Here is a 144179-nt window from a genome sequence, read left to right as displayed (position 1 = left end):
AAAGTTACATAACCATGACCCAAGGATTCTAGGATCATAGATTTAGAGCTAGCAGACACCTAAGAGCTAACCCTCTGGTTCTGCAGCTAAGGAAACTGAGGCTTAGAAAAGTTAATGAATTGACCCATTGGTCACACAGCTAGTGTCAGATAGTCTTTGTAAAAAGGAAATCCAACCTAGGTACTCTCCTGCCAAGTCCGGGGATTGTAAATGCCAGCAGTGTTGAGAATTCCCAAACTCTCAAGGAAAGTTGCCTCATTCCAGAGCCCCAGGCACCAAAACCTATGTGTTGAGTTTTGCTGTGAGCTTAGTTTGCCCCCAACTTTTCTCCTGTTATCCTCAAATAGGACAATGACTCCAGTTAGCTGGTGGGAGGCCTCTAGTGAATTTCAGGCAAGATACACCCAGATGAAAACTGGAGATGATGGAGCTAACTTTCGGGTCATTGGCTTCTCGGCATGGCCTTCTTTCTCCCTGCCTTCAAGAGTTCAAGTGCCAGCTTGATTTGGATCTGGAAGCCTCCCAGCCCAATCACAGAACAAAAGTTTTCTCTGAGGGCCCCATTCCATGCTCCAAAGTATGTTTTTATGTTTGTTGGCCAATAGGCTGTTCACCAGCAACAATAACCACAGTGTTTTCCCTTTACCGTTGAGACTGTGTTTCTTCACATTTGTTCCAGGATTGGAGCTGTTCAGACGAAAAATACAGGCGGGGTGTCTGGCCTGAACCATGACCCCAGACCTCCGAAAAAAACCCCAGAAACGAAAATGGGCACTCACTGGCCACTACTTGGTCTTTTGTGTTTTTTAAAAGGTCCTCATTTCCCACTTAGTCATCACGGAAAGTGAAAGATTTTTTCCTTTTTCTTTCCCTTCCCAAAATGAGGGACCACAGCCCTCTAGTGGTCTAAAGACCAAAGTCCAACTCCCGATGCCTGGGGTTCCTCTGCCATCTGGTGGCAAGATTTAGGAAGCGGCATTGCCTTAACAGACCCCGTGGGAACTTCAGAGGCATCTTAGGCACATCCCAGGACGTCTTGGCTTTGGCTATTCCAAACAGGTCTTTGAAAGCAGCTTCCTTAAAAATCCTTTGGAAAAAGAAGCTATAGAACCCTGCTAACAACCAAGTCATGTTAATAATTCAAAACTTGGGAGTTTGGCTATGTTGGTATCATGCCCATTTTCCAGGAAAGCTTAAGCTCATGGAGGTAAAGGATACATATCCCGGGGTCATGGAGCTCCTTATCACAAAGATTCAGCCTAATACAGATTATATAGGGCAAGTTGCTGAATCAGTAAGACTTGGGTTCAAGTTCTACTCGTGACAATAAATCAATCATTGACAAACTTTATTAAGCACCTATTGTTAGGCACTACATTAGATGAACAAAAAAGTGAAAAGGTATCTATTCTCCAGCAACCTCCCACACTCTATCCTCAGAGACAGCATGTATATATACAATATGATTGGGGAGGGAGGGCATTGGCCCTACCCAGTTGGGAATCTTTGTGTAAAAGGTAGACTTTGTCATGTGTTTAATGAGTGAGGGGTTCTATGAGGCAAAGAGCAAGGGGGGGGGGTGCTTTCCAGAAATAGGGGGATAACCACCTCAAAGTGGGTCAGCAGGTATGAGGAACCAAGAAGACAGCTTGGCTGGATTGGGAAGTGACCAGAAGGAAGGACCCTAGAAAGCCGGGTTGAGGCAAAATGTGAATAACTTTAAAAGCCAAACAAAGAAAGTTTAGGAGTAGAACGCCACTGGAATTTCTACTAGCTAAGTGATCTGAGCAGCTTACCCAATCTACCAGTATCCCGAGGCCATTCTATTATAAGCCTATAACTTGCATAGGAGTTCTCAATCAGTATCAATGGAAGGAATTTGCACAATAATAATAAGAACATTCATTTAAATTCTTAATGAGTCTTTCATACTCTTAAAAAAAAAAACAAACACTTACCATTCACCTTAGAATCAATATTGTGCATTGATTCCAAGGCAGAAGAACGGGAAGGACTAGGCAATGAAAATTAGGTGACTTGTCCAAGATCACATAGGTAGGAAGTATCTGAGGTCACATTGAACCCAGCACCTCCCATCCCTAAGCCTGATTCTCAATCCAGTGAACCACCTAGCTGCCCCCTCATATTGTATCTTAAACCAATCCTCTATGATGTTATCCTGGAGAGAAACAGAAGGGTCATTGCTAATTGTTGCATACTTTCATAAATCTACAGACCAGGCTTTCTCTTCTCTTAACCAAGTAAATCCAGTTTTTTGAGCCTTTTCTGAGGCTCAGGAATGACTGATAGGAAATGTGAACAAGCCCTTTGGAAGTCAAATGATCCCACTGAAAATTAAATGCTATCGGCACATTAGTGTTGGGTATGAGACACTTGGCTGCAGCCTCTGCTGTCCAGCGACCCCTCCCAAAGGCAGCAGCTACAGAAACACTTAAAGGCCAGCTATGCAGGACTCTGCCGACGTGCAGTGACTCAGCAAAGACCAAAGAGGCTTTGGTCACTGACTTCATGCAGCTGTTAGGAGGAAGCTAAGAACTTCTGGTGCCAGGCTGCAGAGGGCAGATCAAACAGGAATTTCCCATCATTCTTTGTTCACATTCACCTTTGCCTCTATCTTAGTTTGATGAGCAATGAACTTTTAGGGTGCTGCTCTTGAAGCCACAATAAGCCTGGGATAAAATCCAAGACATCCAAATCCACAAATTCATGGAAGGCTCAATGCTCTAAGGATAGTTTGTTCCTAGCTCTGTTGCTATTCAGTTTAAGATGCATTACATTAGTGAGCAGCAAGGACATTTGGGAAGCAGAATCAACAGTCACACAGAAAGGAAGAAGTTCATTTCTTTAATAAACTGTATTTTAACAGGAGGGAAATCATTGCTTTGGGTGAATGATGGGACAGTTAAATTAGGCCTTCCAAGTAATGTTCCTCTTTTTCTTTACAGCTGGATGTTCTGTTTGAACTCATAACCCAGAACCTAATTCTTTGAGAAACATCCCCCAGATTCCTGTCTTTCACTAGGATTCAGTTTATTTTAGCAGGTAAGGAATAGAGGAAAGAACTAGGAGCTCATTTCTCAACTTTGTCTCTTGGTTCCCCTGGCTTCCTTCGACTTGTCTCAAATCTCTCCTTCTACAGTACCTCTCTTTCAGTCTACCCACTAAAAAGCTTCCTCTCTCAGACTGTCCTCCTCCTCCTCGTCCTCCTCCTCGTCCTCCTCCTCGTCCTCCTCCTCGTCCTCCTCCTCGTCCTCCTCCTCGTCCTCCTCCTCGTCCTCCTCCTCCTCCTCCTCCTCCTCCTCCTCCTCCTCCTCCTCCTCCTCCTCCTCCTCCTCCTCCTCCTCCTCCTCCTCCTCCTCCTCCTCCTCCTCCTCCTCCTTCTTCTTCTTCTTCTTCTTCTTCTTCTTCTTCTTCTTCTTCTTCTTCTTCTTCTTCTTCTTCTTCTTCTTCTTCTTCTTCTTCTTCTTCTTCTTCTTCTTCTTCTTCTTCTTCTTCTTCTTCTTCTTCTTCTTCTCTCTTCCTCCTTCCCACTCTCTCCCCTTCTCTCTGTGTCTCTTTCTTTCTGTCTCTTTCCCTCCCTCTCCCTTTCTCTGACTCTCTCTATAAATATCTCTCTCCATATCTATATATCTCATATGTACATAGTTTTTACTTTTTTGTCTCCCCTATTAGAGTTAAAGCCCTTGAGAGAAAACCGTTTTTGCCTTCCTTTATGTCCCCAGCACATGATAAAATTCTAGAATAGAAGGCTTAACTGTTCTAGAACAGGGCCTGACACATAGTAAGTATTTAATAAACCAATGAGGCAGTTGGAGCCCTGATACTGGAGTTAGAAGTGAATTCAAAAATAGCCTCAGGCACTTACTAGTTGTATGACCCTAAGCAAGTCACTTCACCTCTCTTTGCCTCCATTTCTTCCATTGTAAAATGAGAATAATAATAATAGCATCTACCTCTTTGGGTTGTTGTGAGAACCAAATGTGATATTTGTAACAAAAGCACTTAGCACAGTACCTGACACATAATTGTCACTCTATAAATGCTTATTCCCTTCCCCTGATAAATATACATTGAATGAATGAGCAACCAGCAGGGGAGATGGTTACTCTGTACTTCATAGCCAATAAAAGGCTCCTGTCCCAGGACTAGGGAACTTGACTCACTCTCCGGCCTCTCCCCTTCCTCTCACCCCTCTCAGTCATTTATAAAGAACTAAGATCTTGCATCATTCCTTCCCAAGATAATTTGCTTTTAAAACAAATGTTCACTAATCCAAAGTGAATCTTAAATTGTTGGAATATCAGCAGAAAAGCTAAATGAAGTTGTTGGGGATTTTTCATCTGGAACTTTTCCTTTTAAATGACAACTGAAAAACCAGATGTCTGAGATTTCGTTTGTGGATCTACAAAATTGTTACAGGGCCTTAGTGTCTCTCCTACACTGGGATCAATACCCCCAATGCTTCCTTTAGGTGACGCCAAGTTTATTCTCTCCTAATTTTCACTTCTTTGGCAGTTCTGCTTCCTTCCCAAGCCCAGTCCCCATCCTGTTTCTTTATTGTGGGAATTGGGTCCATGGCTCCCTGGGTGAGCTTTCCCTTGTGTCTCTGTTTCCTCACACTGTTGCCCAGAGTGGCATGTGGACTTTCTCAACCTGAGGAAACCATCTCTGTCCCCATCATGCAGAGTAAGTTCTTCTTGCCTCCTAGGAGTTAAGATGGAACCAAAGCTCTGGCTTCTGAGTTTGAAGTTTATCATTCTAATAATAGCTCGTCTTCATACAGTATTTGACGGGTTTACAAAGGAGTTTATATCCATTATCTCATTCAGCCTTCACAACAACCCTGAGGCAGGTGTTCTTTTTTTCCCATGTTTATAGATAAGTAAATTGAGGGACCTTGGAAAAAAAAAACCTGACTGAAAGTTTAATGAAAACTCTAAGACAAAAAAGCATGGGCTAGGCAATGAGGGTTAAGTGACTTGCCCAGGGACACACAGCTAGAAATATCTGAGGCCACATTTGAATGCAGGTCCTCCCAACTTCATGCCTGCTGCTCAATCCACTGTGCCACTTAGCTGCCCAGTCAGTGAAGATCTTAAGTTCATCTGGCCATTGACCTTCATTTTGCAGATGAGGAAACTGACACCAGAGTTGAAATTCAAACTCAAGTCCTCCAACTCCAAATCAAGCTCTCTCCACTTTGTCATGTGGCTTCTTATCAGCTGTAGAATTTTAAAGCTGGAAGAAACCATAGAGATTATTTAGACTCAGCCAGATTATCAAGGCAAAATCCACCAAGTTATTTATCTCCCTTGCTTTGGGAGACTGGTCACTTTTGTCAGAATTTAGATGTAATGTGTGTATGTGACATATTTCTTTTCCACTTCAAACACACAGAAAATAATGCAGTTGCCCTCTTTAACATAAATGGAGGGATTGGAGACAGTGGGATGAACTATGTTTCTTTGTATGGCTTGTTTTCGTATGGCAGAGATACAGTAAAAAACAGGACAAAATAGATGCTGTCTCTAATTTATGCCTTTGGTCAAGTTTTATTGGTACCATTTTGGACAAAAATAGCATTTGTTTATAAAGGAATCTTGTGATTTCCAATCTTGCTAGAAACAAAGGGATCTAAATAAGTTCTCTTTCAGAAATCAACCTTAATGTCTCTTCTAGAGTAATAAGAGCTGTGATTTATATAGCAGGCACAAAGAATGTCATGTTGTTGCTATTGTTCAGTCATGTCTGACTCTCCATGACCCCATTTGGGGTTTTCTTGGCAAAGATATTGGAGTGTTGTGCCATTTCCTTTGCCAGTTTACAGATGAGGAAACTGAAGCAAATAGGGTTAAGTGATTTGCCCAAGAACACAGAGCTAGTTCATTTCTGAAGCTAAATTTGAACTCAGGTCTTCTTGATTCCAGGCCTGTCCTTCTGTCCACTACACCATCTAGCCTCCCTAATATACAAGATGTCATTTAATTCTTCCAGAAATCAATCCTATGAGCTAAATAAAGAGAATATTTTTGTACTCACTTTATAAGTGAAGAAACTTGAAACAGAGAGGATAAGTGATTCTGTGCCCTTATTAAAGTATGAAATTGCACCCCTTGTGTGTTACTATAAACCCCAACAGCAATTATATTTCAAGAGAGTGGTAGGGATAGAAGCCAGATTGTAGGGGGTGGTGAGGAAGTGGAGGAGTGAGTGTACTCTACTCTTGCTGGAAATCTGGCAGTGAAGGGGAGGAGAGGGGGGCGGGAGAGAGAGAGAGAGAGAGAGAGAGAGAGAGAGAGAGAGAGAGAGAGAGAGAGAGAGAGAGAGAGAGAGAGAGAGAGAGAGAGAGAGCAAAAGAAACAAAGCTTGAGGAAGTAACAGTTAAGGAGTTTTGTTTTTAAGAATAAGAGAGCCGCTATATTTATAGGCACAGAAGGAAATAGCAATAAGGAGAAGTTGAGCCTGATTTGGATAGCAGAGAAGGAGGTGTGTAAGAGTAAGGAGACAGGGTAGGATAAGATCAAGGACTGATGGAGGGGTAAGCCATGTTGAAGAAGTAGATCATCTCATCCCCTAAGATGGGAGGAAAGTAAGAATACAGGGGAGACAGTTTTTGAAGTGTGAAGGAGGGGAGGTCTGAAAATGCCAGAGTAACCTCAACCCTCTCAGTGAAAGAAAGTAGTAGTATGATTTGTCAATTAATTATTTGCCTAATTGATTTTTTTAAAATTTGTCAGACTTTACTTCTATTCCTATTAAGTGTTATCTTATCAGATTTGGCCCAATTGTCTAGCCTGGCCAGAGTCTCCTGGGTCCTGTCTCTATAATCTAAAATACTGACTAGTCTTTATAGCTTTGTACCACCTATAAATATAACAAGCAGACAAACTATACTTTTATTAAAATCAGTAGTAAAAATGTTAAGAACCTGGGAGCCAAGTGGATTCCTGGGTCATTTTACCAGCTTCTTTCCAAGTTAACATGAAATCATTAATGACTACTCTTGGAGTCTGGCCCCCCAGCTGGTGCTGAATCCAGATAACTGTACTATTAGCTACCCAGTGTCTCTCCATTTTGTCCACAAGAATAGTCCAAGTGAGTGTGAGGTGCTTTTTAAGTCAAGGTAAACTATACCTCTAGCATTTCTTTCTATGTTGAAACCTATCAGAGAGAAAAATGAAATAAGTAGAATAAAATCTATTGTTGTTGAAGTAATGCTGGGCCTTTGAGATCACCATTTCCTTTACTAGATTTTCACAAGCCAATCAATCCATGAGTATTTATTAAAAATGATTACTAAGTGTCAGGTACTGTGCTAGGTGTGGAGCATACAAGTATTCTAAATAATACAGTCTTTCAATCCCAAGTGACTTATGAGAAAGAATGTGGGAGTAGAAACACATAAGAAAATCATGATTTATCACTTGTTTATATGGCTATAGGATTTGGGGTTTTGGTTTTAAAAGAGTATTACAAAAATGAATAATATGAAAATCAGTATTGAGTAGTAATACATATATAACCCAGTGGAGTTGCTTATTAGCTCTGGAAGGGGGGAAGGAAGAGGGGAAGGAGAGAACATGAATCATGTAACCTTGGGAAAATATTTTATAATAAATAAATTTAATTTTTAAAAATAATAAACAATAGAGTCCTTAACCAGACTTTTAATTATATGTTCTAGAACAGTGGGGTCAAACTCAAATAGAAACATGGCCATTCAACTATAAATAAGAATCCCTTTGGTTTGCAAATTGACTTAGAAAATCACATATTAATACCAGTTTTGTTCTATAGCAGTTTTATTTATTTTGTTAAATACTTCCCAATTACATTTTAATCTAGCTCATGAAGAGTTGCAGGCTATAATGCAGTCCATTGGCCAACTGGTTTGAGCCTTCTTTTCTAGAATTGTGCCAAGAATTGAATCTTCACTCTTCTTCATCTTCTGTATCTAATCAGTGGCAAAGTGTTGCTAACTCTATATCCACAACCCCTCTCTTTTCTATCCATTTCTCTCTACTTGTATGTACACTACCCTAATTTAGGCCCTCCTTACCTCTTACCTATATTATTGAAAGTTTCCTAATTGGTCTTCCTGTTTTCCATCTCTTCCCTCTCTAATTTATCCCCTCATAACTGATAAACTCACACTCCTAAAGCACAGATGTGATCATGGTGTTCAGTGGTTTGAGTTGTATCCAATTCTTTCTGACCCCCTTTAGGATTTTCTTGGCAAAGATACTGGAGTGGTTTGCTATTGCCTTCTCCAGTGCATTTGACAGGTGAAGAAACTGAGGCCAACAGGATTAAGGTCACACAATTAGTAAGTTTCTGAGGCCAGATTTGAACTCAGGAAGATGAATCTACCTGACTTCAGATTCAGCACTCTTTCTACCCTACTACCTAGCTGTCCTGTGATCATGTTGCTAGCCTGATTAAGAAGCTACAGCATCTCCTCATTGCTCCAAATAAAATATCAATTCCTGTCTCACATTTAGAGCCAGCTTCAAACTATCTCTCATGAATACCAATTCCCATCAAACTGGTCTATTTGAGGTTCCCCATGCACAATATTTGATCTCACATGTTATCCTTATCATGCTTGGGAGGTACTCTTTTCTCATATTTGCTTTTTGTAATCCCTCATTTCCTTCAAGTCTCAGTTCAAAAACCATCTCCTACATAAAACATTGCTGATTCCCTCAATGACTGGTGACCTCATCCATCCTGAAACTACTTTGAATTTGCTTTGTATATATTTTGTACTCACTTAAATGTGTTTGTGCTTTTCTTCCAGAAGAATGTAAGCTACTTGAAGGCAGGGACAACTTCATTTTGTCTTTTTTAAATCAACACCTAACCCAGTGCCATGGACATAATGGGCACTTTTAAGAAATGTTTGTTAAATAAATGAATGACAATAACCAAACTTACCATTGACAGCAAAAGACAGGGGAATTATAATGTTTGAAGGATTGCCCCAGCAAAGCACTCCTTTAGAACTGAGAGATTCACAGCAGTACATGGAGCACCCAAACAGCAAGTGCAAGTACAAATTGAAAGTAGTCTAGAAAAGATATTCAACTGTTGGGGTTCATCTAAGAGATCATTGGGTTCCCTATGTATTTTCAGGGAACCGATGATAAAATTTGCCATCCAGGACTAGCCTTTTTTGAATGGCTTAGATTTGCAAGGATCCACTGGTGAAACTTAGCCCCTTTTCTTATGTTTTTTTTTTTATTAGAATTGGGCAGTTAGTGACAAATGGGCAAGGTATATAAATAGGCAGTTTTCAGATGAAGAAATCAAAATTATCAATAATCATATGAAAAAATGTTCTAAATCCCTCCTGATTAGAGAAATGCAAATCAAAACAACTCTTAGGCACCACCTTTCACCTAGAAGAGTGGCCAATATGACAGTAAAGAAAAATAATAAATGTTGGAGGGGAATGTGGCAACATTGGGACACTAATGCATTGCTGGTGGAGTTGTGAATTGATCCAACAATTCTGGAAGGCAATTTGGAATTATGCCCAAAGGGTTTTTTTAAAAAATGTATGTCCTTTGATCCAGCAATACCACTACTAGGTTTGTATCCCAAAGAGATACATTTTTTTGTATTTTTGTTTGTACAAAAATAATTATAGCATGAGCTTTTTGTGGTGGCAAAAAATTAGAAAATGAGGGGATGTCCCTCAATTGGGGAATGGCTGAACAAATTGTGGCATATGATGGTGATGGAATACTATTATGCTATAAGAAATGATGAAATGGTTGATTTCTATAAGAACTGGAAGGACCTACATGAACTGATGTGGAATGAAATGAGTGGAACCAGGAGAATATTGCACACAGTAACTGAAACATTGTGGGATGATCAAATGTAACAGATTTCTCTACTAGCAGCAATGCAATGATCCAGGACAATCCCTGAGAGACTCATGAGAAAGAATGCTATCCACATCGGGAGAAAAGATTATGGGAGTATAAATTCAGAAGAAAACATATAATTTATCATTTGTTTATATGGGTGTAGGATTTGGGATTTTGGTTTTAAAAGATTACTCTATTACAAAAGTGAATAATATGGAAATAGGTATTGAGTGATAATATATGTATAACCCAGTGAAATTGCTTGTCAACTCTAGGCGGGGGTGGGGGTTGGGGGGGAAACCACAAGAATTATATAACCGTGGGAAAAATTTTTTTTAAAAATAAGAATTGAGCAGTCAGTTTCCTAGAATGTTTCCTTTGCAAGTTAGACCAGTTACTCTGGGAGAACTTTTATATGACTGAATCTTTACATATTCATTTCTATAGTATTATCGCATATACTACAATAATGAATGCAACTTCTCCAGAATTCTGGTGCCTAGAGATTCACCTGGAGCATACTGTGCTCATCCGTGTTATTTTTTCTCATTTTACTTTTGAGCAGACCGACCTTGACTGTTTGCCTTACTGTGAAGCTTGTCTGAGATTTTTACGGACTACAGAGCCATGAGATAAATTTTACCTAATGACCTAGAAATCTCCAGAACCAACATCAAATTATTCATCCCTTTTGGGGAATCCCATACCAATTTGGGTATTTTTTTTTAGCCAATTTGTTTTCCTCTTGAGGTAACTTACTCTATTTAAATGAACTTTTTGTTGCAAGGGTTGGTTGGGAAAATTTTTAGTTGTCTGTGTGTTGCAGGGACCCAGAGGAAATTTTGCCTAAACCTCCTGTTAGATTGTCATGTGGGAAGAGATGGAATAAGTACTTATAAAGAAACTACTATATGCCAGACATTGTGCTAAGTACTTGTTACAAATATTACCTCATTTGATCCTCACAATCAGACAAGGAAGGTACAATTATTATTATTATTATTTTACAGTTAAAGAAACAGAGGCAGACAGAGGTTAAATGATTTGTCCAGGGACATACAGCTAGTAAATGTCTGAGGTCATTTTGAACTCAGGTCTTCGTGACTCTGGGTTCAATGCTTTATCCACTATACCACCAGCTGCCTCTGTTATGTGTCAAGAGAGATCCCTGAACAAATTTGGGGAGAAGTTATATATTTCAGGAGTGTAAAAGAATATCAGCAAGCCACCCCCAAATATATATGGCTCTAAAGCAGAGACCCCTTAGTGAAAGAAAGAAAAGAAGAGTATCCTATCTACTTTCTTCCCCCCGCCCCCCTCCTTCCCTCTCCATCCAGGCTCAGCATCAGTTTGCTTTAAGCATCTGGCTTACAGACAGGTTTTTTAAAAAGCCCTTTAGTGAGAGAGGGAGAGCATTGGGCAGCATATTCAGAGTCATTGTGGAAAATTCTGACATCTGGGGCAAACTCATTTGAATGGGGCAATTGGAAGAGATGGCAATCTTGAGAGGTGAGTGTGTGCTGCCACCATTTATGAGTCTAGATATCTCGTGTAGCTTGGGTCCCCAGGACAGGACATGATGAAATACTCGATTACCATTGGGTGTAATTGTTCTAATAGTGCAACATGGGAATGCCATCTGAGGAGAGGAGGATGAAAGTGATAAAGTCATCAAGGAGTGGCTGCCAAATTAGATGACAGAGTTCCTTCTCCTATTTGGTAGGAAGTGCACTTTCTCTAGCCACAAATCTTCAATTCCAAACCCCAAAGAGCAATTGCCCTTTGGAAGAAGGAAGCACATACCTTTCTTCCCTTATCCAAAATTGTTGCCTTGGGACTAAGTCCCTGTGACCTCCACTAATTATGGTTCTTAAGGTGACATATTCAGATTGTGTGAATAAGAAAGGGATCGGGAAAGAACATGCACAAATCACCTTTCCTTGGTCTTATGAGTTAGAAGGCTTAAGAGAAAAAGAAGCCATAATTGGAGAAGATGTCAAGGGATATGATACAGTCTAACAGGAAGAGGGCAGAAATGAAGGGAATTTGTTGATAATTAAATGGTGGAAGGTTCAGAGAGTAAGATGGAAAGAGTAAACAAAAAAAGACAGGAATTGAGGAAAGGGCTGAGATAGATGACAAATTAGGATAGGAGGAGGTGATAGGAAAAAGGAACTAGGATTCAGAAAAGGGGAAGAAGGAGGCTAGGAAGTAAAATGGAGGAATTTCCCTGCAGAGCAGGGAAAATGTTGGGTAGACAAAAGCCTATAGAAAAACCCAACCACAAGGTTTTCATTGGAATTTTGGGTCTTCTGGGTTGCCTTCCATCTAAGCCATTTAGACTTCTCTCTAAGGAATCTGACTTGTCTTATCAAAGAATAAATATCTACCTACAATGGAGAGTATAATTTTCTAGCATGAAAAATATGTGCATTTATTAAAAGTAATATTTTAAAGGGTCCTTTATTATACCATCCTGCTTACTGAGGCCTTGAAGATGTTTAAGATGTAGTTCAGCTCTAAATTTCTGAGACTGATTCTAAAACTAGCTCCTGAAGCTTCAAAGGGAAATGTCCTGCTAGCTCTAATATCTGTACTCACCATCTTCATGCATTCATTTCATGCCTTTTAAATTTTTTATTTCATTCTGGTTTTACTAAATGTTGTTTTCTGTCTGTCAATAAATGAAGTTTAATGACTTCAGAGACTCTGAAAACCAAGGCAGGTGACTGCCATCAGTTTCTGAAGAATGTTTTGTGAAAGAAACTATCTTATTTGAGTTGTCTATGGGTATTAAATTCTGTCTTCTCTTCCAGCTGCCGCCATATTGTGGTCCTCCCTGGCAGCTCTCTGCAATGACTCAAAAGTGTTTCCCACAACTAGTTGCCTACCACCAAGCCTCCAAAATATCCCCTGAAGTGTTGGCTGGCCCTGGCACCTTTACCATCAGGAATGGTGACAGCATAGCTCTTCCTGGTACTCTGAGAAATTATACCCCAGGGACCTCAAGGTGCCTCTTGAGTCTTAATTCCCATGACATCAATAACCTCATCCCCATTCCACAGATGAGGGAAACTGTGATCACAGAGCAGCCAAACATCTTCTGGAGAGAAACAAAGATGAAATAGCAGCCAAATCAGGAGCAGAAGCATGACTTCTGATTCGCAGAGTTTCTTGAGCCTTTTTGATTGGTCATGCTTCTTTTTACCTTTAGAAACTTTGTGGGGTTTATATATAGTTTCAATCTTGTCCCTCTGAACTCGGCAGGGCCTGTAATCAGTCACTGGGCTGAACACCTGGAACTCTGCGGGATTATCATTAGAGGGATGCGAAGCCAGGTGTGGTTTTGGACCAGCGACCTATAGGAATGTGGATTATTTCTCACTTTCCAAGTTTACTCTGTTCAAGTTAAAACAATTAACCTCGTTTCCCCTTCAAACAACTGTTACTCTGCAGCTTTCTCCAGGAGAAATCCAACTCAAAGACACAGCATCATGCTTTGACTCCTCCCCTGCCTTTCAAAGCCAAAAGCAAAGAAAGCAAAAAGAAGACAGACTGGCTTCTCCTTGGAAATTCTTCCTCTCTTCTCCTCCTCCTCCTCCTTCTCCTCCTCCTCCTCTTTCTCCTCCCCCTCCTCCTCTCCTTGTCCCTTGGAGTGCCCTCCATCCTTCTCCCGTTTCCTCTCTCTCCACTAATTCTTTTTATGGAGTCAATTCATCAAAGCAAGATTTTTGCCTCTAATCAGGGTCATCATGCACAGTGTTCAGCAAATGAAGGCTTTGCCACAGGTTACATCCTCTAGGCCTGAATCTTCCGTTGTGGCTAAGCCAGGAAACAGTGCGAAGCCTAAGTAGAGTCCTACCACAAATTCAAGTATACCTAACCCAAGTGTCAGAAACCTCTTTGGCCTAGAAGGCTAAATATTTAGTGGGCTCAGTAATACCTGCTGGGAAATACTGACCGAGCCATAATTACATATTCTAATGACTGATGCAAGGGGGCAGAGGAGAATTTAGGGGGACTTCAAGGAGATTAGCCATAAGAAGGGAATGAAGTGGGGCAGACTAAGGAAAAAGTCACAATACTTTGGTGGCTTAGGTATTTTTACATGGGACATTGTTCTTCAGTCATTTCAGCCTGATGCTTTGTAACCCCATTTGGGTTTTTTTGTTGTTGTTGTTGGAAAAGATCCAAGAATGCTTGCCATTTCCTTCTCCAGCTCATTTTACAGATGAAGAAACTGAGGCAAACAAGGTTAAGTGACTTGCCCAGGGTCACACAACTAGGAGGTGTCTGAGACCAGATTTGAAAAAAGGAAATTGAATTTTCCTTATCCAGGAGCTGCACTCTATCTACTGCACCACCTAGCTGGCTTTAAATCAGATGCTGGTAGCTAAATTGTCTGTGAACCAAGTTGGGGAAGAAAGTAATGTTCCTCTAAATTTTATCACCTGTGGCAAAGTCCTGCTGTCCCAATCCTAGCTCTTCTGACAAGCCTGTGATCTGACAGGTGAGGAAGAGAGGATTGCCAGTCCTGCAGAATTCCACTTCAGTCCTTCTCAGGCCCTTGTATTTATTTGGAAGGGTGGTAATGGCACAGGAGTATGCCTTGGGAATGTCTAGAAGGAAAACCCCATCAAGAGAAAGGTGAGCAATTATCAAAGTTGTTAATAACCTTAAATTGATCCTACTCAAGTATTTATTGGTACTATAAGGAATGATGAACAGGATGATTTCAGAAAGAGCTGGAAAGTCTTCATGGATGGATTCAGAGAGAAATAAGCAGAACCAGGACAACATCATGCACAGTAAATGATCAAATTAACATAGACTAGCTACTAACAGCAATACAAAGATCCAAGACAATTCTGAGGGACTTAAGGATGCCATCCACCTCCAGAGAAAGAACTGTTGGAGTCAGAATGCAGATGAAAACATTTGATTTTCAATTGTTTATTTGACTTTGTATGGGGGGGAGGTTATAAGATTATTCACTTACAAAAATGAATAACATGGAAAAAATGAAATAATTTTAATTAAATTTTTAAATTGGCTGTCCTTTACTGTTGGTGTTTAGTAATTTTTCAGTTATGTCCAACTCTTTGTGACCCCATACAAAAGTTTGTCATTTCCTTCTCCAGCCCATTTCACAGATAAGGAAACTGAGGCAAATGAGAATTAAGTGATTTGCCCATGGTCACACAGCTAATGAGTGTCTGAGGCCACCTTTGAGCTCAGGTCCTCCCAACTCTAGACCCAGTGCTCTATCCACTGCCCCACCTAGTTGTTCTTGGCCTTTAGGGGAAAACATTTCCTTGGGTGAAGTTCACCCATTTCTAATGTCCTTGGGGAAAGGAAGTCAGGAATTTTAATTACTGTGCCTAACCTGTAGTACCTTATGGGGAGTCATGAAACTGAAGGATAACTGGGCACAACTGCAGTAGTTTGCCATTTCCTTCTCCAGCTCATTTTACAGATGAGGAAACTGAGGCAAATTGGGGTTAAATGGCTTGTCCAGGGTCATCCAGCTAGAAAGTGTCTAAATTCAGATTAGAATTCAAGGAGATTAATCTTCCTGACTCCTAGCCCTGTGCTAGCTGCCCTTTAAGTATATAATCCCAGGATTGGGAAGCAGTGGATAATGAAGAGGAAAACTTCAGTAAGAGGAAACCCCAGCCTAGTAATACATTGCTAGAGCTGTGATATACTGTAGAGAGAACTGTCACTCCCGCCAGACTGGCAGAATTCTTGAGGTTTTTGTCCCTTGCCTTGTTGGCTGCAATGACAGAAAGCACTGAAATTGTTTTTTCCAACTTGCCAAGAGACAGCTGTGCTGAGGAGTGAGAGGGCAATGCCAAGTGGTCACCAGCTGGGAGCAGCAGAGAGCAACACCTGGAGACACCTGCTGTCAGCAGCGGGGAACTGCAGAAGGAGCCACCCCCACAAAGCAGCCAGAGACGACTCAACTCGTGGTGGACCTTAGCCAGAGGAAGCCTCCTGGCTGAAACCGTAGGTGACTGTGGAGATGTATATTATGAGATCTTTTGGACAAGTGAGTGTTCATTCAAAAGTTTCTGTTGTGAGTTCCTTGTTGTTTCCAAAGCATTTTCTTTTCTAATGTTATAAACTGCATGTTTGTCGGTGGGGAGTTGATCCCAAAGAACTTGAAAGAGCAATGGATGGATCCTCCCAATTGTTTCTGAGCTATAGCACTTGACCAAAGAGAAGTGGGGAAAAAAATGCCCTTATGTTACTTGGACCTTCATACTAGACTCTAAGAAAAAAGAGGTGAGAAGGGGGAATACTTGGGAAAATGAGGGAGGGAATATTACATATATTGTCAAACTCAATTGATAGGTCAATTTGTTTAATTGAACTTTGTTTACCTTTTTATTTATTTATTTTTATCAACTCCTCTGGATTTAGACACTAACTCCCATTTTCAGAGATGGATCGAGTCCCTCAGAGGAGGGTCTATTCTATTCATGAGTTCCAAATGTGTTCTTGGGACCATATGCTGAAAACTATGTAACTTGTGGATTCCCACTGATGAGTTCCTCCTTAGCAGTCATCCAGGAGAGAAAATTAGCCTAATGTAAATACATGTAGTAAGACAGCAGAGTAAGAATAGCTTCAAAATATTCCCTTCATCATAAAACCAAAGGTATATTGATTGTCTCACCAATACACAGAATATGTCTATGAAGAATAAACACAGACTTAGATTACAGTGGTAGTGAGAACCACTAGTAGTGAGAGTAGTGAGAACATTCAGGGAACATACATCACCAAGGTGACTCAGTCTTCTGGTACTAGAAGAGCTGTCCTGGTAGGATAGCATTTCTGTTAGGTAGGTTCTCAGTGCTGGACTCACAGGGACTGATCCTCAACTCCAAAGGTCTTACTTTTTAAATGTTGCTGAGAGAAAGTTAGGGAAGTGGAGGAAAAGAGATCCTTCTCTACTCCACTCCCTACTAGTATAGATTCAAGAATCTTGTCCACAAAGCTAGTCCTATCCTAGACTGAATCCAGAACTTGTCATTTCAGCCTTTAAAGGGCCCTCAGAGGTGTGGCCAATTATCACTTTTTTAATGGAATCAGAGAAAAGTTTTCACCTTTCACAAAGGGACAATATGGTGCTAACACTTTGTTTACACATTAACACCTACTTAGCCATGATTATCTCTCTGTGGGAGAAACTGGTTATTTTGTTATATATTATTATAGAAATCACTCACCAGAGGGGCAGGATATATCCAGAATTGAAGGTGATGCAAAAATAAAAATATGTCAGTAAAAATTATTTTTAAATCTCCAAAAACAGAGAGACAAACAGGCAAAGACAGACAGAGAGAGAGAGAGAGACAGAGACAGAGACAGAGACAGAGACAGAGAGACAGATAGACAGAGAGAGAGAGACAGAGACAGAGAGACAGAGAGACAGAGAGAGACAGAGAGAGAGAGTGAGAGAGAGAGAGAGAGAGAGAGAGAGAGAGAGAGAGAGAGAGAGAGAGAGAGAAATGATAGAGTCTGTTCAGTATCCCTATCCTATAATGGCACCTTATTGCTATTCATACTATACTAGACATTGATGCCATACCTACTTCCTAAACTACGGACAATTCTGTCTATTAATAATACCTCTGTTTCTATACTTTTAACATCTCAAAGCATCTTCACATCTTATATATCATTGGAACCATTCAACTTAGGTTCCCATTTTACAAATGAGAAAAATAAAGCAGAGAGGTAAAATTACTTGGCTGAGTTCATATAACATATTTGACTTCCCCCTCCACACAGAGAGACAGACAAACAGAGACAGAGACAGAAAGAGTACCTAATATAATTTAGTACAAAGATAGTACCCAAAACTTGACATCTTCCTTAACCCCATTCCCCTACTATAAAATCACCAAAAACTTGTATTATTTTCTAATCACAGTAACCTCACTTTTTGTCTGTTTCTCCCTCCTTCTCAAAAGTTCCCTGTGGCATTTCAAGTTGTCTCTGTAGAAAAGATGTAGCTGTAAGACAGTTATTCGACCAGTAATGTAGCAGCCTGCTCTGGAAATTGAGGCCTCTTTGTTGTCTGACCCAATTTCAATAAAATCTGAGAAGGAGGTACCACCACATTTCCAGAAATCCTGAGACAGGAATTCCAGAAGCCCTAAGAGACATCAGTTATGCCTCCCCACCTCTCAACTTCTGGCTCTTCAGAAGCCATAAGGGAAGGAGGGATTGGGTTAATAGCCTAAGTACTGTGGCAACGCCTGTGAGAGAAATTGTCACTTCTGATTTCCTTCCTGAACCTTGGCCAAATGAAATCTTTATTCTTGCCCTCTAGTCATAAGTGGCATGTCTATGTCAGGGCAATGATCTCACAGATGGGTATCACAGGTCTCAGGAGGTTAGGATGGGCAGTGCTGGAGCAGCCTTCCTTAGACCTGGTAAGTAAGACTTAAATATTTATCAAATAAATGAGTCAGCCCAATTCTATTGCCACCAGTGGAAAAAAAACAACTGAAAACAAAATTCATGGGCATGCCTGAGCATCTTTCCATATTTCAGAAAACTCTCGTGATTCACAGATTCCTAATTCATACATCCTGATACTCAGCATCCACAGTGCTGATGTGTCTCTCCAGCAGTCCCATGGGCAATCTTGGGTCTATCTTCAGTATCTCCCAGGCTCAGTTTGCTTTCTGCACATACACATACTTGTTGGGAGGTGGGGGTGGGAAATAAAGCAGACCATCTTTTTAGGAAACAGAGATTCCAGTAATAGGACTTGCAGAGATGTACATTTTCCAATCTCACTTTGGGAAGAGGAAAGTCTCTCATTACCTCCAGGGAACGCTTTAAGACTATGAGTTTCAGAAACTTGCTTATCTACATCCAGAGAGAAATTCCTTAGTGGGAGCCAGCTACATGGATGAAATCATAGGTGTCCCATCCCCCTGACCCCACCTTATTCCTTCCAAAAGTATTCCTGAAATGGAACAATTTGGAATGCTGTGAGTAGGATATGCTAATCCCCTAAAGGAGAAGTTTCCAAACTTTTGGAACCATGCACCTTTACCAATAAAAAAAAAAGTTTTTAGTTAAGTGCCCTAAATATATGTATATACGATTATTCATATTATGTATATATTTTATTGTACTAATAGTTATATACATAATAAGATTTAGGCCACTGAGCAGCTCTCCTTCTGCGTAAAGTTGCTGCTACTTCTCACCAAGAGATGGTGGCAGCTGTAGAGATGTTGGATCTGGAAGAGACCTATAGGCTTATGATCAGAGGTCATATGGTTTTAGGCTAATTTATTCTTTCTATTCTTTTAGTCTATAAACAAAGGACTTCTTTAGATGCTTTGGGAATTATCTTCTACTCATCCTGCTCTATCTTATCCTCATTTGCCACTCCTCCTGGTCGAATTAGATTAAATCTGTTTTGTACATTCCTTCTCTCTTCTGCTCCTTGGCAAAGTGCCTCCCAGTTACTCATCATCTCCTTCTCGGTGTTGGACTCAAGAAAAACTCTTCCAATCATTCCTATTTGTCTTCTTGTTCCCCTGTATTCCTCTTGAGAAGCTGGTTAGGTCAAGCAATTTAGCCTAGACATACTTCAAGAAAGCAAAGGATACCTATCAAACTACCAAAAACCTTTTTTATTGAATTAGGAAAAAATATAACAAAGTTCATTTGGAAGAACAAAAGATCAAGAACATCAAGGGAAATAATGGGGAAAAAAAGTAAAGGGTAGGGGGGCCAGAAGTACCAGATCTTAAACTGTACTATAAAGCAGTGGTCATCAAAACAATATGGTACTGGCTAAGAGACAGAAGGGAAGACAATGGAATAGACTTGGGGTAAATGTCCTCAGCAAGAGAGTATACAAAAAACCCAAAGATCCCAGCTTTTGGGACAAGAACCCACTGTTTGACAAAAACTGCTGGGAAATTTAGAAAACAGTATGGGAGAGATTATATCTAGATCAACATCTCATACCCTATACCACAACAAATTCAGAATGGGTAAGTAACTTCATTATAAAGAAGGAAACTATAAATAAATTAGGTGAACACAGAATCGTATACCTCTCAGATCTATGGGAAAGGAAAGAATTTAAGACCAACCAAGAAACAGAGAATATTACAAAATGAAAAATGAATAATTTTGATTACATTAAATTTAAATGATTTTGTACAAACAAAACCAATGCAACCAAAATTAGAAGGGGAACAACAAATTGGGGGAAAATATAACAAAAACCTCTGACAAAGGTCAATTTCTCACATATATAAGGAACTAAATCAATTGTACAAAAAATCAAACCATTCCCCCAATTGATAAATGAGCAAGGAACATGAATAGACAGTTTTCATATAAAGAAATCAGAACTATCAATAAGCACATGAAAAAAGTGTTCTAAATCTCTCATAATTAGAGAAATGCAAATCAAAACAACTCTGAGGTACCACCTCACACCTAGCAGCAACAGAAAGTAATAAATGTTGGAGAGGATGTAACAAAATTGGAACACTAATGTATTGGGCAATTTGGAATTATGCCCATAGGGCTTTACATACCCTTTGATCCAGCCATAGCACTGCTGGATTTGTACCCCAAAGAGATAATAAGGAAAAACATAAGTCCAAAAATATTTATAGGCATGCTTTTTGTGGTGGCAAAAAAAAAAATTGGAAAATGAAGGGATGCCCTTCAATTGGGAAATGGCTGAAAAAAAATGTGGTATATATTGGTGATGGAATACTATTGTGCTAAAAGGTATAATGAATGGGAGGAATTCCATGTGAACTAGAACAACCTCCAGGAATTGATGCAGAGCAAAAGGAGCAGAACCAGGAGAACATTGTACACAGAGACAGATACACTGTGCCACAATTGAATGGAATGGACTTCTCTACTATCAACAATGCAATGATTCAGGACAATTCTGAGGGACTTCTGAGAAAGAACTCTATCTCCACATCCAGAGAAAGAACTGTGGAAGTAGAAACACAGAAGAAAAACATATGCTTGATTACATAGTTCATTGGGGATATGATTGGGAATGTAGACTCTAAATGATCGCTCTAGTGTAAATATTAATAATATGGAAATAGGTTCTGATCAATGATAATGTAAAATGCAGTTGAATTGTTCATTGGCTATGGGAGGTTTGGATTAAAAGACATCTGAAGTCTCTTTCAGCTTGCTGGTATTATCATTGTATCATTCAGATGGTGGTATGGAAAAATAACTTCAAAAGCAACCATATCAACTAGACCATTGGATCCCAGGACCATATTTCACTGGCCACAACCTGCTTGTCAGGAGTTCTGTCTTCTCTATATCTTGACCAATCATCCAACTTACTACCTCCATAATATGGCTCCCCCAGTCTCATATGCTGACTTCTGGGCTGGTCCGAACAGAAAATATGTAGTATAACTTCTTACCTATGAATTCAAGCTTTCTAACATATCCATGTTGCTGATGCCTTGGATCTATCATCCTGACTACTTGCCTGGTCTCTGACTGCTCTTTGTCCTAATCTCTCTGCTCTTTGATGCCTGGCTACTCCCTGGATTTTGACCTTCAGATCAGATTATTGCTTCACTTACAACCTCTTAGACCAATTTTATTCTTAGCTTTGCCTTCTTTCTCCTGGCCCAGCTCCTGTCCTATCTGTTTGTTCCACTACTATCATGGCCTCAGTATGATTCCCCTACAGGCTTCAGGCTTCCCAACATCCCAGAGAGAGTAATGCACTTATCCTGGTGGCTACGCTTGTAAGCTCTATGCCCACCTCTATCTCTTTGTGACTGGAGGCCAATCTCTCAGATTCTCCACAGGTAAAACAGAGACAGTAGTATTAACCCACTTCCCATTAAGGAATAATTGTCTGAACAGGTGCTCTAAAACCCCTGGGTGCTATAAAGATTCTGAATGGCATGGAAACAGGTGCAGCCATCTTTGCTTACTTACCAGGTGAACGTCAGCTTCATTGGGCTGAGACCAACTTGCCTAATTGGTATGAGCTCAGTTGGGGTCTTCTGCTGTATGGATAATGGGCCAAAAGGACCAAACAAAGGCAGTACAAAATGAAATCTGGATGGTAACAATGTTGCTTGGGCTGGAGTGTATCAGAGGCTCTCACAATTTAGTCTGTACAGAGAAGTCACAACAGTTTATTTCTAGTGAATTCCTAGAATTTAGGGTCATTCCTAGTCTCTGGGGATGACAATACAATAGCCTCAAGTCAAATCAAATAAATCAACAGGCATCTATTGTGGTACCAAGCACTGTGCAAGATGTAGAAGATGCAAAGAAAGACAAAACGAGCCCCTGTTCTCAAGGAGCTAGCATTCCAATGACTTCTGGGATGGTTCCAGATTGGACTGGTCCTTGTTTAAGCAGAAAATTTATTTTATAATTTCCTGCGTAGGGTATAAATTCATACACTATACAAAAACTTTGTGCACACAAGATATGTGTGTGTATGGTAAATTGGAGATAATTTCAGAAGGAAAACACTAGCTTTCCTGAGGAGATCAGGAAAGGCTTCCTCACAAGGTTTAATATGAGCCAAATCTTGAAAGAAGTCAGCAGGAAAGCCAAGAGACAGAGATGAGGATAGAGAATACTCCAGCCATCTTCCCTTCCCTCTACTCCCAATGCCATTTTTCCTAAGGAAAAGAAAGAGGAAAGAGAAAGAAAAAAGGGGAAGAGAAAAGAAGACAAGGGAAGGGAGTGGGAGTGAAAGAAAGGGAAGGGAAGGAAAGGGAAGGAAAGGGAAGGGAAGGGAAGGGAAGGGAAGGGAAGGGAAGGGAAGGGAAGGGAAGGGAAGGGAAGGGAAGGGAAGGGAAGGGAAGGGAAGGGAAGGGAAGGAAAGGGAAGGAAAGGGAAGGGAAGGAAAGGGAAGGAAAGGGAAGGGAAGGGAAGGAATACTGACTTTGCTACTAATTTTATTTTCTAGGATCATACAAAGGAAACGTTATCTTTAGTTTGTGGATTCAGGAATCTTAGCCTTGTCCCTTCATTCCCTTTTATTAAAAAAAAAAACTATCAAGTTCAATATTTAAAAGTTTTAAAATTCCAAATGTTCACCCTCTCTCCAGCCCCCCCAACCCAAGCAATATGATATCAATAATACATGTGAAATCATATAAGACATAGTTCTATATGCATTCCCTTTTCTAAGAGAGGTATCAACACTAAATTCATCCAGTCATTTAGAGGAAAGGGTTAAACTACCAGAGAATAAGGATTTCAGTGTACGGCCTGTTTACAGATGAGTAAGTTATGCATACATAAAGAAGTTGCAGAGTCCATTTATAACCAGCTTAAGTCATATTTAATGTCTCTTTATAGCTCTATTTGCTCCTAACTCAAAGTGAGAGAGAGAGAGAGAAAGAGAAGAGAGAGAGAGAGAGAGAGAGAGAGAGAGAGAGAGAGAGAGAGAAGAGAGAGAGAGAGAGAGAGAGAGAGAGAGAGAGAGAGAGAGAGAGAGAGAGAGAGAGAGAGAGAACTCTCATCAGAGAAGGAGAGAATTTTTATGTATTTAACCACAGGAGTCACTGCTGCCTCTAATCTGATCTTATCCCACAATAAGACCCAGGCACTGAGCACTCTCACACACACCTAGGTATTTTTGTACTCTACCCAATAACCAATGGGTACTTAGGAGAAACGCCACATTTTCTCTAGTTCTCAAAGAGTTCAAAGACCTGTCCCCCAGCTCCAATTTTTTGGGAGGTTGTAATTCTTGTCTCATTAGCCAGGGGGCATTAGGAAAGTAGAATTATTAAGTTAAGCACTTTGCTGGAACTTCCAACCATAGGAAAAACTCATCCTTCTTTCACTCATGGTATATCTCATAGGAGCCCCAATCTCATGAACATAGTATAATGGAGGCAACCACAGAGGCATGCTGTTGTCTTGTGTGGTCTTGTTACCATAGAATCAAAAGGAATAAAACAAAAACATACCAAAACAGCAACCATTCTGGATATATAGCCACAGTTTCTTTAGAATCAGAAAGCCCTTCAGAAGTCTAGAGGCATGCCTCCAAACCAAAAGTTCTTGGTAACTTCTGAGATAACTAGTTCCAGTCCTCCCATTGGCCAAGTACAAGCAACCATTCCCCAATGCTATTCCATTCACAGATTCTAAAAGGGCCAATGTCAATGTTAAGGGAACTTGGGATCTGCAGCCCTTTGGCTGGTCTCTGAATGCTCCTTAAGGGAAGTCACTAACAATGTGCATTTTAGACATCAATTTCTCCTTTCATTATTTTCCTTTTCTGTCAGTTACTCCACCCTAGCCTTGGCTCCAACCTCTCTTGCCTCACTATATTTACATAAAGAGCCTGCCCCTACACAAAAGTACAGCCTTACTATAATAATCTCATCAGAAAAAAAAGAATTTTGTAGAGAGACAGCATAGGTTCTCTCTATCCTGACACCATAGTCTCTTCTCTTTTCTCTCCCTCTCTTAAAAATTTATCCACTATTCATATCTACAGTATTTCAGTCTCATGAGCCTATCTTGACTCCTCTAATCTTCTACTCTTTCCATCTGGTCTTATCTATATGGACAGGGTCAGTCCAAACTACAGGGCTTACAACTTGCAAGATGAGTCCTTGGCTTATGAGAAAGATCTCTATCCATAACCAGAGAAAGAACTGTGGGAGTAGAAACACAGAAGAAAAACAACTGCTTGATCACATGGGTAGATGGGGATGTAAACTCTAAATGATCACCCTAGTGCAATCATCAATAATATGGAAATAGGTCAATGATACATATAAAACCCAGTGGAATTGCACGGTGGCTACCGGGGGAGGGGGGAGGAAGAGACAGAAAGAACATGAATCATGGAATCATGGAAAAATATTTTAAATTAATTAATTAAATACATTTTTTTCATTTTAAAAAGTCTGTGAAAATACTGAATTAGGAAATAATCTTCTCTTTGGTCCCCCCCAAAAAACAGTTTGCTTTTAAAGTATAGTTTCTCACCCCAAGTCTATGAAACTGGATCGGTTTCTCCCTTTTTCTCAGGAACAACAGGATTAAAGGAAGGGCCAGCCAGCCAATCAAGGTCTAGTCACCATATACTAGATAGCTACCATTTTGGACTTTGGTGACCAGACCATGTGGCAGAATGGGTTAGTGTTTTCCAGATCTGTTGGTGTCCTTAAGACATCTGCTCTTTCCTGTGATGAAGCAATGAGGGAGGAGTTAAGGCCTCTGAGTATCACTTCCTGGGTGACTGTTTTCTAATCAGAGATGTCCTGGGGAGGGACTGGATGATGATGTTGTCACAAGAAGTATATATGTGTACACACACACACACACATATATATATATATACATATATATATAATTTATATGATATTTATCATATATTATATGTAATTATATATATAAAAGATATGTGCAATAGGAAGTTGCTCTCTTTGGTCCCTCTCTTCTGACCATGATCTCACTCTCTCATTCACTTCTCCTACACAGTTGCTCACACTTGAGTCCATTTTTCACCTATGTTCTTATTCTTTGGCATCTGTTCAGACTATAAAGGGAGTCCACTGGCTAGTTAGATTTCCTTGAGTGGTTTTTTTTTTTAAACCCTTACCTTCTGTCTGAAGTCCAGAATTTAAAGGACTTACCCAAAGTCATTGAGTTAGCACTAAAACCTAGCCTCTATCAATTACTTAACTAAATTAACTATTAACTAACTAAGAAAATACCATTCCAAACATACCTTGTTGCATCTAGTTCTCTTGTCCTTGAAGAAATAAGCTCTGGTTAGTTTCCTAGCTATAAAACCATACCCTATTCACTCCCATGCCCAATATACATAAGCACACATACAGGGTTCGAGTCAAAATTCCAGGCCCATGATTCTATTTACTGTCAGATCATCTAATTCTTTTTTGCTCCAGTTTCCTCATCTGTAGAACGAGCTGAAGTAGGAAATGGCAAACCCTTTCAGTATCATTGCCAAGAAAACACTAAATAGGGTCATGAAGAATTGGACATGACTAAAAACAACTGAATAGCAAACAACAAAAAATGTTACTATGAGATAGGGCAGGGCACATGTTATTCCTATTTTACAGAAGAAAAAACTGAGATTTAGACAAGCTAAGTGAATTTTCCAAGGTTCTCAGATCTGAAACTCACCCAATCCATATATTCTAGATAGATGTCATAGTAAATAAAGAGCTAAATTTAGAGTCAGGAGGATGGTTCAAATACTGTATCAGACCCTTTGGAGCTGTGTTACCCTGGAGAAATCATTTAACTTCTTTCAGTCTGTTTTCTCATCTGTAAAAAGAAGATAATAATAGCATCTACCTCACAGAGCTGTTGTGAGTTCTAAATAAGATAATATGTGTAAAGTACTTTGCAAACCTTAAAAATATGTGATTATTAGATATTCTGTGTGACCCTGGGCAAGTCACCTAACTCTTATTGCCTAGCCCTTACTGCTCTTCTTCCTTGGAAGCAATAGACAGTATTGATTAAAAGACAAAAGATAAAGTTTTGGGTTTTTTTTTTTTTAAATAGTATTGGATATTATGCTTTTGTGATTCTGAACTCTCTATGGGCTGCCAAACAAGACTGCACAGTGAGATTCATAAACTTTTGCCTTTAGGGGTACATTTTTGCAACTTCAAATGACCTGTTAAGCAAATTCCCATTTGATCATTATTTGAAGAGACTGGTGGCGTTGCCTTACAATGATCTGGGTATCTCTCTTAAGAAAGAAGAGAATGTTGGAGGTTATTTACTTCTCCTTAGAGAGCAATTGCTTTTGCACGTTTCTATTGCTGCTTCCAAGGAGTATTTTCTCCCCAGCATTGTTTGATGTACAATGGTTACTGGGTGAGGCATTGGGTTTTTTCCTACATGGTTTATGCCAATGGAAAGCTTAAGCTGCACATTCTTTGTTTGCTGTTGGTCAGCCTGGCACTCTTGTTTGTTCTCTCCTAATCAAGCAAAGTCAGGCATGTGCCTAACAATGAAACTGGCTCAAGTTCCATAACCAGAGGCATATGAGATTAGCAGCGGGGTCATTTGGGTGACCAAAACTGAAAGAATTTATTTGCATGCATCTATGGTAAGTTCATAACCATTTGAGTACTCCAGGAAGTATGAAGACACTCTCATGTTCTCAACTGACAATTGTATTTCAGCATATCTTTTCCATTTGGAAAGATATACACAGTCAATCTCTTTCCGTTCCAATGTAGAAATACAAGACCGTTTCATAGATATAATAGATTTAGAACCAGAAGGGACTTGAGAAGTCATTTGCTCCAAACCTATCATTTTACAGCTAAGGAAACTGAAGCCCAAAATCGTTACGTGAGTCATCCAAAATTATACCTCTACTAAGTGGCAAAGTTGGAATTCGAACTCAGATAATATGACTCCAAATCCAATCCTCATTCGATGGTACTAAAAGGATATCAAAATATTCACCATTCTCAATTCTTTTGGTAGTATTATCATATGTACATAAAAACATACACACACACAGAGTGGTTAGTTTCAAACCCCAAGTCAATTGCCATCACCATGCAGGAATCCACAATTCAAAACACCTGTTTCTCAGAACATGTATATGCATATTTATACATATGTGTATGTATTATGTACATATATGTGTATAAATAATCAGTTCATCATTTACTGAAGGGGACAAGACTTTTAGACCAATTGTAAATCTTTAAAATCCCCTGACATGGGGGCAGCTGGGTAGCTCAGTGGATTGAGTATCAGGCCCAGAGACAGGAGGTCCTGCATTCAAATCTGGCCTCAGACACTTCATAGTTGTGTGACCTTGGGCAAGTCACTTGACCCCCATTGCCTAGCCCTTACCACTCTTCTGCTTGGAGCCAATACACAGTATTGACTCCAAGACAGTAGGTAAGGGTTTAAAAAAAATAAAATAAAATAAAATAAAACCCCCTGACATATTATGAGTATATGTTTTATAGTTTGATGAATATGCCTAGCTTTTTCAGATTTATCTGGACTTCCTCTGACAAGTTATGGTATAATGTTAAATGAAATAGTAAATTTTGAAGGAAGGGGGTCTTGCAGTCCCAGATCTCAGACTATATTACAAAGCAGCGGTCATCAAAACAATCTGGTACTGGCTAAGAGACAGAAAGGAGGATCAGTGGAATAGACTGGGGGCAAGCAACCTCAGCAAGACAGTATATGACAAACCCAAAGATCCCAGCTTTTGGGACAAAAATCCACTATTTCATAAAAACTGCTGGGAAAATTGGAGGACAGTGTGGGAAAGATTAGGCTTAGATCAACACCTCACACCCTACACCAAGATAAATTCAAAATGGGTGAATGACTTGAACATAAAGAAGGAAACTATAAGAAAATTAGGCGAACACAGAATAGTATTATGTCAGACCTTTGGGAAGGGAAATACTTCAAAACCAAGCAAGAATTAGAAAGAGTTACAAAATGCAAAATAAATAATCTGGATTACATCAAATTAAAAAGTTTTTGTACAAACAAAACCAATGTAACCAAAATCAGAAGGGTAGCAACAAATTGGGAAACAATCTTCATAAAAACCTCTGACAAAGGTTTAATTACTCAAATTTATAAAGAACTAAATCAATTGTACAAAAAATCAAGCCATTCTCCAATCGACAAATGGGCAAGGGACATGAACAGGCAGTTCACAGCCAAAGAAATCAAAACTATTAATAAACACATGAAAAAGTGCTCTACATCTCTTATAATCAGAGAGATGCAAATCAAAACAACTCTGAGGTATCACCTCACACCTAGCAGATTGGCTAACATGACAGCTATGGAAAGTAATGAATGCTGGAGGGGATGTGGCAAAGTGGGGACATTAATTCATTGCTGGTGGAGTTGTGAATTGATCCAACCATTCTGGAGGGCAATTTGGAACTATGCCCAAAGGGCAATAAAAGACTGTCTGCCCTTTGATCCAGCCATAGCACTGCTGGGTCTGTACCCCAAAGAGATAATGGACAAAAAGACTTATACAAAAATATTCATAGCTGAGCTCTTTGTGGTGGCGAAAAATTGGAAAATGAGGGGATGCCCTTCAATTGGAGAATGGCTGAACAAATTGTGGTATATGTTGGTGATGGAATACTATTGTGCTAAAAGGAATAATAAAGTGGAGGAATTCCATGGAGACTGGAACAACCTCCAGGAAGTGATGCAGAGCGAAAGGAGCAGAACCAGGAAAACATTGTACACAGAGACTGATACATTGTGGTACAATCGAAGGTGATGGACTTCTCCATTAGTATCAATGCAATGTCCCTGAACAATCTGCAGGGATCTAAAAAATACTACCCACAAGCAGAGGATAAACTGTGGGAGTAAAAACACCGATGAAAAGCAACTGCTTGACTACAGGGTTGGAGGAGATAAGACTGAGGAGAGACTCTAAATGAACATTATAATGCAAATTCCAACAACAGGGAAATGGGTTCGAGTCAAGAACACATGTGATAACCAGTGGAATCATGTGTCGGCTATGGAAGAGGGAAAGGCGGGGGGCGGGGGGAGGGGAGGAAAAGAAAATGATCTTTGTTTCCAGTGAATAATGTATGAAAACGACCAAATAAATTAATGTTTAAAAATTTTTTTAAAAAAGCAAAAAAAAAAAGAAATAGTAAATTTTGTAAGTTAAAATTGCCTTTTCCCAATCTACAGTATTCCAGTTTTTGTATTGTCTTCCCTATAACAAGTGATTTTTTTCTTCACAGCAATGATTAGCAAATGATTTGTTTCTTACTGGTCTTCTAATTATTCTTCCAATTTCAAGAAGCCTATCCTATACTTTAGAGAGATTAAAAACAATACCTTCAGCTGTTAAATCCCCCTGAAAGTTTTCAATTGTTTTTTGAGGATGAATTAGCCTATTTTATAGCAATCATTTGTCATTTCTTAGTGTTGGGTTTTTTTTTTCTTTGTGCTTTCTTATGAATGATCCTGATCCTATTAAACCTCAACAATCCCTGAAATGACTGACTTACCAACACCAACCTCCATCACAATACCTCTAATAGTCATCAAAATATGCCTCTTAGGAGCTATAACTTTTGTACCTTCCTTTAAAATAACATTCATTCTTTTAAAATCACAGAATTAAAAAAAAAATGAAAACAAGAGAGATCCACAAAACGTGTTTATTGACCAAATCTAGCACTTATAAGATGGAAAACTAGCTACAGGTTGGGAAGTCAGCTCCATCCAATTTCATTAAGTCAAGGTAAGACATTCTGAGGCAGCCTAATATCAACAGAAATTCACATGTAGGACTATTACTGTCACAAAATAAAACCATATCAAAATTTTTACTTGTCACAAATAATTGGCACAACACTAATGTATAGAAGACAGCATACAAATTAACAGTCTGTAAAAAGGAATTCTTTATTCCTTTTTTAATTTAACAGGGGACCTGAAGGTCCTCTTGCCATAGAGATGTTTAGGAATTAACCAGTCCACAGTGACAGGAAGGAGAAACCATAGAGACAGGAAGGAGGAACCATAGAAACAGGAAATGAGGTAGGAGAAGATTGATTATAAAAGGGGCCTAGCATTAGTTGGTCAGCCTGTCAGTTGCTGACAGTTGGGGTGAGGGTTGGGGGGGTCAATTGCTGACAGGGCTGGCAGTTGAAAGGAAGTTGGCTGCTGGGCATGAGTTGGTGGTTAGGGGTTGGATGCTAGTGGTGTGGGTTGGTGATTAGTTTGTGGTTGGCATTTAGTTGCTGGAATATAAAGGCGAGCCTGAACTTACAGAGAGAGTGTTTGGCTTTAGCCTTTTGGGTTTTGGGCTTTTGGTTTGGGCTGATAGGTTTCTGTTTTTTTCCCCCTTCCTTGAACTTTTTGGAAGGTGGCTGGTCTTCATTGACAGACCTAATTGGGGTTGGATTAAACACTGTTTGGGTTGGTTTTGATTGGGTTTGAACTTTGTGGGGAGTTGTTATATAGGTATTTATGGGCATTTATATGATAACTAGTATAAACAATAGGAAATTTTCTTTCTCTACCTCTTTCCTATGTTTCTCTGCTTTGCTATATTCTTTTACTATCTCTATTTTAATTAAACTAAATTTTTAATTGTTAAAAGCTGCTAGAAGTTTTCTTTTCTCTGGCTTAAAGGGATAATATTAATTTACAACTCTACTATATTCCAATTAAAACTTAAGTTATTAGAAGCTGCTCTCTTATTTTGTCAAAAACTCCTAATTTAACCCTTAAAGGTCAGATTTGGAATTTGAAGGGAAAAAGAAATGACATTTTCTTTGTCATAGAAATGTTACCAGGTATAAATATTCTACCTTTTTGTTTTCTTCTCTACCATCTCATGTTACATTCTGTCAGAACAAACCTTGTGATTCCATTTATACCTCTGCCCCCAATATCCCTAAGTATTTCATTAATGTTAGGGAGTCTGAATAGAAGGTAGTAGCATCCAACATATCTATTTTCTACCACTGATCATTTTAAGCAATTTTATTATGTCTCCTTTAAATTTAAAATAGATTAAAATTATATATATTTGTTTATAATAATACAGTTTACCAAGAAATCTCATGCCAGAAAAGATATATTATGAGGTCTCAACAAAAAATGACTTCACATAGTGAGATGGGACTCCGAAAAATAATCCATCAGACAGAGAGTCTTAGCCAAGCACCTTATTATCAATTTCCAGTTTTCTAATAAAATAACATTTTAGGCTGACTGAATATGACCCCTTTTGGGGACCCAGACATTTTTGAAGACTACATAAGCTTCACTCACTCAAAGACACTGGATAGGGTATAAGTGTGCATATGATGGAAAGTTGGAGTAGACTGTTAGTTCCGTGAGGGCAACTGTCTCCCTTTTATCCTTATAATCTCAACAACTTACATTAAATTTAAGGGTTGAAGCCTCTTTGGAAGCCAACAAATATAAAATGTAGACATAATGGGGTCGTTCTTATGGTCTATTTAAACATCTTTAGCCTTTCTTGGACATGAGGCTATACTATTGTCTTCTGACCTTTCTATAGTTCAAAATTACCTATGCTACTGCTTGGGACTGGTATGATGACCTTGTTTAGTTCAAGTTGAATATTGGGACAAAATGGGCACATGTAAATCATTAAAATTTTTTCATTTTTAAATTTTTATATTTTCTTTTTTTCTAATTATACACCAAAATAATTTTTAACATTGAGGGGGGTTTTTCAGGTTTTTTTGAGTTATAAATTCCATGTCTCTCTATAGTCATTAAATATTAATAAAAAGGTAGTTTTCTTAGGCCTAACCTAGCAACAAGGACATAGTAGCATTTTTAAGTTCTATAGAAATGGCCCTCCTCATCCCCAAATGTAAATATATCTGTTTAGCAGGGCACAATTCATATGGTCTTCCAGAATCCATAACCATCAACCCCAAGTGGGACCTTTTATTCTTCTCACTGACCAAGAAACTACATTAATTCATCCATAACACACCAGGAAGTTTTATGGAATTTTATGTAGGACACAGTTTGAATCTTTTCCCACCTTGGGCCAGTCAAGCCCTGACTTTAACACCTTTTGGGGGGAAATTTAGTTTTATCAACTGTCAAGTAGACATTGATCTAACACTACTACATATTCCACTGCATACCACCATACAATGGTGGTATGTGGGATTACATTATGTGGGGTTACATTATGACCAAGAACCAAGAACCAAGAGGGAAACTGATTTCAAGTATAATATGTAGAATAGCGGATATGCCAAAAATCTTGGGAAGCTACAGAGTATAGTTTATTGATTTAAGTATTCAGTCCTAAAGGGGAAATCCTGAGAGATGAATATTCAATGTGTACAATGGTCAACAATGCTGGCAGGCATGAATGGTCCAAGCATCTAATGTCATCTCTAAATCAGATGTTAGAGATGATGTGTCACTGAGAGCAGCACTTGAGATCCTTGGCATGACTTAGAAACCTCAGTAGGTCTAAGAACTCAGAAGATAGGTCATTGTCCTATTTAGCCAGGTCCCTTGGCTCCAAATATGACAGTCTTTCCTCTGCACCATATTGTCTTTCTCTACTAGGCATTATTGGGAAGAGGGGGATTAAATCCCCTTATTTTCTTATTACATGGCATTTAATTAGTTCTCTGTCTAATTCATGAGTAAAATTTCAGTACAGACTATTTCCCCGTGCTAATTAATCCAATGAATGACTACTACAGTGAAACAGAATAGTATAGAAAGGTAGTATAATGTAGTAAAAAGAGTGTTGAATTAGGGAAGATATAGGAATGAACAGGAACCTTGTCAGGGATGGAGCACATCTAACAAGGTTCTGGTAAGAATGTATTTTACTGGAATCTTGCAAATCTATTCAAAAGGTCTTTAAACTAAAAAGGAAGTAAATGACAAAATATTTGTTTATGTCTACCAAACTAAATACCACAGACGATAGTGAGAATATAGCAAGAAAACTAGGCACCCAGAATTTCAAGGAAGACAAAAACCAAGAAATGAAAGGCAATTTAATGCCTTATAAAAGAGGTAACGTTTAGATTGAGAGGTCCTGGGTTTGCATTCTGGCTCTATTATTTACTATCTGCATGACCTTGGTCAAGTCACTAGATCTCTGATGATCAATTTCACCAACTGACTAGAATTGACAACATTAGAGGGTGGTATAAGATTGTGGAGGGCTTTGAATGCTTGGGGAAAGAATTTAATAATAATCTTTGTATCCTCTGTTACACAGTCCAATGCCTTGCATTTTTTAGGTATTCAGTAAATATACAACCTGGATCCTTTTTTTGACTTAAACATTTTTTTATTTATTACATGAAATCAGGAAGATTTGTCTTCCTGAATTCAAATCTGACCTCAGACACTTAATAGCTATGTGACCCTGAATGAGGCACTTAATCCCGTTTGCCTCAATTTTTTTATCTGTAAAATGAGGTAGATAAGGAGATGACAAATCACTCCAGTATATTTGCCAAGGAAACCCCAAATGGGGTCATGAAGAGTTGAACAGGATTGAACAACAAAAAGTTACATGTAGAAATGTTTGAATATCCATTAAAAATTTTTTTTAATTTCAAATTATCTCCCTCCTTTCCACATTCCTCTCCCATCCCTTGAAAAGACAAGTATAATTGATATATCATTTGTCTTCTCAAGAAATTGGAGAGGGGGGTGGAAAGGAGAGAGATAATTTGAAACTCTAAGTAAATAATTGTATACTTAACTAGCTGGGTAGTTCAGTGGATAGAGGGATGGTCAGGAGTCAGGAAGACTTGAGGTCAAATCTGGCCTCAGAGATTTACTGTGTGTCAGTTAACACAGTTTGTGTTATTGGAAACTTTCCCCCAATTTTCTGCTTCCCTTCTAATCTTGGCTACCTTTGTTTTACTTGTACAAAACCTTTTCAATTTAATATAGTCAAAATTATCTAAGTTATATTTCACAATGCTCTCCATCTCTTGTTTATTCATAAATTCCTTTCCTATCCATATCTCTGACAGTGTAATAGATATATTTTGAGGGTGTATATTTGATGGTATACTAAATGACTAATGGATCAAGTTTTGCCTACCCTCCCCCCTATGCCTTCCTCATAAGAAGCCTTTCAGCTTCCCTTCCCCCCTTCTTTGGTCTCCTTCAAGTCACTCAGTGTGAGCTGTAAGGTTTCAATGAAATAGTTCTTAATCTTCTTTTCTAACAAGGGGTTTATTGGGGAAGACAGGACAAGGATGGAGGATAAGGTAAGAGGGGTAGGGTATCCCTATTCTCTACAGTGAATGTTGGTCTGGAGGATATCGAGGGAAATGGCAATTCTGTCACAAGCATGAAATAGAGTCAGTCAGAGAGATATATAAGGACCACTGACCTTCTTCTTTCTTCTGCCTTCTAATCAACCAGGTCACCTCCAATTTGATTAACTCAAGTCCCAGAGATACAACTAGCTTCTTTCTCCACATCAGCCAGAAGCCAAAAACCCTTCAGCTTCAGTCACCACCATCAGCCAAAAGACAAAAAGCCCTTCAGCTCAGACCAGCAGTTGGCTTGGCTCCAATTGCTTTTCCTGGTAACATTCCAAATGAAATTTTCATTTGATTGACAGATGATCCATCCTCAGCTTTCTGTCCCTTGCATGCTTGCCTCCTTCACAACAGGCAATAAGTTCCCTGTTCTAATTTGCTTATGAGATCTCCTTTTATGTCTATACATTGTATCCATTTTGATATTAGCTTAGTGAATGCTGTAAGATACTTGTCTATAACTAGTTCCTGCCAAACTACTTCCAGTTGTCCCAATAATTTCCAGCAAATAATGATTTCTTATCCCAATAGCCTGGATCTATACTTTTGTCAAATACAAGGTTACTATATTTTTTTACTACGGTTTCTTCTGTGTTTGTTCTGTTCCACTGATCTGCCTTTCCATATCTTAGCCAGTACCAGATAAATTTTGGTCATCATTGCTTTAATAATAGAGTTTTAAATCTATATGTTACAAAATATTTATAGTAGCTCTCTTTAACAAAGAACTGGAAATCAAGGAGATGCTCATCAATTGGGGAATGGTTAAAAAAATTCTGGTGTATTATTGTGATAGAATACTCCCACACCATAAGAAATGATAAGCAGAAATATTTTTTTTTAAAACTTGGAAAGAATTACATTAGATAATGTAGAGCAAAATGAGTAGAACTAAGAGAACATTAAATACAGCTACAGATTTAATATTTGAAGAAAAACTTGTGGATGTTCAGAGAATGAACTGAAAAATAGAAACACAAAAGACATAATCTCTTGTTTGCATATAGGTCCTTGTCCTTTTTCCTTTCTTTGATTTCTTTGAGATACAAACTAGTAGAGGTATTGCTAGGTCTCTCTCTCTCTTCTCTCTCTTTTTATCTACCTATCTATGTGTGTGTGTGTATGTATATATATATGTATATATATATATATGTTTGCTGGATGGTACCTTCTATATTGTGCAGAGGGGAGGGAGGGGTTGGCAATAAATTCTATTGATTAAAAAAAAAGAAATGGCATTACTCATAAGCATCCATCATTTTTCTTTGTGAGATTTTATATATTCTAATCCATTCCCTTTGGCAGCTTTGTCTTCCCATTTGACAAGTAAGTCAAATCTTTGCTGACCTTGGCTCTTTTGGTGACCTGTTGTAGCAATTAATTTACATGTTTAACTTCTGGGTGAAATTATTGTTTCTGCCAATATTATTTTATTGTTCACCTCCCATCTCTACATGTTAATAGCTTGTTTAAATAATTCAGGGTTAAATCTTGATTGTATGCCATATCTTTTTCCTCATTACTATTTTTCCTTTTGATTTATTATAAATCCTGATGTTAAATCTGAAAGTATGGCATTAATTCAAAGACTTGTGTTCAAATACAGCCATAGATAACTTACTAACAGTGTGACTGTAGGCAAGTCATTTTTGTCTCAGTTTCATCAGTTCTAAAATGCATATAAAAATAGCACCAACTCAAAGGACTGTTGTGAGGATGAAATGAGATAATATTCATAAAGCACTTGCCACAGTATCTGGTACATAGTAAACATGATATAAATGTTTATTCCCTTTGTGATATTGAAAACACTTTAAAAGACTTTTAAAATATATTAATTTAAGGTCGCCAAGGAATTCACTTATGTAATTCCAAAATTAAACACTCAAGTCAGCTGCCAAATTTTTATGGTGTTTTTATTGCAACAGGAGGAAGAAAGTATTAGAGGGAGGGAGAGAGAGAGAGAGAGAGAAAGAAAGAGACAGAGAGAGGAGAGAGAGAGAGAGAGAGAGAGAGAGAGAGAGAGAGAGAGAGAGAGAGAGAGAGAGAGAGAGAGAGAAGGGAAAGGGAGAGAAGGAAAGAGGTTTAACTCAGACCCCACTCTGGCTCAGGCTGAGCCAAAGCAGGCTTTAAGGCCTTGGATAGCCAAGACAGAGAAAAGGGATCAGTTCTTATCACTCACGTGACCAATCTGAAGGAAAGCAGTCCACCGGGCTCCTCCAACTCCAAGCACCAGCCTCAAACTGACTCTAGCCCTCCTCACAGGAAGACCCGAGAACTCCAGAGGCTGTTCTCCACCTCACTTCCTGCATCTCACATGTGCCAGTGGTGGCTCTAGCATGACCTAGGACCACCCAGAGGTCTGTCCTTTTTGCACATGTCTGTTGAAGGCCATATTATCAAATAATTAAATCTTGAGTTTGCTGCAGCCCTTCCTAATCTTGTTACACTGAGTAGGGTGGAGAATGTAGTTTCCAAGACTTGATTCTGTTATTCCAAGTATCTCTATTGTTATTGATCAGGAAATAGCTAAATCAGATCTTCTAAAGAATGGTCTGAATAGGGTGGAGTGGTTTTGAAATTTACACTTTCCCTTCTCCTTTCATAGATGGTTACTATTTACAATATTGGAGATCTGTTTGTTTCATATTTTAGTTAATTATTCTTGCTAACTATGTACTAAGCTCTTACTTAGTAACTAGTTTTTCTACACTGTTGAAGGGGTGTGTATGTGTGTGTGTGTGTGCATGTACTCACACAAGTGTATTAAATGTTTGCATCTTCTAAATCTTGGTGCCCTGAAGCAATGCCAAAATCCTAGGTAAGACCTGCCCTAGTTAAAGCTCTGCTAGTAACCAATTCCTCTCACAAGCACACAGTTTTATAAGGGTTAAAGAATAAACAGGATGATTTATAGATCAAAGAAAGCAAATAGAACTTAAAAATTAATATTACCCACAAATAAACACCCTCCCTTTGTAAATCTAGATAATGTCTGGCATTTATAATCATAGCTAACATGGCAGATATCGACAATAACTCCTCAGTATATGGTCTTCTATAACATTCCGTCACAGTTCTGGTACTCCTTCTCTGCCTTGCCTGGGTACACAGGCTTGTTCTGCCAGCAGTCCTCCATCAGATGGCACTGATGTTGTTTAATTGTTTATAGAGTTTTGCAAGTATTTCTAGGGGCCCTAGCTCTGGTCTTGAACTCCTGAAACCTTGTTCTGTTGCCGAGCTCAAAAGAGGACTTTTTAGTTGGCATCATAAATAACACAGGGGAAAGACAAAGGTGTTAGTCAGAGGACCTCTGACTCTCACCTCTACCTCCTGGATCTCAGTTCTCTCATTTATAAAATGAAGGAGTTGGACTAGGTGGCCTCTGAGGTCCCTTCTATCCATAAATCTATGTTCTATGATGGATATGTCTCTAAATCTCCCAAATCTATAAGCATATCTAAGCATAAGAAGCACATCCTACACATTATTTTAGCCCACATGTTGAAATTTCCTCTCTCTCTCTATCTCTGGGTCTCTGTCTCTGACTGTCTCTCTCTCACCCACTAGCCAGCTTCTGGCAATCTCCAAATCCAGGAACTGGCAGGAAAAGGTGACCTGAGTGTCTATCCTTGTTGCATGGAGAAATAGGATGATAATAGATGGAGAGTCTCTCGCTCTTTACCCACTCTGCACTTCCTTGTGACCAGGAAATATTGTAATTTCCACTACAAGGTGCCTGAAACACCTAGGCTAAAACTAAGATTGCAATTGCATGAATACCGACTCTTCTCGAGAAACAAAGAATAGATTAGATGGTATTTGAAAAATAGATTTCAAGATATCAATCCTGAATGACATATGTATTAAAGGAGATTAGACAGGATGGATACATATTCACTTATGCAATATTAGCAACAGTCAGCAGTCTGAACAAAGTGGGCAGGGGTCTCTGTGTAGTGCCCAACTCTCCCATAGCTTCTTCCCATAAGGCACAGATGCTTCCTTCCTCTTAAAATTGAGTGGCCACTTTGAACAACCCATGACTTGTAACCACTCACTACTTGTCATACAGTAGAAAGAACACTGGACTAGAAGCCAGAAGACAGGTTCTAATCCTTGATCTGTCACTAACTGTTAATTACTTTTCCTCACCTGTAAAATAAAGATATTGGACTGGATGAGGTTCTCTTCTGGTTCTAATATTCCGTCATTCTCTACCTATATCTTGCCCCAGGCAAGGCTAACTTTCACATTGCTGTGTTCATGAATTTCTCCTCAGGCATTCAAAACAAAATAAAACAAAATTTTAGACAAGACAACTTGTACTATGATAGGAAAATCCTTGAAGACTATTTTAAAAAAATAATAATAATCTCCCCAAGCTTTGGGACTACCCTAATTCTTCCATGTAGCTTGTGCCATGGCCACTTACCCCTCACTCCCAGATCCCAGTCCCAACATTGTCCACCAATAGTTTGTCCCCTCTCATAGATAGAAGAATGATTGGTAGGATACCATCCCAGAGCTCTAGGCCCTTGGCAGTAAGCAGTGCAAAAGTCATGGTGATAAGCAGCAGTGTGAGCCTCTTGTTTTTCTGCCTGAAGAAGGATTCTATGAATCAGCTAAATTTCTTTTATCTGTAAATCTGGAAGAATTCTGTCATTAAATGATTCTTGGCAAAAAAAAAAGTCTTTTATATTTCTAAACATTACAGAAACTTGAGGAGTACAAGCATGTTCACCTTAAACAAAAGTTCCAGGATGCTGTGATTTCAGCTGGATTTTTGACACTGTGCTAGAATGGAAAAATCAACTGGTTAAGGCATTAGAGGACCTCAGCTCAAATTTCAGCTCTGCCACTATGCATTTAACCTTCCAAATGCCTTAATTTCCTCATCCATAAAATGAGAGGCTTCGATTACTTGTTCTATTAGTACATTTCCAGCTCTGAAATCTCTAAAGTTTACACTAATGGGCTTTGGGGCCCCTGTCTTACAGGTGTCTCATTTTATCTCAAGTATGTAGTTCTTGAATTTCACAATTTCCAAACTTAAATTTCAGGAGAAAGGTGTTGAGCTACCAAGAAATGTCAATTTGAATGATGGTATTACTCCCTTAACCATGAGAAATTGAAGAAAAGAACAGAATAGAATTTTTAAAATATAAGATGAAACCCAAAGAAATTTATTCTGCAAATTTGAGCTTTATCATTATTGGGAAAAAATGAACTCTCAAAAAATTGTAGTATTTGACATATTTTTGTAAGAACAAAACAAAACTAGAAATGAGAAGAATATTGCTACAATTATCAAGGAAAGACAAGCAATTAAATCACTTTTCTCCTATATATAAGCAATTATATAAAAGTTAGATTGCTTAGCCCTTATATACATATATGCACATATTTGTATATTCATATATTTTTTATTTATAGTTATTTAAACATAGATAATATCTCATTTCTAGATATAAAAGTTTATACTGAAAATTCAACCATTGGTTCTCACAAGCTAGTTTCAGGGTAATCATGTATACCCCTGGTTGGGAGAATAGGTCCAGGAATTATAAGCTTAATATATATTTGAGAGGCAGTGATATTTCCTTTAAGGAGGGTCTCTTTTGAAAGATGGTACAATTAAGAACTCTGTCCTAGACCATTGATGGCCAACCTTTTAGAGACCAAGTGCCCAAAATGCAACCCTAAGGCCACATGCAATCTGCCCCCATAACCCAAACAGGGAAGATGGAAGCACTCCCATTGGGCTTTTTTGCAGAGAGGCAGGTCATATGAGAAATAAGGCACATGTGGAGAAGAGGAAGGGAGCAGCCCCCTCTGACATGCTCTGGCATGCATGCCATAGGTTTGCCAACATGGTCCTAGACTTTGGCCAGAGCAACAGGAGAAAGGAAAGAAATCTCCTTTATTTATTTAACTCCTAAAAGCTAGGTTGTTTACATATATGTATATTTATATGTATATGTATAAAACACTGTTATTTGGGAGATATACCAATCACTATTCAAAATATTATTTTAAGAAAATAAACTATCTCTAGACTCAAATATATTCCTTAAGTCCTTATAAGGAAGAAATTATTAATGTTTCTCTTCTCCATATTTCCTCTATGAAAATTTCTCTTTAATTGGAAGAAATAAAGAACACTGCTTTCAATTAACCCATGACCTTATCAACACTGTATTCCTTCATTGATAATTCCATACTTACAATAGAAACTGACATGGACATTTCTTAACTTTACTAGTTTCTACTAAAGGTTCTTGCGACCTCTAGAAAGAAAATGCCTGGAGGCAAAGAGCACCCAGTATCCTAAGTATTTCAGAGGACTATAGGCTACATTAATGCAGCTACTATAACCAAGATAGATACTCTGAGCCTTGCCTACCAGGCTGGCTCTTACTAGTAGGCCATATAATTGAGCCCAAGAATGGTTAAACCAGAAAAATGCTGCTCAGTCCCAGAGATTCATATGACCACAGACAATACTGCCTGAATTAAATAAGATTATAAATTAATGAACAAGAAACTAAAGACATTAGAGTCCCAAGTGGTAATTTTATCACTTGCTCATTGTCAGTCTACAAAAGACTTCAGAAGATAAAAGCAGATTTTGTAATGAAATAGCTAGTTAAGAAGATGGTAACCAAAGGAGTATCTAGTGGATTAAGAGCCAGGCCTAGAGATGAGAAGTCTTTGAGTTCAAATCTGGCCTCAGACACTTCCTAGCTATGTGACCCATTGCCTAGCCCTTACTGCTCTCCTGCCTTAGAAATGATACACAGTATTGATTCTAAAATGAACAGTAAGAGTTTTGAAGGAGGAGGAGGAGGAGTTCCGGTTAAGATGGCGGCTTAGAGAAAGCTCAAGTTCAGATCTCCTGAAAAACCTTCCCGACCGATCTCAAACGATAAGCTCCTAAGGCGCCGAAACTCAAAACGATCAACAGCACAGACCCTGGGAACCCTCCTCCTGGACCTGGACCCGGTTCAAAAGGTACGGCTCCCCTTAAAAGCCAGAACCCGAGATCCCTCGGACCTCAGGGGTAGGAGCGCAGAGTCCAAGGCTCCCGGAAGCCGCAGCCCAGCCGGGCTCAGAGAGCAGAACCCTCAGGCCTTCTACAGTCCCGGTGAAAGTTACTGCCTGGGGCTTCCTCTGCAGAGAGCTGGTCGAAACAACAGCAACCCTCAGGGCGGGCAAGACAGCCTCACGGGCTGGATCCTGCTATCCAAGTCTCAGTGAAAGTCCTCGCCCTCAGAGCTTGGGCTAGCTGCAGCCCATCCCCCTGCAGGCTGACGAAACAGCCTCACGGCCAGCGATTCTGAAGGCAACTTCCGGAAAGCGAGCCGGGGGGAGAGTGTGGCCTCGTGGTCTGACCCTTCCATTCCAGTTCCAGTGAGGCATATTCAGTTTAACCCAGGGAAAGCTCATAGAACCATCTGCCCAGGACTGCCTCTGAACACCAGACAGAGACAAGAAAAACTAATCCTCCACATTCAGAAATGGCAAACTCCACAGAACCACAGAAGCCCCAAAATACCAAGAAAAATAAGAAGAAAGGGGCGACTTTGGACACATTCTATGGAGCCAAAATACAAAATACAGAGCAGACAGAAGATAATATAAAAGAAAATGCTCCAAAACCTTCCAAAGGAAATGGAAACTCTCCACAAACCTATGAAGAATTTGAATCAGAAATGACCAAAAAGATGGAAGCCTTCAGGGAGGAAAAGTTGGAAATAATGCAAAAGAAATTCACGCATCTACAAAACCAGTTTGACCAAACTGTAAAAGAAAACCAGGCTTTAAAGGCCAGAATCAGGCAGCTGGAAGACAACGATCGTGTAAAAGAGCAAGAATCAATAAAGCAAAGCCAAAATACCAAGAAATTAGAAGAGAACATAAAATATCTCACCGACAAGGTGATAGATCTGGAAAATAGGGGGAGAAGGGATAATTTAAGAATAATTGGACTCCCAGAAAAGCCAGAAATAAACACCAAACTGGACATGGTGATACAAGATATAATCAAAGAAAATTGCCCAGAGATTCTAGAACAAGGGGGCAATACAGCCACTGACAGAGCTCACAGAACACCTTCTACACTAAACCCCCAAAAGACAACTCCCAGGAATGTAATTGCCAAATTCCAAAGCTATCAAACAAAAGAAGGAGGAGGAGGAGAAGGAGGAGGAGGAGGAGTAGAAGGAGAAGAAGAAGAAGACAGAAGAAGAAGAAGAAGAAGAAGAAGAAGAAGAAGAAGAAGAAGAAGAAGAAGAAGAAGAAGAAGAAGAAGAAGAAGAAGAAAGAAGAAGAAGACAGAAGAAGAAGAAGAAGAAGAAGAAGAAAAAGAAAAAGAAAAAGAAGAAGAAGAAAGAAGAAGAAAGAAGAAGAAGAAAGAAGAAGAAAGAAGAAGAAGAAAGAAGAAGAAGAAGAAAAAGAAGAAAGAAGAAAAAGAAGAAGAAGAAGAAGAAAGAAGAAGAAAGAAGAAGAAGAAAGAAGAAGAAAGAAGAAGAAGAAAGAAGAAGAAGAAAGAAGAAGAAAGAAGAAGAAGAAAGAAGAAGAAGAAAGAAGAAGAAAGAAGAAGAAGAAAGAAGAAGAAGAAGAAGAAGAAAGAAGAAGAAGAAGAAGAAGAAGAAGAAGAAGAAGAAAGAAGAAGAAAGACAAAGAAGAAGAAGAAAGACGAAGAAGAAAGACAAAGAAGAAGAAGAAAGACAAAGAAGAAGAAGAAGAAAGACAAAGAAGAAAGAAGAAGAAAGAAGAAGAAGGAGAAAGACAAAGAAGAAGAAGAAAGACAAAGAAGAAGAAGAAGAAAGAAGAAGAAGAAGAAAGAAGAAGAAAGAAGAAGAAGACAGAAGAAGAAGAAGAAGAAAAAGAAGAAAAAGAAAAAGAAGAAGAAGAAGAAAGAAGAAGAAAGAAGAAGAAGAAAGAAGAAGAAAGAAGAAGAAAGAAGAAGAAAGAAGAAGAAGAAAGAAGAAGAAGAAGAAAAAGAAGAAAGAAGAAAAAGAAGAAGAAGAAGAAGAAGAAGAAGAAAGAAGAAGAAAGAAGAAGAAGAAAGAAGAAAGAAGAAAGAAGAAGAAAGAAGAAGAAGAAAGAAGAAGAAGAAAGAAGAAGAAGAAAGAAGAAGAAGAAGAAAGAAGAAGAAAGAAGAAGAAGAAGAAAGAAGAAGAAGAAAGAAGAAGAAGAAGAAGAAGAAAGAAGAAGAAGAAGAAGAAGAAGAAGAAAGAAGAAGAAAGACAAAGAAGAAGAAGAAAGACGAAGAAGAAAGACAAAGAAGAAGAAGAAAGAAGAAGAAGAAGAAGAAGAAGAAGAAAGACAAAGAAGAAGAAGAAGAAAGACAAAGAAGAAGAAGAAGAAGAAGAAAGACAAAGAAGAAAGACAAAGAAGAAAGACAAAGAAGAAGAAGAAAGAAGAAGAAAGACAAAGAAGAAGAAAGACAAAAAAGAAGAAAGAAGAAGAAAGACAAAGAAGAAGAAGAAAGAAGAAGAAGAAGAAAGACAAAGAAGAAGAAGAAGAAAGAAGAAGAAAGACAAAGAAGAAGAAGAAAGAAGAAGAAGAAGAAAGACAAAGAAGAAGAAAGACAAAGAAGAAGAAGAAAGAAGAAGAGGAGGAAGTCCTAAAGCTCTCATTGACCAGATATTTCTTTTTTAATTTACAATTATTTATTAGATAGTGAAAGAATATGGTAAGCAATTTGATTTGGACTATTCATGTATTATGCAAAATACACTTCCATTTTGACCTTTATTGAAAGAAAATACTCAAATAAAAACAAAACCCAAAATTAAAACCATAACTAACTAATATGAAAGATAGTATCCTTTGATCTGCATCTGACTCCAAAAGTTATTTCTCTGGAAGTGGATAGCATTCTTTGTCATAAATTCTTCAGAATTGGCCTAGATTATTGTTTTGTTAAGTGTTCCACAGTCATCCCACAATATTTCTGTTACTGTGTACAGTGTTCTACTGGTTCTGCATTCATTCATGTAGATTTTTCCAGCTTTTTCTGAAATCATCTTGTTCATCATCTCTTATAGCACAATAGTATTCCATCACTAATATATAGCACAGTTTGTTCAGCATTCCCCAATTGATAGACATACCCTCAATTTCCAATTCTTTGCCACAAAAAAAGAGCTGATATAAATATTTGTGTACAAGTAGGTCCCTTCCCCTTTTTTATTATCTCTTTGGGATATAGTTCCAGTAGTAGTATAACTAGACCAAAGGCAGTTTTATAGCCCTTTGAGCATTGTTCCAAATTGCCCTCCAGAATGGTTGGATCAGTTCATAACTCCACTAACAATGCATTACCGTCACAATTTTGCCACATCCACTCCAACACATCACTTTCCTTTATATTGGCCAATCTGATAAGTGTGAGTCAGTACCTCAGAGTTACTTTAATTTGCATTTCTATAATCAAGAATCATTTAGAACATTTTTCATATAATTATTCATAGCTTTGATTTCTTTATCTGAAAACTGTATGTTCATATCCTTTGACCATTTGTCAATTGGGAATGACTTGTATTCTTATAAATTTGACTTAGTTCTCTTTAATTTGAGAAATCAGAACCTTATCAGAGAAATTTGTTATAAAATTTTTTTATCAATTTATTGTTTCCCTTCTAATCTTGGTTCCATTGGTTTTGTTTGTACAAAAGTCTTTTAATTTAATGTTTGTTTGATTAAATTAAGACTTTTAAATTTAATTTTAATTTTGACTAATTATTTATTTTACATTTTATAATGCTCTCTGTCTTTTGTTTAATCATAAATTCTTCCCTTCTCTTGTAAAAAGGGAATTCTTTGTTCTCTTTGTCTATTCTGAGTTTACATTTGGGAAAGGGAAGCCTTTATTTCCTTTGTCTATTTTGAGTTAACAGTAACTTAAGTACTTCTACTTAGTACCTCATTAGATTGTGAAGACAGGATTAACTCTCCTTTGTCTTCTTTTTAATTGAATCAACAAAAGCTTGAACACCCTACTTCGCAGTAGGTGGAGGAGCTCTCCACACTTTCAACTCAATCAGCCAGGAAATGAGAATTCACTCCTCAATCAGTCAGGAATCTGTGAACCCTTTTGATGAGTATTCACCTCTATAGAAGGTGAGAAATGGTTCCCACAAACATTACCCCCTGGGCAGTGCTGGGAATTTGGAAGTTGTGATTGGCCCTTATAAAGGGCGGAAGGGACAAGAAGCCACTATAAAAGGCCTTGAATTTCTGGGGCTAGGAAAGTCGACTTCAAGAAGGAAGTCAGCTTCAAGAAGAAGTTGAACTTCAAGAAGGAAGTTGACTTCAAGAAGAAGGTCAATTCAAGGAAGAAAGTCAGCTTCAGGAGTCACCTTCAGTTCAAGTCATCATCTTGACCTTATAACAGTTAAAAGAGTGGTTGGCTACAATCTGTGACCACGAAAATATGGTTTCAAGACAGTGTCTTGAGTTAAATCAAAAATAAAGTGGTCGCCATGGGTAAAGTCCCAAATATTAAATACCCAAGTCAGCTGGGTTTTTATGGAGATTTTAATTAATACAAATTAAGGAATTAATGAAAGGGAGAGAGAGAGAGAGTAAGAGGAGTTAATGAGAAAAGGGCTAGGCCAGCCTAGGCTTAAGTCTTTTTTTTTTAAACATTATTTTATTTGGTCATTTTCATACATTGTTCATTGGAAACAGATCATTTTCTTTTCCTCACCCCCCCACACCCGCTACCGCTTCCCTAGCTGACGCGCGATTCGTCTGGGTATCACATGTGTCCTTGCTCTGAACCCATTTCCTTGTTGTTGGTATTTGCATTAGGGTGCTCATTTAGAGTCTCTCCTCGATCATGTCCCCTCAACCTCTGTAGTCAAGCAGTTGCTTTTCCTCGATGTTTTTACTCCCTCAGTTTGTAGGCTTAAGTCTTAAGAGAGAGATCAGTCAGTCTTTAATCCACTCACCACAAGATTTGTCCCAAGCAATATTCTAGTGTTCAGAGAGACCCACCAGTTTAGCTCCTGAGCTCCACTTCAGCTTCCAAGGCTGAATCCCCCCCTTCAGAGGCCTTCTTATTCTCCTTTTAAAGAGAATTTTCTCCTATGTCACCTCCCCTAAGTTCTCACATCTACCAATCACAGTAGACATTTTCACAGGACTGACCATTCTTAATTCACACCTTCTTTAGTTCTCAACTTCTCTGGGTAGACTAAAACTTCTGAGTAAGTTCACACCTCTTTGCCCCTTGCAAGTTTGCAAGTTGCCTGACCTTTATAGGTACTTAGCACCTTTTTGTATTAGATCTAAAAATAGACTTAGCTTAAGTTTCTTTAGCTTTACTTTAAGTATAGGCATTGTTCAGTAAAGAGTTTACAATTTTATCTTCCCCTAAAGTATGCTTAAGTATGAGTGGAGTAATGTTAGAGTTTTCACATTCCTGATCAAGTATCTTCATTGTTTAAAATGGGGAATGGTCTTAACCAAGTGTTCTAAGGTAGAGTCTGAGAATTTTTAACATTCACAACCTGCCTCTTAGAGGGAACTTGGGTGAGTGGATAGGTGGCTTTCCCTTCCTGTCTTCTGGAGAGTTTAATTCTAGTTGAAGGTCAACAAGTCCTGGCTAAGTCTAGCACTGGAGCAATATTTAATTAGATAGGCTAATGTCTTTTCTACTCATTTCTATTTCTCTGCTTTCACTCTTTCCACCTCTATGTAAATAAAAGCTATTAAAGTCATTTCTACTTTGACTAATAATACTTTGAATCCATGACCACCATTATTATTTATAATTTTCATGTATTTTAGTCAAACCATTACAATTTCATTCTTACACTCTGTAGATATGCCAGGTAAACTATTTTAAGTTCTCAGGTAAACTATTTTAAGTTCTCATAAGTTACTTACGGTATCAGTCTTTATATCTAAATCATATGCCCATTTTGACCTTATTTTGGTATAGCGCATGAGATATCAGTCTATACCAACTTTCTGCCATTCTTTCCAATTTTCCCAGTTGTTTTTGTTAGTGAGTTCTTATCCCAAAAGCTTTGGGTTTATCAAACACTATGTTGCTAAGAACATTTACCCCTGCATTTTATCTATCCAATCTATTCCACTGATCCACTATTCTATTTCTCAGTCAGTACCAGACTGTTTTGATAATTACTGACTTATAATACAGTTTGATATGTGGTATTGCTAGGCCATCTTCCATCACATTTAGTTTCCCATTAATCCTCTTAATGTTCTTCAAGATGAATTTTGTATGGTATTGAAATTTAGGTAGAAGTGTCATTTTTATTAAATTAGCTTGACCTACTCATGAGCAATTAACATTTTTCCAATTGTTTTGATCTAGCCTATAATTTTCTTTTTCTGTTTTTACTCTCTGTGGCTTGGATAACAAAATCATATTTGTGTCATAAAAAGAATTTGGTAGGATTCCTTCTCTGCCTGTTTTCCCAAATAGTTTATATAGTATTGAACTTAATTGTTCTTTTTAAATATGTGATAAAATTCACCTATGAATCTTTCTTTTCTTAGAGGGTTCATTGATGGTTTGTTCAATTTCTTTTTCTGAGATGGGGTTATTTAAGTATTCTATTTCCTTTTTATTAATCTGGTCAATTCACATTTTTATAAATATTCCTCCATTTCCCTTAGATGTCAGATTTACTGGCATGTAATTGGACAAAATAGTTCCTAATGATTGCTTTAATTTCCTCTTTATTGGTGGCAATTCACCTTTTTCATTTTTTATATTGATTATTTTATTTTATTTCTTTTTTTAGATCATATTAATCAATGCTCTATCTATTTAATCTGGTGTTTTTCTCATAAAAAACCAACTCCCAGTCTTACTTATTGGTTCAATAATTCTTTAATTTTCAATTTTATTAATTTTTTTCTTTGATTTTTAGGATTTCCAAGTTAAATCTTTAAATGAAGATTTTTAATTTGTTCTTTTGCTAGTTTTTTTTTAGTTGTAATCCCAGTTGTTTGTTCTGATTTTTTCCTCTATTTTCTTAATGTAAGCATTTAGAAGTATAAATTGTTACCTTAGTACTGGTCTGACTGTGTCCCATAAGTTTTGATATGTTATCTCCCCATTGTCATTCTGCTCAATAAAATTATGGATTGTTTCTATAATTTGTTCCTTGACCCATCCTTTTTTTTAAGAATTATATTATTTAATTTCCAATTAATTTTTAGGGGGCAGCTGGATAGCTCAGTGGATTGAGAGCCAGGCCTAGAGATGGGAGGTCCTAGGTTCAAATCTGGCCTCAGACACTTCACAGTTGTGTGACCCTGGGCAAGTCATTACCACTCTTCTTCTTTGGAGCCAATACATAGTATTGACTCCAAGACAGAAGGTAAGGGTTTAAAAAAAAAAACAAACTAAAACCAATTAAATTTTTATTTGTATTTTCATGGACCTTTATTGATTATATGCTCCTTTAAAAATTTGAAAGCTATATCATTTGGTGCATATAAATTTACCATTGTCTATGGTACCTTTTAGCAAGATATAATTTCTTTAGCTTTGTCTGATAACATGATTACTACTCCTGCTTTTTTTATTTCAGATGATGCACCATAAATTCTGCTCCAGCCCTTTACCTTTACTCTGTGTATATCTTTATGCCTCAAATGTGTTTCTTATAAACCACATATAGTAGGTTTCTGTTTTTTAATCCACTCTACTATTTGTTTTCCTTTTTATGGGTGAGTTCATCCCACTCACATTCACAGTTATGATTACCAAATGTGTATTCCCCTCCATCTTATTTTCCCCTTTTGATCCTGTGCGCTCTCTCTCTCTCTCTCCCCTTTCAATCTGTCCCTCCTCACAAATGTTTGCTTTTAATCACCATCTCCTACTTCCCCCTCCATTCTATTACCTTCCTTGTCTTATTCCCCTATTATAGGATAAGGTAGGATTCTATACCCAAATGAAAATGGCTGTTATTCTTTCTCTGGGCTAATTACTATAAGAGTAAGATTTAAGCATCACCTGTCACCACCATCATTCTCCCCTCCACTGTAATAGCTTTTTACAACTCTTTTAGTGAGATCATTTTCCCCATTCTACTTCTTCCTTCCCTTTCACCCCTTGATTTTTTTATATCATACTAATCAGCTTATCCCTGCACTTTCTGTCTATGTACACTTCTTCTAACTGCTCTAATACTGATAGAAATTTTAAGAATTACAAATATCTTTCCAGATAGGCATATAAACAGTTTGACCTTATTAAATACTTTACATTTTCTCTTTCTTATTTACCTTTATATGTTTCTCTTGAGGCTTGTATTTGGACATCAACTATTCTGTTTAGGTCTGGTCTTTTCATAAGGAATACTTAGAAATATTCTATTTTATTAAATAACCATTTTCCCCTTAAAAATATTTTTAGTTTTAATGGGTATGTGATTCTAAATTGTAATCCTAGTACTTTTGACCTCCAGAATATCATGTCCCAAGTCTTCCAATCCTTTAATGTGGGGGCTGTGAAGTCCTGTGTAATACTGCCTATGGATCCATGCTATTTGAATTGTTTCTTTCTGGTTGCTTGCAATATTTTTCTCCTTGACTTGGAGACTATTAAATTTAGCTATAATATTCCTGGTAGTTGTCATTTGGGGATTTCTTTCAGGAGGTGATCTATGGATTCTTTCCATTTCTATTTTACCCTCTTATTCAAAAATATTAGAGTAATTTTCTTTGATAATTTCTTATAAGTGATGCCTAAACTCTTTTTCTGATAGCCTTTTCAAGTTCAATCAAAAAAGAGAGGAGAGTTATGGAGCAGATGGATTCAAATAGAGGTTTCTTGAGGATAAAGGAGACATAACCATGTTTGTAGGCAGTAGGGAAATAGCCAATAGTCAGGGATAGATTGAAGATAAATGAGAGTGTGGAGATGACATAAGGGCAATGTAATGAAGAAGACAGGAGGGAATGGGATCATTTGTTTAAGTACATGGGTACCTTGGCAAGGAGAAGGAACATCACTTCATTTGAGACAGGACAAAGAAGGAGGTAGTAAGGGAAGATGACTAAGTGATGTGAGACATGGATGAGAGGAGATGAAGTTGTCAGAGAATAGCCTCAATTTTTCACTGAAGTATGAGACAATATTGTCAATAAAGAAGGTAGAAGAGGGACAAACTTTGGGAGCTTTGAGGACAGATGCAAAGATTTGGGAAAGCCATTGTGATAAATGAAATAGTAAGTCAATATAAAATGATTGACTTGTTGCACTAATTTAATTGATATTATGCCACATGAATTTGTAATGAATCCATTCAATATGATTTAATAATTTTCTCCAGCTTCATTCAGCAGCATATGAGTAGGAGTGAAGGCAATGAATGGTGGCAATAAGTCAAAAGTAAGGTTTGGTGGAGCAGCAAGACTGGGAATAGAACAGGTCAAGTGACTTATGAGAAGAGTTCAGTATAGAATAGACATGGTTCACCATAGATCCAAGATGGTGAAGGGATGTGAGTGGCAGTACAGGGATGATGATATTAGAGATCTTAGTAAGGATAAAAGTGTTTAGGGTTGCCAAGTAAAGAGAAAAGTGGGATAACAGATCGTGATTGGATAAGAGAATTTCAGAGTTCATGAATGAGGTGCATTTATGGTTGATAGCAAGATTGAGAGTACGATCATTTCTGTGAGTAGTGGAGGTAAGATGGAAGAATAGGTCATGAGTAATAAGGAAGCTGAGAAATGTGGGGATTGGGATTTTTGAAGGAATATCAACATGTTGATATTTCCTAATTTGAGGACAGGAGTTGAAGAATAAATATTATGAACCAGAATTGAACTTACTGAGTAGAGAAGGTGAGCTAGATAACAACTACCAGAATTTTGATTGGGTAGTAGATATGAATTGGATGGCCCTCCAAGAAGGAGAGGTTACTAACTGATGGTGGTAAAAGGAGAATATGGAATTGTTTCTATTTGTATTCCCAGGATAAATAGAGTGACTGGCACTTAGTAGGGACTTAACAAATATTTCATGACTGTCTAAATTATTATTACACACATTACCTCATTTGATCCTCTCAATGACTCTGTAAAGAATATATTTCAACAATCCAGTACCCAATGGATCTCTGATCTTTTTTATGTGAACTAGATAGCAGCAGATCTATCCCTGCCTAGTCTGTGCTACTTCTATACACAATTCCCATAAATTTTCCAGGGGATAGAAGGTCCACGCAATTAGAAAGGGGTCTTCATTGGGTTCTCTTAGCATTGGGTGGGTGCCAGTAGAGCATACAGGTTATCCATTGTTTATCCTTTGCTTATGCATACCTTTTTATAGTGAAACATTTCTCCAGTTACATCTTTTATACCACGTCTAGAACTGGTATTATTACTCCACTTTCCAACTTTATTTGATTGTTTCTTGATGTCTCATGGAGTTATTAGCTTCCACTTGTCCAATTCTACTTTTTAAAGCATGATTTTCTTGAGTGAGCTTTTGTACTTTCTTTTCCATTTAGCCAATTCTACTTTGTAAAGAGTTCTTTTCCTCAGCCAATTTTTGTACCTCTTTTTCCAAAGGGCCAATTTTGTCTTTCAAAAAGTTTTTCTTGTCAGAGAATTTTTTTAAATCTTTTTCAATTTCATCACTTCTGCCTTTTAAGGAGTTCTCTTCACTGGAAACCTTTTTTACCAATTGGACTATTCTTTTTTTAAGCTATTAATTTCCTTGGTATTTTTTGTGGGTCCTTAACCAAGCTGTTGACTCTATTTTTCATGATTTTCCTGTATCCCTCTCATTTTTCCCCCAATTTTTGCCTGTTTCTTTCATTTGATTTCTAAAATCATTTTTGAGCTCCTCCATTAATTCCTTTTGGTCGTTGAAGTAATTAATATTTTTCTTGGAAGCTTTGGAGACAACAGTATTGACTTTGTTGTCTTCTGAGTGTGTGTGTTTACTGTCACCAAAATAACCTTCTATGTTGAGTTTCTTTTTTGTTGTTGTTTGCTCATTTTCCTGCTGTTTCCCTTTTCTTTTAGTTTAAAAAACAGTTAAATTTAGGCTCTGTATCTGGATTAAGGGAACATTGTTTCAAGCTCCAGTTTCTTTGTGCAACTGCCTTCAGATCTGGCCCTGGAAATCTTTCTGCTTTCAGTTATTCCAAGGTGGTATGATATAAGGAGAGGTGTGATGAAAACTCTCCTGGCTTTTGCTCTTGTTTGTGAATAAACCCAAGCACTCTTTTACCCCTTGGAACTATGACCAATCCCCCTATCTCCCTCTGACGGCAAGGGCTAGTGTCTGCTAGGATTCCTACACCCTAAGATTGCACCCCTGGTCTACAGTCTGGCTCTACCTACAGGCAATATGACAAGAATCTTGTACCCAGAGCCAGCAAAGGGACCCCTGAGCAGTTGTCTAACCCTACCTCCATCCTTACCCTCTGTGGTTGAGAGTTCCAGAAGCCTTTGCTGCTGCTTCAGCTATACCCAAGGTTCATTGCTATTGTGGGGCCTGCCCTGGACCACTGCACTCTGCCACCATCCTGATGCACTAGATCTCATGTGCTGGCCTTCTAAATTGCTTGGTGCTGAAAAATTTTTTCACCTTGTCCTTTTGTGGATTATTTTGCTCCAGAATTCGTTTTCAGGCATTATATCAAAACTTTTTGGAGAGTAATTTGATAAAGATCAGATGGGTTTGTGTAATTTCTCTGCCATATTGGCTCCACCCCCACAGGTTTTATTATTAGCTCCATTTTACCAATAAAGAAACGGAGGTCCAGAAAAATTAAGTGTCTTGCCCAATCCAGGTCTAGCACTCTATCCACTGCACCACTGAATAAATGTACTTATTATATAGCAATGTTGCCTAAATAAGTCAGAGATATGATTAGATTAAAGGTTCACATAAGAGGCACAGATGTACCTTCCTGCATTTCCATTAGAATCCTACAGTTCAGAAGTTTGTCTCTGTCTGTGCAAGAATTTTGTTTTAAAGTGATTTTTTAAAAAATACAACTCTGATGGCACATGTGACGGGCTTGATTTCACAGATGATATTGACTCAGAAATCAATGAACTGGTCAGTACAAAATTAAAGAGAATAATGCTAGTCTAGCACTTATTAAGAATGCTACAATTGACGAAAAGAATGGAAATCATCTTTGTCCTGTGAGTACATCTTACAACAATAGCACTTTTCTCGAGGTATCTCACAGTCCACTGTGGACAATTTTCTTCAGGCTCTAGCAATGTTTTCTGTTGTTTAAAGACACACATTAATTTAAAGTTTTCCCCCATTTTCTCTGCAAATTACAGCATTCAGATGAAGTGGCAGCTGCTGTAATTAAGACACAGTTAATTGCCTATCCCCTTAATTGCAATGATAGGATTTTGACAGTTTGGTAAATAAGGATTGTTTGGTTTTCTCTGACAAACTAAGCTTCAGTCTGGTCTTCCCTAGGAAATGCTGAGTAATCAGGATTCTATGACAAAGGAGTCATCAGATGGAAAAACCAGGGAAGAAGCACATGCTATGATATTATAGTTGTTTCAAGCCCCCATCACTGTCAGGTGTGTGTGTGGGGGGGGGTGTATGCACAAACACATATACGTATAGTGTGTTGCATATGTGTGTGTGCAAATATACATGTGTACATACATGTGTGTCTGCAATATAGGACCGCATTTATGTGAACTTGACACATGCAAATTCAGCTATATGTAATTAGCAGTTAAAAAAATAAAGGCAGAAAATAGGTAAAATAAATGTATTTCATTACATGCTAAATCCACACCGTTTTCCCAAGTAAAGTCTCCAAGCAGTTTCCCAATCACAGTCGAATATTCTAGTACATTATTTCACATGAAATTTAAGTGCGCACATCAGCCTTTGTCTGGAGTTCTTACTCGTAACAAGTCATGTCTACGTCAGAGCAGTGCTTCTCTTTGTCTCATTAATACTATTCAGTTATTAATAGTGGCCCCCGTGTGCAAGAGTAGTGATGCTGGGAGCTCTGAGAAGCCTAAGAAAAGTCGTGAAATGCCTCCATATGTTCATAAAAGAAATACTTATTAAATGCTGGGGTTCCCTATTCTGCACAATTTTTGACTTACGCAAAATGTCTTAGAATGCATTTATTGGTCACATAAAATGAGGTCCAATTGTATATGTATGTGTATATACATGTGTGTCCATGTAAATGCATGCATGTATACATTCATGTGCGCACACGTGTGTAAATATGTGCCCTGTATATATAAACCCAGGTATATATGGATGGTGCATATATTAACATATAAACATACATATAAATATTTGTATGTGCACATGCCTGTTTCTCACTAATGTCCTCATCAAGGACATATAATAAAATTGTATATAGAAGGAAAAGAAGGCATGTAGTTCTGGAGTTATTAATGTTCTTTGTGTTACTTTGCTGCAGTACTAACAAGGCAAGAGACGTTTTTCCACAACTTTGGTATCTTCCTCTCTTTAAGATCCCTCCAGAACTGATCTCACGCTGGGTCACCTCCAGAGCGGAGACTCTCTATGAGCACTTGTAATCTGGCTGCTTTTCCCATCTTTGTTCCCATTTGTGCTGTTTCAGCCTCCCCTGTAATCACATCTGTTATGTTGCAGTCCAAATGAGTTGGCTCTACTGTGCCTGACAGAAAGAAAAGTTCATTACAGAAATCTCTGCCGATATTTCCCACTTTCCTTCTTGTCCTCCTTCCATTTTTATCCTGAATTTGCACAATAGGCTACCTCTTTAGCATCACACAATTGAATAAATGATGCAGAGAACAAACAGGGGGTGTTGTTTATTGATCGTGGGGGAGCGGCATTTAATTTGGTAGGGCAAGCAACACCTTAAGGGCTCTCTTCCTACCAGGGGTCACTCACCTATACATCCAAATTAATTCAAGAATTTTTAAAATATACAACAGAAATAACCTGGTTCAACAACCCTCTCATCACATAATGATGGGACGGATGTTCACCAAAGGGGTTCAGTGCTGTGATCGAGGAGATCTCAAGCTCAGGCGCCAAGTGGAAAAGCGTATCCCTATGGATGGTGAACTCTCCTAGATGCTTCCATTTGCAAATGATATTATTCTGGTTGCATCAAGCCCTGAGACTTGCATAATTAGAATCAGTTACCCTAAAAAGTATGATGCCTTCTCACGTTAATTGCTGACATAGGGAAGTCATAAATTGTGCATAGCCCCACCTCTCTCTCTCTTGATCTGATCAGTTTGGTGGAGGTGGCATGAGCTGAGTGGCAGGAGAATTTATTCACATGGCCTTATATTTTGTTAGATAATTGGTTTTTTTTTTACTTCTATTTCCTTTTTACTCCTACTTCAAGTGATTATTAATAAACTCTATAAAATATAATTCTTGGAGTTATTGGATATTCATTTAAATTTTATAGACTGCAGACTCCTAGAAGAAATTTATGATCTGCCAAAAGAATTTGGCAGTATCATCCACTCAGTAACAACCAAGTGAATAAAGAATTTTTTGTGCTCAAATTATTACATGGAGTTGAATGGAGAATCTCTAGAGTTTGTCCATCAGACGCATATCTGGTGCGATATGGACAAGAAAGACCCAGAATTAAGCATGAGAAAGGTTATGGGCTGAATTGCCTTTAGAATATTGTGAAGCCCTTTTACTAACCTAATTTCTCCAGAAACGACGGCTCAACCTTTTAATATCAGCATTCTTGGTTGTTATATGATTGTAAGACACGGTCTCCAAAGAACTGAAACTTGATATCATAAAGAAGTTGAGAGAAGTACATTGTGATCATTAGCCTACTCCAATGAATAACAAATAAGAACTATGAAAAAAACAACACAACAGTAAGAGTCATCAATGGGGAAATATATATGATCAAAGGAGAAAATGACCTGTTCACATGGTGAGGGTGATGAATAATAGGGGGGCAAATGGGCACTCCAGAGGAAGCAAGGAAATACCCCATGGAACACTTGTGATGTGACATGGACAAGACAACAGGATGGTCAGGCATGAATGACTGCATCATTGAGAGGAATATTGGTTCCCCAGTCCTTTGTATCTCCTGTGTTTTCCTTACCATTATGCCATTCCTTATTCTAAGTCTAACTTCTCCCTATCTCTGTCTTTTGTAGTTCTACTCATTTTGAAGACCAAATTCAAAGTATGGCTTCTATATTAAGACTTCCCTGATCTATCCAGTCAGAAATTACATTTCCATATGTCTCCTATCTCTCTTACCATATTTTGGGTATGTCTCTTGAGGGCAAAAAAGTGTGTCTTATTTATTTGTCTCCCCTGGGACCTAGGACAGTGCTCTGCCTATAAGCAAATGCTTAATAAAATATTCTTGAACTCCCAAAGTAACAAGGTTTGATTTATCCATTCATTCAACAACTTTTTCACTGTCCCCAGACAATTATCCAAGATTTTAAGTCATAAAAGAATTTCCAATCTCAATTAGTGGAAGGAGTTTCCATGTTAGGAATTACTTAGCCAGATGGCATCACAGGTCTAGACAATAATAACTGACATTTAAATACTGCTTTTCAGTTTACAAAACCCTTTGTGTACAATGACTGATTTAATCCTCACAACAACTCCATGAAGTAGGTAAATCAAGTAGGATTGTTTCTATTTTACAGATGAGGAAACAGAGTCAGAAAGTTTAAGGGCCTTGCCTGAAGTCACACAGCCACTATAAATAAAGCTCTGTGTTAAGTTTATAGATTGTGAATTAATTGCCCACCACTTTCCATTAAACCAGTCCCTTTGGGGTACTTTTGGACAAAATACATCAGAGGGTCAGTGAAAGCCATCTTCTCCTAGGACATCAAAGATCAACTAAGGTGATCAGAGTATCTGGCTCTTGTTTATAAATTTTTTAAGCATCTGAAAACCATACAGATTTGAACATTGCCTCATCTCCCTGGTCCTGAATCTCCTTGGTATACTTCCAACAGAAGCATCTGTTTAGCTGCTGGTTTTAACACAGTCCAGCATGGGACCTCCAGAAGCCTGTTTACTTACCAGATATATATACTGTTTCATTAAGAATTGGTTAATTAAGAAAAGTAAGATTCAGCAACGCTGGCAGCTCCTGGCCAGAGTCTGACTTTTAGTGGCCTTGATCCTGACGACCCACTTCAGGCATTCAGGGTTTCTTGGGTCATGTAGGGCTCTCTTTGTGCCAATTTTCTTATATTGCCTTTGAATGACTGCTTTGTAGTCTCAGCTACATTCTTCATTTCAAATCACAAACATTCCCCATGTGATAATTCTGTTTTGTTCTCCTCCACTTAAAAGTAGATTTGGCTACTTAACAATAGAGTATATTCAGTTTTATAGATATACTATGGTCAAAATGGGGAGCTGCAGGAAGGGTGTTCATTGGAATGTAGACAAGAGAGAACTTCCTAGCCAGAAAGACCTGGGTTTCATTCTGCCTTTGACCTATATGATCTCTCTCTATAGCTAGATAGATGATAGATAGATAGATAGATAGATAGATAGATAGATAGATAGATAGATAGATAGATAGATATAGATATAGATATGTAGATATAGATATATTTCTATATATATATTTCTTTTTCTGTCTCTCTGCCTCTATCTCTCTGTCTCTCTCTGTCTCTCTGTCTCTTTCTCTGTCTCTGTCTTTCTCTGTCTCTCTCTCTGTCTCTGTCTCTCTGTCTCTCTCTCTGTCTCTCTGTCTCTCTCTGTCTCTGTCTCTATATCTCTCTCTGTCTCTGTCTTTCTCTGTCTCTGTCTCTGTCTCTATATCTCTCTCTGTCTCTGTCTTTCTCTGTCTCTGTCTCTGTCTCTATATCTCTCTCTGTCTCTGTCTTTCTCTGTCTCTGTCTCTATATCTCTCTCTGTCTCTTTCTCTGTCTCTCTCTGTCTCTGTCTCTGTCTCTCTGTCTCTGTGTCTCTCTCTCTGTCTCTCTCTGTCTCTGTCTATATCTGTCTCTTTCTCTGTCTATATCTCTCTCTGCCTCTCTCTCTCTGTCTTTCTCTGTCTCTGTCTCTGTCTGTCTCTGTCTCTGTCTCTGTCTCTCTCTCTCTCTCTCTCTCTCTCTCACCACCCCACTTGGTTCTCATGAAGAAAAAGCACTGATCTGTATAGACAAAAGGATTTTCCTTACCCTATTCTCTGTGCCAACGAAATCACAGGCCCAGGTCCCACCTCTAGTGTCAGAAAGTCATTCCAGGAGATCAAAGAACTGCCAGTAAAATGGTAAAGCTTGAGGGGATCTTGGGGGTCATCCACTCCAATTTTATTACTCATGGAAGTAGTCCAATAACCATTATTTTAGTCTATTAGGTCTGTTTGGAACTTGTATTTGGGGAATGAGGGAAGATTTATCTGAGCCACAAAGCCTGAATCATGATCCTCACTCCCTTTTCAAATTCAAATTTCACGGAATCCTATTCCTGCCCCCACTTGCACCCCCTTCCATCAAATTTCTGAGAAAATTCATGCCAGAGTGAGGCTGCCATTCTACAAATGGAACTGTGCATTGTGATCTTCTGTAGATTTCACAGGTAAGAATATTGTTCTTCATCTTTCCTTTTTCTAAGAGGACCAAAGACACCATGGGGTGATATCTTGACTCCCAAATGAATTAGATTTAAGTAGGCAGAGTTGCACAAAGACTTCAGCTTCACTCTTTCTTCCAAAGCCAGTTACCAAAAAAAAAGAAAAAAAAGAAAAGAAAAGTTCTCTGAGTTCTGAGTGAGAACATCATTGCTCACCATGGCAATCAGGGAGACTTCATTGAAAAACTGTCATTAATGTTGTCCTTTAAGGATTGAGAAAGAAAGAATCCAACAGGTAAAGTTGAGCAGGAAAGAGGACAAGTTAAAAAAACAAACAAACAAAAAAAAAACAATTTGAAAGCAAAAGCACAGATAGCTAAAGCCAAGAAAGTCAAGAAGGTTGTCCCAGGAGAGTGAGATCCTAGATCTTAATCTAGAAAGGACTTAAGAGGTCATCTAGTCTAATTCCCTCAATGAGATGAAGGAACTAAAATTTAAAGAGGTTATGTATTTGACTTTAAAATTACTCAGGAAATAAGCCTTAGAGGTGAGATGAACCTACATCCTCTACCTCAAAACCCAGTGCTTTTTTCCACTATACCAGACTGTACACAGAGAAGTGCATGAACAAAACAATGAGATAAGGAAAAAAAGCCAACAAAGAGATTAGTTACTGAGCAGAAGGAGAACCAAAACAGTTTGAAGATGGAAAAACTCATATGCCTTAGCATTTAGGTGGCCTTTAAGGGAATGGTATTAAAGAGGGACAAATAAATTTTAAGGACTGGAAGGAGAAAGTAATTGGTAAATAAGCATGGGGGCATGACACTGAATTTAAACAACTTTTTGGGAAATTTAGCAATAAAATGATCAATGAGACAGTAGCTAGTTGGGATTAAAAGAATCAGGGGAAGATTTTGGGAGTATTGTTTTTAAAGATAAATATGTAAGTACATTTGTAAGTATAAAAGAAGGGAGAAGCAAGATACAGATTGAAGATGCTATGAAAGAAGGGAGGGTTATTTGAAAAATCTAGAAAAGACAAGAAGGAATGGAATCAGGGGTGGAAGTAGAAGAATCAGTCACTCCATTATCACTTATTAAAATCTTCCTTTGAAGCCAATTTCCATCCCCCAAAATTGCACAAAATATAGGCTTTTAATACATAATTTCATTTCTTAATATCTTTTTTTTTAAAATAATCCCTTACCTTCCATCTTGGAGTCAATTGACTCCAAGGCAGAAGAGTGGTAAGGGCTAGGCAATGGGGGTCAAGTGACTTGCCCAGGGTCACACAGCTGGGAAGTGTCTGAGGCCAGATTTGAACCTAGGACCCCTTGTCTCTAGGCCTGGCTCTCAATCCACTGAGCTACCCAGCTGCCCTCCTCATTTCTTAATATCTTAAAGGAAAAAAATATCATTAAGCATCCAAATTTTTTCACAGATCTATTCCTACTCCAAGAAACTATAGAAGAAGGCTTAGAAAATGATGTTCTAAAATATTCTTAGCTATAGTCCCATTTACTTTTTCTCTTTCACAATGGGATTTCAGCAAGGGATGGAAAATCCATCCTGGTAGCTTTTCCGTTTCACATGACATTGGATTCCCCAGAGTAACCAGGAGGGCACTGACAGCATACTGTCCCAAGACGTGGCATCTTTTGGACCAACTTTTCAATCAGTGGACAAGCATTTAAGCCCCTAGTAGGTATCAGGGGCTATGCTGTGTGAAAAGGAATGTACTTTTCCTGCCCTCAAGAAGTTTACATTCCAAGGCTCACTGTTGTCTCATTTCATAATACCTTAATTATGATGTAAATGGTTAAGTCTAGTCATCATAAGGAAAGTTTTCTGTCTCACTGCAGGATTTCAAAACTAGGGAATCTATGGAACTACTGTTCTCTTAAGGCTGACTTTGTTTCTTTCATCATCTAAGAAGGGAAGATTTTCCTCTCACCATGATGCCCGTCTAAACAGGTAACTCTAATGATTGTTGACTACAGAAATCTGACCTCCCATCAAAGTATATGTTCCTGAAAACTCACCAAATTTGGCCAAATTAAATCTTATTTTAAATCCTATAAGGGAAGGGTCAATATGGCTGGGTAGATAGAGAGCCAGCCTTGGAATATGAAAGATCTGAGTTCAAGTCCAACACATAGTTTACTGCGTCCCTGGGCACACTCTACCTCTCAGTGCCCCAGGCAGCTCTTTAAAACTACAAACTATAGGACTGTTCCTGAGCTGAATTAGTGGAGGGAAGTTTCCTCCTTGGCCTTTATATATTAAACCCTCAGGGCCATAGGACTGAACCCCCCCCCAAAAAAATGGGTGTAGAGGGTAAGGAAGATGGGTTACTATTTTTAAATAATTTTTCCCAAATAGCTATAAAAATAATTTTTTAACATTCACTTAAAATATTTTTGATGGGTTGCTATGTAATGGAATCCTGTAGTAAATAATTTTAGGACAATTATTCTCTGAGCTTCAGAGGGTTGGACTACATGACCTCTAAGGTCTCTTCTAAGTATGTCTTTGAATGTATGATAGGAATGTCAAGGGGGTTGGGTTGTTCATGGGTCAGGGTTTAGTCTGCCATTATGACTCACAAAGCCCCAAAGTCCACCCATGATATACACAAAAACCTCCAAAAAACCAGGATGAAAATTGTGCTTGAATCTATTTCATTGCAGACCATCTGAATGGCACCAGCTAAGTTTGCTCCTGATTTTCTGTCTCTAAAGAAAGCCATTCAGTGGTAGGGAAATGGTAGAACTGGGAGTTAAATTTGGTCAGTACATTTCCTTCTCAGTACTGAATTGGTGATACTTCTTAGCCAGAATTATTTAATTCACATTTTGGGGGTCAGTGAGGTAGTGCAATAGATAGTGTGCCAGGTCTGGAGTCAGGATGATCTGGATTCAAATCTAGCCTCATGCACTTCCTAGCTGTGTGACCTGGGCAAGTAACTTCATCCCAATTGCCTAGCCCTTATCATTCTTTTGCCTTACAATTGAAATATACAGACAGAAGTTAAGGAATTTTTTTTAATTCACATTTTAGAAAGAAAAGAGCCACACCTTCTTCTAGTCACCAGACAGCTAATGTAGCTAGGACTGCTAGTGATTCTTAAATAATAGCACAAAGAATATAAAGTCTGGGCCTGAGTTCAAATCCAGCCTCAGACACTATGTGATGTTAGTCAAGTCACCTAATCTCTGTCTCATTCTCCTCATCTATAAAATGGGGATGATACCAGTACTTCCCAGATGCTGTGAGAATCAAATGAGATAATATTTGTAAAGCACCTGACACATAGTAAATGCTATATAAATGTATCCAGCCTCAGACACTGACTATGTGACTTTAGTCAAGTCACCTAATCTCTGTCTCATTTTCCTCATCTATAAAATGGGGATGATACCAGTACTTCCCAGATGTTGTGAGAATCAAATGAGATAATATTTGTAAAGCACCTGACACATAGTAAATGCTATATAAATGTTAGCTATTGTTATTGTTAATTAGGGCAGTAGGTGGCACAGTGGATAGAGCACCAGGTTTGGAGTCAGGAAGACTGGAGTTCAAATCCAGCCTCAGACACTTACTAGCTGTGTGACCCTGGGCAAGTCACTTAATCCTGTTTGCTCAGTTTCCTAATCTATAAAATGAACTGGACAAGGAAATGGTAAACCATTCTAATATCTTTTCTAAGAAAACTCCAAATGGAGTCACAAAGAGTTGGACACCACTGAAATGACTGAACAACAACAATTTTTATTAGAAAGTACTTCCCAAATGTACCCCCTCTCCAAACTCCAAACTGTGTCTTAGACAAGGATGCCACTCTCAGAGGCAAAACAAAAAAAATATGCAGGTTGCTGGTAGAGTTGTGAATTGATCCAACCATTCTGGAAGGTGATTTGGAACTATGCCCAAAGGGCTTTAAAAGAATGCACGCCCTTTGATCCAGCCATACCACTGTTGGGTTTGTACCCCAAAGAAATAAAAAAATGGTTGTTTGTACAAAAATATTTATAGCTGCACTTTTTGTGGTGTCAAAAAATTGGAAAACGAGGTGCTGTCCATCGATTGGGGAATGGTTGAGCAAATTATGGTATATGATAGTGATGGAATACTGTGCTATAAGGAATGATAAAGAGGATGATTTTGGAAAGAATTGGAAAGATTTCCATGAACTGACATAGAGTGAAATAAGCAGAACCAGGAGAACATTATACATAGGAACTGAAATATTGTGGGACAATCAAATGTGATACTTTGCTACTAGCAGCAATGCAATGATCCAGGACATCTCTGAGCAACCTTTGACAAAGAATGCTATCCACATCCAGAAAAAAACTGTGGGAGTAGAAATGCAGAAGAAAACATATGATTTATCACTTGTTTGTATAGGTATATGATTTGAGGTTTTCATTTTAAAAGATTATTCTATTACAAAAATAAGTAAAATGGAAATGGGATTTGAGTGCTAATATATAACCTAGTGAAATTGCTTGTCAACTCTGAGAGCGGGGAGGGAAGTGGGGAGGGAGACAACAAGAATCATGTAACCATGGGAAAGGTTAAAAAATTAAAATAAAAAATTAAAGAAAAGAAAAGAAAAATATGCAGGAAGTAAGGGCAACTCTGGAAATACCCAATGACAACCAAATTGTACTTAACTAGAGAAAAATTGTTTCAATTGTTTGCAGCAATTAGATACTGCTCTCTAAATGATCCTGAGATTATCTAAAAACCTTATAGATTATATTAAGCCCTGGAATTATGGTTCAAAGATCCTCCCCCTGTCTAATGGCCTCAATGGCTTCCATGGATTTCTTCAAGACTCAATGCAAATCCTACCTTCTGCAATAAATGTTTCCCATTCTTCCCCTCTTAGTGCCCTCCCCTCTGAGATAATGTCTCATTTATATTTGTATACATGGTAAGTGCTTAGTTGTACTTATTACTCTTGTATATATGTGTATGTAAGCACATACAAGGTTATTGGTTTGTTTCTTCTCTCATTAGAATGTGAGCACCTTGAGGGAAAGGACCATGTTTTTTTGTCTTTCTTTGTATGGACAAAACTTAGTGCAGAGCCTGATGGATGCATAATATTTGATATATCCTTGTTGACCAAGTGACTGTCACACAGGATTATCATAGGGGAAGTGCCATTTAAAACTCTTCACAATCTTCCCAAACCAACTTCTCCAGTCATATTTCCTCTTCAGGAATTCTCTGGTCTAGTTCAACTGGCCTTTGTTATGGTGAAAATCACCTTTAAAGATTGTTAAAATATTAATTTATGGTCGCCAGGGAATTCAGCTATGTAATTCCCTAAATGAAACACTCAAGTCAGAAAGAAGTTTATGGTGGTTTAATCACAACAGGAGTAAGAAAAGGGAGAGGGAGAGAAGGAGAGAGGAGGAAAGGGAAAGAGTTTAATTCAACCTTCTGGGAGAGCCAGAGGGAGTTTTAGGCCTGGAAGGCCAAGGTAGAGAAGGGAATCAGTCCTTGACTCTCGTGACAGATCTGAAAGAAGCTGTCTGCAGGCCTCCTCCCTGCTCAAGCTCCTAGCACCAACTGGCGGCTAGCCCTCTCTACAGGAAGTGCTCGAATTCCAGAGGCTGTTCCCTACCTCACTTCCTGTGCCTCACAAGTGCCAATGGTGGCTCTAGCTTGACCTAGGACGGCCCAGAGGTCTGTCCTTTTTTGCACATCAAATAATTAAATCTTGAGTTTTTGCTGCAGCCCTTCCTAATCTCTACCTGAGTAGGGTGGAGATTGTAGTTTCTAAAACCTGACTCTATTACTCCAAGTATCTCCATTGTCATTGATCAGGAAATAGCTAAACTTGTGCCATATTCCATATGAAGGTTTTCAAGGATTCTCTTACTCCTCACCCAAAATTATTTATTCATCAAATAAATAATAGCCTGAAAAAAAAATCCTCACTGATCCCTACAATTCTGTCAGTGTATCAGATAATCATTCTTTTCCTTTTCAGCTGAACTCCTGGAAAAAGTTGTCTTCACCCCCTTGCCTCCATTTCTTCTTCTCTCTAATTTCTTGGGATTTTGTAATCTGGCTTCCAATATCAGACCTCAGCTGCAATTATTCTCTCCAACATTATCAATAATCTCTTGACTTCCAGAGGAAGTAGGAAGAAGACTGAAGTCTTTTCTAGATCTTCATCTTTACTGAATTTTCTGCAGCATTTACATAGTTTCTCTCTCCTGAAAGGGTTTTTATGACATAGGTTTCTTGGTTCTTTTCCTTACCCTTTCTAACTACTTCTTCGGAGTCTCCATTGCTGCTCCGTCTTTTCTATAATGCTCTGTGTTCCCCATGGCACTCTCCTAGACTTTATTCTCTCCCTCTCTCTCCCTCTCTCCCTCTCTCCCTCTCTCCCTCTCTCTCTCTCTCTCTCTCTCTCTCTCTCTCTCTCTCTCTCTCTCTCTCTCTCTCTCTCTCTCTCTCTCTCTCTCTCTCCTTTCTCACTTGGTAACTCCTGTAATTCCATGCATATTCCTGACATACCAGGTAATATTATATGGCTCTATCATATTCACAATCAGGATAAACTCTGAAGAAACTGCTAAGAGTTTTTAAAGCCTACTTCCAGATCCATATTTTAAATAGCAATACAAAATAAACCTTTTATTCATTCCAAACTTCTAGGCCAGAAGTGTCAAACTTGGATCAGTAAAATTCCCAAATGTAATCTGAACCAGATTAAGATGTAATTGAGAAATGCTTAACAAACTAAATGAATTACAATACAACATAGTTAATTAGTTTGTGCTTTCCTGAGTCAATGGGGTGGAGGGTAGCATTCTATTTGAGTTTGACTCTACTAGTCTAGCTAATTCATTTTGTGGCACTGATTTGTTTAAAGTAGATTCATTAGTAAATTTTAATTTGAGGGTGCAGGGAATATGACTTCCTATCCAATGCTGAAGCCAGAGTTGAAATTGAATAGTGGATCTTTGTCTCCTCTGAGGCAGAGGACTGGATTTGTTTGGCTCTGGAAGGATTTATTTGTGTGAAAATTGGAAGGAGAAACTACCACTAAAGTTATAACCAATGATTATAATAATCTATATTTTTAAGGAGATAAAAGATGTTGTTAATGGTGAAGAAAACAGTTATGTAGTACTGGCTGACAAGAATATGGAAATGATGGTACATAAAACAGCAAAGCCCAATGGCTTCATATTTCATTTATCACATTTAGATTTGGGATGTGGTTACATTCTGTGAGATTGACAAAAACATTCACAGAAGCTAATAACCATTTCAATTCAATTCAACAATAAGCATTTATTAAATACTTACTAGGTGTTAGGAACTATGCTGGGTCCTTAATGCTTACTCTCCTTTTGGTTTATTGGAACATAGTTGTTTACAGGTTCTTTCCACCATTAAACTGCAAGTACCTTAAGAGCAGGGCTGACTTTCACCCTTCTTTGAATCCTGTAAAAATAATAAATGACGAGCTACATAAAAATAGATAGAAAACTCACCAATACAGTTTCAAAACTGTTTGGATACTAAGTATCTTCAGTGATGAAGTGAAGCTCAAATGTGAACATCCCTTCAGGGCCAGGCTCAAGGATGCCAAAGAGACTCTTATTATAAAAATAAAATATTTATTTAAATATATAAGGATAACAAAGATTTCTGATTCTAAATCCACCCAAATAAACTCCCTGGTTCTGCAAGGAACCGCTTCTCCCATGCTTCACAGGCTACACTAATCCTTCCTGATCTGACTAACCCAAATTTCATACTATCTAAATAAAACCTTCTACTAGTATCCTTATAATTCTTAACTTCACCTTCAAATTATAAAATAGCAAAGACTAGCTGTTTGAGTCTCAACAAGAATCAAGTTAGGACTCTGAGTGTTAACAGACTCAGAGTCCAAACCAAAGACCAGGTTTTTCTTTGGTCTTACCAGAGTTAAATCAATCTCTAAAAACCACAATAGATAGTCGATAGTGTTTCCCAAGTTGAGAAAAGAAAACACTGAGAACCTTCAGATCTTTCCCTCAGACAAAGAGAGAGAGGCAAAGATGTTATCTCCTCCAGCCCTGAGAGAGAGTCTCTGAGTGTGTGTCTCTGTCAACTGCCAGAGAGCAACTCCCAACTGCCAGAGAGAGTAATTGGCACAGAAAAACAGTTATAACTGTCAACATCTGAAATCAACATGCTCTCTCATCTCCGCTTCAAATTCCAATTCTTTTCTCAAGTCAGCCACTTTATTTCTTATATCTAAACTAATAAAACAATACGTATTTTCTAATATCATCCTTATAATCCCCAGCACTTAGCATAGTGCCTTACACATAGTAGGTGGATAATAAATGCTTATTTGTTTATAAATTAATATTATTTATAAATGTCTTTCATATTATAAATGTTTGTTATATTTTAAAGTTTTTTATATTATATAGGAATGTGTAAATATTATAAAATTTAAATTATGTAAATAAATATATATCAATGTATAAATAAATTTGACTGATAAATAAGACCAAAAAGAATATTTCCTGCCCTTGAGGAGTTTACATTCTACTTTAGGGTATATAGCAATTATGGATAAGCAAATATGAAGTAAATATAAAGTAATTTCAAATGATAGAGAAAACTAACTTCTAAGTGAGTCAATGTGGACTTTGAAGGGATCTTGGGATTTGAAGAAATAGGGATGAACTAGGGCATACCATGCATTGATAATGGCAGATGGAATAAGTAGAGAACTTGAAAGGGGAATAAGATGAAATAAAAGTGGAAATGGTAGCAATTTCCTCTTACAGATTACATTTGTGTTAGGGAGAGAATAGAGAGAGGGCAACCAGGAATAGTGAAAAGAGACATTGAACTTGAAATCTGAAAAGTGGGAATTAATGATCAGGTTGGCAGTGTCATAAAAAATTCATTTAACTTTTCTAAAACATGATTTCTCTGTACACTAAATGGGAAACAACAGCATTTCTGTTGCCTCTCTCAAAAGGTGGTTGTGAAGGAAGGAAAGATAAATAGATGGATAGACAGATGGGTGGATAAATGGATGGATGGATAGATAGATAAATAGATAGATAGATAGATAGATAGATAGATAGATAGATAGATAGATAGATAGATAGATAGATAGATGGATGGATGGATAGATGAATAGATAGATAGACCTTTGAGTCCCCTCCCAGATTTAAATTGTAGAATTCTAAGTGAATTAGTAGAGAAGACAAGTAAGTGTCCACTCTCTGGCCATTTTCCTGGTAAGGAGGCACTGTCAGTTCTTTGAAGGCCAGGTTTTCTGCTGCTCCCTAAGGACTTTACGCCAACTTATGACCGTTCACTGCAATGAACATTTGCATTGACACTGCTGCTTTAGTACAGCTAACCAAGACCACTCCTGTTGACTGACAAACCTTGGTAACCAGTGAATGATTTCTTTATTCCAGGGAGCAGTGACTCAGAATTTCTAGACACTGACAAAATATTCCATTCTCAAAGGCAGAGTCAATCCCAACCTTATTAGGAAGACATTATTTCTAGGTGCACTGAGCTTATTTGTCAAAGTCTGCCCCCTCCATTCTCCCCACCTCATCCCCACTCCCATTTCTTCCTTGGTAATGAAAAATAAAGCCTTGGGAGGTGTGATGGAGTAGGAAAAACACTGGATTTAGAATCAGAGGACATGGGTTTAAAACTAGGCACTGCCACTTAATTGCCATGTGACTCTGAGCAAATTGCTTCACCTGGGAATTAGGTCATGTAAAATGAGAGAGGGCTATGCCAGACAATCCCTTAAGGTCCCTTCCAGTTCTATGATCTTGAGCAACTATGTTGTTTTTCATACTTAAACTATCAAATTAAGACCAGAACGTGAAGTAATAAAGCAAGGGTCCAATCCATTTGTGTTAGTTTTTCCCTAATTTTAGAAAATAGGGTCTGAAGTCTGGAAGAGACCTGAGTTCAAAACCAGATTCAAACATTTACTGATTGTGTGACCCTGTACAAATCACTTAACCTCTAGAGATTTGTCTCATTTTTCTCAACTGTAAAATGAGGATAATAATAGTGCCAACCTTCCAAGACTGATGTGAGGAGCAAATGAGGTAATAATTATATAAATCACTTAGTACAGTGCCTGGAACAAAGTAAAAACTGTACAAATGTGTATTCCCTTTCTTTCCTTCCCTAGTCACTTCTAACAAGAACAATAGACATTTACATCACTCTTAACTTTGCAAAGCACTTGACATGCATTATTATCTCATTAGATGTACTCTCAACACTCTTGTGAAGTAAGAAGTACAGCTATTTTTATTTCCATTTTTAAGATTCATAGAGGTTAAATGACTTGCCCAGTCATGTAGCCAGTAAACATCAGAAGGAGAATCTGAATCCAGGACTCTCCTGTCTCCAAGTCCAGCACTGTTTCTAATATACCAAACAGCCTCTTACAGCAGTGAGATACATAAAAACCTATTGTAATGAATGACAGCTGACTACCAAATTGTTTGGTCTTGATGGAATTATTCATATTAACACTGTATGAAAATATAACCCATGTTTGCAAGCTACAGTAATAACCCAGAGCTGATACCCAGTCTTCCTTATAGTGAATTAATTGGTAGAAAACATTTGGAACCCAATAAGGGAAGGAAGAAGTCATCAAGCAAAAAGAACCATGGATCTCTTTGAATTCTGGGTCCTAGGACAAACTCAATAGTTGAGTGAGAAAAGGAAGGAGGAGGACAACTTGGGGTGCATAGAGAAGCACCAGTGCCAGCTGAGAGCTCTGCAGCAACTAAGAGCAAAAGGTAGGGGGAAGGAGACAAAGAAAGTGAGAGGCAGAAGAGAGGGTGGATGAAGGCAAGGACACTTAGTTGCTTAAGACAGTCAACCCTACCTAAATGTAGTTGGAACTGGGCAATTTCAGTGAAAGGTAGAAAGAACAGGAGGCAGTCGTTGGGCATTGAGGTAATGAAACAATGTAGTAAAGGGGAGCAAATAGAGCATGGGGTTTGGAAACAGGAAGACTCCTTTCATGAGTCTATATCCAGCCTCAGACACTTCCTAGCTGTATGACCTGGGGGAAGTCAATGAACTGTATCTGCCTCAGTTTCCTCATCTGTAAAATGAACTAGAGAAGAAAATGGCAGACCACTCTAGTATCATTGCCAAGAAAACCCCAGATGGAGTTAAGAAAGAATGACACACAATTGAAAAATGACTGATGACTGATAGTAATGGTGGAAGATGGGTCCTGAAAGAGACAAGATCCCATGATATAATTACATTCTCTAGGAAAAGACAGAGAAGGGTAAGGAAGTAATTTGTTGGAGGAAGGGGGTGGGGAAAGCAAGGGCTTAATAGAACAACAGGATCTTACCCAAGACACATGATTTTATGAACTATAGGAGAAATAGTCCCATGAGGCAGCTAGACAGTTCAGTAGAGAGAGTGTTGTCCTTGAATCAGGAGGACTTGAGTTTATCCTATCTCAAATATTTACTATTTTCACTGTATATGATCCTGGAGAAAGTCTTCCCTTTGTTTCCTCATCTGTAAAATATGGATTAATAACCATAGAACCTATCTCGCAGGATTGTTCAGGAGTCACGTAGCAAAATGTTTGTAATATACTATGCAAAACTTAAATACTAGGGAAAGCTAGATGGCTCAATGGATTGAAAACCAGGCCTAGAGATGGGAGGTCCTGGGTTCAAATGCAGTCTCAGAGATTGCCTAACCCTGGGGAAGTCATTTAACTCCCATTGCCTAGCTCGTACTTCTCTTCTGTTTTGGAACCAATACTTAGTATTAATTCTAAGACTGAAAGTAAGAGGTTTTTTAATTGTTTAACTTTATAAAAATATTATATAAATGTTATTTTCAAAGAAGATATCCTACTTCACCCCCTTTCAATGAATGTAATCCCAGAAATCCTTGAATGCAATTATAAGGTATCAAATGTAGAAGTTGTTACAGATAAGTTTCAATGTGAAAGCAAAAAGTATGTCTATAGAGACTATATGCCTAGTCTTTGGGGGAATATTGAGCAATGCAATATGAGACATCTCAGAAAATATTTCTTATGAATCTGTGCACAGGATAATCAACAAACATCTATGAAGCACCTATTTTGTGACAGGCATTGGGGCTAGATGCTGGAGAACAAACCAAATAGGCAACTTATACTCTGTTGGAGGAAACATTATATGCATCTATGAGTAAACCCAAAATATATTCCTGGGAAATAAAAAATAATTACTGGGAATCACGGGAAGATTATTCAGCTGGAAGGTGGGGATCAGGAAATGCCTCTGTAAGAATCCATGCTTGAGCTGAGTTTGAAGGAAGCTGTAGATTCTAGGAAGCAGAGAGGAGGAGAGAGTGTACCTGGGATGTAAAGGCCAGTCTTGCAAAGGAATGGAGATACTGGTAAATAGAGGTAAAATACTGTATACAAAAGTCAACAACTAGTCCAGTTTGGTCAAACCAACTTCACAAACTTTTTTTTTGCCTTTCCAAGAAGAACCTAAAAAACATCTTTCCATTAGCTGAAACTTCTTTTTGTTTTCTGGCTTTATTATAGCAAGAACATCAATGAGCTCCTCCAGCAGTATAACCTCTCACTGGTCATTGGACAAGGAGCTTACATTTAGAGCCAGGTTCAAATTTATGGACCATCTAACAATGGTGAGATACTTAGGGTCATCTGCCTTCTTTCCTGGCCTGATGCTCTTTGGCTAGAGAGCTGAAGGGGACCAAACAGAATGGATAGCCATAACTGCTTTTTTCTTTGTTCTCTAACTTGCCAAAGAATATATCGCCATTTGACTAATGGTAAACCTCTTTTTGTTCCTAGGGGGGAAAATCAGCTTTTTCTTTTGAATTTAGTGCAACTTTGCTCCACTTAACACAACAGATGTGCACCAGAAAGGACGTGTACAGATTACATTTTTTTCACATTAATAGAATCACATCATGCAGGCAGTCCCTTGCCTAGAAGAGTGCATTGCTTTTATGAAAATGTGATTTTAGAGGAGCAATTTTTAATCGCTTTTGTGTCATGGACTCCTCTGGAAGACTAGTGAAGCCTACAGACCTGTTTTCAGAATAACATTTTTAAATACAAAAGAGAAAAAGAATAGGCTTTAAAAGAAAATCAATTCCATTGATATATCATAGGTGAATTATACATACTTATATAATTATTATATATTATATGATTATTATATAATATATATTTACAATATATATAATTATTAAAGTAGTTATATGTATTTACAACTTTATATAATATGGATATAATATATATATATATCACAAGTGATATATCTATATATATATAGAGAGAGAGAGAGAGACAAGTTCACAGGCTGGAGGGTTAGAACCCCTGTCTAAGAGGGGAAAAAATTACAAAGGAAATTTTTCCATAAGAACCCTAATTAAAATTGGTGGGGAGGGCAGAGTTGTAGAGGAGTTTGGTCTAGGGCCTAAGTAGAGTAATTACAGGTAATGATGAGTGAAGTGACAGGGCAAGCTTAGGGAGGGAAAAGGCCAAGTGAGACAACAAAGAGCTGAGAGAATCAGAGTTAAGTCAAGGAAGTTCTGAGATTTCGGGTGGCAGAAGAGGGTAACCTGGTACTGAAGAAACCTGGGAGATGATGATGATAATGATGATTATAAATAGCTAGTATTTATATGGTACTGTAAGGTTTACAAAGTACTTTCTGCAGATGAACTCATGTGAATCTCACAACAACCTTGTAAGGTAGGTGCTGAGTTATCCTCATTTTACAGATGAGGAAACTGAGGCTGACAGGTTAAGTGACTTGTCCAGGGTCACATAACTAGTAAGAGGCTGAGACAGGATTCAAACTTAGGTCTTCCTGACACAAATCCCGAGATCTATCCATTTGTGCCTCCTAGCTGCATGGGGTTGCAAAAAGGAGGAAAGAGAAGCAATTTGGGGATGATCTTGGGGTTTGGATTATGTCGGTGTTTGGTTACACTATACTAAGAGCACCTAATATGCTAGCTTATACACTTAACATAAGTCTGTTGAATTGTTGGTCAGGGCATCAAAGTGTATCAGAAAGGATACTGGGCTTGGAGTCAAGAGAGAGCTAACTTGCAATCGAGGCTCCATCACTTGATAACCATGAACAATATTCACTTAATGTCTCACCCATAAAATGAGAATAATCTATACTATGGACATCACACAGTTGTGAGGGAACTAATTTGTAAACTTGAATGTGCTCTACAGAAGACAATTATTTTTATTCATGCAGATGTAATGGGCTTTAGTTTTGCTCATGTACAGACAGATCACTTCTTTTGGAGACACCCATATTGGAGATGCCAGGAATCTGCTTCTGGGAAAAGACAATCTGTGTTCTCCTACCACATAGATAGGAAGGGCCCCTTTCCTTTGACTTGATAGCTGGAATAGGCTGTATCTTGAAAACTACCAGCCTGGGGCAGTTTCTCTCTCTTTTCAGCTGTGTCCAAGGGGAGTGCTCCTTCCTCATGCTTAGCACAGTGTTTGGCATGTAGCAGGCATTTAATAGATGTTTACTGATTGACTGACTAGTATTAAAGGTCTTGCTCACTCACAATCTGGACACCTTGGATTCTCAGAGCTTCTCGGCTGACTGGCTTCAATATTCAGCCTGGAATCCTGCCTAAAGTAATTGCCAAACCTTGAGTCTGAGTCCAGGGAGACTCCCTTTCTTGTGTCTGAACAGGACAGACAGATCAGGACAGAACCACAAGCCTGTTTGCCAAGGCTTCTCACCCAGGTCAATTTGTGGTCCCTATAGCATGGGTAAACAGGACCTCATCTTCCTTAAATGCTGCTGGAAAGAGAGCGCTTGTCCCAGTCGATGGGGAAAATGCTGTTTCCACTCATTTGATAAAGCAATACAAAATTGCTTCTCCTAGAAACAGATCCCTGGCCTCTATCATCTGGATGTCTCCATATTAGGTGATCAAGGTAGACATAAAGCAAAACTCCGTTCCCCTCATCATGAATAAACTCAAGGTAATCGCAATTAAATATAAATTTCTTGAAGGTAGAAATTACTTGACTTTTGTCTTTGTGTTTCCAGAACCTAGGACAGTGCTCTGTCCATCACAGGTCCGCCATAACTGCTTGTTAAATGAATGGAAGAATGATTCATCAAATGAAAAAATGGCTTCTGATCTATACAAAAATCTAGTCTGTTAAATATAGAACAAGTCATAAAGTATAATGTATATTTGTTGGCTTGGGATTTGTTTTACTGTTCCTTACCTTGTCATTTGTGTTCTTCCTTAGGTATTCTAGAAGAGGAACACTCTTATTTCCTGGAAGAGGCTAGTCATCTCACATCATTTTTTTTTCTGTGAAGTAACTGAGGAGGGTTGAGGCTGTGACTTAATATCTTGCAACAGTCATTTAAAAAAATTTTTTTTCAGCTACAATTATTTACCTTTTACATCAAACTTTTCCCAGCCTGGGCTCTACCCACTATGTCTTTCGTAAGACTACGAGAATTCACTGATCACAAACCTGTCCAATATCCCAGGTAAAGTACTAAGTAGTATAGTCACATCTTCCCAATGCCTTATTTGAAATGGGGCAGATACACAACAGAGGAATTAGATAGATTGTTCCCAGCTGATTAATCACTATTAATTGCTGCTGGAAATGCTAAAAATGGGACTTCTTGGATGCCTGGCAAGAGTTTTATGGAAGCATCATGAATGGGCAAATTATTGTTTTTATTCATTGAATTTCCCAAATCTTGTAACTCTGGATGACTATTGGTCTATCCTCAGGAGTGCCATAGCTGGAAATATGGAGCTCCTTTCCTTCATTACCTCTGACCTTTTATTAATAACAAAATAAATAGATCTCTAATCCTTCTACTATTAAGGAGGAACTTCTGGAGAAAGACTAAGGAGAAGTTTTGCATTTTTCTCAGGCAGGCCAGAGTCACAGCATTAATATACTGAGCATGATCATTGACTGAGTTTCCTTTTAAAGTTTAATAGGTATAGCTAGGAAGTCCCCATAATATTGTCTGGGTATTTCATATCATTACCTAAATCTTCACATTGTTAGAAAGGCCATAGTTCTATATTTGGACCTTCATCATGTTGTATGTTTGTGATGCTTCAGTCCAAACCCCAAGACTCATAGTGACTACTTGGACTGTAATAGCTACCTATTGCTACAAGAATAAAACACAAATTTATTAGCTGGCATTAAACGCTTTTTATAATGTGGTTCCAAATCAAATTTCCAGGCTTACAGCGTCTTACCTTCTAAACTTTGTGTTCAGCTAAACTGGCCTACTTATTGTTCTCCAAACTTAGCTTTTCCCTTTGAATTTAGTCAACTGTTTGTCACCTAATGGAATGGAAATATTGCTGCTGGAAAATGTCGAGGTCGTTTTTTTTTTTTAATCATATCACTTTTTACAGAAACATACTACGTAGCAGAGTTGATTGGTTCTAAGTGAACATAATTTTAGAACTCTACATCTCTTGACTCCATGTCTTTGTCCCATGAGGGACAAGATTGGTCTTCTCATGAGATCTTTGGGTCAGTTAACTTCAACACATAAAATGTTCTCTAATTATCTAGTACCTTGGAAAATCCAGTCATTTTTGTTTTGTTCTTTCCAGATAAGTCTCCATTCCCCCTTGGAAAATAAAATAAAAGCAAAACAAAAGTTTTTTGTTTTTGTTTTTGCCTTCTCTCCATTATAATCTATTAAAATCCATTCACCATGAGCAGTGCTCCTATCCCTTCTCTTAAGTTTCTCTCTCTCAAATAACCTGCTTTTGCCTTAGCTTCCCCCCGCCCAGACTCAGCTCTTCTAAGTCTAAGCACTTCTGATTCTATTCTAAGAGGGATTTTCCTTATTCATCCTCTGTTACCTACTTATTTCTTCTTTATATGACTTTTAAGTTCTTTGTTTGGATGACTTCACAGCATTAAAAGTACTGTGTGGGCAACAGAGCCCACTTTTCTTCTTCATTTCCATTTTGGGCACCTAGCTGTAGCACCTGTCCCAAATGTGCCAATCAATTCACAGGCATAGCTTAAGCATTTACTATGTGTCCCACACAGTATCATGGAGGATAGGAGTTGAAGGAGCTCAGAACAAATAGATTCCATCTTCCCAATAATGTAAGAGTTGAGATCATTTGAATGGAGTGCATGTTTGGTCAGTGGGAAGGTTGGGGTTGAGTTTGGTTTACATTCATAAACATTCGATTAAAAACATCACAGTGGGGGGCAGCTGGGTAGCTCAGTGAATTGAGAGCTAGCCCTAGAGACGGGAGGTCCTAGGTTCAAATCTGGCCTCAGACACTTCCCAGCTGTGTGACCCTGGGCAAGTCACTTGACCCCCATTGCCTACCCTTACCACTCTTCTGCCTTGGAGCCAATACACAGTATTGACTCCAAGACAGAAGGTAAGGGTTTAAAAAAAAAAAAAAACATCACAGTGCCCATAAAGCCTTGTGGCTTATTTCACAAAAGGTACCCCATATTTCTATGAAGTGTTTTACTCCATAGGTTCTTAAGCAGAACTGGACCTAGTTAATGCTGTGCTGGGGCAGTCGGTACTCTTCCTTATTCAATTGCTAATTGCCTCAGCAATGCATTTAGCCATGCAAGAAACATGGCTTCCCATAAAGCCCATATTTACCACCCTCTATTAGAAACAAGTATAAGAAACCAAGAAAAAAAACAACTTTCTATGTTTTTTAAATTGATGCTCTTTTTTAAAAAATCACTGGCACTTGTTAGTCATTCCTTTTACCCACCACTAGTATTATCCTCACTTGTAGCAAATAACTTGTCAAGCCAAATAAATTATCACTGGCTATATTTTAAAATGTATGCCTCATTCCACACCTATAGTTCACCACCTGATGAACCGAAGATTGGAAGATGTTTTGCCATCAGCTTTCCAAAGTTATAACTTGTCAATGCAATGATCAGAATTCTAGTCTTTCCATACTGAAAAAACAATTTTCTTGAGAAGGTTATTTCAATGGCTTATGGATTTTTAAGATAATTACAGCACATGATCAGAAACTTTCTGAGCCTTCTTTAACCACTCGTCTGTTTGTTCAAGGTCTTTAGGCTTATTGAGGTTATGATTCATACAGACAGTGGTTTGGTTTCAACAGAAGCTATCAATTTCCTCCTCTGTTTTGTATTTGAAAAGGTCATTTATTCCTTACCATTGTTCCACTTCATTTACCTTCCCATGGCTAAACTCCCTGAGCTCCTTATATTCTTAGTATCCTCTCATACAATTCTGACCACTAGGAAGACTCAGATTCCCTGAGCTTGTTTTGAAAACCAGAACTCTCAATACTCCTAATTGTACAGAGAGATTCTTCATACATAGTCTCAGAACCATTTTCTTCTTGAATTTAGACATTAACCTACAAACATAATGTTCATTCTTACTTCTCTATCTTTGCTCATGCTGGTTTTCTTGCCTGGAATACTTTTTCTTTTTTTTTTTTATCTTTCCATATCTTACTAATAAATAATAAGCCAGAGAGAGAGAGAGAGAGAGAGAGAGAGAGAGAGAGAGAGAGAGAGAGAAGAGATACTGGATTTGGCATCAGAGAAAATGAATTTAAATAAATCCTAGCTAGATTATTTATTGCCTTTGCTCAAGTTACTTAATTTCTATGGGCCTAGGTTTTTTCCATCTGTAAAATAATAAAATGGAATGAGATAACTAATCTATGATCTTATGATTAATCTCTCAAATCTGGCTCAAATATCATGATTTCTATGAAGCTTTCCTGACTTTGTTGGTCTCATTCATTTATTCAATCAACAAATATTCATTGAACTGTTGTTACCCAAAGAAAGATATTAGATGAATTTGACTTTGCCCCTTCTAACCTCTTTTTTAATTGCTAATATTTCTTTTATTTTTATATCACCTTGATATCAGAATATATCCTTCCAACTTCCTTAATGAGTAAACCATCCCTTGTAACACAAAATTTTTAAAAGACATATAAAAATTTGATCAAAGCAAACCATATGTAGCATATGCCATATGCAATGCCTATAGTCCCCCACCCCTCTGACTACTAAAAAGAAAGAGAAATAAATTTTCTAAACTATTCTTCATGGCCAAGCTTCTTGTCATTATAATAGCATAGCATTCTGCTTCTTTATTTCTTTGTGTATTTCCTTCCTTCCTTCTTTCCTACCTTCCTTTCTTCCTTCCTTCCTTCTTTCCTTCCTTCCTTCCTCTCTCTCTGTTTCTGTGTCTTTCTGTTTCTCTGTCTGTCTGGCTCTCCATCTCTCTGTCTATCTCTCTCTCTCTCCTTTTTTGATAATGGTCTTTCCATCTGTATTGTTGTAGTCAATCTGTATATTGCTTCCTGGTTCTGCTTATTTCACTTTACATCATTTACATGAATTGAGATGCTTCTTTGAATTCTTCATAATCAAATTGTTTTATGATATCATTAATTTAGGAACTCCTTTCAATGATGAAAATTACAAACAATTTATGCCTATACATTCTATATGATTTTTGTGCATGTTCTCCCCAGAGTTCATCACTTAACAGGTTAGAGGCCTTCTTGGATTTCTCTCAAAATTGCTAGGGCTCCAGCAGAGCACTCTGGCTGTCATCTCTCACTCTTGCCACATGGTCAACCCACCTTCTCTTCCTGCCATACAATTCCTGACATACTTCACTCTTATTCTTTTTTTTTTTAACTCTGATCTTTCATCTTAGAATCAATGCTGTGTATTAGTTCCAAGACAGAAGAGCAATAAGGGCTAGGTAAAGTGTCACACAGCTAGAAAGTGTCTGGGGCTAGATTTGAACCTAAGACTTCCCATCTCATGGCCTGGCTCTGCTATAAGGAAGAGAGCAGATGAAGTGGGTCTACAGGGAGATGCAGATGTAGAAAGATGTAGAAAGATGGCTGTTTCTACCTTATATTTTCCATATTACTTATTTCCCCACTGGCTGGTGACATCTACAGAGCTTCCTGGTATGATCCTGAACCATCTGTCTATAAAACTAGGTCTGAGATCCATCTGGATCCAGAACCTCTCCTGGGCCCTGTCCTGCCTAACTGCCCAAACCCACTACCTCTCTTACCACCAAAGGGGAGGCTTGGGGGTTAGTGTTGGTTTATTTATATTTGGGTCTGGAGTCTTTAGACAGATAGGTAAGATCACTGTAGCTCAAAATCTGTGAAGAAATCTCTGTGACTCTGGAGTGTTGACAGGGTTTTTTTTCTGTTTTTTTTTTTAATGGACTATTGCTCTCCTAGGAAGACTGATGAAGGATTTGGGGGGAGATAAGTAAAAGAGCTACATAATTTCCAAAATCGACTAGTCTATTCTCTTCTTTTTTTTCCCTCTAAACTCCGCACCTAGTTCATTATTCATCTGTACTGTCTGACCTAAATTTACTCATTGTTAACAAGTTCTCCAAGGTATCCACTCAAATGTAAATTAAAATTTAGGCAATAGATATTCTTTTGCACTGAGTTTTTCCTATGTGAATGGGCAGTCCAAAATCCTTTTAGTGAGCAAAGTTCTCTCAAGAGGCTTTGCAATGGCTTAAGGCCTCATCATCCATTGGGAATCTTTCTTTGACCACAGCCCTGCTCTAGATCACTTCTATCTCAGGAGCAAATTATTTTGGTGAGCATTGATTTTCTTTCATAATTATACTTTGGGCCTGATGTTTACTATCAGAAAGTTATTGAAGAAGATTCTTCCTGTTGTTAAATATTCCAAGGAATCCTGTATGATCTCGATATATAAATGGGAGCTACATTATTGTAAAAGAGTCCATTGAGTGGGATTTTGTCCTATTGAATCAAAAGCTTTTCATAATCAACAAACAATAAACATATCGAGATTTTGTAATCTCTACAACTTTCAGGTTTGACATGATCCATTTTTAAATTTCTCTTTTAAAAGTCTGCTTTTGATTGGCTAACATGACAGCAAAGGAAAGTAATGAATGTTGGGGTGTGGCAAAATTGGGACATTAGTTCATTGCTGGTGGAGCTGTGAATTGATCCAACCATTCTGGAGGGCAATTTGGAACTATGCCCAAAGGGCACTAAAAGACTGTCTGCCCTTTGATCCAGCCATAGCACTTCAGGGTTTGTACCCCAAAGAGATAATAAGGAAAAAGACATGTACAAGAATATTCATAGCTGCACTCTTTGTGGTGGCCAAAAAATGGAAAATGAGTGGATGCCCTTCTATTGGGGAATGGCTGAACACATTGTGGTATATGTTGGTGATGGAATACTATTGTGCTCAAAGGAATAATGAACTGTAGGAATTCCATGTGAACTGGAACAACCTCCAGGAATTGATGCAAAATGAGAGGAGTACGACCAGGAAAACATTGTACACAGAGACTGATACACTGTGGTACAATCAAATGTAATGGACTTCTCCATTAGTGGCAATGATCTGGAGGGATCAAAAGAAAAAACACTATCCACATCCAGAGGAAAAACTGTGGAAGTAGAAACACAGAAGAAAAACAACTGCTTGATCACATGGGTCGAGGGGGATATGATTGGGAATATAGACTCTAAATGATTACCCTAATGCAAACATAACAATATGGAAAATAGGTTTTGATCAAGGACACATGTAAAACCCAGTGGAATTGCACGCTGGCTACAGGAGGGGGTAGGGGGAGGGAAGGGAAAGAACATGACTCTTGTAACCAAGGGAAAATATTCTAAATTGACTAAATAAAAATTTAAAAATAATATATTGATTGAAGTGAGTATATAAGTTATTTTAAAATTGTAATGATAATTTTTGGTTCTGTCCATTAATAAGGATGCATGTGGTATTACTACTGCTGCTTCTGTTCATAGTATTATTAAAGTGCTTTTATTTAAATTTTAAAAATAAATAAAATAAAGTCTTTTTTCCCTGCTCATTAAGTATACCCTTATGAGATTACTCTCGTAAAGATTTTGAATAGATGGAAGTGAATATATAGGTTTGATAGTGTGACAAAATTTTCCCGTGTGTCTGTTTGATGTGTGCATGGCAAAATTAGGATCTCATCTAAAGAATTTGACAGCTCAAATTGATACTATGTAGAGGGAGCAAACTTTATTATAAGGGAATATAGCAATAGTGTAGCTGTAAAGAGGTGAGTAAGGGGTTTTCAGGAATGCCTTTTATCTTGATTAGTCACTAAGGAAGAGTTGTTGCCCTGTCATTCCCAAGGAACTGATGTCACTTAATCCATGGTCCACTTGGGTCTGCATGGCTTTACCCGTGGTTCACTGCAAGGAGCAGACCCCAACATAAATGGGATGTTAATGATATGTTAAACACTTCAAGGCAATTTTCCATCAAACTCTGCTCTTTCTAAGCAGGTTATAAGGAAGTCAGCGATTGCAGAAATCAGGCATTGTTTGAACCTAGTCCTGGGTGACTGGGAATCTGAACCCCTTTTGTTCATCAATTGTAAATCTAAGCATCCTTTCTGTTTTATCTGAAAGGTGGCCCCATCTTAATCAACTAGTTATTGTTTCCATGTTCTTTTTAGTGTTTACAGCTACTTAGCAGAGTTTCTTGGGACACATCAGCCAAGAAAGAACCAGTTTCATTATGCTCAGAGTATAGATTTCACTGAAAACTTATAAAGCATTCAATGCACCTAGATCACGAGTTTTAACAGCCTTTTATAGAATGTGAGTATATCAGCAGGATGGATACAATGGGATTTTACAGAGAGGAAGATAAAGGTTTACATATCAGAAAACAAACAGGAGGAGATAAAGATACTTATATCGGAGGATCAAGGACCTAACTGGTAAAAACTGGAACTGTTATTTTGTCTCAAGCTTTACTTTTTGGTACATTTCTGTAAGAGGTATGGCTTGCCTGCTTAGAGCAAAAAATGTCAGGAAGCTCAAGATAGAATCTGGGGCAGAATTTTTCTTAGCCCAAAAGCAAAAATGCCTGACCCAAAAATTTACATATTACAGTAGTTAGATGTTCTTTTGGTCATCTTTTTGGAGCATTAATGAAGTCCAAGATTTTCCCCCTACCCTTGGCATCTTCCCTTCCCTTAGATATCTTGTATTTTTTTTTTTTATAACCCTTACCTTCCGTCTTGGAGTCAATACTGTGTATTGGCTCCAAGGCAGAAGAGTGGTAAGGGCTAGGCAATGGGGGTCAAGTGACTTGCCTAGGGTCACACAGCTGGGAAGTGTCTGAGACCAGATTTGAACCTAGGACCTCCCGTCTCTAGGACTGGTTCTCAATCCACTGAGCTACCCAGCTGCCCCCAGATATCTTGTATTTTGATCCCTTAATCCCTACCCAGTTATGTTGCCTCTAGTATAGATCTCTTCTTCAATACTTGGTCCATTCTGGCTTAGTTTTCTTTAGTGACATTTCTAGCTCCACTATAAGCACATTAGAAACTGTGATAATATAGGGTCCAAGTAGAATGATTCCAGTAGCCTCAAGAAAGAAAAGTTTGTTGATATGAATTTTGTGAATCTTTCCCGTTTTTCATCCTTGAATATATTTGCCAATCTGATAGGTATATTATAGAACCGCAAAGCTACTTTCATTTGTATTTCTCGTATTCATGATTTATATATAGTGCTTTTGTTTTTCATATTGCTGCTTTGCCTTATTTTTGTGCACTCAAAATTGTTTCTTTTATCATCTCTATCTTGCTTGGGTCAAGAGCCCTCTCCTTCCATGGTTGTGAAAGGTGTCTCCTTCCTGTTTCTCAAATATGTTTGTGATGTGATTTTTTACATTGAAGTCATATATCTATTTGGAACTTATGGTATATGGTGTGTTGGCATAAATTTCTCCAGGTGAATTTTGTTATAATTTAGAGCTTGAATTGCCAGTTTATTTGTGGAATTAACAAATGTGACTAAGGGAATGGGACCACAAGATGATCTTTCCAGGTTCTTTGTATATTCTCCAGGAAAGGCCATATTGGCTTCAAGCAAGGAGTAATACTTCAATCACTCTTTAATATGGCACAAAAGGTACAGAGGCAAATAGCATAGGGGTTCAGAAGTAGACAATATGGGAACAGGGAATGGAATAGTAGAGGAATCCAGCACCATGGAGAAGAGAATGGGGATGAAGAGGGGCACAAAGAATCACAAAAGCATGGATCAGAGTTGGGAGCATTTCAGCATCATAGACTCATAGAAGATGGAGGAATGCTAAGAAGTGCAGGAGTTTTGGGGGTCTTATTTTTATAAAATTATGAAGGTAAACAGACTATGGGAGCTACCTTAGAATTAGTTCATTAATATATCTGCAAACTCTCAAAGTTAACAGTAATGCCTTGGAGTTAGCTCATTAGCATAATATTTGCTGGTGTTCTGCTGGTCTTACTAAGCCTGTCTGGAGCTTTTCTGAAGCTTACAAACCATGGGCAGGTAGCAGGTGTGAGAGATCCTTATAGTAAGACATAGTTGTCTTGCCCTGATTTTAGCACATAGTCTCATGATGTGGCTTTAGTTAATGTATGAGACAGTTTCCACTGACTGCTATTCTTCTTGCCTAACCTATGTGACAGTTTTCAAGTAACCGTTATTCTCCCTTATTTTTTTTTTAAACCCTTACCTTCCGTCTTGGAGTCAATACTGGTTATTGGCTCCAAGGCAGAAGAGTGGTAAGGGCTAGGCAATGGGGGTCAAGTGACTTGACCAGAATCACACATCTAGGAAGTGGCTGAGGTCATATTTGAACCCAGGACCTCCTGTCTCTGGACCTGGTTCTCAATCCACTGAGCTACCTACCTAGCTTCCCCCTCTCCCTTAATTTATGGGGCAGTCTGCAAGTGACTTCTGGGTTCTCCTTTGCAATCTTACTTTCTACTATTGTTACTTTATACCAGCTATTCATAACTAACTATATCCAACTAGAAGGGATAGGGAGGAAAGGTGGTCAGGGGGTACCTTCTGAACAAGATTAAATATTTGTAGAGTAATCCATTAGTAACTTGATTGGTGTGACAATGAAACTATAAAATCAATTTAGGCAGTACTGGCATTTTATTAGCAGCAATTAATATTTCTCTAATTATTCAAATTTTCCTCCATTTCTATAAAGAATATGCTTTTCAGTTTCCCAGTTCTTGTCCAATAGGGGAAATGTTCCTTAAATTATGTTCTCAGATTTATCAGACACTTGATGATAAGAAGTAGGTCTCTGCTTTCAAGGAGCTTGCCCTCTAATAGGATTATACAGTCTAGTAAGGAGTTTGCAATCTAGTTTTCTTCATTAGTCATGCCTCCCTAATGAAATTATAAACTTCATGAAAGCACAGGAGGTGTTCTAAAAATACATGGTAGTTGACTGATCCATTTACATTTGAAACTAGTCAGCTTTCAAATCACTTGAGTTCACATTTGTTCCATAGTTATACAGTAGGACTTCATTTTACACGGCCACTATGTTCCAAGACCCTTTATGTAAATTGAAAGTATATTATCTGAATATACTTATTATAATTTTTATTAATAAGGCAAGTAAACATGTGAATCATGCAGATTAGAAAGAAATGGTTCAGTGTGAAACAGAAGCACTACTCTCTGGACAAAGACTAATGTGGTTTGGTGCAAAACAATGTAATAACTCAAACTGTTGCTTCTCAGAGCAAGAATGATCATGATCAGGTGAGATGCTGCAAGATTTCAGGCCACTTGAGAAAAGGATGCAGATTTAGCACATAAGTAAAGTTTTTTTTTTTTAACATTTTTCTGACTTTATTTTTTTCAATTACCAATTATGTATACCTGAATTTGTGTGTGTTGAGTTTGTGTAGAGCAAGGTCTACTGTAATGATTCTTTTGCAGAATTTATTTTAAGTAAAATGAAAATCCAAGAAATATTTGAAAAGAACTTTAAAAAATATATCTTTAGCTTGAATAGGCAATTCTTCCTAATCTTTTCTTTCCAACTAGCTCCTAATGTTGGTCCTTTCCCCTGACCGTGAGGCATTTGGATAAAATGAGAGCCTTAAATACAGAAAGATTTGGGGTTCAAATCTTGCCTAACACATTTAGTTACTCTGGAACCCTTGACAAGTAACTTATTCACTATTAGCCTCAGTTATTCCATCTGTAAAATGGGAATGATAATAATGGCACCACTTACCTCAGGGTTGTGGTGAGGATCAAATGAGATGGTGTATGTAAAGTGATATACAAGGAATCCCAAAAATCTTTGTGTGGGGTTAAATTTTAATTCCTTACCACAACTTCAAGGTAGTATCTTAAAGCTAGTAAAATAAAGCTTAAAACTTCACTAGGACTTTTGGTACACCTGATATGACTGCCATTTTTTCTTCTTATTCCTTCCCAAATAAAGCCTTTTGTGCTAGAAATGGGACTCATTTCTTAAACCATTTATATGAGATTCTTCAAAATGATGACCATCTGTTGTCCCTCTTCTAATTCTATGCTTTCTCCCTTAGGTTATATATTGTTCATCATGGCAAGCACATTAATGGCTATTACACTGGGCAGTTGGCAAGAGTCCATTATGCAAAGCATCTTCAGATACCTCCTGGGTAAGACAAATTTCTAGTTTATAATATCAAAGAATTTCATGTACAAAATGCAGGAATTAGTTTGGTGCAAGTTTAGAATTAGCTAGTTTTATTTTGGACAAATCACTTTCCTTCCTTGGGTCTTTGTCATCATCTGTCAATGGGGGTTCCATTCTACATTACACCCTCTTAACCCCAATAGTATCAAGAGCAAAGTCTGTCATCCTAGGAGCTCTCTGAAACATTTTACATTATTTATACTCCTAGTTACCTTCTTGTCCCTGTATTTTCCTGATATTACTCTTTCCTGGTTCTCTTATCATATGAACATTCTGAAAATCCTGCTCCCTATTTATGGTGTAACTTAGGGTTCAGTCCAGGACTCTCTTCTTTCTTTAATTTCCTTGTTGATCTAATAACACCCAAATCTACATATCTAATCCTTAGTTCCAGACTTGCATTTAGATGGGCTATCAACATCTCAAACTCAGCTTGGCCAAAGGGGAATTCATTGGATTTTTAAAGTTAAACTCCAAATTTTTAAGAAGTTCTGTCCAAGGCCCTAACATCCTTCCAGTCATACATTTTCCCAACCTCAGATTTATCCTGCTTTTTACTCCATTCTTACTACCACCCCTACACAAATCAGTTGCCAAGTCTTGTAAACCTGACCGTCACTCACATGGTCAGCACTCTAATTCAGACTTTCATCATCTCTCATTTGGACTATATCAACAGTCTCCTAATTGTCCTTCCTGTCTGCACTTTATCCCCTTAACATTCTTTTATCCACAGAGTTTTAATACAGATTTCATCCCTGTTCCCTCATTAGTACCACCCATTACTCTAGATTGTGTGTGTCTGTGTGTGTGTATGTGTTACCTAAACTGCCTAGCCTAGATCTCTATAGACAGATGCCACATAAAGCTCATAGAATGAAATTCAACTGAATTGAATTGAGCCACTAAAAACACTGAATCTTCACAGACCTGAAAAATCATTAAAAGAAACAGACCCAAAATGGAAAGAAAAAAAGATATGTCATTATCAGTTTTAGATAAATGGGATGTTTTGCCTATGGTGTGTTCAGCAATCTTTTCCTAATTTCTTTAAGGCATCCTGAAGACTGGAGACCTTATTTTCAACCAAAAAGTTCCTTTAAAATTCAGTTTGACCAAATGAGCCTTGCCAACTACATTTGTCATCGAAGAAAGGACCAACAGCCATATAAGGGGTGGTACAATGAAACTACTTACCAAAAAGCCTTTTCTTTGCCATTTTACAAGACCGGTAAGTTAAATAAAATGCTTAGAATTCTGCTTGAAATTCATCTAATTTTAAATTTTAAATTACAAAAAAAAAATTCATCTTACTCTCCCTTTGGCCAAATTGGTCTTCTCTTATCTTGAGGACTAGGTCATAGCAGCTTTGATGTGTAGGGTGTCTAATACAGAAGAAGCTGTCTGAAAATGATCAGGGACTAGATTGGGACTTTCCACCTTTCCCTCCCAATGCTGCAGGGAAGAATTTACACGGCTTCCTATTTAATGGAAAATTTCTTGCGTCTGACTGCTCTGCCCTGAGCCTCATTACCATTTATCCAACTAAACTGGTTATGGGGTCTTTTAAGCAAAGGGGACTCCAGAAGAACATGCTATTTAATGATTTAATATATAATTAAAATAAATTTATATTAATTTTATAATTAATATATAATTACATTTAATTATATTCATTAATATATTTTATTAATTAATCATTGTTATTTTATTATTTATTTTCTATGAATTATATAAATTATATATAATATTATAATATATTATATTATAAAATATAAATTATATAATTTATTATTATATATATTAATTAATATATAATTAAAATAGTCTCAATTTTTACTTAGATTATTTTTTCCAAAAAGGCACTTCCCAACATCCCTCTTTTTGAAATTCTGACAACTCTATTCATCAGACATAATACACATGACATGTGATCCAGGTTGAGAACAGGGAAAGGTCCTATTTGACACAATGGTTCATATCATACCTCTGATACTATGTGACCCTGAACCAAGTCACTTAAATTTTCTTTTTTCTTTTTTTTCAAACCCTTACCTTCTGTCTTAGAATTGATTCTGGTTCCAAGGCAGAAGAGTGGTAAAGACTAGGCAGTTGGGGTTAAGTGACCTGCCCATGGTCACACAGTCAGGAAGGGTCTGTTGTCAAATTTGAACCCAGGTCTTCCCATCTCCAGACCTGGCCTTCTTTCACTGTGCTACCTACCTTCCTTATCACTTAAACTTTCTGATTCTCAGCTTCCTCATCTATAGAAAGTAGACAGAAATAGAAATGGCACTGATAAGATGAAATAATGTACTTTAAAACAATTTGCAAATCTGAATGCATAAAGAGTCTGTAGTTTCATCCATTTAGGGGATTCTTGCAATAGAAATTGCCTCCAAAAAATCAGCTTACAAACCAAGATCACATGCTTTGTCCAATAATAGTATTGGTTAACATTTAGAGTGCTTCAATTTTTGCAAGGCATTTCAGATAGCTATCTTCTTTGATCTTCACAACAGACCTACTAGGTGCTATTATTGTTCCCATCTAAGATGAGAAAACGGAGGCTGAGGGTGGTCATAACCTGCCCAGAGTCCCAAAGCTAGTATCTGGGGAAGGGCCACCAACCTGCCTTAGCCAATAATTGCCAAGGATGGCTTTTGTCTTTGTTCCAAGCTTGGAACAGTATTGCATACTGTTTCTTTATAATCTTTGAAACATAATATAAAGTAAGTCTGGAAGGATACCAGGGAAGCTACGAAACATAGATAAGGAAGGAGTGGGGGAAGGAGAAAGAGAGAAGAGAAGCAGCATTATACAGTACCTACTATGTGTCGGGCACTGTGCAAAGTGCTTTACAAATATTTTCACTTTTTTGCAGTTCAGGTAACTGAGGCAGACTGAGATTAACTGAGTTACCCAGGATCACATTAGTGTCTGAGGCTGAATTTGAACTCAGGTCTTCCTAATTCCAGGCCCAACATTCTATCTACTATGCTACCAGGAGAGAGTGATAGAGAGAAGTGATGAGGCAGAGCACAGCCTTAAAAGGCTCATTAGTAGATACTAATGTTAATTAGTCATTCAAGAGGCAGCTAAATATCATCATGCTAGATACAAACATAAAAAGAGAAAGATCCTGCCTCCAACACTTACTTAGCTATGTGACTTTGATCAAGTCACTTAACATCACTCTGTGCCTCAGTTTCCCCATCTGTAAAATGGGGCTGATCACAGTTGTGAAACTTCCAACAGAACAATGTTGCACTTCACAAATTTTAACATGATCTAAAGATGGATAGACATAAATATTATTTGAGAGACACTTATTGGGCATATACAACTCACAGTAACAGCTCAAATGTTGGTGACATGAAGAAAGGTAAAAGAATATAGACCTTCAAAGTATGAAAGGGAAGTCAACTAAAAATGCAGGCAGCATTATATGTGGTTGTAGAGTAATTTTTCAGTCCTGTCCAACTCTTCATAACCCTATTTGAAACTTTCTTGTCACTAGAATGGTTTGCCATTTCCTTCTCCAGCTTATTTTACAGATAAAGAAACTGAGGCAAACAGAGATTAAGTGACTTGCCCAGGGTCACACACCTAGTGAATGTCTCAGGTCTTCCTGACTCCAGGTCCAGTACTCCATCCATTGTACCACTTGCTAGCCTATACAAAAAGTATAATGTCCTTTGTTTTTATTCTGTTTTTCTTGTATGAATTGTTCTGCTTACTTCACTCTGTATCATGAACTTATTTTTAAAAAATATTTTGATAACTATTTCACAATGATCCATTTCTTTGATAAGCCAAGTATTTTATTTTATGCATTTAACAATATGATTCTAACAGGGAGTCCATAGACTTCACCTGACTGCTCAAGGGGTCCTTGCTACCAAAAAAAAAGGTTAATCCTGCCCCCAGTATGAAGGCTGCAAGGCTTATTAATTCTAGAGCTGTAATAAGGCAAAGGATTGAAAATTGAAGGAATTCCCAGCAATTGGGGAATGGTGGAACAAGTTGTGGCATATGATTGATAGAATACTATTTTGCTATAAGAAATGATGGACAAGATGCTTTCAGAAAAAAAAAATAACCTGGATAGACTTAAATGAAGTGATGCTAAGTGAAGTAAGCAGGACCAGGAGAACATTGTACACAGTAATAACAATATTGTAAACAATGATCAACTATGGAAGACTCAGTTACTCTGAAAGAATTCAAGACAATTCTGAAGGGCTCAAAATGGAAAATGTTTTCCACCTTCAGAGAGAAAACTGATAGAATGAGTGCAGATTGAAGAATAATGTTTTTCATTTTATTTTTCTTGCTTTTCTTTTTGCAAATTTGTGGCTAATTTAAAAATACTTTTTAAAATAAGTTTGGCTCAGGCTCCTTTATATTGGAGAAATTAGATCTTTATCTAAGAAATTGGTTGCAAAATTTCCCCCCCTTTTCCTTTGAATTTTGGCTAAAACTGTTTTATGCAAAAGCGTTTTAATTCCATGTAATCATATCTATTTTACTTCCCATATTCTATCTCCCATTGGTCATAAACTCTTACTTTATCCACAGATCTGACAGGTACATTTTGCCATGCTCCCCTAATTACTTATATGACCCTTTATGTCTAAATTATTTTATATCCATTTTGACCTTATCTTAGTATGTGGTGTGAGATGCTGGCCTGTGCCTAATTTCTGCCAACCTGCTTTTAAGTTTTCCCAGCAAATTTTGTCAACTAGTAAGTTCTTGTCCCCAAAGCTTGGATCTTTGGATTTATCAAAAGGAGATTACTATGGTCATTTGCTAATGTACATTATGTACTTAATCTATTCCACTAATCTACCATTGTATTTCTTAGCCAGTACTAGATCGTTTTAATGACTATTAATTTGTAATAAACTTTAAAATCTGAACTGCTAGGGTCCCTTCTGTAGTTTGTTTTATTTTGCATTGATTCCCACAATATTCATGACCTTTTTTTTTTCAACTGAATTTTGTTGCTATTTTTTCTGCCTCCATAAAATAACCCCTTGGTAGTTTGACTGGAATACCACTGAATAAAAAAAGTAATTTAAGTAAGATTATCATTGTATTAGTATTGGCTCAATCTACCCACAAGCAATTAAGATTTCTCCAGTTGTTTAGAACAGTCTTTATTTGTGTGAAGTACTTTTATCATTGTTTATATAATCCTTGGGTTTGTTTTGGCAGTTAGACTCCCAATTACTTTAAGTTGTCTGTAATTGTTTTAAATGGAATTTCTCTTTCTATCTCTTGCTGTAGGACTTTCTTGGTAATATATAGAAAAGATAATTTATGTGGGCTTATTTTATATCCTGTAATATTACTAAAGTTGGTAACTATTACAACTAGTTTTTTAGTTAATTCTCTAGTATTTTCTTAAGTATACCATCATTTTATATGCAGTGATAGTTTTATTTTTATTCCTTTCTTTTTCTTGCCTTATCCAACTTCCAAGGGTCCCTGCTCCCTTGAGACCCAAAACAATACTGTTCCTCTAGATCTCTGATTCCTTTGGACCAGAACTGGCACTATCCATCAGAGCTTCCAATCTTTCTTAAACAGAAGTGCTCCTCTCAGTCCTTGAACTATGACCTAGAAGTGGGTATAGAAAATGGAGCTGCCAAACTGTATCTGCTCCTGCATCCAGTGCTAGCACAGGGGTACCCTATCTTTTTCTAATCAGTTACCAGATCCCCTTATCTCAAGATTGAGAGCTCCCAAAGTTGCTGCTGCTTCTGTCACCACCACTAAGTCCCATCACTGGTGTTTCATCCACATGAGCTCCAGGTCAGCTTCCTCCCCCTTCCTCTCTTTCCAACCCTCTATGTTATCTTGGGGTGGAAGTATATTCCACTCAGACTTTTTGTTGACTCTGCCACTCCCGAATTCAATGTGGCATGTAATTTTAGAGTTCCCTGGAGGGAATATTGGGAAAGCTCAGATGAGTGCTTCTCTCCTGCATCTTGTCCCCTTCCTCCATCAACACCTTCATTTTGGAAATTCACACTTCCTTTTCTCTGGAACTCATTCCTTCTCCCCCTTCAATCTCAGAGACTAAGGCAAAGCCTAATAACTTAAGAAGCAAAATACTATAGCTCCCCCCACTACATCCTTAGCTCTCTGCTAGGCCTCTGAGAGATCAATTATAATCATCAATATATATCAAAATATCAAATATAATTATCAATTATGCAAGAAATATGAAATGGTATCTATCCTCAAGAAGCTTGTGTGTCCAGAAAAGGAAGTAGTAAACTGTGTGGTATTGATCATAAGTACAATACAAATTCAGGGAAGAGAGAAATCAGTATGGTCAGCAATGGCTTGAGTAAGTGTCATGAAGGAGGATTTGTGTTCTCGATCTCAGCTTTATAATTTGGTAAACCCAGCTTACAAATGAAGCAAATTTCTTGAGCCAAGAAGTGATGGGATCAAAGCAGAACACTGGAGAGCTTAGTAAGTGTGCAGAATGAATTAATTTTCATCAGGAACAGTACACTTCTTTGTTTTGCCCACAGATATCTAATATGATACTTTGCAAATGGCAATATTTGTGATCTTGCCTGTAAATTAACTCCAATCATTTAACAGGCATTCACACTAGCCACAAAGCCAAAAATACTTTGTATTTGTACAAATGTCCTTGAAATAACATAGTACTATTCACTAAAAAAAAACAAAAGACAAAACCACTTACATTCTGTTTTGGTGACTTTCTAAGACAGAAGGGTAAGCACTAGGCCACTGGGGTTAAGGGACTTGCCCAGAGTTACATCATTAGAAGGGTCTAAGGCTAGATTGAAACCCAGTCTGTCCACTATGCCTGCCAATCTAGCTGTCTCAAATTTTAAAGCTCTTCATTTTTAATGTAATATTTAATACTTGCATGTTATTCACAATCCATAAAATTAAGTTTAATTTCTTTTTTATTTCCGTTTCAGACCAGATTTTAGCCACACCAGTACTTGAGCCTAGGCCACTTAACATCCTGCCAAAGCTCATCTCATGTAAAGCTTTTGAAAGAAGTGGATTTGGACTCCAATAACAGCCCGGGCAGACAGAGAAATATTTGGTTTTCTCAGGTGACTTTCCAATTAAAGGCAATTGTAGCAAAATGACGCCATAAGGATAAATGGATAATACTAAATTCCAAAACATTGTACAACCCATTGTCTTTTACCAATTCATTAGACACCAGCACAAAACCAATTAGACCAAGATCAGAGACTCACTCCAATTATATCAGCTAGTTCTCATCTCTTACAGTCAGACCGTGTGTACTCCTGGCAGACATTCTGCTACTGGTGATGAAGGCTAGCAAAAAAGAAAAGTACGGAGGGATAGGAAGTTCAAAGCCCACGTGTGCAGCATTCTGGAAGGCAGGACATTTTAAGCAATAGGTTGAAGGAAGGTGTACTTTACAGATGGATGATCTTGGAGGTGATGAGACTCTGGCTCATCCAACTATCTATCTGCTAGAGAAGTCAACTCAGAGTCATGCCCTGAAGTATTCTAACCTCCTATTTTTCCAGTAGGTTTTATACTAATCATTTTTATTATAACAAAATGAGCCTTCTGGATTATAACTAAATTACACTTTGTAAGCAACAAAATGGTAGACTGGGGATTTTCTTTGATCCCCATGACCTCTCAAAGCTCTCCAAAACAGAAATCATGCCATTTCGGCTGTTTCCATGGTGAAATCTAAAAGCTAAAAAAGAAAAAAACCCCAAACTGCTGCTTACTAGTCCTTATCTCACGCAGCACCTTTACCCCACTTCCCACACTCAGCACACATGAGCCTCCATCAAAGCCCACCCCTCCACCCCCTTTCCTATTTCTACTGTCTCAACAATTAAGTGTGGCTACAGTCCTTCAGGAATGAAGCCTAAAGAGAGGGCTGCAAGGCAGAAGCACCAGTCCTGCAAAGCTCCAAACTGGTGGTGCTAGGGAAAATGGGCTCGGAATTACTAGTGATAAGCCAGAGAAATGAGAAACAGAGGGAGTGGGGCAGGCATTGTTATATGGAGACTGTCCTCAATTATTTTGATTGTCTTCATTTCATGGGCTAAATGATGGGAGGGGAAAAGCCAACACTATTTGTTTTCTTAGAAGAATCATTATAGATATACGGAGTAGTTAAGCTACAGAACTGTTTACAATATATGACTATAATATAGAAACTTATGTTCTAACCTCTCAAATGAAAACTGCCTGAGATGAAGCCTTAATGGATATAATATAAATGTGATTTTCTTTGAACTTTAGTGTTTATAGGTTTAAGCTCTTTTTAATTGCTTGATTTCTTAGGAACTCTTGCAATCCTCCTTTTCAAAAGAAAACTAAAACTACTTTAAAAGATTCTCTTCAGTAGAACAGACTGAACCATTCATGCTTGCCCATCCTGTGTGACTTTCATCCATCTTCTCCAAATTTGTTCAAAGCAGGTAATCCCAACCTATTAGGTTCCACTTTGAAATCTCTCAAGATTAGGAGAACTACAACTGGAACACAATTAGCCTTCCAATTATCAATTGTGCTAAATACCTTGTTGATTGTCCCTATATGGCTCCACTGACCCTGGAGTAATATTTTAGCTTTAAATTTTCAGAAGAATAACGGCATTAAAAAGATTGGCCCTTGTTTCAAGGAGCTGTTTAAAAAAAAAAAAACAAATTTAATTTGTGATAAAAATTAAGAACTTTATATACTTAGATTATTCTATTATCTCCCACCTATCCAATGCCTTCTTAACTACTAAACATTTATATTACATATATAACTCCCCTTCCATTTATAATCAAGAAATGTTAAAAGAACCAAGTATTCATTTTAGACAGTTCTGCATAAATGAGGTTGTTGCTGAAGATACCATGACACTCAAGTACACAATGACTCAAATAAAGCTTAAATGACTACATTCAGTAGTCATGAGATTTTTATAGTCTGATTCTTTGAAAATTGGTAATCTAGGTATATAGTATAGGAACATTCATGCAGAAAGAGGACTGGACCTGAAATTAAACAAAAACAAGTTAAAATATTATCCCTGGCACTTATTGGCTAAGTGGCCGGGGCAAAGTAACTTTTCTGAGCTTCAAGTTCCTTCCTTTCTAAAATGGAAATATTTCTACATGTAGGAGGTTAGCACTACACTGTTTTCATGTAGTTGTGGTGTAACTCAAATAATATAAAGTACCTAGCAAACATTAAAAGACATAAATGCCCATTATTGCCATTATCCCATTGCCTGATCTCTCTGGATAAAGAGTAAGTTGTGTACATGTATAGATTAAGCATGTGTTTGTGCCATCAGGTAAATAAATGTAATATTTTATAATATGTTCTTTTTCTTTGCAATTAGAAAAGGAAACCCATACAAGTCAGCTCTTAGGAAAATTGCACAAGTTTGTATTAAATTGACTTGATTAAAATTAATTAAAAGAAACCTAAGCTACTATGGAATTTGTGATCATTAAATAGCTTGACCAATGATTTGTGGAAACAAATTATCATGCCTATGATTTGTGTCTGATATTTGGTCAAGTACTCAAAAACAAACCATCTCTACTCTAGTCAATTAAGGGAAAAGGGTACATTTAAAGAGAAATAAGCCTGCCAAACTGTCAAAGTAACATAGCCTATTCTACTTCTTAGTGATGTGAAATGTATTCTTTTTACATCTATCTCTCAACCTTGCTTACCACCATTCTAAAACCCAATTCCAGATGCTGACAATAATGCTAGACACATCCATCTTCAAATACAGGCTTTGTATCAATTTACACAGAGGAGGCATGATAGAGTGGAAAGAACACTGCATGGAGAGTTGAAACCTAGATTCTAGTTCTGGCTCTGTCAATAATTTATCAGGTGACATGAGGCAAGTTACTTAGAATGTCTTGATCAATTTCCACACCTACATGAAGAAGGCTGCTAACATCCACTTCCAGCTATAGTTGCTAGTCTATCAGTGTCCAAATGGAGGGAGGGGAGGCTGTGAGGGGGTTTGAGAGGAAAGAAGCAAAAATAAAGCATTTCTTTAAACTCCACATACATTGTGATGGGAATACTACTGTGCTATAAGAAATGATAAGCAGGTTAATTTTAGAAAAACATGGAAAGATCTACATGAAATTATGAAGAGTAAAATGGGCAGAACTAAGAAAACATTATACAGAGTAACAGAAATATTTTAAGAATGATTTGTATATATCCACCACCAGAGAAAGAACAAGTAAATGGAAGAAAGACATAGTTTTAGACATCTATCTATCTTTCTGTTACCTTCTCTAGGGCAAGGAAGAGAGGAAGGGTGAGAAATACCTGGGAATTTTAATATAACAAACTAATTAAATTTTTTAAAAAATAATGAAAATCCACATAAGATACTTAAAAACCAATGGATTGGTTTGTTTCATACCAATACTATACCTATTATCCATTTATTATGCCATTCATTCTCAATTACATGAGGACTAAGAGGTAATGTAAATAATGAGGTCTAGTCCATTGTCTACTTGGAACAGAAAAACATGTTTTCAAATACTATGAGATGTCTTGGCCAGCCTACTTGCCTTCCCTACCCCTTATTTTCCTATCACTGGAAAGGCACATGACAGTATCAGAGTAGTTAGTGGGGTAACACTTTTAAACTCTAACATTATTCTTATTCAGTCTTATTTCTTTTAGGCCCAATTTTTCCTGTCATGTTTGAATCTTCAATAATCTGTAAGACACTTTTAAATCAACTGGCATTAAGCATCTGTTCTATTCCAAAGGCTGTTCCTAATTTTATTATGGTAAATCTTTAACAAATAGGTTTTTAAAGAACAAATTTAAGACCAGGAAGTAGTTTTAAAAAATACATAAATTGAGTCATCCCATTACCAAAAGTTAAAAACAAATTATACAAGTCTACTTTATATATAGTCCACATTTAAATTCTATTTTTCCAGAGAATAATCATCTCTGAAATTCCAAAACTACCAGTAAAAATTTTATTGCCTTTCTCTCCAGAACAAAGACACATTATGCAAAGGTGTACTAGAAATATTTGGTTCTTTTTAATCAGCTATTGATGATATAATAAAATAAAGGAATTTAAATGGCACCTAATTCAAATATTTAAAACATCCCATTTAATGTGTCTTTCTAATCTGAAACACAATATAATTTAAGCCTAATCTTCAAAATTGTGCCTTTTTTTTTTCAGGAGAGCAGAAGTATAATCATCCAGATATGATTTAGAATTTGGAGAGGCTTGCTTGGTTCATTTGGCAACATGTGATTTTTATAGGCATGGCAGTAGGCACAATGTTGAAGAATAAGCCTACCAGATGGAAGAACAATGCTAAATTACAAAAAGCAGGGTACATCTTTCTGAATTGTTTTAAATCACAAAGAATCAAACCCACCAAACATCAGACTAGTTTTTTAATTATTATAAGTGAACTTTTTACAATATGCAGATTTTTGTGGGTACTTTTTCCTCTCTTGACCAATTAAATGTTCAAAGTATTAATTAATTCACAGAAATCAAGTTCTCCATGCTGTCTGTACAAATTAAAGAACCTATGCATGCCTCCCAAATTCAATGGTCTCTGGATAAAAGATAGTTCACAATTTAAACAGAATTTACAGCATTACAAAAATGACCAGAACCACCTTCTTTAATCATTTACTCTAACAGCAAAGATTACAATGACAGAATTTGAATGATCAGAATGTAAAAGTATTTGTGCAAAACTGCATTAATTGTTCTTACCATCTAAGATTTGCGGGTAATGCCAATGACAGCACAGAGACAATAATGAAAATTAAATACAATTGAAGTTCTCTACATTAGATTTTTTAAAATGTGGACTATATTATGACTAAACATTAAAAGAAAATGTGGCACCATGAGCAGCAGGAGCAAAAACAATCTGGCAGTTATGCCAGCTCAAGAAAGCTGACACTGGAATATGCCGAAGTTTCTTTCCACAGCAGCCATTGATCCTAAATCTGAAAACAACTGTAGGACGCATTTCCATTCAGTGTCCATAACCTTGGCTTTGCAGATTGAAAATAAAATGTTTTAAGAATAAGCAGTCTTTATCTTTTTTCCTTTCTTTCTTTTGAAGGGATAAAGAGGCGGGCGGGCAGGGAGGAGTGTGCTTCTTTCCTGCATTGGCAGTCCTTAAAAGAGTTGAATCATTGATTCTCTGGATTTACCTACACCGATCCATTTAACTAAGAAAGAGAAAATAAAAATAACAAACTTATTTTAGCACCCTGCAACCTGAAGCATAAAAAATAAGAAATCTAATTTTTCAGTATTTGTATCTAACAACTACATGTTCCAGGCTACCCAATAAAAACTTGTATTGACTTCTTGCAGCCTCTACCCACTGATTTCATGGTTTGTTTCTATCTTTAAACATATGCAGGAAATAGTACAAATGCAGTCAAGATACACACACACATCCAAGAATTTCACCTTAATTCAGTTCTGTTTTCAATCACTATGTGAAGTCCTAAAGAGGCATGGTCTATTACTAGCAATTATGAAAAAAGTTTTTGAGAACGGTATAACTTTTATTCTATATGCTTTGGTAATTTTTTAAAAATTATGATACTGAATTCAGTTCTGAAATGTCAAACTGTAATTCGCCCAATGTCTATAAAATATACTCAGACAAGTAAATGAGACCGGGGAAAAAAATCTAATGAGATTCCAGCTGTAATGGGGAAATCTAGCCTACTAGAGAGTTTTACATTTAAGACTTTCAAATGATTTTCAACTATGAACAATTAGTGAAAATTAGTCTGATAGAAAAAATGACAGGCTATTAAGTATTCTCTCCTCTTCCAGATACATATAATTTTTTATTTGTTTCAATATATTTTCAGGTAGAAGTACTAAATTCACAGGTCTTAAAAACTACTTAGGGAATTTTTTTGTTGTTTTAGTCCTTTTCCAGCTTTTAGGTACTTTATTATTTAAGAGTTCTTTAAAACAATATTTTGAATCTCTGAATTGTTAAAACAATTTCTTAGATTTTTCTAGTCATCTAGACCAGATTTTATATATATATTTAACTTTTTAAAATTACTTTGGCTTAGGTAACTTTCCCTTATTTAGCTTAATTTTCCTCTCCTCCCATACCATGGGTTTAATTTAGTTTATAATTGACTTTCTGTGTATAGATGATAAAATTCAATTTCTAATCAGTTTGGCAAATAATGGCTTCATTATTTGTTATCATTTAAACATTGGTTAATAAGCACCTACCCTGTGCAAAGTGGGAATTCAAAGCTAGAATCAGAACAATTCCTGCTCTTAGAGGACATAGTCATTTTAGCAAATCTATTCCAAATGAAACTGGGAACTCTTCTTCTTTACAGTGTGACCTTCTATTCTGTTGCCATCCACCAAAATGCAAATATCTCCTGTGTTTCTTCTCTGGAAAGTTACTTAAAACCTTTCATTCCAATTAGGACTTATTAACAATGGGGAGAACGTACAGTTAAGAGATCTAATGTTTGCAACACTGTTGTAGTTGAAGATCTTTAAGATTTCTCTACAGGCTAGATTTTCCCATTATAGGTAAGAATCCTATTAAGATTTTTTTCCCCCCTGTGAGAAAAAAATTGTTTCAGACATCCCAATCTCATTTGCTTATAAACAGCATGATAGCATCAGGGGAAAAAAAATGGTAAACACTTATAATGACACTGTATGGCTTCTGACTGATCCACCCAGGTTCTTTCTTAGCTTCCATACCTTTGCTCACACTGTTTAGCTCCTCTTGTAATTAAAATTTTCTACAGTCTTTAAAATAAATACCACTATTTGAATTCAGATCATACTGTCTTTTCAGCCCTAAGTCTTTTTATGAAAGCAAAGACCTTGCTAAACTTTGTATCTTTCCTAAGGTTATACATTGTGGTCTATGCAGTAAGCACGTTAATAAATATTTCATGAATGAACTGATAAAATAGTGACAATGTTTATTAAGTCTGTAGGTGACACCAAGCTGAAAATGCTGGCTACCAGTATGAAGTCCAAAATTAATAGTTGGAAGAACATAAATCATTTGGAATGAACTGGATCATTATGGGAAAATATGGTAAGAAATTCCTAAGATTTCTTGACAAGAACAGAAAACTAGGCCTAGATGGAAACTCAGAACATTCTTAATGTAGAGATAAGGAAACTGAGGTCAGATGGGACTATTTTTCCCCAAGGCCAAAAAGTTACCTTCTCTTATCTTTATGACTTTCTTCAAGGTTGGAGAATTCATATCCTCCTCAAATATCTTATGTTAACTAATCCAATAAGAAGTTTTTGCATCCAATTAAAATCTCATCTGTTCACAAATTCATTTTCACCTTCTTTCTGTCCAGGCCTCTATAAATGTGGACTGTAACTATTGAGCAGTGGCCTCATAAAAAACCTTTATAGACTTGAATGGAGTAATTTAGCCTTCTTTATATGGAATATTAATCTCTAATTTCTACATGTAAGATCCATTTAATCCTTTAATAATTTCATTTTTCTCTGAAGCCTCAAGCTTCTTCAATTCTTTTTTTAAAAGTCTAGTCACTAAAGTCAAGCACAATACTAAAAAATAAGCTTGAAGAATGATATTCCTTTTTTTGTTGTTGTTTTTAAACCCTTACCTTCCATCTTGGGATCAATACTGTGTATTGGATCCAAGACAGAAGAGTGGTAAGGGCTAGGCAATGAGGGTCAAATGACTTGCCCAGGGTCACACAGCTGGGATGTGTTTGAGGCCAAATTTGAACCTAGGACCTCCCAGCTGCCCCTTAATAGATCTTAATATCATCTAGGTATTTTTCCTTCCTTTTTACAAGACTAATAGAGATAGTCAATTATGTTCCCCCTTCAACATTTATTAAAATTCTTACTGCTCTAGGGATGATTTAAAGTTCAGATAAAATATGGCCTCTGCCCTCACAAAGTTAAATAGTTAGTATGTAAAGAAGGATAAGACACATATACAGATAAACAGAATGATTTGACATTCCTTGACTATCCTTCTACAAAAGGATGGTGCATCCTTTTATTTGTTGTTTTCATTTATCTCTAAACTCTACTGGATCTTGCTTTGTTTGGACAGGCCATTTCTCCAATGTAAAAAAGCTCTTTCCAATTGCATTTCTGTCTTCCACGCTTTCCTTTGACTATGTTAACAATAAAGCTATTGAATATAATAGGCCTAATTGAGGCAATAATAATAACACTTATATAGCACTTACTATAATTATTTTATTTGATCTTCACACAATTCTGGAAGTTGGATGCTATTATTATCCCCATTTTACAGATGAGGAAATTGAGGCAGAGGTTAAATAAGTGTGCGCCTAGGGTCAGAGAGCTAGTAAGTATCTGAATCCAAATTTGAACTCAGATCTTTCTGACCCTAGGCTTCTATCCACAGCACAATTAGTACTTAATCTGTGTCTTCAAGGGCTCTTTGATTACCAAATAGTGATAATTCTTGGACTATCAGAGCACATACTGGAGAACAGTATCATAGATTTAAAGTCAGAAGGATCTGAAGAAATCAACAACTCTACACCCTTTCTTTTACAAATGAGAAAACTGAGGAATAGAGACATTAACTCTGGTCACTCAAATAGCATAGCTAAAATTTGAACACATCCTCAAAAGCTCATTTGCTTTCCACTACACAACACTACCATAAAATAATACACTAAAAATGTCATGCAGGACTTCGCTAGGTTTACTGAAATCAAAATTATTATCCTTTTTCCTTTCCTCCTTGTGGTTTCTTCCCAAGCCCAGTAAAAAGAAGCCTAATTCTATCACTTAAGATCCATGAAACTTCAGGCAAGGTCCTTTACCTAGCCTCTGATCCCCATTATTCATTTGTAAAATGAAGGGTTTCATTAGATCATCTGTAAGACATTTTACAGCTTTAAACCAGAAGAATCTATAAAAATGTGCTTTCTCTTAGCCAGTCATGGACCTGGTTTTAGGTTCCTTCTGTTGTTTGCAATATTAATTTTTTTTTATTAACCTCATATTTGGCGAGGTATATATATGCTCTGCATTTTAGAAAATGGGGTATTTTATGAAGAATAACAATTCATTTCCTGAAGATATTGAAATATGCATATATGAAATACACTTTTTTCTTTAGTTACCTGGAATTTGAAGCTCATCTTGAATGAACTGAACATAATTCTGTGCATTGACAGGGAGATCTTTAAATGTCCTTGCATTTGATATGTCTGTGTTCCATCCTGGGAGAGTTTTATATTGAACTTCAACTTTATTTAAGACTTCCTGGTTTGCTTTAAAAAAAAAAATACATTTTGTCAGTGCACATCTATTAGCTAGTCTGTCATAAAGTTTGTAATTCATACAGTGCAGCACTGTCAATATTTAACAAACATTACAAAGCCACACAGAATACAATCTGCTTGCTTGCTCTTATTTGAAGAACCTAAATGCTACACTTAGAACCAAAGCAGTCTAAAAGCTTAGCCAAATTGTTTCTCTAATCTTCCTCCACTTTGTATAAGAAACTGAAAATATAGCCTGGAAATGGTTAACATAATCCTTATCCCACCCCAACCCATTATTTTAACCATGATTTTTTTTTTAATAAGAAATTAACACATCTATTATCAGAGCAAAAAATTATTTAATGTAGCTAAAAAAAACCTAAATTCCAAAATGTGTAATTATATACCCCACAAAATTAATGAGCTTCAAAATGTCTTCACTATTTAACGTAATTGCTAATCTAAATTTGGTAACAGCATTTTCTTCTCACATATTGACAGATTTATTGAGACCACTCCATAAGTTATATTTGATATGAGATTCTCCTAAGCGTCTAAGTTAGCCCTAAAGTGTGCCTGGAACATGATGAATTAGCCCTCTAGAACTACCTCAAAGCATAACATGCCTAAATGAACTGTTTGTTAAAAAGGCATCTAGTGTCCAGAAATAGCTACTTGCAAAGCTGTTCTTTGGAGAGTAATTGTTCATATTAATCAGTATGCAAAGAACACAAAAGATTACCTGGAAAATGAGGTATAATTTCACCATCTAACTTGTAGGCAACTCCAACTTTTATTTCTGTAAACACGTCCAAAATATCCAATTTCGTAAGAGCCAACCTAATTTGATAAGAAAAAGCTAAAGAAATCAACAATGAAACAGCAAACTAGAAAATCCACAATTTCACAAAACCATTAAAGTTAAAACTCAAACAAAACTAAATTTTCACATTCATTGGCCTGTCAGAGATTACAAACAATATAGTAAAATGAGGTAAGCTGTCACAATCTAGGCATACCAATTAATGCACTGTTTGTTGAAACATGAATTGGTCTAGCTATTCTAAAAAGCAATCTGACATCATGCCCCTAAAGCCATTAAACTAAGCCTATCCTCTGATCCAGTGTTAGTTTCTGCTCAAATTCTTTGAAGTATCATTTATCTATTTAAAAACATCTTAGAATGTTGAAACTTGTTTATTGCTCAATTTTCTAGTATGGGTGAATTTTATTTTCTTATGTGGACTTTTTCTTTTTCCTTTTTTTTTAAACCCTTACCTTCTGTCTTAGAATCAATTGGTTCTAAGGCAGAAGAGTGGCAAGGGCTAGGCAGTGGGAGTTAAGTGACTTGCCCAGGGTCACACAGCTGGAAAGTGTCTAAGGCCACATTTGAACCTAAGACCTCCCATCTCTAGGCCTGGCTCTTAATCTGCTGAGCTCCCTAGCTGCCCTCCCTGGACTTATCCCCCTATCCCCAATTTATGAGTTATAAGAGGCACCTAAATTACTTCATCTCTCTCACTCAATCATCTTGATATGAAATATAACCCAAAATGTGACTCTTTGACCCTATCGCTACAGAAAGCAATGCTAACCATTCCAGAAGGCAATTTGAAACTATCCCCCCAAATTTACCAAACTGTGTATACCCTTTGGCCCAATAGTAACAACACCAAGATTTCACCCCAAAGAGACCAAAGAGAGTAAGATTTTATGTGCAAAAATATTTCTATCATCACTTTTAATTGTAGAAAAAAATTACAGTGAATGCCTGTCATTTGGCGAGTAGCTGATGGTTTAAAAATATAACAGAATATTACTGTGCCATAAGAAATAACATAAAGGAAAGGTTTAATGAAATCTGGAAAGAGTTGTAAGAACTGTTATAGACTGAATTGAGTAGAATCATAATAATTTACATATTTACTTCAACATGGTATAAGTAAAAAAGTTGTGATCAATGCACTAAATCATCCCAACCCCCTAAAACTGATTGATGAACCACGTTTTTCCACCTCTTGACAGAGGTAATGCAAGGGCAGAATGAGACATTTATTTTCAAAAATGGCCAAAAAGTGTGTCATGTTTATTATGGAGAAATCTTAAAGGGGAGAGCTGAAGAGGTAGTTATGGTGATACCAAAATAAATAGGGTGTCAATGAACTATTTTTAAACATATAGAAGAGAATAAAAGGAAATTCAGAAAGGGACATGAACAACCAGGGAAGTGCTAGTAGCATCATTTAAAATGTGTGTATTTTAAAAGACTAAATTCTATATTTAAACAGAGACTAATGGTTGCATCTACAATGTTTTTTTTAAAATTTGTTTTTCTATAGGCAGTGAATCATGTTTTAAACAAGACTCAAACCTAGCTCTATTGACTTCAAGTCTAATATTCTACCCAGGGGATTGTATTGACTCGGATTTCTGAGATGCCATACCTATGAAACTAGTATTATTCTACCTCCCCTCCTAAACTTTGAATGCATTCCAACTATAAAATTTCATTTCAAATAAGATGCAAACAGGACAATGAGTTTCAACAGTAACAGATGTTGTATTTAGCCATACTTAAAAGAAAACAATGATGGATCATAATTTAAAACCAAAAACCATGATTTATCAAAAGGTCTCCCACAGTCTATACAATTTTCAGGAAGCCTTGCTGGGATGTATGTTTTCTGTGACAATGGAAAAAGGAGTAGCAATAGTTAGCAAAGCTATAGTGGCTACAAATACATATACTTGGCATCTTTTCTTTTTTCCTCAGCAAGTTACAACATTCCTGGTCAAAGTCAGAAAGTATTGGATGTGACATGCACTCTCATGCACATCTTCTGAAAACAAAAGACTAGTTGGTAAGCTATAACTGAAAACCTAGCCATGGATAGTGTCTAAAATACTAGGTTTGGGATTACCTCCCCAAACAAAGGTTGCGCATTCTGATCGTTTAACTCACCTACAGAAAAGGGAATACAACTGTTCCAGAGCACATGATCCCATTTGTTATATATCTTCTTTCTTGCCCTTCCTTTTACACTCTTCTCTAACTTCATTAAATTGGAAGACTTATCTATCATTTCTTACTGACTACTTATTCTCTTTCCTATACACCTTTTTTCACCTTTCCATTTCCTGGTAAAAAGAACAAGATGGAGTTCTCATGCAATGATTTATTTGATGGAAAGTGCCCAAAAAGGATGGCAACCAAGGTGGTAATGGCCTTGTCAGGTCATAAAAAGACTAGTTAAAGGAACTGGGAATGATCACACTCCAAAGAAGGAAAGATTTAGGGGTAACACAATAGCTCTATTCAAAAGTATGTAAAGAGCCACTACATGAAAAACTTGTCCAGCTTGGCTCTAGAGACCAGAAATAGGAACAATGGATGTGAAAGTAGCAAAGAGAGAGGCAGTTTTGTAGCACAATGAATAAAAAACCAGGCCTGGAGTTGGGACCTGAGTTCAAATCTGCCTCAGACACATAGTTGTATAACCTGGGGAAGTGACTTAACCTTGATATCTGTCACTTGTGCATTTTGAAGTGGACTTCAGAGGGAGAATAAAAGAATAGAGAAGTGTTTTTGGCACCTTTTTTCCTCTCTAATCTAGGTGGAGAACTTTGATCTCCATCTAGTTGCCCCCTGGCTTTCCAAAATTTTCCCTTCCTAAGACCAAATAAACCTGCCTAACTTTCCCTGGAGTCTAGCCTGGTTTAATCTGCTCCCTACCCTGCCTACAAAGAACCCTGGTCAATTTCCCAACCATGCAGGGGGGATCCCCAGTTACCTTCCTTTCCCTTTTTCCTTACATCATACTTTTCTGTCTTAAAATGGAAACGTAACCGTTTAAAAAAGAAAGGAGGGAGGGAGAGAGGAAAAAAGGAAAGAATGAAGGAAAAAGGAAGTAAGGACAGAAGGGAAAGAAGGGGGAAAAGAGAAGAAAAGAAAGATTATCCAACAAGGCCAGAAAGATGGGTTGGGCCTAGATCATAAAGACCTTTAAAAACTAAACAGAGCAGTTTGTAGTTTACCTTGGAGGCAGAAAGAGGCCCCTGGAGTTGACCAAGTAGTTGGCCAAAATTATAGAATATTACTTTTGCAGTAGTCAGTAATATAGGCTGGAGTGGGAAAAGACTGGATGAGACCAATGAAGTTATAACTGAGATCTAGGAGAGGTGACTTTTTGGGATTATGTGAGTTGAAAATAGGTGCTACAGATGATACAAACAGCAAAATTTGGCAACTGATTGCATATGTGGGATGAGGGACAGTGAGGAGTTCAGGATAATGCTAAGATTAAGGACCTGAAATACAGAAATAATGGTGGTAAGGAAATGTTTTTTGGCAATTAAAGGTATCCAAAAGTGAAATGGGCTGCCTCAGATAGAATTTGATTCCCTCTTACTAAAGAATTTTAAGCAAAAGTATTATATAAGTATTTGTTGGAACTGTTTTAGAGGAAAGTCTAATTCAAATACAATCTGGATTCAATGAACCCTGAGATTCCTCTAACTCTAATTATCTTGTGATACCTGGTAAATATTTTGTCCCAAAGTCTGCCCTAAAACATTTTCCTTCACTCAAGCATTGGTTCACCTTTCCTCTTAATGGATTTTTAATTGGAAAAATACTTTCATTATTTGCTGTCAGTAGTATGGCCAATGTGTTTGGTTTACTGAACTGTATTTTTTTCTTTCTTTTTAAATGCTGCTTCAAGGAATGGCTTTCTCAATAAGAATAATGGAAAAAATAATTTGAAAAATATGATACAAAAACAAAAAGTATTTTTAAAAAGGTAAAAGAAAAAAGGTACTCTGAACTCACCAGAAAAGAACATTGGAAGAAAAAAAAATCATAAACTAAAGTTTTAAAAAGTAGAGGATCATTTTCTAACTTCTATAGTTGTGCCAGGTAACATTGCCTGAAATACGTTAAAAGACAGCATGCAATTTAAAAGTCACATTTGTCAAAAAGCAATGTAAAGTTTTAATTTATATCCTAATAAAACAAGTTACTTACGCAGTAAATCCATTAATCATATGAGCATATTTGAGCAAAACAAGATCCAACCACCCACACCGTCTTTTTCTTCCAGTGGTCACACCAAACTCTCTACCTCGGGTCTGTAACAATTCTCCAATTTCCTAGGTAACAGAATATAAATTAAATAGTATGTTAATATAATATCATTATCAAGAGAATAATCACAGCTTATATTTAGTGTTTTTCCTCAAAACAATCCTATGAAGATTGGTAAGGCAATTTATTAATATGATATAAAAAATTGTGCTCAACTACAGAAATGAAGCCTAGTATTGACTTGTCAAAACACTTAATATATCAATAAATTTAGAAACTTTGATTTACTATAATATTCTTATTTTAAAGAAAAAAAAAAACAGAAAGTATTATAGTTCAGTGAACTTTGGAAGCCAAAGAAAATTACTGGGAAGATCCATAATTGTAGTTCATAAATGTAGTCCAAGATAAGCCAGGAAATCAGTTTTTCTTAAGAAATGAACTAATGCTGAACAGTAAGTAACAAAATATGTCATCACTTACATTCAATTTTATTTCATTGATACCCTGCGCCTCCCCCTTTCTGTAGGGATCTACAGTAGTGCCTCCTATTTTCTCATATTCTTCTAACTAATTTATTATTAAATAATAATAATTCTGTTCTGGGACAATCTCCCTTTCAAATAAGATGGCACAATGAATAAAGACCAGTGAATAAAAGAGAACCCACAAGAAAAAATAGTAACATATATATTTCGTTATTTTTCCACTATAGTGAACAAGATTTACTGAGAAATCAGCTTACATTGTTCTGTTCTGTTGGAAAAGCTCCAATTCCAACTCTAGTTGTATATGCTTTTACAACTCCATATACCTCACCTACATTCTGAGGAGGCATGCCCAAACCTGTGCAAACACCCCCGACAGTACAATTTGAAGAAGTCACAAAAGGGTAAGTCCCTTAAAGAGAAAAAAAAACAGAAAATGTCACACTTTTGTACTGATTTAATTTCAATGAGTCCTATTATTTCTGCAATCTCTCAGCAACAAAACTGGAAAAGGACACAAATTTATTAAGTTGGATTTTTTTTAACCTAAAATCCATACAGAGTAACAAACTACAATTTTTGATCTAGCAAATTAAAAATTGAGCTGACCTGAAGAAGTTAATTCTTTATATATAAAAAAGAATAACAAACCTCTTAGCACATTGGCCTAAAGAAAAGAAACTGAATACTTTAAAACAAAACTGCTAATGAGATTCAGAATCTGAGTATACTTTATTAATTAGAAGGCTTAAATGTATCAGTGATAACTTCTTGAAGTCTCACTTTTTATTCCTAGCTACCACGCCATTCTTGACAGGATGATGGTTGTGGGGAAAAAGAAGCATAAGGGCAATACCCTAATCAGTCTTGCCCTCTCAACTCCCATTTAAGCTAACTGAGACTATCCTAGGATCTTGGTTGGCTAAAAGGACTATTAATCATTTCCTGGTGGACTAAGTAAAAAGTATCCAGAAGAAACTCCAAGGACAAACATATGTGGCTGGGGATCAATATAGGGAACTCAGGCAAAGGAGTTTCCTTGCTCAGCTGAATCAATTCCAAGTGCCCTCAATGCCCATCTTTGTTGAATATGCTCACTGGCTATGGCTAAATAAATTTCATTTTAACTGCTGAATGTCTCTTTTTGTTCTAATACAAAACCTAAACTATCAGGAGACTGGCCTGAGTCAAGACAGGCCCAGAACATTCCCTTATTGTCAGAAAGTAATTAAACTTTTGTAGCAGTTCCCATGGAGCCATCAAAGCATGTTTTTGTATTCCAGAAAGTATCCCCAGACTTCACTGGAAGATCAGCTGTTAATTTTGAGCCCAAAGGATGCTAAAATAAAACAAACAACAATTTGGACTTCCCACCTCTACAAAGGTGGGGGTAATAATGTCTTCTCTTATCTCTTCTTTTGAGCTAGCATATAGTTTACAATTTACAAAGTAATGTCATTCCATTATTTCAATTTAATTAGATAAAACTTTGATTTACTTTATATGTGAAATTACTGGCTTAAAATAGGATTTAGAGCTAAAAGGGAGGTCAAAGTTTATCTAGTATAATATCTTCATTTTACATATAAAGAAATTAAACTTGGAAAACTGATTTTTCAAGTCACAAAAGTAGTGACTAGTAGAACATTAAATCTAAAGTTCTTTTGATTACATTATTTTCTCTTCCCTATCAATATATTCTGTATATACAACGTGGGGTTATACCTCTGAAAGAATAAGGGTTTATTTTAGCTCTCACTCCCTCCTACTCTCAAACTTGCAAAGCATTCTGTCATTTTGACTAAGAAATAAACAAAATGAACAAGAAGTAATAATAAGTAAATTGCAACAACTACTTACAAAATTGTTTTCATTTTGATGGGCTAAAATTTTTATATCGTTCATCTGGGTTTTTTAGGGGAGCAAAAGTAGTAATAACTTTTAGAATTACAACCCAGAGTAATGTGAAAAAACATAAAATAAACAAAAAAAATACCCTGAGCCACATCGTAATCAAAACTTCTGAATATAAAAAAAATTTTAAATCTAAACCAATTAAATACTACTCAAATAAAACAGACACTGACTTTAGCAAAAGATAACTTTTATGATTTATGTGAGTATATTTACCTAGAAGTCATTTTTTGAACCATCACAATGCCAGTGTGTAATTAAAAAGTACAAAAGCATTTTATGGCTTTATTAAGTTTTCAATAAATGGAAACACTTACCAAAATCAATGTCAAGCAGGGCTGCATTAGCACCTTCTACCAAAATTTTCTTTGGAGGGCCATGGAGAGCCTCATAGAGAAAATAAACACCATCTCTCACCATTGGTTTAATCCTTTCCATATAGCCCTTTGTAAAGAAATCATTTTTCAGATGAGATTTTTTTAACTTAATAAGCAACAGAAAGACAAATGAACTTTGATGATTGCATATATCAACAACTCTAAGTCTCCCACCAATGTCACTTGTTCATTTTATCACCTTACCCTATCTCTTCAAGATGAATATTAAGCGTATTCTTTAAGATTAAATAACATTATAGTAAATATTGCCACCAAAAGTAATTACCACTTAAACCTTCAATAGGAAAAATACTAAAAATATTTCTGAAAACCATTTATTTGATATGTAAATTCACTGATAACAAAATTCCATGATATGACATATATTTTTTCGGTCAATATAACTCATGAAACTTGTTAGGAACAAAGAAGATTTGATTTGCTTCAGTGAAAAGAGCATATATAATGATGGAATCATGAATCTCCTTTAGTTTTTGTTTTGCATTCATTCATGATGCTTTAGAATGGTCTGTGAGTCATCTGAGTTGATTTGTAAGATAGGAAGGAAACCGATAGCAAGGAAAGGGGAGATTCAACTTTAAAGAACAGTGTGAAGAGATATGGTTGCAGGGCCTGAAAAGTGCCACTTGTACCATAATTTGTTAACATTCTGGGCTAGCTTACAGTCATTTAACATCAACTCCTCAGTTTAGCATTTAAAGTCCTTCATCACCTCACTCCAACCTTCCTTTCTAAGCTTATTATATATTATTCTTTTTTCCACACACTACAATCCAGCCAAAATATTCCTCACATTATTCTGTCTCCATGCTTTATTTAGAATTGAATTAATTTATCTAGAACAAACTCCACTTGCCCCTCTAAATAGTCCTTTGTTTCCATGAAGACTCAAGTATATCACCTTCCCATGAAGCTTCTTGATGTCCTCACTAGTAAATCTTTACCAGTATCTTGTATTTCACATAAAGATTTTTTATTTTTAGGCTCTCCTTTATATGTACATACTGTTTCCCTTGAAAAGGAAGCGACTATTTTACTTTGGTTTCTGTACCCCTAGTGGAATGTCTGGCCTTCTATAGGTTCTAAATAAATGCCTACTTATTGATTTAACCTGTTTAGGCCATAGGACCAATGGAAAGAATAGTCAATTTTGTAGCCAGAGAACTTAGGATTCAAATTCCCATTCTGCCTCTTATTGCCTTTAAAATCTTTGGCAATGTATTTAACCTTTTGAGGCCTCAGTTTGCTCACCTGTAAAATGAGGAGTCTAAACTAGATCTCCAAGATGTCTCCTAGGGACATCTAATGAAAGAGATGGCACAGAAGATAGAACATCAGGTCGAGTTGGGAAGATCTGAGTTGAAATACTTAACTGTGTGACCCTGGGCAAGTCACTTAACTCTGCCTTATTTTCCTCATCATAAAATGAGCTGAGAGGATAGCAAACCACAGTAGTAACCCCAAATAAGGTCAAAAGAGTGAGACATGATTGAAGGGCTTAACAAGGTCCCTCCCAGCTCTCCTCCAATAGATTCATTTGTCACTGTCAGGAAGTCAATCCTGGGTATAGAATTGTTAGCTTTCATTTGTTTTTCTATCATGGATTGCACCTACCTCTACCCTTACCCAGAAATTCTTCAAATAAGATGTTCTAAACAGGTCAAAAAGAGGTTAAAGTGAATAACCTCAAAATTTATGTTGTAATGTCAGTGTCCAGCAATGTTAAAGTGAATTAAGTTCATAGTAAGTACACTACATCACCTTCTAGTTATCACACATCTGAATGGGAATGCTGTCTTTCCCAACTGGAAAGAAAGTTCTTTAAAGGGCCACCACTACACTTTTATTCTCCACAAAATGTCAATCAGGTTGGGCAAATAGGCACTTGATAGTCCTGATCAAAAAACTGGTCATTTTCTGTCTCCCTATTTTTAATACTTTTTAGACAAAGCAAGAAAAAAATTCATCTACATTTTTATTTTCTAGACATGATTCCTGAGCATGGTTACAAAAAGTGTTTTCCCCCTTTCTTTATATAAATGCTCAATGGAAAATGATAAGTTATGCCAACCTACTTATTCTAAGGTCCTCAAGAGATAGTCTGATCAAACCCCCTAATTTTGCAGAGAAGAAAACTGGGGCCCAGAGTGGTTAAGCAATTTGCAGAATTTTGCCTGAGTGGCAGAGCCAAAAACTGAACTTGGGTATCCTGATCTTAAGTACAATACTTTTTTCAAACTGCATAACAAAATTCAACCCTTTAGACACAAAGTTGTTTTACGTTACTATTCCCAAAATCCTACAGAAAAATTTTTATTCCCAAAAAGCAGTTAAGAATTCTATAGGTTTCTCCTTAAAGAACAAAATCTAGTTACCTTAAAAACTGATAAAAGAATGATTATTAATTACTCTTACATCCATTGTGGATTAACTCTTAAAACTTAAGCACCCAAGTAACTTTGGGAAATTTGTTGTTAGTAAATATACGCACAAAAAAATTTTAAGTAAAATGTACACTTCTTAAAATATGGATACTTTATAATGGAAAAATAACAAAATCTAAAAGCCTTGACCTGAAGATAAATATACATGGAAAAATTGTCAAAACTGTCACAAAGCTTTACCTTGAGTTTTTGTAATTCGCCTTCAATATCAATTTCCAAAGTGGGATATATAGATTTATATTGATTAGCTAAAACTTTGAACCTGTAAAACAAATACATTTTGATTATAGTTGCATGTCATTTGATTTTTAAATCTCCACAAATACTTGACAGTATAAATTGAGTGTACATACTCAAGCAATCATGAATTAGGGATGGGGGAAGAGAAACAAAAGATTGGTTAACACTTTGGGGAAGGGGGTTTGGGGGTAGGAGGAGTGCAGAACATGAGATCTTTGAGTTAATTGGTATTGAGAATTCCCAGGAAGGAAACTCCTCAACCAAAGCAGATTGGCAACTATCCTTTAACCAAGAGCCTTGGAAAGTTGCCAGAGGAACTGAGGTGTTAAGAAACTTTCCCTCAGTCACCTTGTGTGTATCAGAAGCAGGATCTGAATTCAGGTCTTCCTGACTAGTAAGGCTAGTCCTCTGTTTACTTATACATTGCTGCCTCAACACATTATTAAATCAATTTAAAATTTAGGGTTAGACTATCATGATAACCCATTAATATATTTAATTAGAACACTATTCCTAATACCAGTAGCCTGCTACTCTTCTCCCCCACAGATTTCTGAAACTCATCTTTTTTTTTTTTAATTTAAATAAAATGTGAGTTACCTCTCAGAGAAGCCTTCAAAGTCCGAAACAAGATCACACATCCTGAGTCCACTTCGAGAAGCTTTGGAGGAATAAACTGGGCCAATACCCTTTTTTGTGGTGCCCAAACTTAAAAAGAAATAAGAAACTTTTAAATCCAACTTTCCTTGAAACTTATAGAATAAAAAACATAGTTATTCCCTTAATTCTTATGATCATGTCAGCACAAAGAAGTTATTTTTTATCTTGATAATAAATCTATTGATATTGTTTAATTGAAGCACTAAATAAAATTATCCAGTATTCCTTTCCATGAAAGTTTGGTCCACCAAATATATGAAGTATATGGTATCAGACTGCGTGCGTGTGTGTGTGTGTGTGTGTGTGTGTGTGTGTGTGTGTGTGTGTGTGTGTGTGTGTAAAAACATAGACAAGAACACAGAATGAACCTCTGATTTCAATGATGGACAGAACAACTGAAGGAGAAAACTTCTATTAATGTAGACTGGAAACTTGGCTAGGGTCACAGTCGATATGTGTCAGAGACACAACTTGAACTTGGATCTTCCTAACTGAATCCAGCTCTCTTGCCATTACAAAATAGCATACACAGACATGCTTGAACCACATAATCATATTTTTAATAAAACAGGACCTACTTCTTTCCAGCTTGCTCCTGCCTCTGTTGTTCCTGAATGCCATCTGCTGCTTGATGGAAGTCAAATACTAGGAAAAGAAAACCACAACTATTGATGAAATCAAGCTACTGGTTAATCATATACAAGGACCTGTTAGAATAATCAAAAACAAGATAGCCATCTTCGGTGATCTATAAAAGCCCAGTTTGTTATACAGGAGCCATCTTTCTATTTTAAACTCTTTATGTGTTCAGATGTTTCTCAAATAAATTAGGCTTCTACATGGCATGTGTATACAGACACAAACACATAAATTCTTCCACAGTTCTTGAACTTTGGGTAGTCTCTACAACCATAAGAGACAACCTAGGTCATCTCACAGTCTTTAACCACAATTTTTAGACTCTATGGCAGGCCAATGAATTTCCTCCCATCTCCAAAACTATCTGAGGGGTATACTCTTGTATATTATAAAAAGTAGTATCTGGATAGCCCCTTCAAAACTTTTTTCCTCAAATAAGACCAGTCACTATAGTCTAGGAGAACCTGGGGCAGAGGACATATGCACAAATGAACAAAATAACTTGTTTCTATATGTACCCCCCCCAAATTGTTCAAGATCAGGGAATACATACATGGTAGAACTAATTTAATGAGTAACTATTTAAATTGCTAATGTCATAGTAAAAAAAATTCCTTAATCTGCAATTAATATATTAAAAGTAGAAATAGCCTTAGCAGGATGCAGTTGTAAGGTTTGGGTTATTTAACTAACATTAGTCAGGGCTCTGCTTCTAGACTCAGTTCTATTATTAACATCCTCAGTGACCTTCAGCACTATGTTTGAATCTTAGCAAAATATTTTACAAAGTCTCTTGTACTATATTTATAGGGGGAAATTGGAGATATGTAGATTAAATATGACTAGTTAGAAGATTCTTAGCTGGTTGGATAATCATGATTAATAAAGCAATGCCAATGTGTAAAGAAATCTATAGTGGGATGACATCTGAATCTATCCCGTTCAACTTTTATCAACAACCTGAAATGAAAACTATATTTATTAAATCTGCAGTTAAAAATGTTGGGAGACCTAAAACTAAAACACAAAATTGAGGTTAAAAAACATCATTGCAAGTTGGAAAGAGGGCAAAGCAAGCAAAGTGAAGAACAAGAATATAAATGCCAGAAGTTTAAAAAAATCAACTACAAAAGTATATATGATGCTTGAAAATATGGCTTAATAGTTGTAGAGAAAAATACTTACAGGTTTTAGCTAATGATCTATTACTTTTACTATTAAAGTGATCAGAACAAAAAAGTTTATAATCCTACTGTATTCTATGTACTGATGATTCAGTTCTGGGTACCACACTGACAAAATGGTGTCTAAAGGAGGACAAGCAAAACTCTGGAAACCCTGACATCTGAGAAATAACTGGAGATGATGTTTAGAGAAAATTTGGGTTAAGGCAAGAAAATATGGTATTCAAAGCTAAGAAACCCAAGACAATCTAATCTAACACCTTGTGTGTATAGAGAGAGGAAGTGACTTTCCCCAAGGTGACCTAGAACTAGTAAGTTGCAGAGGTGAGTTTAATGCTGACATTTTTGCCTGAAGTTTTTTGTTTTGTTTTGTTTTGAAAGGGCAAAAGAATAGAACTTGCAAACCACAGGCCAGTGCATCAGATATCAACTGCTGGTAAAATTCTATCATTAAGGGGATAAATCAAATGAAATAATATTTGTAAACATAATGCCTGGTAAATAGTAGGTATCTCATAAATGCATGCTCCCTTCTCCTATAGTTAAATGAATTTCTACATAGAAAAGTTTAACTAGAGATCACAAAGAGGCTTCATAAAGAGCATTAACCTCAAAGTTGGTAGACAGGCAGATCAGGAGCTATAGCCATAATTTTAGATTTCAGCAAAGAATTTGATTTAAAAAAATTGTTGAGACTAATCTTGTGGAAAAGATGCAGAGTTGTAAGCAAGAAAATATAATTTGATAACTTGCAGCTGGCTGAAGGAAGACCCAAAATATAGTTGCTAACGATTCAAAGACCCCAAAAGAACACTCCATCTTCTTTCCCCAACTCTTTGAGTGTACCACATGTGTAACATCTATCTTCCTTTCTCAGCCCTACCTCTTAGAATACTTTAACCTCCTTCTCAATTAAACTGACATGCCATCTTCTTTAGAAAGCCTTACTTAGTTCATTCTCCTCCCCCTCAGCTCTAAAAGCCTTAACTCTAAGGCTACTTTCTGTCTACCCAAAGTAGCTGGTTTTGTTGAGGTTTGTTTGTTTTACTAATTTACATGTTATTTCCCCCATTAGAATGTAAGCCCCTTGAAGGCAGAATCTGGTTTTCTTTCTTTGTATCTCCAGCACTTAGGGCAGTTACTAGATCACAATAAGTACTTAATCAAAAGTCAGTTGCTTGAAATCACTTTGAAAGGTCTCTAAAGGAGACCCTCATGGAGTTATGTTTGATCTATGATTTTTAATATTTTTATCAATGTCACAAAGAAACACTTATCAGCTTTGCAAATGTCACAAAGCCAGGAGGTATAGCTAACATACTGAATATGTATGGATCAGAATTCAAAAAGATTTAAGGCTAGACAGGCTAAACAATGGGGCTAATAGAAATAAGATGAAGATAAAGATAAAGGCATAAACTCAATTAAGTGCCAAGATGAAAAAAAAACGTGTATAACTAACTAGACTAAAAATCAAATGGGTCAACAAAGCAGTACGAAAATCAAGAAAACTCAGAGAAGTTTAGGTTGCATTGAAATGAATAGTGTCCAGGACTAGAACTGGAGTGGTCCTTGCAGGACAGACTCCACTCTAGTCAGATCATGTCTAGAGTAATGTCTTCTGTCCATTCTAGTTGCCATAGAATCTGTAAAGAACATTTCGAATTTAGCAAAAGAAAAAAAAAACAATTATTAAAGCTATCTAAAAAATACAATGAGCTGCTTTAAAAGGAAATGGATTCCTCCTCATCTAAGTATGAGGAGGAATCCCTTTGAGCTTTTGCAACTTGTTGGGTATAATGTAAAAGAGATTCTTATTCTGGTATGGTTGGAGTCTGAATGGCTTCTTGGCTTCTCCAAATCATCTTTTCTACTAAATGATGGTGTCTAGTCTCCACTGCCCTGCTCCACCCCACACCCCACTAACCAACCAATCACAACTCCTGTCTCCAAATTCTTTGAAGGTTCTCTTGGGAAAGATGATGGCACCATTCTGGGCAGAACTATGGCCAACAGATGGAAGGGCTTTCTAATAATATCTAGTCAAGGGTACAAATGAGACAATTTGACTAAATAGAAAGAATTCTAATTGCTCTAGGAAGAGGAAAAGCATAGTCTCAGTTACTGCTTTGATTGACACTTAACAGCTGAGAGACCCTCGGGGAAAAAGCAACTTCTTAGCTTCCTTATTTATAAAATAAGAATAATAATATTTCTCTAGGATAACAAGGAAAATGTATACTTCATTCAAGGTACTAAAGAAATATAACCTTTTCATTATTTTCCAAAGTAGTGAGTTTCTTGTCAATGAAGGTATTCAAAGAGAGGCAAGATTAGTATTTCTGAGCAATGCTTTAGAAGGCATTCTTTATTGAGTTGAAGTTCAAATAAATTCTATTAAGATTCAAGTTCCTCTCAAGTCCAAGGTTTAGCTAAAATCTCTTTTGGAATATAATTTTTTGTTATAAAAATTTATATCAATTAGATCCTAAAAATCTTTATGGTTAATATGGTTCCCTCAAATTATTTCAAATTCCTTTAGAAATAGAAAGTAATAACAAGGATATGACTCCATGCCAAAATGAAAGCTTGTGAAAAATCATTATTCTATTTGCACCAATGGTAAAAGGTTAGGAGGCCTGGGGAGGGGGGGGGTGCGGGGGATGGGAGGGATCCCTTCTGGCAGGGTGATGGCCAATTTTATCTAGGCAATTAGTGTACCTGTTTTTCCACTAAAATACTTAAATAATTAAAGCTTGTTGTTAGCTCGCTCCTTCTCCGATCATAAGAAACTTAAGACAACAAAAGAAAAACAGACACTTATAATAGCAAAAAAAATTTTATTTTTTTAAATGTCACACAATAGCAAAGCAATGTAATCAGAATTAATCCATTGATTGGATCATACAATCCAAAATTAACAGACTTCAACAATGCTGAAAAATATTCTTTATCTACCCTAGTCCCTCAAAAGTGAGGGTAAATGAGAAAAAAGAAACAGTAAAAGAACAAAATGAGAGCATGAAGATAAAAAGTAGTCCTTTACCTGCAGGATTCAGAATGACTGTTAATCAAGTCTTAGATAGAATTCAGGTGGCTGTACTACCATAACTCTGGAGCCAGGGTACTCAACTTTTGTGTCATAGAACACTGGCAGTCTGGTGAAAACTATGGAATCCTTCTTAGAATGTTATAAAGTACAAAAAATTACAAAGACGACCAATTCTATTGAAATATAATCATAAAAATAAAACATTTCCTAGGATAGGAACCTGGTCCTGAAGAAAGTTAGATATACTGTGGCTTTCTGACCAATCACCACAAATTTAAGAAGTACTGAAAAAGGCTTTCACATGCACCTGGTGTCACCATACCAGTACAATAGCACACTTTGCTTCCCCAGTAACCAATGCTTATTGCCAAGGAATTTGATCACCTAGAAGAAAGAAAGGTAAGGGGCTGATGCGAAAGACTACAACTACTGCTATTTTGTGTTCCATCCATCTGGGTTTAAGAAGCTGCTAAGCTGTATGTCTAGGGGGGAAAAGTAGCAGAAGAAAAAAAGCAAGATTTGCCTCTTTCTATTATTGTTAACTGTCTATGTCTTCCCATTCTTCAGGTCATCACCTCTTATTCCAAAGAACTCTTTAGGTTCACTCAACCATTAGAAACTTTTAACAAAGTTTTTTGTTCTCATGATGCCTAAATTATCTGGATGGATCACTGACTGTTTCTATTAATAAATAAGTCACATACAGAATAGTTGGGATTTTTACAAAACAAATTAAGACAGTTGTTACTGGTATGGTCTCTTCTGGCTTGGGAACCACAATCATTCCTGTGAATAAAGATTTATATGTGAAAATTATGATAGCTATAAAAGATGGCCTTGGGTTTGCTTTCTTTTTTTAAATGGGAGATAACATTCTACACTAAACTTTACAGATTTTTCTTGATCTATAAATTCTACACATAGTCTGATACAGATATGATGGCGAAAATTCTAGACTTTTCAAGAAAAGCTGATCTAGAAGTTCAAATTTGGACACATTTAATCTACCAAAAATACTCACAAAAATACTTTTCAAAAAAGATTAGATTTTAAAAACTCAAATAGATACAAGTTTAGCACTAAAATATTAGAAAACAAGGCCAAGAAGTAGAGCATCTTGCTCTAAATCTTATCATAATTCACAGTAAACAACCTCTCTCTGCCTAAAAATTAAGTGTCAGTAATGAAACCGATTAATTTAGTAAGCAACCAAATTGTAATAGTTACTGAAACATAATGCTTTTAAAGTATGGACAAAACAATTTTCAACCTAAAATATCCAAATCTCTCCAAATATATTCAAAAAGTCTTTTATTATGCATACTTTTCAAAGATTTGTGGGCTTCTGATTAATCAAACTTCTGCAAAATAAGAAGACTGCTTATGTTTATATAGCTCTAAGGTTTATTGCTTTATTTGATCTTCATACATCCCTGTGAAGTACATAGTACAAGTATTACCCATATTTTACAAGCCAGAAAACTGAACCAGAACTGGTAATCTGCCCAAGTCCCAGAACAATTACACAGCAGAGTCAAAATATGAACTCAAATATTCTAACTCCAAAACCTGTATTCCTCCTACTATATGACCGACTCCATAAGAGGACACCAAAACAAATAAGTTATCCCCTTCAATTTCCCTTTTCCTATTAAGGGTGCTTTTAGTATCTAGTTAACAAGTATTTCTTTGTTCTCTTAATATTTTTAAAGGTCTCAAACTCAGGTTCCCAACAATTTTGCAGAAAACCTCAAGAACTGTATTTGTCAACTGTCCTCAAACTTTCTATAAGGATTCATTTAAATCATTTATTCAGCTAATATTTAACCATTTTTTAAAAGGTCTCTAGAATTTTACTAGGGATAAGAATACATACTACACTAACTGGATTTATAAGACAACATGCAGAGCGATACTGTCTTGTTTCTCAGAGTAATGCAGAAGTGAGGTAATATAAATATTTCAAGTTTTAATTGGATAAATTTGAGTTATTAACATTACTTACAAAGAAAACACAAAATAAAAGAGTATCCAAAATATTAGTATGATTCCCCAAACTCCTGAAAAGGTTTCTAAATACTGCACTCATCTGGTGATTTTGACTCTTTTGAAATGCGATTTGTATTCACACACTAAATAAAAGTGGAAATTAACATTTGTCTTATCTAGTTCATAATACAGCCAAAGCTTTTCATTTCAAGGGTGGTTTTTAAATTATAAACTAAGTAACCCCAGAACAAAAGTGGAAAGTATTGGAAAGACCAAATAAGTAGTGGAAAAAACAAATAAAATTGACTTAGACCATTTCTCAAAAGAAATATTTGTCCATCATAACCTATTACCAAAGAACAGTGGTCCTAAGAAATAAGATATTAACAAATGCGTATGTATGAATTAAATATTTATCAGCAAGTCACTCAGTGTGTAAGCAGCACTACAACAGTTACTCGAAGTTTATAAAGGTAAAGGAAATACAAAAGATATAGTTTCTAACTGGAAATTAGCCAATAATAAAAATTTACTTCAGATTAATAGACTCTAATCAGGAAATACTAAAACAATATAAATTGAGAAGGCACTAACATGCCCTGGCAGGAGGAGTTCCTCAACTAAGTTTCCTAAACCAGTGAAAACAAAAGGTCAAATTATCCCTAAATTACATTGCTAAGATGAAGGAAAAACTATTTGGGATAACAGGATTCTTTATTAGGGCAAATGAAATCATCTACTTAATAATTTTTAGTTATGTAATCTAGTTTACTAACAATAAAACATTTTACCTATAGTTTTAAATTCCTAAACTCCAGTTTAGCCAAAGGAGTTAAACAGTAAATACTTTGAGCTCTTTAGAATATAAAGTTAATAAGTTATCACTGATAACTGATATTACTATGAAGCAAATCCTAGAGACAGTCATGTTTAAATAAATTCTCCCCAAAAATGGGTGTTTACTGTCTTAGATGAGACAAAATACTCCAGGTGATTTAACTTACCAAATTTACATGGTAACCAATTGCTTACACTGCATAGCTGATTTATTAACAAAAATATTCTCTAGACCAAAAGTTCTTAACCTTTCTGTGTGATGGACTTCATTTGGCAATTCTCAGAATGTTTTAAGATACATAAATAAAATACACAGGATTGTAAAGGAAAGCAATTATATTAAATAAATTATTCAAAAAAATTTTAGAAGTTCAAGGACCAAGTTAAAAAAAAAAACCATTTTGTATGTAATATAACATTGGTAAAATAGAAAAAAATAAAAACAATGTAAAAATCATAGAAAAAAATAAAAACAATGTAAAATTCATTCAAATTTCCACATATTAACAGAAAAACTTTTGCAAAGTTAAATTTAAATTTATCTCTTAGTCTTACAGATCTAGTGCCCTAAGTAATTCAAAAAATGGAAGTCTTTAAGTAAAAATTGTTTAAGATGCCTCAATTCAAATAAAAGTTAATGGGAAAACCACTTCCATTTTTTTAAAGTATTTAAGAGGCTCAAGTGTACCTGTTTTACTGAATTATATTTGATCTCTTTATCTTTTGCTATATAATTTCTGTTATAAGAACAATTCTGATTAGGATAGTTGGCCTCTTTCAAAAAGCAACCAGTTAAGGGGAAAAAACAGAGTAGTAACAAGAGAGACATAAACATTTCAGCACTCTGGATCATCCAGGTATTTTCTTTATGTGGATGTTTCTGCTTCTGTTTCCATTTCTTTTTCCCTACCTCATTTCATCATTACAACTGCTAATTAAGAGTTTTAAGGGAGAGGGATAAAAAGAAAAAAATCTGTATCTTTGCAGCTCAGCATTTTATTGCTGGTGGAAACACAGAATTTTAGAAATGGAAGAAACCTCAGTACAAATCCTTACATATCTCCAAAGTGGTCATCAAATTTATTCTTGCAACTATGCTTGAAAAATTAAGGAAAAGCAGTTTTCTACCTTTCCACACAGCCTCTTTCTTAACAGTTTATGCAAAGACTTTCTGACATCAAGCCTAAATTTGCACCTCTCTGCAACTTACATACTCAACTGTCCTAGCTTTTGCCTTCTGTGATAAAATGAAACCAATCCAATATACATCTTCTGACATAAAAGCCTTTCAAATTATTGAACACTGCTAACATGTATCCCCCAAACAAGCCTTTTTTTCCTAAGATAAATACTTCTCCTGAACCTCAGTTCCTTCAATGTATCCTCATATATGACATGAACTAAAGACTTTTCACCATCCTAGATGCTCTTATCTGTATACTCTCCTTAAACTGTAGCTCCCAGAACCTAAAACAAAAGTCCAGAAGTTGTCTGATCATGAGAAAGAATATTAGGACTATCACTTCTTTATTCCTAGAAACTAGGCCATTCAACATAGCCCAGGACCTCAATACCATTTTGGGCTGCCATATCACAGTTAATTCGTACTAAGCTTAGAGATTCCACCTCAATTTTTTTTCAGACACAAGATACTGAAAGAAGGTGGCCTAAAACATCTTACAAAACTTTATGTATCTGGAAATAGTTTGATTCCCATCTAGTCCTATAATTCTGGAAAGGGAATACAGTATTCTGAAAGAAATCAAAGATGAGGCATTTGATAGCCTTTGCTCTGAAAACAACAAAGCAAAATAATTGACAATAAGTCAAGACCACAAACACTATTAAGTCCCTCTTATGTTCCAAGTACTATGCTAAGCCCTGGGGATAAAATGAAAAGCAAAAAACAATCCCTACTCTCATTTCTGTGGCTTGAAGGAAAGATGAAAAGGTTTAGAACAGCAACAGTGGGGGAAATGGAGCTGACAAGAATAGAGTAGAAATTCAGCTGAGATTTTGTGACATATATTTGTTTGAAATCAACTCAATTTTGTGACTTTTACAAAGTTACTATAGCAATTTGGGAGTACAGCAAAGGTATCAGATGACTGATATTATATGAGTTACATGAGATATATCAAGTGTTATCAGGGAAATAATACCTTTTGATAAGCAGCAAATTGTGTGCAAATGAATGCTCCTAAAATGTTTTGAAAAGGATTCTCAAATTAATTTTAAAATGTTTTGAACTTCTACTTAATCCTCATACTCCACAATATTTAAAATTAACTTCAGTCTTCATCAAATAATCACAAATTACATATTAATGAGGTTTTTATATTGGGACTTTGAATAATCCGTGTTATTCTTATAACCCAGGGGGGTCCCCAAACTACACCCCACTGAGGCCATTTATTCAGCCCCCACTCACATACAGTACTGCTTCTGGTGACATAATCCTTTGTGTGGCTCCTTGTTCTGAGAGAAATTGAACAAGAATGAGGCACAGAACAAAGGATTATATGGCTGCACAATGGAAGACATGGTGAGCTGGGGTAAGAGATTCCGCACTGTGCATACTGCTGCCCGGTATAGTGGTGGCGGTGATGGGCCTGTGCAAGGTGTGACAGGACCATCATAGCGAGCGCTGCAGCCTCCGCTATCCCAGAGTTGTATACAAATTTGTTCATAGTTTTTTTATAGTCCAGCCCTCCAACAGTCTGAGGGACAGTGAACTGGCCCCCTGGTATAAAAAGTTTTGGGACCCCTGTTATAAGCTAATTCCAATGAAAATCAAGAGCTAGATATTTTAAATATTCCCAAAGTATGAGAGTTAAAAAAGTTAAGCCTCCAGTCATAAAAAAAAATAATTTATCACTAAATGCTTTTAAGAGATGAATTTCTTATTAGGTAACATTAACAAAATTAAATATAATAATGTTTCTCTTACCAATATGAGCTCTGTCAGAAATTATAAGCCTTTTTTCCCAGCCTTCGAGGCCTAGAGACAAGAAAAAGGTGGGGAGGAAAAAAATCAGGCTCCAATTAAACATGTGTTTTACAATAATTCTTGAACTGTATTTTTTTTTAAGTACAATGAATAGTTTTTCCCCTATCAAGCCCAAGATTGAGCTTTTAACAATGTTTCCCTTTAAAAAGGTCCCCCTAAATAGCCAAAGTATGGAATGATGCAACTGTAATAAATATCAATGTTCATCATCTAGACCAGTTTTATTTTGTAGATAAGTAAACACAGATCTGGAAGGATCCCCAAATCCCTACCCCAACAACTTACATCAGAACGTAGAGCTGAATTATAAAATAAGTCTTAAGGAATGTCTCCTTCCCCAAAGAGTCATTCTAAAGAATGGCTGATTTTTAAATGTTAAAAATTCAATTTTACACAAATTATTATTTCTGAGAGGCCCTAAAAAGGAAGAATCAGAAAAGCCTTTCCCCAGAAATTAGGGATAGCTTGAGCCTTGAAACAATCACCATACTCAAGGAACGTATGTGCTATTGGAGAAGACAAACTATAAACATACAATAAATATCAAGAGAATAAATACAAATAAAATTATAAGAGGAAGTTGGGAAGTATCCCTCTATTTACAAGGCAGCATAGTATAGTGTGTAGTACTTGGCTCTGGAGTGGAAGTATCAGAAGTCAAAACCTGCCTCTAATAATCACTCCCTCTCTGATCTTAAGACAAGTAATTTAAACCTCCATAGGACTCAATTTCCTTGTTTTACTACCTTTATTCATCTTGTTCCCTGCAAGCTAGTACCCTCCACAGTTTTGGTTCAAGTTATCAATGATGTCTTAACTGAGAATGTGATGATTCACAATATCTTTTTCTCATTTCTCATACTTTTGACTTTAATGCAATTTTTTACTGTTGATCATTCTTTCATAGTTTCCTTTCCTAAAATATTATCTATCTTTAGTTGAGACTTGCCTTCAGAAATAACCTTATTGTCAGGACTTTTCTTAAAGGCCTGACAGAGCTGACGCTCAGCTGGCATAACCTTCAAGAATACAAAATTATGCCATGCATCCACAATGAATATCTGAGGACTTTATGAATCAATTCCCCTGCAGGATAGGTCTCTTTATTTCTACTACCTAGTAAGTCAAATATTATATGGTAAATACTTCAATTTCTATAATTTTATCATTGGCTATTATTTTAAGTAATAAAAGTTTAAGATACCAATTAAAATGCACTTTAAATATAAAAACCAATCTTTATTTTAAAATTTCTACTATCAAGAACTATTTGCCCAATATTTTCTCTTGAAAGAAATCTTCATAATAAAGTTTGTTATAGACCTAATTCTTACCTTTTCCCTTTTGCACATTTTTCTCTGCTTCTTCAAATAATCCTGGCAGGTGAATTACCACACCATTTCCTGAAAGGACAAAAATACTTAAACTACAACTCAATCTCAGATGCATTACTTTTTAAAAAGTAGAATAAACTCTTGTTATCTAGAATTATAGTAGAATGTGTTATATGGGTTAGACAAAAATTCTGATTACATATCTTTCATAAATTGCCAATTTCTAAAAAGTAAAAAAATGTACTTAACGCTGAAATTACACTAAAGAATTAACTGCTATCCTCTTAATACTTCTCTTCCCCCATTTTCAAGGGGAAAGGCAATGTAGCTATCTATTTCAGATGAATTCTTGGATGTGGTAAGTTTTTAATAGGATTCTGATGGAGAAAAATCAAGGCCTGGTAGAAGATGGTAAAAGAGATATTGTAGGCAAGAGGGCCTCGAATCTAATGGTCCTGGTTGCAGAATGATATAGAGATAGGAAGTTGCCAAGAGGCAGGGAAGGGAGAAAGTTAAAAGATTTCACATTCTGATAATTAGACTTCAGCAAAAGAATAAAAGGAATCTCATAATAGAGTAAAATTACAATAAGTAAGCAAAAACTTGTAATTGGCTGAACCAACCAATACCCTTATTTTCTAAATGTTGTCACACAGACACTTAAATCTTCTTTTCCCATTAAAATTTTTTTTTCCAAAAAACTTATCTTCCCCCCCAACTCCTTCCTTCTCCCTCCTCATTTAAAAGATCTGGCTTTTGCAAATAAAAACTTCAACATAAATTCTTCTGTACCTTAAGGGAAAAAAATGATGAAGTAACCTTTGAACAAGTCACTTAACCTTTTTGGATAGAGTTCTCATCTATAAACCTAAAAGGAACTTGTACTAAATTTTCTCTAAGGTCCATTTCTACTCTAAAATTCTGTGACTCTCACACTCTTTTGTATCACAAGGAAGAATTACTTCGTTGACAATGTGTGTATAATACCATTCCAAAGATGGTACTATTGAGACTAATGAGAATATAAACACTAAAAGAGACTAACAAAGCAAAACTAAATGTTTTAATGATCAGTATCATAATCAAACATCATAAGAGATTTTAAAAAACGAGTCCAAAATCATCTTTCTGGGCATTCAAAGTAGAAAAGTGACCACACAACTGTTAGGGAAACACTATATATATATTTACCAATGAATGCAGTGACATTTGGATTGATGATCCCACTTGGTAAGAGATGAAAGTCATACTCCACAGAATCCACAACAACTGTATGGCCAGCATTGTTTCCTCCCTGAAATAAACATTTTAATAGGAATTATTTTATTCATTCTAAAAGTTAAATCTGTATTATAAACACTTTGCTTAAATAAGGCATTTTCCAAATATCTAATACCCATACCTCCTATAACATATATTCCCTAAAAAGTTAAAACAAAACCTCTAAGAGAAATTATAACTGATAACGTGTCATTTTCATTTTCCATTTTTGTATATATTGACAATTTGGAATTGCTATGTTTCCACTGTAGTTGACCTTAAGTTTCATGTGGGAGGGATTTATCTTGTCTTTGTTTTTAGTTATTATATATACTTTTGACATTGCTTTCATTATTCTTTTAACACAATACATCTTTATGTCCCTGAATTTTTCTCCAAATTCAATGGCTTTGAAGATCACAATATGCCATTACCATCATATACCATAGTGTTTAGCTACCTCCCAATGGTAAGCACAGTTTGTTTCCAGCTATTTGTAATTACAAACAATAAAGCTATGAATATTTTTGCATATTTAATTTTGGGAATGGTGGCTGTATTCTTGAGGGTATTGATCCATTAAAATAACTGGGATCAAAAAGTATGAAACATTTAGTAACTACCTGCACACTTCCAAATGGTCTTCCAGAACAGCTGGTCTACAACTCTACCAACACTGAATTAATGTCTTCCCATAATAATTCCAACATTATCTTTTTTTCCATCTTTGTCAATTTGGTGGAAATAAAGTGATGTTATTTTAATGAGCATTTTTTATTAGTGATTCTGAACACTTTTTCTGTTCTTTTGAAGGGTATTCAATATCATTTGAACATTGCAACAATTAAAAATTAATAATAGATGGTATATAAAACCTTCTGTCCATTTGGGAGTTCAAAATTTTGAAATCACAGTAGTTATTAGGGGTAAATAATTCAGAATTATCTCAACCTACTTACCTTTAAAAAAAAAACAATTCCAGGGGGCAGCTGGATAGCTCAGTGGATTGAGAGCCAGGCCTAGAGACAGGAGGTCCTAGGTTTAAATCTGGCCTCAGACACTTCCTAGCTGTGTGACCCTGGGCAAGTCACTTAACCCCCATTGCCTAGCCCTTACCACTTAGGGCTCCTCAAAAAAATAAATAAATAAACCAATCCCAACTATTTATTAGCAAATAAAAAAGATCTTTCTAGTCTTATTCTTTTCCATTTACTCTGCAATTCCATGACACTGGTCTCCTTATTGTTCCTTAAACATAACACTATTCTGATTCTGAACTTTTTTACTTCCCTGTCCCCAAAGCTGGAACTGGAACTGAATCACTCCTCCTCATCTCTGGCTTCTAGCTTCCCAATATTCCTTCAAGTCTCAACTAAATTCCTTTCTTCTGTAAGATACTTTTCCCAGGCCTCCTTAATCTTAAAGTCTTTCCTCTTGAGACTATATATATATATATATATATATATATATATATATATATATATATATATATATATATATATATATATATATATATATATATATATATATATATAATAACTGTACATAACCGCTTGCAGGTTTTCTAACCCATTAGATTGTGAGCTCCTTGAAAACAGAGAATAGTTTTTGCATTTCTTTGTCAGGTTACCTAGTTCAACCTGAACAACAACCAAAAAAAAAATTCTATAAAACCCAACATTCTTCTGGCTTGTGCCTGAAGAATTTCAAATTAGAACTTCCACTGCCCAATGAAAAATCCAATTTCATATCTTGCAACAACATTTTTTTCGCCCAAATTCTGCATTTATTCTTTTTATTTATTGCTTTTATTTTTTTATTCAGTCCTGTCCTCTGAACTCCACAGCATAGAAGGTATCATTTGGCAAATAGACACATATATACAGATTATGTTCCTTGTGCTTCCATTTTTCAGTACATTCTCTGAGATCAACATTCATGAGTTATTCTTTAAACATTAAATCTGTGGCTGTATATAATGTTCTCTTGGTTCTATTCATTTCACTCTTCATTAGTTCTTTCCAAGTTTTAAAAAAATTAATCTGCTCATCATTTCTTTTTTATGACCCATATGAAGGTCTAAATAATATATACTGACTTCAAGGCAGAGGAGTGGTAAGGGCTAGGCAATGGGGGTTGCCTAGCAGCTGCCCCTGCTCATTTCTTATGGCAGAGTAGTATTCCATCACAATCATAAGCTACCATTTGTTCAGCCATTCCCCACTGATGGACATCCCCACAATTTCCAGTTCTTCATCAACACAAAGAGTTGTAATAAATATTTTGGAACATATAGGTTCTTTTCCTTTTCCCCGTTTCCCTTGGGAAACAGACTCAACAATGGTATTTTACTATGGTATCTATGATAGTTTTATAGCATTTTAGACATAATTCCAAATGATTCTCCAAATCAGCTGGATCAGTTCATAGTTCTACTAAAGGTGTATTAGTGCCCCAACTTTTTCATATCCCCTCCAACATTTGTCATTTTGCCCTTTTGTCATTTTAGCCAATCTGGTGAATGAGATGATACCTCGGGAACTGTTGTGGTTTGCCTAATTAGTAGTGACATAAGATTTTTCCACATGCCTATATATGGCTTTGGTTTCTTTATCCAAAAATTGTCTGTTCATACCTTCTGTCCACTTATCACATGGGGGATGTATTTTATTCCAATAAATTTGACAAAATTCTCTCTATATATTTTAGATATGAGACCTCTATATAAGAAACTGTCTATAAAACTTTTTCCCTCCATTTTTCTGCTTTCCTTCCAATCTTGGTACCATATTTTATTTGTACAAAAGTTTTTCAATTTAATGTACACAAAATTATCTATTTTACATCTCACAGTGTTTCCCATCTCTTATTTAGTCATACATTCCTATCTATAAAACTGACAAGTATATACTCCCTGTTTATCTAATTTGCTTGAGATCCCCTTTTATATTTAGATCACTATTCATATTTTGATCTTCTCAGTGAATGGAGTAAGATTATTGGTCTATTAAGGTAAGTTATTGGTCTATACCTAGTTTCTGCCAAACAACTTTCTTGTTGCCCTAGCAACTGTCATCAATCTATATTTTTATAAAATACAAGGTTATGATAATCTTTTACTACTATTTGTTGTCTGCTGTGTTCCACTGATCTACTTTTCTATCTCATAGCAAGTAGCAGATAGTTCTAATAATTACTGCTTTATAATACAGCTTAAAGCCTGGTATTACAAGACTTGCTTCCTTTACATTTTTTTCACTAATTGTTTTGCCGTTCTTGATCTTTCATTCTTTCAAATGAATGTTGTTATTATGAACAATCTATGAACAATTAATATTTATATATTTAGATCTGCTTTTATTTGTGTAAAAATTAAGTTTTATAATTATGTTCAGGCCATTCCTGGCTTTATTTTGGCAGGCATACTCCCAGATATTTTCTTCTTTCTGTGGTTATTTTAAATGGAATATCTCTATTTCTTCTATATATTACTGTATTTTGTTATATACATACATACATACACAATTTGTTAGTAATATATAAAATTGTAAATGATTTGTGTGGGCTTATTTTATATCCTGCAACTTTACTAACATTGATAGTTTCAACTTTTTAGTTGAATCTCTAGGATTTTCCATGTATACCATCTCATCATCCAAAAAGAGACTGCTTACCTCTTTGCCCATTCTGATTCCTTCAATTCCTTTTTCTTCTCTTATAGCTATTGCTAGCATTATTACTAGAATACTACTGGTGATAATGGACATCCCTGTTTCACTCCTGATCTTAAATGGAAAGACTTTTAGCTTATCCTCATTACATATAATACTTGCTGGTGGTTTTAGGTGGATGCTTTGTATCATTTTAAAATGGAAATTGATATATGAGTTATAGAACTTTTTCATATACTTATACTTAGCTTTGATTAATATTTTGATTTTTAATTTTTATTTCTTTATATTAAATTTAAAAGGTTTCATACAAATAAAACTAATGTAGCCATAAATAGAAGGAAAACAGAAAACTGGGGAAAATAATTTATAGACAGTTTCTCAGACAGAGGTCTCATCTAAAACAAAGAGTGAACTGTCAAATTTATAAAAAACATGAACCATTTCCCAATGAGTAGTCAAAAGATATGAACAGTTTTTAGATGAAAGTTTTTCTCCAACTCTAGCCTAAATCTGCCTCTCTGAAACTTCTACCCACTGCTACTGGTTTTGCTCTCAGGGACAAAATAATAATAATCTTTAATCCTTTCACACAAACACTTGAAAGTGTGAATTTTGAAAGTCTCCATCTTGGTCTAGCACCCAAAATTGTGCACACCCACACTACACGGGCATGTGCTAGTCAATGACAAAGCAGAAATAACTAACTGCCCACCTGGGCTGTCCTAAGCCAAGCTAGAGCCAACCATTGGATTTTGTGAGACACAGGAAGTGAGGTAGGGAACAGCCTCTGGAATTCGCTCACTTCCTGTGGGGAGAGGGAGACGCCAGTTGGTGTTAGGAAGAGTTGGTGTTAGGAGCTTGGACAGAGAGGACGCCCGCAGACAGCTTTCCTTCAGATCGGTCACGTGAGTTAAGGACTGATTCTTTCCACCTGGGCCTTTGGGCCTAAAACTCCCTCTGCCTTGGTCAGAGGTTGAGTAGCCCCTTTCCCTTTTTCTCTTCTCTCCTCTCCCTATCCTTTTCCCTACTCCCAGTGTGATTAAACCTCCATAAACTTCATTCTGACTTGAGTGTTTCATTTTTTAGGAATTTCATAAGTAAATTCCTTGGCGGCCATTGTTTAATATTATATAAATCCTGTAGCCACATTCTTAACCATTACAATATTATAATCTCTCCCATCTCCCCTAAATTTCCCCATTACAAAAGTCAATCTGTTCTCTCTAAGTCTTCTTTTCTCCAGACCAAACATCCCTAGTTCCTTCAACCAATCCTAAGAATATTTTTATCTTTGGATAATATTAATTATCTTCTTCCTGTTTTTCAGAAAACAGTATGGTTTGACCAGAGTAATATAGAGAATTAATTATTACCACCTTTGGGCTAGATGCCATGCCTCTATGCAGACGAAACATTAGCATTTTGGGCTGGCACATAATCATTTTTTTCACCCACTGAACTTTGTGTTCATTAAATATAATCTCTGACAGGGAGCATACATTCCCTCCCTTTTTCACTCCAAAGTACAAGGTATTCTCTTTGTAGTGCTTCCTTGTCTTATCCTTAAGTGGAAATGGAAATTGGAGAACTGTTTAACTGAATTTACTAGAGCAGTGATTGATATCCATCCAGATTATGACTCAGGAAACACTGGATACAAACAAAAATGCCAGATATTCTTGAGTCCCATTGTAACAGACAAGGTAGTAAAATATAGATAGGACATTTTATCAACTGGAAAGGACAATTAAATTACTCCTACAGAGAATCACTTTATGTATACAGAGGAACCACTTGTCCTGTGAGCAATCACTAAAAATGTCCAGTTAATTTAAAGTGGTTAAAAATAAAATTAAAATGAATTCCACATGCCATAATCTACCCAAAAGTCTGCCCAAAAGGAATATAAGATATACATTAATCTAATTCAATTTGCCTAGAATTCCTAATTCCCGACTCCACCTATTACTGAAATCCTAACTCTAGTTGCAAATACAATATTTCAATTTTTGTCTTTGTATCTCTGTTACATAGAAGAATGCATAGAACAGGAATGATTAATAAATTCTTGCTGACTGATAGTATACACATGCTTATATATAGAAGAGATCTTGAGGATCATGGTCAACTGGTTCACATAAAAAAATAAGAAAACTAAAGTCCAAAGATTTTAAGTGACTTTTGCCAAGATCACAAAGTCAAAACTCAAATTCAGGTTTTCTATATCCATATACAAGAGTCATAAGACTTTGAACTACAGTTACACAGATTTTAATTTTCATGCTAAATTATAATCTTGGCACTAAAAAAACTATGTCTCACACTTAACAGGAACAGTACAATGCCTTTTATGTATAATAAGCATTCAATAAAACTTCATTGAATTTCTGTGATCAAGAGCTCCATACAATAATAAAAGGATACCTTCAAGTGACTATGGCTATTTGGAAAACATTTGTTGACCAATATATTTTTATTTCAGAATGTTAGTAATAGCAGTGATAACAGTACCAATAGCAATAGACATTTATATAGTATTTTAATGTTTTAACAAGTGCTTTATCCATATTATCTCATTTGAGCTACCCAAACCTTGGCAGGTAGAAATAGGACAATTATAATCCCCATCTTATATAAAAACAAACAGGCTTAGGTTTAAATGATCTGGCCACTGTCACATGTAGGAGATGGAAGAAGAGTCTGATCATCAGTCTTCCTCATGGCTAAAAGCTATTCAGTCATTTACTCAGCCTTCACAAAAAGTTCAAGTCATAGGCACCAAGAGTTCTATTAACAGGTGGATGGGCAACCTCTGAGTTTGTCAGAATATATCTTGGATTGGAATTGCAAGCAGAACACTTTGAAGTGTTTTCAATAAACCCAAGGCTTTTTGATGCAAAAATTCACTTTTATAAATATCAAATATTCTTCCATTCATGCTACATGGATGCTAATAACAAAAATTGTTCATGACCCAAAGGACAAGGCAGAGATATGTGTTAACTGCCAAAGATATCTAGTAAGATACACAATCAAAAAATGAGGTCAATTAGTCATGTAGCAAGAAAAGTATAACACACTGATAGACCAAGTACAATACAAATATCTACAGAATGTTCTAAAATCAAGAGGAAGTCCTTGAACAAACTGGATAGATTCTCTACATACAAGTCTTGGGAGAATAACCACAGGTTACAATTTAACTATGGGGTAAGGAAAGAAGAAGAGAGGGAAATATCCATATTGATTAGATCACAAATTCATTGAAGAACACTATTTGAAACACAATTCCTGTTCTATGATTGTGTCTAAGTTTTAATGTCTAAATCTATTTCTTATAAGAGTTGGGTTTTTTAATTAATTTTTTAAAGTATTTAAACAATTACTATATACGTGATTTTTTTCACCTAACTGAAAACACCAATGGCAGAGAGAACAGATGTTACCAAATATTTGATAATATGAAAAATGTTCCTTTCAAACTGCCTTCAATTTAAATATTTGTTTACTTCTACAATGGGTAAAAAAATAAGTTGAAGACATAGTTTCTGCCCTTAAAAGACAATATAAGGAGGCAAACAGGTGTCACAGTGGACACCAGGCCTAAAGTCAGGAGGATCTAGGTTCAAATGTGGCCTATGACAGTTGCTAGCTGTGTGACTCTGGAAAAGTCACTTAAACCCCGTTTGCCTAGCCCTTGCCCCCTTCAGTCTTAAAATTGTCATGAAGACTGAGAAAGGTTTGTTTGTTTTTTTTAAAGTAACAGTAAAACATTCATGTACACATTCTGAATAATGTAAGCATAGAGAATTACCTAAATAACTAATGATATCAAGAACTCAATTTTGTAAAGCCAAAAGAACCAAAGGTTTATTTTTCCTTCTGTAAAATAAAGATGGAGGTAAATTGCATAAGTTCAAGAGTTTATATTATGGATAAGGTTCAAAGTTTGGGAAATGAGTCAGTCACTCAGAATTTATTAACCCCCTACTAAGTGCCAGGCACTGTAGCAAATGATATTTCCTGCTCATAAAGAGCTCACAATCTATTTTTTTTTTAAACCCTTACCTTCCGTCTTGGAGTCAATACTGTGTATTGGCTCCAAGGCAGAAGAGTGGTAAGGGCTAGGCAATAGGGGTCAAGTGACTTGCCCAGGGTCACACAGCTAGGAAGTGTCTGAGTCTAGATTTGAACCTAGGACCTCCTGTCTCTAGGCCTAGCTCTCAATCTACTGAGCTACCCAGCTGCCCCCTAAGAGCTCACAATCTAATAGGAGACAACAAGCAAACAAATGTATTCAAATAAGCTATATTTGGAATATACAAGGAAAAATAATAAATAATCAACAAAAGAAATGCATTAGAATTTCAAGAGGTCTGGAAAAGATTTCCTATAGATGGTGGGACTTTAGTTAGGAACTGATAGAAACCAGGAAAACCAAGAGGTTTAGATGAGAAAGGTGATCATTTCAAGGATGGCAGACACCCAGAGAAAATGTACAGAATGAAAAGATTTTGTGTCTTGTTTGAAGATCATCAAGGAAGCTAGAGTGGTAGAGAATAAGGTATAAGCCAGAAAGGTCAGGGTAGGGTGCTAAGCTGTGAAGGGTTTTGAAATCCAAAGAAAAGATTTTGTAGTTGATCCTAAAAATGACATGAAGGCACTGGAGTTTTCTGTGATTGGGAGGTGACAATCAGATCCTTTCGCTTTAGGAAAATCACTTTGATCCCCAAATAAAGGATAGATTGGAGTGGGTAGAGACTTGAGGCAAGTGGATCCACCAGAAGGCTACATACAGTCCAAATGTAAGATGAGTAGGGAATCAAAGGGATAGCAGTGTCACAGGAGAGAAAGGAGGTAGTAGGAAGTTCTTACAAAGGTGAATTCTACAGACCTTGGCAACAGTTAGTTAGATAGGGGGAGGGGAGTACACAATGACAATGATGACTGAAGGATTTAGGTAACAATACTGGGACACTGGAAGGATGGTAATTCCCTCTAGGATAATAGGCAAGATGTTGGGGGAGAAAGATTGTTTTGGGGGAAAGATATATAACAAGTTCACTTTTGGACATGTTGAGTTTAAGATGTCTATTACACATCTAATTTGACATGTTTGAAAGTCAGTTGGAAATGTGAGATTGGAGGTCAACAGAAAGGTTAGGGTAGAATAGGTAGGTGTGAGAATCATCCTTTCCCAAGGAATATAGTTTAGAAAAATTGGGACTTTTCCCTCAAAAAGCTAAATAGTCTTATTAATACGTATTCTGATAACCTTGTCCTCATTAATAAAAATATAAATTCAAGGTGAGGTGGTAATTAAAAATAAAAATACAATTTAATAAAAAGATGTAGAACTTATAAAACAAAAAAATTGGGGAGTAATTATTGACATTACAAAGTAACAAGTATTTTTCTCTTAGGTAATCTAAATTTGTAATTACTTGATAAGGTGGGGGGGAGGGACTACAACTGATTAGCATTTATTAAGTACCCATTATGTACAAGGCACAGCACAAAAAGAATACAAGTCAACTCAACATATTTTACTGATAAAATTTGAGCTCTCAACTTTCCTAGAGAATATCTAAAATAGTGTTGTTTAATCATCTCCTCCTATCTCATCTTAAAGATCACTGAATACCAACCTAAGGAGTTTAGACTTGAGAAATGACCCAAACATATTTTTTACCAAACTATTTTGGTAGTATGGTAAAAAATGGATGAGATGGGCTATAGGGAGAACAATCAAGAAATCTGTTATAATCTAGGTTAGTGATAAGGACTTCTACTTTTTGGCTGCAAGAGAGAAACAAAGGAGTGCTTAAGCAAACTCCTAGAGCATCTTTCAAGGCATTATGATTTGGCAAGGGTAGAAAGAGAGGAAACAAGGGCAACAGGGTATCGTGGACATCCTAATTTGTCACAAAAATGTTTGTGTCAAAGCATGCAGAAAGGTCAAGAAGGATTAAGATTAAGAAAAGGCCATTAGATTTTGGCAATTAAGAGATTACTATTAACTTTGACCAGAAGCCAGACTACAGTTAAAAACAGAATGAACAGAAAGGAAATAAAGGTTCCAATTATAAATGGCTTTCTCAAGTTGCATAGCCACAAAAAGGATAGTGGGATGGCAGAATCAAGAATCAAGGTGTTTTTATAGTAAAATCAAATGAGGGATATTCAAAGATGGGAGAGACATCAGAGGTTTGTAGGTAGCACAGAAGCAGCAGTAGACAAAAAGTAACTGGAGATTATTAAGGGTGAGAGTGCTGGAGAGGTAATCTATTGAGAAGAAGATAGGATGGAATGAGGTCACATGCATTTAAAGGTTTGCCTTGAAGAGAAGGGTCACTTTTTCATGTAAAGCAGGGTAGGAGGAAGAGATAGTAGCACTGTTACAAGTTGAGGAAATGAGAGAGAATAGAGCACTCAATGAGTAATCTCAAGTTTTTCAATGAAATATAAAATGAAATTCTCAACAGAGGAATCCTGGGCATTTGGGGAAGTGTAAGGGCCAGAATGTGAGGGGTTAAAATTAAAGGGTTGGACCAAATAATTTAAAGAGTATGGTCGCCAGGAATTATTACTCAATTCCAAATGATTTTTTATGATAATTTATTTACAAAAGGAGAAAGAATGAAAGTGAGAAAATCAGAGCAAGGATAAGGATAAAATATCTAACCTAACACACTAAGTATTTTGCTCCAGCCCCTGGCACAACCCAGGCAGGGCTAATTAGGCCTCAGCCAGAGGGGCCTCACCCTTGATCCCAGGGCCAGTAATGAATAAAGCAAGGGCTTCAGCCACCAAGCCTCTCCCAAGAGGGAAGGCCTCTCCTGAGGCTAGTCCCTCCAGAAAATCCAGGAAAGGGAGAGATTTAAGAACAGTCTAACCAAGTCCATGGTCTCAGGTCCAGTAAGTAGATTCTTCACCAGCCTCCAACTCAAACTCTGAAGCACAAAGAACTCTCTCTCACAGAAGTTGTAACTCCTTTTAAAGATGTTCCTTTGCATCACTTCCTGTGCCTTCCTCTACTTTACATGGACCAATTATAGTCTATAAATTTTCTTAGGACTGCAGACAGTGGGTTCTGATTTATCACCGACTTTCACACACATAGGTCACAGACCTCCCCCATTTAAAGATCAGTGGGTGTATATGCTTCTGGTGATTAAATCTAAAAATGAGCAAGTGAGAGTTAATCCCATCTTCACAGGAGGGAGGGAGGAAACAGTTTGGGAAAGCTGTTTCAATGAATAGAATAGTTTAAGGGCTCAGTTGAAATTATTTAACATAAATTTATAGTGGACTCAGATTTTTTAATTGTTATTTCCCATCTAATCTTTCTGTCTTTCACCATACTACCAAAATAGTTTTAAACATAAATATTTGTCATCTCTCAAGTCTAAACTCCTTAGCCTGGTATTCAATGATCTTTGAGATAAGATAGGAGATGATTAAATATAACTAACAGTATTTTAGATATTCTAAAGGAAAGCTGAGAGCACTCAAATTTTATCAGTAAAATATATGCTGAACTGACTTGTATTTTTTCCAAATCCATTCAGCAAGAAGAGACTAGGCATAGAGGTAACATGGTCTGCATAATCCAAGGCTGGGGTGTAAGAGGGCATGCTTGGCAAAAGTAATTCAGTTCAGGTGCTTACAGGAATATTAAGATGTATGTTGAAGATTCCTAGTATGAAGGCAGGAGTTGGTGAGGAGAAAAAGTATGTGAGAACAAGGCACTGAACTCCCTGAGAAAGGAAGGAGTGTCCTGAAAGTCCACAAATAACACCTATAAGAATCTTAACTGTGATAGCATAAAGTCTAGAAGGGGCAATGGAGAGGAAAGGACTAATTCCTTCCATGACAGGGGAAAGGGAGGAAAAAAGGGGGAACAGGGAGATACGGGAAGAATGAGGACTAACTAGTGCTGGAAAGTCTGATCAGAGAGGCCATATAATCAAGATGAAGCCAGGTCTCAGTAATAAGTGCAAGATAGAGGGAGGCCAAAAGAGGAGGGCTGATGCAGGGAAGAAAGCAGAGGTCTAAGTAGACAGGCTGAATTTAGGACACCCTGGGAAGTCTCTGGGGGAAGGCCACAAAGGCCAGCCAGGACTGGCTCCCTATGAAACAATGTTTACTATGAAGTTGCAGAGGCATAAACAGAAGCCACAGATGCCTGGCTAAGACTGGATCAAGGCAAAACTTGCCTCCCTGGGAAATTTCAGAGGCAAAAACAAAGGTTGCAGGCAGGGGTCTAAAGGATCAAAGAAACACTCCTGGGGGAAGATCCAGAGGCAAAAAACAAGGGGCCCTGTTTCATGAAAGCCTTAACCATCAAGTTTCACTTTACTCCCCCCACTTAATTGCTTTGTCCATTGCCTTGGCCTTGCCTCTTTCCTCAAAGCAGTATAACAGGAACTATAATCTATACTAGCACTATACCATCTGTTAAGCTTCACTTTAATTTTTTTTAAAAGGTTAGCTAAATTACTTCACAGCTGTCTATACCTGCATACCAGTCCCCTTCAAACCCTAACCAGCTCTCCCAGAAGGTTATACCTTGTAATCTGTGCAGCAACAGGCAAAAAGAATTCTCAGATGGAGAAAATCTATCAGTGCAGGCTGAGACTAGAAGCTAAATTAGCACTGCACTCTATTCATTATGCCATTTTAATAACTCATTTACAATAAAACTTATCAAATGACTAATACTGGGGGGGGGAGAAAAATTTTAAAAAGAAAGAGGAAGATATAACTTTTAATGGAGTGAGAAAAGACAGGGCTTGTCAGTTGATTAGATAGGAAGTAGGGGTAGAGAAAAGGGGAAAATTGAAAAGGAATGAACCTTAAAGAAAACCTAAAATTAAAGGGAATCTATCAATCCTTTTCGCCATGAGTTCTTTTAGAGTAGAACATAAGCCTATTTTCATATCTGAATTGACAAAAGTGGAAAGAGCATTGACTGGAGGATCTGGGTCTAAAATCACACCTGTCATGATTACTACTTGTGGAATGCTATGGGAGAGAGAGGAGAGAGGGAAGAAAGAAAAGAGGAGCATAGGAGGGAAGGGAGAAAGGGACTATTCTACTCCCACATCAAATACTGCATTCAACAGTGACTAGTTCTCTCCTTCACTACCAAACTTTTAAAAATATAGTGGTACCTTGACAAACCAGTTTAATTTGTTCCATGACCAAGTTCGTAACTCAATTTGCTCATGTTTCAAATCGAATTTCCCCATTTAAATGAATGGAAATGCAATTAATCTGTCACAGCCCAAAAAAACATTAATTTTTTTTGTTTTATCTTTTAAAAACAAAAATGTATTTTATAAATAACAAATAAATATACTTATAGGTAATAAGAAATAAACTTGCTTATGAAATGTTATTTACCTTCAAGGTCAGACGAAAATGTTGGCAGAGGTTTTCATTTCATGTGCTATCGCTTAACATAACTTACTCTCTACACACATACTACATTTAAATGCAAAATTGACCTTACGCATTCCTTATGATATATAACTTTATTGCTAAACCTAATTGCTACTTTTTTATTTTACTTATCATTTTCTTCATTGAATTTTGGCTATTTTGCCACACTTTCCTGGATTTCACATGGAAGTTTGTTTCTTACTCACTTTCAACTGTCCTCCCACAGCTCAAATGCACAACCTGTTTCAACTTTTTCTGGGTGTGTCTTTTCAATAAACTGTTTATTTTTTCCCCAAATCCTCAACATTTCCTTAATCTTGCTTTTGATGATTACCTTATCCACCTCGATTCAAATATCAGCTTATTACTTAGAGCAAAAAATTCCAATCATGGCTAGTCAAATCTCAAATTACTCATGACTTAAGGTGCTTGTGTATCAAGGTACCACTGTATAAGTTTATACTTCCTTAACGAGCATTAGACTCAGCTCCAGGCTGGAGGGCCTGGAACTGCCAAATCCAAAGGCCTTTTCTCTCAGAATATCACAAAACCAGGGGGCAGCTGGGTGGTTCAGTGGATAGAGAGCCAGGCCTAGAGACTGGATGGAGGTCCTGGGTTCAAACCTGGCCTCAGACACTTCCTAGCTGTGTGACCCTGGGCAAGTCACTTGACCCCCATTGCCTACCCTTACCACTCTTCTGCCTTGGAGCCAATACACAGTAGTGATTCCAAAAAAGAAGGTAAGGGTTTAAAAATATACATATCACAAAATCATTCCCTTATAGCAGAAGAGAATTAAGCGACCCCAATTGACACTGCAAACTGAGTATGATGGCAAACTCCATTCAGCAGCTAAGAGAAGGTACATTTCTTCATCCTTTCTCTAGGACCAAGACTGACCCACACAATTGGGGTTTGGGGCTTTCTTTCTGTGTGGTTTTCATGTATTTTAATTTAGTGATGATACATATTGCTGTTTTGATTCTACTTCACTTTGCATCAGGGCTTACATGTATTTGTATGTCAATCAATAAACACATTGAGTGCCTCCTATGTGCAAAGTACTAAATTAAAGAAAACCAAGACAGTCCTTGCCCTTGAGGCACTCACAAATCTAATTACGAAGACTCACTTGCAAACAACTCTGTACAACCAAGTTAAATTAAGGATAAATAGAGAATCATCAACATTGTGAAGGCACTAATATTAAAGAGATTGGGAAATGGTTGCTGTAGAAGGTAAGATTTTTAGCTGAGGCTTGAAGGAAGCTAAGGAAGCCTGAAAAGTGGGAATGAGAAAGGTGAGATAAACAATAAAAATTCCCAGAGTCAGGAGAGGGAGTTTCTTATTCAGAGAAAAACAAGGAAATCAGTGCCAGGGGATGAAAGAGTACATGGAATACAGAAGGAAAAGGAGGTAGTTTAAGGAGTAAGACTGTAAAGGTAGAAGGGTGAGCAACAGGTTAATAAAGAATTTTTGAAAGCTAGAGGATTTTAGTAAGAGGAAGCCACTGGAGTTTAATGAGTAGGGGTACATCACAATAATATTCCAATTTTTTTCTGCAGCTTTTACTACCAAAAAAGTTATTACTATTCTGATATATATGAAATCTTTCTTCTGGTATGTGGTCTTGGGGGTAATACCTAGCAGCATGTTCTGTGGGTCAAAGAATTATAAATTGTCTTTCAGAACGGCTGAATTAATTCACATATCTTCAAATGGTTTTTGTTTTTGCAGTAATTCACACTGTTGACCACTTCCTTCCTCATTCTTCTACTTCTCTAACCTCTTCCTTAAGTTTCCTTTTCTGAATTCCTTCTCCAAAAACCTCCCTCTTACTGTATTTTCCCTAAGACTCTGGACTCTCTTCAGGCTCCTTCTGAAAGGAGGAAAAACTATCATTTTTAAACTTAAAAATTTAAAAAAATTCCAAGCTCAATGTGTACAAGAATATCCTCTCTATCCTTTAAATCTGCTCCTCTTCCTCACGTCTCTATTTTTGTGAAGAACACCAATTCTTAGTTTATCAGATCCAAAACCTCGAACATATCTTTGATACCTCCCTCACTTTTCTCTACAAACAAATACAATTCTCTCACACATTTTTTCTCTTGCTCCTCCAACCCCACTTTCCACTCTCACTGCAATCAGTCAAGTTCAGGCCCTCAGAAGCTCTTGCCAAACTACATTAGGGCAGCTAGCTCCTGCAGAGGACAGATATCTCAGACACAGCCTGTGATCCTGGGCAACTGACTTAACCTCTATTTGCCTCATCGCCTCACCTATAAAATGGGGACACACTAGAGAAGGAAATGGCAAATTACTCCACTATCTCTACCAAGAAAACCTCATGGTCAAAAAGTCCACAGGGTCAGAGTTGGACAACTCAACAACACTACATTAAGAATTTGCATGTCTCTTCCTTTCCTGTCACACTCCCTTACAGTTTTCTAATGTACAATTCTCAAATGTTCAAAAATCTTCAGTGAGCTCCACATCCTGACCTAAGGAAAATATCTAAACCCCTTAAGGGGGCATCCAAAGCTCTCCATAATCTGGCTTCAACCTGGCTTTCCAAACTTTTCATATTACTCCATGCTTTGTCGAAAAACCCCTTTCAGGCTCTCCCACTTCTTCAACCTTTACTTCAGTTTTACATACATATAATATCTCTCCTCACAATTCTAATTAAAATTTTATCCATTATTGAAAACCAACCACAAATGCTTACCTTCTCTGGTCAACCATAAATGCTGCCTTTGGTTGAAGGGGATTATTTTCTTCCTCCGCTGAATTCTCATAGTACTTTGAAATTTACCTCTAATGTATTTAGCATCTATTTTAAATAAGCTATTTGTTTTTAAATATCAAAGAAAATTTAATAACATTCTCATGGGGAGAACTTGCCATATGCCCCTTAAGATCCATCCAAGGCACTTTTATCTTACCCATGTGGACTGTTCTCCCAACAACCTATTTATACCTGTTTATTTTGTGCTGCTCTTCTCCATATATTCCAATACATACTCCACAGGAGAATCTTCCCAACATGCTAAGGGTCTTCCTTTCATTCCTTCATAATGCTTATATGTGATTGGAGCACATGGTCATGTACTGCTTACTTTTTAAAACTCTCCCCATTTAAAGGGGGGAAAAAGTGAACATGAGAAGACATTTAAAATCTTCAAATCCTTCATTTCCTTCAAAGGTCCTGATCTCTTCAGCTCTTAGTGCTTTTCCCTCTTTTTTAAAAGTCCCTTGGCCATACTCAAAATAGGTATAGGTTGTCTGCAGAAATTAACTATAAACTCCTTAGAGGCCAAGGAATATTTGACTTTTGTCTTTAAAGTCCTACCTCTAACTGATACACTATTCTCTACTAGCAGCAATGCAATAATATAGGACAATTCTGAGGGACTGCAATTGTTGCCAAGTCTTCTCTCTTACTGGATGTAAAACCTTGAGATGATGAGACAGATGTGGCAAAATTGGAGGAGTGTGTCAGAATCATTCAGGCAGATAGCTTGGTCTGGGGATCTTCTAAACTAGTTCCAGTGGGATATGGCATCAAGAAACTTCAGATACAGTGTATAGTTGAAGATGATAAAGTTGGAACTGATATGCTAGAGGAACAGATAACTGCCTTTGGACACTACATGCAATCCATGGATGTTGCTGCCTTCAATAAAATCTAAAACCTATCATCTTTGAAATTTTCATTTAAATAATTTCATTTAAATAAATAAATTTAAATAAATTTTGCAAGCAAAAAAAAAAAGAGAGAGAGAACACTATCCACATCCAGACAAAAACTCTGGGAGTAGAAATAGGAAAAAAAACATTCCCTTGATCACATAATTCGATGGGGTTAGGATTGGGGATATAGACTCTAAATGATCACTCTATGGCAAATATTAATAATATGGAAATAAGTCTTGGTCAATGATACATGTAAAACCCAGTTGAATTGCTCATTGCCTATGGGAGGGGGGAGGGAAGAGGAAAGAGAAAGAATATGAATCATGTAACCATGGAAAAATATTCTAAATTAATTAAATAAATAAATAAATGAAAAATAAAATAAAGTCCTACCTCTAACACAATCCCTGGCATTTAGTGACTGGCAATAATATATA

At 36.7% G+C, this 144179-nt stretch overlaps 2 protein-coding genes and 1 long non-coding RNA gene across 3 annotated transcripts in view; 1 reads left to right on the top strand and 2 right to left on the bottom strand.

Annotated features, from left to right (window-relative positions):
• Positions 1-53931: 53931 nt before the first annotated feature.
• On the bottom strand, positions 53932-60683 carry LOC103095159 (uncharacterized). The gene is made up of 3 exons (XR_008916240.1): positions 58955-60683; positions 56469-56631; positions 53932-55449 (listed from the first exon to the last, which is right to left on the bottom strand). It is a non-coding gene; the product is annotated as an uncharacterized LOC103095159 (long non-coding RNA).
• A 488-nt stretch (positions 60684-61171) lies between these two features.
• On the top strand, positions 61172-93182 carry SPMIP3 (sperm microtubule inner protein 3). The gene is made up of 5 exons (XM_007481528.3): positions 61172-61325; positions 74704-74953; positions 85898-85993; positions 87087-87262; positions 93009-93182. The coding sequence occupies exons 2-5, from the start codon at positions 74898-74900 to the stop codon at positions 93110-93112; spliced, it is 432 nt and encodes a 143-aa protein (XP_007481590.1). The 5' UTR covers positions 61172-61325; positions 74704-74897; the 3' UTR covers positions 93113-93182.
• A 3653-nt stretch (positions 93183-96835) lies between these two features.
• Positions 96836-144179, bottom strand: part of ADSS2 (adenylosuccinate synthase 2) — a 56671-nt gene continuing 9327 nt past the window's right edge. Inside the window, exons 2-13 of the mRNA XM_001377547.5 lie at positions 126854-126956; positions 125663-125731; positions 124269-124319; positions 114196-114262; positions 113558-113665; positions 112898-112979; positions 110193-110319; positions 108219-108373; positions 107414-107538; positions 103133-103230; positions 102247-102396; positions 96836-98301 (exon numbers count right to left, since the gene is read on the bottom strand). Of these exons, the coding sequence (XP_001377584.4) occupies positions 98249-98301; positions 102247-102396; positions 103133-103230; positions 107414-107538; positions 108219-108373; positions 110193-110319; positions 112898-112979; positions 113558-113665; positions 114196-114262; positions 124269-124319; positions 125663-125731; positions 126854-126956 (1188 nt within the window). The 3' untranslated portion in view covers positions 96836-98248. The remainder of the gene's footprint in view (positions 98302-102246; positions 102397-103132; positions 103231-107413; positions 107539-108218; positions 108374-110192; positions 110320-112897; positions 112980-113557; positions 113666-114195; positions 114263-124268; positions 124320-125662; positions 125732-126853; positions 126957-144179) is intronic.

This window comes from Monodelphis domestica, chromosome 2 (genome assembly GCF_027887165.1).
Source record: "Monodelphis domestica isolate mMonDom1 chromosome 2, mMonDom1.pri, whole genome shotgun sequence".
NCBI classification, from domain to species: domain Eukaryota; kingdom Metazoa; phylum Chordata; class Mammalia; order Didelphimorphia; family Didelphidae; genus Monodelphis; species Monodelphis domestica.
Note: the sequence above shows the minus strand (reverse complement) of the source record. Positions and strands in the feature narration are given on the sequence as shown.

Excerpts from the sequence above, each read along its gene's own strand:
- SPMIP3 (XM_007481528.3), top strand. The coding sequence starts at position 74,898 with ATGTCTTTCGTAAGACTACGAGAATTCACTGATCACAAACCTGTCCAA. Across the intron at positions 74,954-85,897 it reads AAACCTGTCCAATATCCCAG|GTTATATATTGTTCATCATG; the intron begins GTAAAGTACTAA and ends TTTCTCCCTTAG. Across the intron at positions 87,263-93,008 it reads TTTGCCATTTTACAAGACCG|ACCAGATTTTAGCCACACCA; the intron begins GTAAGTTAAATA and ends TTTCCGTTTCAG.